Source organism: Vicugna pacos, chromosome 30, assembly GCF_048564905.1.
Source record: "Vicugna pacos chromosome 30, VicPac4, whole genome shotgun sequence".
Lineage (NCBI taxonomy): Eukaryota > Metazoa > Chordata > Mammalia > Artiodactyla > Camelidae > Vicugna > Vicugna pacos.
This window is the reverse complement of record NC_133016.1, coordinates 408,120-530,015: the sequence shown is the minus strand read 5'-3', so window position 1 is coordinate 530,015 and position 121,896 is coordinate 408,120. Positions and strand designations below refer to the sequence as shown.

At 60.3% G+C, this 121,896-nt stretch overlaps 1 protein-coding gene and 2 long non-coding RNA genes across 12 annotated transcripts; 2 read left to right on the top strand and 1 right to left on the bottom strand.

Moving 5' to 3' along the window:
* Positions 1-2,828: 2,828 nt before the first annotated feature.
* Positions 2,829-93,084, top strand: NFATC1 (nuclear factor of activated T cells 1). Of its 6 annotated transcripts, XM_072952402.1 has the most exons (11): positions 2,830-3,407; positions 16,858-17,956; positions 31,715-31,874; positions 39,057-39,259; positions 40,802-40,974; positions 42,540-42,680; positions 50,121-50,176; positions 53,713-53,845; positions 64,983-65,365; positions 65,477-65,672; positions 91,331-93,084. In XM_072952402.1, the coding sequence occupies exons 1-11, from the start codon at positions 3,281-3,283 to the stop codon at positions 91,378-91,380; spliced, it is 2,721 nt and encodes a 906-aa protein (XP_072808503.1). In that variant the 5' UTR covers positions 2,830-3,280; the 3' UTR covers positions 91,381-93,084. The 6 variants fall into 6 exon arrangements, with proteins under 6 accessions (XP_072808501.1, XP_072808503.1, XP_072808504.1 ...); XM_072952400.1 differs by having other exon boundaries at positions 2,829-3,407; positions 64,983-65,672; XM_072952403.1 differs by having other exon boundaries at positions 64,983-65,581.
* A 2,627-nt stretch (positions 93,085-95,711) lies between these two features.
* LOC140690485 (uncharacterized) lies at positions 95,712-103,224 on the bottom strand. 5 transcript variants are annotated; one of them, XR_012065793.1, is made up of 6 exons: positions 103,114-103,224; positions 102,362-102,534; positions 98,727-102,149; positions 97,761-97,873; positions 96,074-96,268; positions 95,712-95,808 (listed from the first exon to the last, which is right to left on the bottom strand). It is a non-coding gene; the product is annotated as an uncharacterized lncRNA (long non-coding RNA). The 5 variants fall into 5 exon arrangements; XR_012065789.1 differs by having other exon boundaries at positions 98,727-102,534; XR_012065790.1 differs by having other exon boundaries at positions 99,040-102,534.
* Positions 103,225-103,386: 162 nt separating this feature from the next.
* LOC140690533 (uncharacterized) lies at positions 103,387-104,752 on the top strand. Its single transcript, XR_012065846.1, has 2 exons — positions 103,387-104,120; positions 104,410-104,752. It is a non-coding gene; the product is annotated as an uncharacterized lncRNA (long non-coding RNA).
* Positions 104,753-121,896: the final 17,144 nt, after the last annotated feature.

The following is a 121,896-nucleotide window of genomic DNA, read 5'->3' as shown; positions in this document are numbered from 1 at the left end:
GTCCCCAGGCCTACCCCAGCACCTCTGTTCAGCCTGTGTGCTTCCTGCCCGCCGGTCACGAGGCGCCGCAGGAAGGACGCACACCTGTGCTTCAGTGGAGTCCGATGTGCAAAGTGCTTGTCAGTGGGAAAGTGTAAGTCGGCCTCCGCGTGGCTTGGCTGTGGGTCCGGCAAGAACACAGCATTTACATTCACCCCGCAGATGTCTGAGGCATTTCCATGAGCAAGAAATGGCACCTGGGGCGCGGCTGAGTAACAGGAAGAAAGGGTGGGCTGGGGAGCCGCACCTGCTGAGGACAGCCTGTGGCCCGAGTCTGCAGAAGGCGCCACAGGAGATGACTGGAAGCCCCAGGCCAGGCGGGCCAAGCCGGTCGCCCGCAGAGCGCCTAGGCCCGGGGACAGAGCGCCCGCCTCAGGGCAGCTCCAGCCGGGGCGAGCTTCCCAGGTCCTGCTGACCCGGCCCGGCCCGCCCACGGCTCAGAGGACCGCGTCGCCATAGCAGTTGTGCTTAAACACGAGAACACAGCCACACGACTGCCGAGTCTGGAGAAAATAATTGGGCAGGGCGGATGGATTCAAGTGTGCTCCAGGGGAAAGGACCCGGCATCCAAAGGGACTTTGAAAATGGTAAGCTGCTTTGGGTGTATTTGCCCCAATAATCCACAGAAACAACAGTAATCTAAAAATAGTCTTGTTTTCTGTCCTAAGCTCCTTTTAACTTCGTTAGTCATCACCAATTCTTAAAATAAAATCCGTGTAACGTCTCTCCTAGTAGCAGCTATAAACACACCTCGAAAGGAGGCCGGAGGACCCAGAGAGAAGGAAGAGGAGCGCGGGGGGCTGCGGCCGCGGGGATGGAGGCCGCTGGCCCCGCGGTGGCCACAGGACCGGCCCGAGGCGGACCCGGGGGCGCGCTGGCCGCGGAGCTGCGCCGCCGCCTCCGGAACTCCCTGCGCCCTGGCGCGCGGCCACCGTGGTCCCGGCAACGGCATTAAACAGAGGGAAACAGACGGGGATTCCGTCACCCGGGCGGGGGAATAAGGCGCGCATTGAGAGCAGACAGGAAAAGAGCTTTTCTGGATGGAGTGAAAATTATTTATTGGAGGAGGAGGAGGAAGAGGAGGAGGAGATGGAGGAGTAGCGGCGGCCAACAGCCCCCAGCTCGGCCCCTCCACAGCCAACGGGCGCCCCCGGCCGAGGGGGTCCCGCGGGCTCTGGGTCGGGGGGCGGCCCCGCGCGTGCGAAAGCGCGAGAGGGGGGACGGGAGGGTGTGGGGGTCAGTCTTTATTTTAATACAACTTTCCAGACCTCCCTTAGCAACCCCCCTACGACTCGGCCGCCTCGTCTTGGCCGGTCCTGAGGTGGGAGGGGGGCGGGCAGTGGGGCGGGAACTCTCCACGCAAAATCCTGGCACCCGGGTCTGCGGACGCCAGGATCCCAGCAGAAAGATCTTTTCAAAGGGAGGGGCGAGGGAGGGGCGTGGGCGGCGCAGCCCTGGCGCCCCCTGGCGGCCTCCAGCGCTGGGTGCGCCCCCACCCCCGCAGTCGGGCATCCTCGCGGGGTCCCCCGCCCCCAGCCACAGTATCCACTCTGGGTTCCCACTCCTTGCGCCTTGGGCACGAGGCGCGTGCCAGGCCCCGCTCTTGGTGTGGGAGCAGATCTATAGGTAGTGGCACCTGAAAAGTGTCCTGACACCCACAAGACACCCGCAGGGGAGACCTGTGCCTGAAACAACAGATTTCAGCCTTGTTGAGTCGAGGCCGCTGGGAGGAACCGATAAACGGCGGAGGTGACGTGGGCATCGCTCCCTCTGGGCCCCTTCCTATTATTTAATATCGCACCCCGAGGAGCCAGCGAAACCCACTGTTGGGTCAAATGTCTCACCCCCACCCCTTTCCCCGGGTCCCGAGCACCCACCCGCGCGTCCTGCGGGCCTCCTGGTCCCCGCGGCAGACAAGTCTTTTGCTTTGGGTTTATTTTAAACCACATAGGGTGTCGTGCAATAGATTTATGATTTTATACACCATACATTTTAGCCGCCCTAACACTCCAGTCCCTTCCATCCAAGGCCAACACAAAAATATGGTCCTGTTTTGGCCACTGAACTGCGCCAAGGAAAAGCAGGAGAGTTTGAAAGCGAAAAGTGTAAAGTGAAACAGCCCGGCGTTGGAGCGGCTTCCCCGAGCACCAGCTTTCAGCTCTCAGACCAGCCCCCACCCCTCATTGGTTAGAAACCCGAAAATCGCGCACCCCCAAAGGCCCCTGACCCCCTGGGGCGGGCCACTGGCCGGCGGCTGAAAGCCCGGGGTGGGGGTCGCGGTTCTCCACGCCCCCCCCACCTCCCCACACACGCTAAGCCAGCCATGCAACAGGCAATCTGGGTCGTTCAGATATTTACAGAATAAAAATGACAATAACTCCACGTCCCGGGACTGCCATGCAATCTGTTAGTAATTTAGCGGGATGGGAATTTCCTTTCTCCGGCCTGCCAGTGGAAGCGCTTTTCCAAATTTCCACAGCGGGGGAAGCCTGCGATTTTACATAATGACTTCAGCATGCAGGGCCCTCTCGGCACCCTCGTCGTCTCCCGGCCCTCCCCCTCGGCTCCCTCATTAAAGCAGAGCGTGATTCTCTCAGGACACCGCGTGGACCCAGGCATCCGGGCTGGTCCGGAGGCCGGGTGCGCCCAGTCGGCCCCGCGTGCGCCCCTGCTCGCCCAGTGAGCCCCAGCCCGCCCCCCTTGCGCCCTGCGGGCCGGGCGAGCGGCGCCCCGCGCAGGGAGGGGCGGGAGCTCGGCGACTGGTCCCCCGGGCTCAGCGCCGGCTCGGGCGGGCGGGGGCGTGATGTCACGGCAGGGAGGGGGCGCGGGAGCGGCCGGGCCGGCTGGGAGGCGGGGGAGGTATTTTCCAGCTTTAAAAAGGCAGGAGGCAGAGCGCGGCCCTGCGTCAGAGCGAGACTTAGAGACTCCGAACTCGCCGGCACAGTCACCGCGCCGGGGCGGGCGGCCGGGCGCGGGGACCCGGGCGCGGGCGCACACCTCCGAGCCCCCGCCACCCGCCACCCTGCTCGGGTCCCAGGGCCGCAGCCCGGCCCCGCCACGCGCGCACACGCCCCTCGTAACATTTCCCCGGGGTGCGCGGCGCTGAGCCCGGACCGACACGCGTCCGCAGGGGGCGAGGGCGCCTTCCTCCCGAGACGCGACCCCGGGCGGCGGCGCGGGGCGCCCGCGCCTCCCGCTCCTCCTCCTGCTCCTCCTGCTCCCCTCCGCCGCTGCCGCGTGGATGCCAAGTACCAGTTTTCCAGTCCCTTCCAAGTTTCCACTCGGCCCTCCGGCTGCAGTCTGCGGGAGCGGAGAAACTTTGGGGCCCTCGCTGCCCGCCGGCGGCACCATGAAGTCCGCAGAGGAAGGTAAGCTGGCGCGGCCGCAGCCCCTCACTGCGGCCCCCAGGCCCCCAGCCCCGCGCCCCCAGCCCCGCGCCCTCCGCGCCTGTCCGGTCTGCTCCTGGCCGGGTCCCGTCCCGGGGAGGGGCGAGCAGGCCGGGCCAGGGTCTGCGCGCAGGGAGGGGCGCGGGCGGCCCGGCGCGCGGCGGGCGCGCTGCACAGATTGGGAAGCGGTGTCCCCCTGGTGTTTCCCCAGAGCAGCCCTGATTTCGAGCGCGCCTTCTTGCCAATAGGTGTCTCCTCTTCTCTAGCGCTGAGTGCGCGCTCTTGGCCTTCGCTGGTGCAGCCTCGCGGCGGTAGAAACTCAGTTCAAATGCAGGCGGCTTGAGGACGGGGCGAGATTAGGGCCGTCAGAACTAGGAAGGAAAGACACTTTGGGAAGAAGTGAGGTTTCTTTGGGAAAGGAGTATGGCCCAGTTACTTCCCCAGTGGGGCAAGGTCACCCTGTGTCTTCGAAGACTGGCCATACAGCGAAGTGTGGGGGTTCTGCGCCCCTCCACGGGCTTAGTCGGTGGGGGGTTCTCTCCGAGAGCTGGGTCCCCGAACTGCCTCCAGCCAGAGCCGCTCCGGGCCGCGCCATCAGGCTGGGGGCCCGACCCGCAGGATTAAAAGCCATTGAAGGTACTGTTGCGCACAGCCCCTAATTCAAGCCATGTTGCAGACTTATAGGATTCATAATCTTACACAATCATAAGACTTGAGAGTTCCAACTGTAGAAAATGTTTCAGGACATTTGGAAAAGGGACCGCCAAGTTTCAAGCTACTTGCTTAGAGTCAGGAAGATAGCTTAAGAGTCTGCCCCGAAACCTGGTGATGGCAAGGCGCTGGCCACCCTCGCGTGCAGCCTCAGGTCCACAGGTTCCCTCTCCCTCCCTTAAAAGAAGCACTCCTGGGACCCAAGCAGCCCACAGCTCCTACTGGTTGGTGTTCCTGCAGGTGTCTGAAAATAGCCTGGGAAAGGGTGACCAGCATCCTAGTTAGGGATGACGATGGCAAATACGTGGTGGAAACTGGGAGACACCTTTCCAAGTGCCTTATCAGTGCTGAAGTATTTTATTTAAATTATTTTAAGAAAACTGCCAAGCCTGCCAATGCGTAGTGAGTGCTTTTGGTTTATAAGGGCAGACACCCTGCTGGGGAGTGCCAGAAACTCAATGCTGTTGCCTCCTGCATGGTTCTAATAAATGCAATGGCTACACTGCCATTTGCAAAGACAGCCAGCTTGGGGTAACGTCCCCATGTTCAGCAGACATGAGCTCAAGCCCACACACTCAATACAGGAAGGCCGATGTGGTCAGGGTCCTGCTGTCTTAGGTTATTTCTACGTGTTGTGCATCACGGAAGGTTATCTTATGTTCCTTACATTTCACCCCAATTTAGAACATGGTTAAATGTAAACTTTGGGTAAAGTTTACAGGATGAGCTCTTACTATGAAAATATTTTTTAAAAAAATTGTTGAGGTTTTGATTTGAAATCTTTGGACACGTATTTCAAAGTTTTCTCCACATATTCCTCTTATCATTGCTTTGAAAAATGTGGGTCTTTCAAAGGTTAAATTTCTTGAACAGTCGGTGGTCTGTCTGCAATAATCTTTTCTCTTACAAGAGGAGCAGGCATCTCTGGGGGTGCTGTTTACTGTTCATGTTTCCTACTTAAGGAAACACGTAAGGTGCCTCTGCTAAGACACAGCCCCCCGGTCCCAGGGATGTGCTTTGACTGAACACATATGTGTATTTTATAAGGACTGCAGAATTAGGCTTACCAGAATGTATGATCTAATCCTTCCCATCGACAGGCGCTGGACAGAGAGGCAGAGCCCTCCCTGCAGGTCCACGCCTGCCTGGCTGAGGGCTGGGGGACTGTATCTGGCCCTTCCCCGCAGGCCCGGCCAGGCCCTCGGTGCCCAGCGACACACTCGGCGATTCCCAGCACTGCCCTCCAGTTTAATGAGCATCTGGTTAGAGCTCATTAGGCGCTGTTGCTTCTGAAGGCCCCGCGCTTGTTTTTCCGCGTGGGGAAGGCAGAGAAATGCAGGCCTTGTAGGTACACCCACCCACCCGCTCAGAGGTTGCTCCACACAGAATGCCCGGGGCTCTCCAGAACAGAACAAAGCCCGCCCTGTTCTCCCGCCACTTAACTCCGTGGCGTTGTTTCCTAACCCAGATTAGTGAGGGCCTGCTGCTCTGTCACACCCAGTGCTGGAGCTCTGTGCCCCGTGCACACCCTCCGCCTCTGAGAGGAAGCGCCAAGCTAAACATTTCCATCAAGACAGGAGTGTCTGCTGAATTGGCAAATAACTCCAAACCATTTACGAGATGAAAGGCACTAGGGGGGTGCTGGTAAGAGGAGCAGTTAAAAAACAGCCACCCTATCTGGTTACCTTGGTTGGGGATCTAAATCTGATGGTGGGGGGGGGGTCAACTCAGCCTCAGGATAAAGCTGTCCTGAGTCGTGAGCCTGAGGGGCTCAGGTGCCCCCGACGGGTAAACCCACATTTTCCTGGACAGAACAGTTCAGCAAAAAGTTTAACTGATGGTAAGGGCTGTTTTTGTGAGTAAGTTTTTGGTGAGAGTGAGAAGGTGGCTGAAGTTAAAAGAGAGAGAGAGAGAAAATGAAATGGTGCGGCTTCTGAACGGAAAACAGAACTTCCATTTGCCTGAAGGTCAGCAAGAAACGCAAACTGCAACAAAACAGCCCTCCAACATACATCTCAAAGTTAGAGCTATTATTAGAAACTAAATCAGGCCAAAGTGAACTATAGTTTATCACTGGAGAAAAGCAGGCATTTGAAAAGGGTCATGAGAGGGAAGTTTTTTGGGGGGGGTGGTCATGTGATTCGCAGGTTATCTGCTTCCGGAAAAAGCTATACCCCGGGGACCAGCGGGCCCGCAGGGCAGAGAGGAGGACACGGTTTAATTCTGCAGAGTTGCAAAAATGGACACTTGTGTCACCCTCCTCCTTTCTGATTCCATTCCCCCTCCGCATGTGATCCCTAGCTTCTCAGTCCTCTGCCATCATTCTCGTGCTGTTCCAGACGCTGGTTTCGCAGGTGCCAAGCCCCCGGGGCAAGTCAGAATAAAGCAGAAGGGGAGAGAAGTCCCTCAGACGGGCCTAGCTTTGTGTACTGGCTCTGCGCGGACCCGCTGCTCTGCGCCCTGGCCTTGGGTGGAACCCGGCGCTCTTCCTGCCCTTGGTCAGTCTCTGGGCGCTTTGGAGGCGCTCACGGATGGTGGGCAGGCTGCTTGTGCGCGCAAAGGCGTCAGTACGTATTTCAGGAAGCTGAGGGACCCACGTGAACGGCTTTACAAAAAAGAAGGGTTGCCAGTTAGGGGCCAGCCTGCAAGTGAAAGGCCGCGCGTAAGCGTGGACAGCCGTGAGCAGCAGCGCCGCTCCACTGTGCAAAGGAGAGCGCGGCCCCAGTGCCTCCAAACCTCCCACCTCCCTGACTCCTTCGGGTGGCGTCTTCAGCTTCGAGGGCTGGAAAACCGTGTTCCCTGTGTGCGTTGCTCGGGTTAGGGGAGAAGCGTGCTCCTTCGAAAGCGAGCCCTGCTATCCAGGGGCTTCCACTCGGGGCCCAGGCTGCGGGGCTCCGGCAGGACGTGCGCGTCGTACACTCGCAGCAGCAGAGCCCGGCTGCTCCTCCCCCTGGAAGCGGCCCAGCAGCTGGAGGCCCCTCGGGGCGAGTTCAGCAGGCCGGCGGACGGCGTCCGCAGCTCTTTGAGACGCGGTCATTGAGCTTCGCGTCCCTCCGTCTTCGGGAGGCGCGAGCCAGGCCCGCTAGCCGGTCGGGGCGGCGCGCTCCACGCAGAGATCCGAGCCGCGCGAGCCGGCTGCCGGGCTGGCGGGCGGGGGTCCACGGCCCGCTCTCGTCCCCGCCCCCTGCCCCTCCCCGCCCGGCTGCGGCCGCACTGGCCCTCAGGCCCGGGGGCGGACGGAGGAGGCTGGACCCCGAGTCTCCCCACCTCCCGGGCGCACGTGTACGCCCCTCCCCCCGCGCGGACCCAGGGGACCTTCGGGGGTGTCGCTTGCGCGGGGGCGCGGACCCCTAGAGCTGCCCGGGGACCCCGGCGCGGGTGCGGGCGCCGGGAGCTGGGACACCAGTGAGAGGCGTGCGCTCCAGCTCGCTCGGAGAGTTTATTTAAAACTCGGAAGCCGGCGGCCGGCGAGCCGCTTGTTTATGTAAACCCGGAAACAGCGGGGGGAGGGGCGCGGCGGGGGAGGGCCGGCGGGAGGGGCGCGGGCAGGAGTCACGTTACCCGAGGACGCGCGGCCGAGCGCAGGGCGCAGCCGAGCCCGGGTCGCCGCGACCACAGGTGCTCGCGGCCGGGGACCCGACCCCGGACCCCGACCGGACCCCACCCCGGACCCTGTCCTGGACCTCGACCCCGATCCCAAACCGGGATCCCGACCCCGACCCCGACCCGCAACCTGACCCCAACCCGGGACCCCGACCCTGGGCCTGACCCCAGACTCCAGACTCTGGACCCCGCCCAACCCCCGCCCAGACCCCGACCCGGTCCCCGACCAGGACCCCTGACCTAGAACTCGGACACCGACCCTGGACCCCCGACCTCGTACCCGAACCCCGACCCTGACCCCCTGACCCCCGACCCTGACCCAACATGACGGGGCTGGAGGAGGACCAGGAATTCGACTTTGATTTCCTCTTCGAGTTTAACCAGAGCGACGAGGGCGCCGCCGCGGCCACCGCAGGTGGGTCCGTGCGGGGCCCGGGCACGGGGGCCGGGGGCGCGGAGTCGGGCGGGCCGGATCCGGGTCCGGAGAGCCCGCCTCAGGGGCGCGCAGTGGCGCCCGCCCCTCTGCCCAAGGCGCCCCCCAGTCGCCTGTCCCCCCTCGGCTTCGCTCAGGGAGGGGCACCGAGGGGCCGGCGGAAAACAAATCAAGTTGAGGGGCAAGTGTAGAGAGGCCCCTTTCGGGGCGGTAGGGTCCCCTAGTGTGCTAGACTCGGGGCCTCACTCCAGTTGGGTCCCGAGCATGATCGGAGCGGGGAGCCTCCTGTTTGGGGCGGGGTGGCGCTCTCGCCAAGGGACGGAGTGTCCCCGATCCTGGACTTGAACGCAAGTGAGGCGGGGCCGAGACCCTCAGGTCTGCCCCCTTGCGCTCCCTGTGAGGTCAGCCGCCCTCTCCCTGTAAGTTAACAGCGGAACTAGCCTCGGACCACCAAGTGCGGGCCTTTTCTTTCTTTCGTTTTCTCTTCCCTGTCAAAAATAAGGCTTCCACTTACACAGCAGGTAAAAGAGCCCTCCAGCCCCCCAGGGCGCCCCCAGGGTGCTGGCTGTTAGGTAAGCCTAGGCCCTTGAGTATCAGACCCGCATTACAGGAAGACGGTCTGTGCGGGGGGCCGCCCTGAGTGGAAGTCACTACAGCCCCTCCTTGCAGCTGGGCTCTCCCCCACCTGTCTCTTCTGTCCTCTGTCGCCCTCCTTTCTGTGTCTGTCTTCAATATATTCCCTCTGTCCCTGCCCACGTGGCGGTGTGGTGGAGAAGCTGAGCCCAGCACACTTGGCACGGGCAGGCGCTGGTTTCTGCAATGACTGTATAATATTTTCCGTATCATTCACCGTCCCTCTTTTAAAAGTGCAACGTCCTGCTCATTTAAAAAAAAATAAATGTTCCAACCAGGCCGAGGCTGCCTGATCTTTCTTATCTGCCCTTTCTGAACGTCTTCTCTTTTCCTCCTCCTTGGCTCAGGGTCTTCAGGCCTCTGGAGTCAGTGGGAGCCAAGGCCCCTGAGGCTGGAGAGAGAGGTGGCTGCTTGAAAGAGACTTGGGGCCGGAAGTGGAGAAACGGCCTGGAGGCGCCATGCCCCTGCTTGGGCGGCGGGGCGGCGGGGCTGCCCGTGGCAGGTCCTGGATGTTCCTGGGCTGCTTCTCTTCTGGTGTCCACCCCCCACCCCTTTCAGTCACTCAGTAAATACATTTAAGGAGAGGTGCTCTGTGGAGGTGGGGGCCACACTCCTGACCTCTTCATGGAGTGAAAGCCGCCCAGACAGAGACTTCCACTGCGAGTTCTGTGTCCCCAGGGCTGTGCTGCGCTGGGAGGCCAGCCTGGTGCGTGCAGGGGTCCTGTGGTCATGGAGCTTTCTGAGTTGTGGAGGCCTCGTGGCCTCCCTGTGCCTCTTTGTGTGTTTGCTCCTGCGGACAGACAGGTGCCTTTTAAGCATCTCTGCCAACTGTGTGCCCCTCCCATCTCAACCCCCCTGTTAAAGCCTCCTGTGGGAAGGCCCCGGGGCGCCAGCACCTGGGGCCCAGCATTCTCCAGCTTTGGGGGCGGGGAGGCCTTAGGCAGCTGGAGAGTGTTCTGGGCAGAGATGGAAAGGGCTCCTTCCTCTTGTCATAGTGTTAGAAAGAAGTTGATAGAAAACATGCCTTTTTATATATTTCTGTGAGAAACACATAACTTTTTTCTTTTTTATTAAGACTTTTCAGAGCAGTTTTAGGTTCACAGCAGAACTGAGAGGAAGGGACAGGTTTTCCCAGGTGCCCTCTGCCCCGATGGGGGCACAGACTCCCTCCCTATTAGCACCCCCACCAGAGGTTGCGTTTGTACTGTTGTTGGACCTACACTGACACGTCATCACCACCCAGAGTCCTTAGGCTCACAGGGTTCACTCTGGGTGCTGAATGCTCTGTGGGTTTGGATGAATACATAGTGACTCGTATCCAGGATAATTGTCACCAGAGGAGTGTCACTGCCCTGAAAACCCTCTGTGCTCCACCTGGTCCTCCCTCCCGCGAAACCTTGGCACCACTGATCTGTTCACTGTGTCTGTATTTTTGTCTTTTCCAAAATGGCCTATAGTTGGAATCACACAGTTTGCAGCCTTTTCAGATTGGCTTCTTTCATTTAGTAACATGCGTTTAAGGTTCCTCCATGTCTTTTCCTGACTTGATCATTTTTCAGTGCTGAATAATATTCCATTCCTTGGATGGACCAGAGTTTATTTACCCATTCAGTTCCCAAAGGACATCTTGGTTGCCTCCAAGTTTTGGTAATTGCGTGAATAAAGTACTTTCTTCTTCTCATTAATTATTACAGAACATTGTGCTTGTTAGTTATTGGGTTACTGATCACATTGTATATTAGATTATTAGAATGAATTCTCCAGCTCTGGATAGGTGACAGAAATGGCTTCACATTATTTCTGGAACCAGCCTGGATAGGAACAAATGAATGAATGACTAAATCTGAGATAGATTGTGAAGTGAGGTAACATAGAGCGTTACAGGTTGAACTAAAAATGGGCACTTTGTCAAAAGGACATGGCCAGCCTTGAGCACAGGGCCCCTGGTCTCTGTCGCGATTCTTCCTGAGCCCAGGGGGGGTGTCCTCTAAACTGTCACCCTGTCACTCACACCCCTTCATGCGCTGAGGCGTGTGGCACCCAGCGGTTCAAGGGGGCAACTGGGTCCTGGAGTTCCTTTTTGCTAGAGTGCTCAGCAGGTGCAAATAGACAGTCGGGAACCGTTTGTTGGGAGAAAGACAAGAGAACTTTTTAAATGATCTTCCCAGGGCTGGGCGGGGGTGTTTGCGCTCTGGAGGCCTCGGCGTCTTCCTGTCTCCGCGCCCCAGTCCTCTGGGGAGCGGCTGGGCAGAGGGCTTGCCTGTCTGGAGAGCGGGCAGAAGGCCTCCTGTTTCTCTCTGGGTCTCAGGAAATAGTGGCTCTGCTGACAGCCACGGCGGGCGTGGCCCCGCTTCCCGCCCCAGGCTCCTGTTTTCTAAGTTATTTTGGCCACGCTCTGCCCGACTGTCGCCGTGGCAACCCAGGAGGAAGCTGGCCGGCCCCTGGAGGCTCCCAGCACCGGGCCACCTCACGGCCTCCGCGAAGGCGGGTGGTTAGCTGCCTTCACTGCTCGAGAGTGGCGTTTCCCGGCTCACACGTGAAACGGACGTCTTCTGAGAAAGTGAAGGTGTGGAGGCGTTTCTGTTCTCCATTGCGTTCTCAGCGGTGGAGCTGTTGATGCCAGCCCGTCCAGCCCAGGAGGGCACGCGGGCATGGCCTGCGATGCACCTGCTCTGGGGCGGAGAGGCCCGGGGACACCGGACACCGGAGTGGAGGCGCCCTGTCTTTAATATGAGCAGCCCCGCCACCCTCAACTTACCCCAAAGCCCCAGAGAGGTTTCCACCAGCGGTGGCTCTTTGTAGAGGAATTCTCTGTGTGTCTGTCAGGGGAAGACCACAGCTAGTAACGGACAGCTTGGATGCTTTTAATTCCTTAAAAATGGTGTGAGAAGGGGAAGATCTTAGCCGATGAGATTCGGCCATCGGGGGCCTGTGGGAGGAAGGAGGTGTGTGAGGGCAGGCCTGCTTGTTGGCCGCCCGGACGAGCCATTCTGTTTGCCTTTGTAAACCTTCTCCCTGGCAGGCGACTGGGTGACCGGTGCCCTCAAAGCTGTGTCTGTCTGTCACCCACGGGCCTGCCCCACCCCAGCCGCCCTCAGGCAGTGCCTCCCGCCTGCTCAGTAAACAGCTCCCAGCAGAAAACGCCTGGCATGGAGCGTCTTTGGTGTTGTTTTGTTTTGTTTTGTTTTGTTTTGTTTTGTTTCCACTACCTGTGAAATTATAATCCTGCCGTTTCAGGCGCCGCCCCACAGCGAGGAGGTCTGGCCGGGCCTGGGAGGATGGGCTGGGAGGACGGGCTGGCGTCACAATTGCCCCAGGTCTATTTCTAGCTCCATGTCCTGCACTTCAACCCCAGCAAATGCTACCAGGGATGTTCCTTAAAATGAAACACACGAGTTGCCGTGGCAGCCACCTCTCCACATCTGTGGAAGGCGGCAGGGAGCGGGCAGGGACGTGGTGGCTCCCGCTGGAAAGCGGGTGTTGGACGGGGCGCCCGCCTGTGCAGAGAGTGCAGCAGCCACGGCACTGGCCTGGCTGCGCTGCGGCGGGGCCCTGATGTCGGTGGGGAGTTGTCTGAGGTGCAGTGGGCCTTAGGAGGGACACGGGTATACGTCTGTGGTTGCTCAGAAATAATACGATTGCCTGGTTCTGAAGACTGTTTCTCAGAGTTCTGTCGGGTCTGCTGAGGACTGAGTTTGCAGTGGGCGCTGGGCCAGCCTGGGAGCTGAATTCGCCGGCTGCCGGGCACCCCGCTCCCCACGCCAGTGTCCAGCTCTGCACCCCGAGCACCCTGCTCCGCGTACCTGTGGGAGGGGACGGGTGTTCGGACTGGAGGTGGCAGGAGGCAGTTCGTGTCTCGAGACACGAGCCACACTTCCCGAATTTCCATTCTATTAAGCCGTTTTGAATGCGCTCCCCCCAGCATTTGCTCAGCCTCCCGCTCTCTGTGCCGCCCGCCCTGGGAGTTAATGAGCCTCCTTGGCAGACAGCCAGGCTCCGAGGCAGCGGCAGAAGGTGGCGGTGATGGGAGCCGCGCTCTTCAGTGGCTCCTGACATGACATGAACCAGCCTGAACGTCTCAGGATTGTTAAGAAAGTTACTGGAAATATTTTCATTCCATGTAAATGTCATCCCTTTGAATAGCTAAATAATTCAGATTTGAATACGGTTTAGGTGGGTAATAAAGCCAAACAGAGTGGAAGCTGGGGGGCAGGCGGGAGAGAGGCCCCCAGGCGGGAGGGCAGGACCCGGGCTGCGGGGGCTTGGTCCCGGGCAAGCTGGGACCACTACCTGTGTGGGTCTTTGTTCTCAGAGGGAGGGCGTTGTCATCAGGCTGGCTGAGTGTCCGTAATGAAGTTCAGGCCTTCGAGGCTTTCGCTTTGGAATTTATTTAATTAAGGAAAACTCACGCTTAGGTGGGTCTTTTTTGTGTGTTAATAAAGGCTTTATTTTTTTTTTCTTTCCTTTGTTGGATCATGATTATCGGCAGTCTTTGGTTTACATAAAGTCCCCTCTTAGGGTGTTCTGGGAGTCAGCTGCCTGGCCCCCCCCACCGCAGTCTCCCCCCCTGGGCTGGGGGAGGGGCAGGCCTGCTCCTAGACCCCTTGCTCGACTCGGAACTCGAATGTCCAGCCAGCGCCACGGAACGTGGCTGAGCCCCGTGGGCAGGCGGTGGGGAGGCCCCAGGACTCGCTCTACCATTTGCTGGGATTTTCTTTGTTTTAATTCTCAGAATTACCTTCCTGCCAAAAAACAGTAGATCATAGATTTGCACGAAATTCTTCAGCTGGAGCAGGAGTTGTGGGGATCCGCCCACTAGACCCCTTGCAGGTCCGCACGGCCGCGGGGTGCTGGGGGCAGAGGCTGGGGGGCCTGTCCCAGCGCCACGTCTGGGTTTGTGGGGCACAGTTTGTACGCTTCTGTCAGCCTGTGCCAGGGCTGCCCTTCCAGAGTCGAGGGCTTGTCTCTAAAGTGAAATTCTTTCCTCACTGAACGCTGGATGGTCACATGGAGAAAAGGGTACCCAGCACGTGGCCACGTACCCAAGGGGGCAGGTCTGCGATCTCTTCCTGGGCATCCCTGATGCTGCCACCTCAGGACAGAGTGTCAGGAAGATAGCGGGGCTCATGGGATGTAGCAGTTGTCCCGGGAGCGCCTGTGAGAAGGGGTCCTTCGTCCACCCAGTTCCTTTCGGTGGCCGGGAGGTGCGTGTCCAGGCTGGGAAGGCTGCCGGTCCCTGTGGTGACCAGGGGTGCAGGTGGCCTCTGCACTGGCAGAGTGGTGTCCATGTGCTGGCTGCAGACTGGCAGCCGGGATGGGACAGGTGCAGACCCCATACTCACCGAGGTGGAGCCAGAGACCCCAGAAAGGGGTAGAAACTGCCTAAAGAAAGACGGTCTCCAGACGATCTGGCACATGCGGGGCCGGGAGACCGTCGCCTGCAGTCACGTCGAGGCACGGTGCCAGGAGGAGGGGACACCTCTTTAATTTGGAACACGTCTGACATAGTAAAGCTGTTTGTCTACATGTCATGACTGCAATTCGTGCCCTGAACGGACACAGATCAGTTTGTTAACACGTTGCCTGTTGATCGCGCTCACCGTCACAGTCGTGGTGCAGCAGTGGGGCACGCCGCCCACTCTCGCTCCTGCTGGACTGGTGACACCTGCCTTCCTACCCGAAGCCACACAGGGACTGTTTTCACCTGCACGGCCTGGGGACGCTGGTTCTGTTTTCTGTTTTTTTAACTAGCTGTTCTGGTTAGAACGGTCTGGACAGGGCCGGGCTGGTTGCGAGGAGAGGCCCTCTGGATGTGAGAGCCGGGACACGTGCTGTAAGGTGCCTGTGATGTGCTGCCGCCTGTGGCCAGAGGAGATGTCTGTCTGCAGAGCCGTCCGTGGACCCCTTCGGGAAGAGCAGTGCTTAGTCCCACAGTAACTGAGGGCACCACTGCAGCCCTGTGGGGCCGACCTTCCTGAGGCCCCGAGGCCCCTGTAGGGCTGACACCTCACAGGCCCCGGCCCGCCTGCTGCCCGGGTCCCTCTGGACAGCGCAGGCAGCCTCCTCTGTGGCCAGGCCTGGGTGTTTGTGGACAAGGGCCTCTGCACCCGCCCAGCACCCCACGCCCAGGCGGGCGGGGGCCTGGAGGCAGGGTGTCCGCACCTGTCCCAGGAGGTCACCGCAGGGGGGCGTCTCTCCCAGGGCCGCAGCCCAGCCTACAGCCCCAGGCCCCCTCTCCTGGGGACCCTTGACCGTGTCCTCTGGGAAGTCCTGTTCCAAGGTTATTCACTTCTCATTTGATTTTCACAAAGATTGCAATTTCGTTTTTAACCCTCGATTGTGGTGTTTTTGGTGAAAGTCAGTAAGCCTCTGAGGGTGTTGGTGTGACTGGGGGGCGCAGCGGACAGAGGGGGCTGTGCCCGGCGTTGGGGTCTGGCCTGTGGAAGAGGAGACTGTCCTCTCCCCTGGGGTGGGGGTGGGGGTGGGGCAGTGCAAGGGCGCAGATGGGGCTGGGGAGCGAGGCTTGGGGGCAGCAGTTTTGTGGGCAGGTGTGTCCTTGGACCCCCGGAGCCCCCCTGTCCCAGCTCCCTCCTCCTGCCTGGGGCCTCTGATTCCCTCAGCTGCAGTTTGTTTTCTTGGCTCAGCTCAGTCTCTCCCCAGGGCTGTTTAGAATCCGGCACCGATTTTGAGCATCTGGAAGTCTGGAGCTTTCTCTCCAAAAGGCAGCGCGCCTGACACCCCGGGGTGAAGGCAGGGCCTGGCTCTCCCTCCAGGATGTGCCCAGGGGAGTGGCGAGCAGTGCTTTCCTGGGAAGGGGGTTTAGCGTGTCAAAGGCAGAACTTCTTGGTAGCAAGGACTATAAAAGACTGGATTGCCAGAGAAGGTAGTTGAACCCCTGCTTCTGGAAGGAAGCGGTGGTGGAAATGGGCTCCCCTCACTGGGGCTGCTGGACCCACTTCTGTTAGTGAATACGGTGGGCGGAGCCTGCATTTGAGGCCCCTGATTTTCTGGGGTTTTCCCAGCCAGCACAGCAGGGGGGCAGCCCTGCCCTCGACCACAGTATCTCCCAGCGGCAGACTTAACCCAGGAGCGGGCTGTACGGTTTCCAGGGGGCGCTTCCATTATTCAGAGGCCTGGGGAGACTCACCTCTTGGTGCACGAAGATGAGGGGCCGAGATGTTACAAAAAGTCAGTTCAAATCGGAGGCCCAGAGTGTGGCTTTCCTGTTCAAAACTACTAATTACACTAGTAGTGATTTTTGGAAGTGTTTGGAGGTTGTAATTAATGCGTAATGACTTTAAACGTGACTGCACGTCGATGTTGCCAGCTGGGTTTTTTTAAGAAGAACTCTTAGGCCGTGAGTTACCATCGGCGTTTCTGTGAGAGACCCCGGTTTCTGTGTTTTCATCCAAAGGTGCTTTCTTTGTAGCTGGTGACTGGGGCACCTGCATGTGACTAGTCTGTTAAAATGCCTTTAGATGTGCGCGTCCCAGCGTCTAAAAGCCAGCCACCCGGCCAGCCCTCCGCCAGTCCACCCACCAAACCCTCCTCCGGCCCCCACCCTGTCTGCTCACTGAACAAACGGGGCACAGACTCCGTGTTGAGGTCCCGCGAGCCACACTAGGCTCACCCAGCAAAGGTCTCTGCCGGCCCAGAGCTTGGTTTCTGCGGGCGAAAGACGTGGTGGACGAGGAGACAGGCGTTCAGGAGGGAAAATCCAGTGAGGGGGGATGTAAGTGTTGGGTGGGGACTGGGATTTTGAGAGGGTGGCTGGGGGGCAGGTTTTGAGTAAAGAGCAGAAGAAAGTAAGGGGCCGACCAGTGGTGTGGCCTTGGGCGGGGGGACGCGGGGGCAGAGGGAAGCCCTGGTGTGGAGAGTGGGGAGGGCCCGGGGAGGGGCTCGAGCTGCCTCCCGTTGGGGCAGCAGGAGCTGAGCGACCCCGCAGGGCCCCTGCCCACGGGTAGCGGGGTGGGGCAGGTCCCCGATCCTGGGTTCCTAAGCCTGTGGTTTGTGTCTGGGGACCAGCTGCTCATCCCTCCCTTTTCCTTCCAGAGCATTACAGCTATGTCTCCTCCAACATCGCGCCTGGCCTGCCCCTCACTGTGGCCCACCCCTCGCTGCCAGCCCCATGCCACGACCTGCAGACCTCGGCCCCGGGCGTCTCAGCCGCTGCGTCCGCGAGTCACCCCGCGGGGTACGGTGGAGCTGTGGACGGCGGGCCCTCAGGCTACTTTCTCACTTCGGGCAACGTCAGGCCCAACGGGGCGCCGGCTCTGGAGAGCCCCCGCATTGAGATCACCTCGTACCTGGGGCTGCACCACAGCGGCAGCCAGTTTTTCCATGACGTGGAGGTGGAGGACGTCCTGCCCAGCTCCAAGCGGCCCCCGTCCACGGCCACCCTGAACCTGCCCAGCCTGGAGGCCTACCGGGACCCCTCGTGCCTGAGCCCGGCCAGCAGCCTGTCCTCCCGCAGCTGCAACTCCGAGGCCTCGTCCTACGAGTCCAGCTTCTCCTACCCGTACGCGTCCCCGCAGACGTCCCCCTGGCAGTCCCCCTGCGTGTCCCCCAAGACCACAGACCCCGAGGAGGGCTTTCCCCGCGGCCTGGGGGCCTGCAGCCTGCTCGGGTCCCCACGGCACTCGCCCTCCACCTCGCCCCGCACCAGCATCACTGAGGAGAGCTGGCTGGGCACCCGCACGTCCAGGCCCCCGTCCCCCTGCAACAAGAGGAAGCACGGCCTCAACGGCCGGCAGCTGTCCTGCTCCCCCCACCACTCGCCCACGCCGTCGCCGCACAGCTCGCCGCGGGTCAGCGTCACTGACGACACGTGGCTGGGCAACACCACGCAGTACACGAGCTCAGCCATCGTGGCCGCCATCAACGCCCTGAGCACCGACGGCAGCCTGGACCTGGGCGACGGCGTCCCAGTCAAGGCCCGCAAGACCGCCCTGGACCACTCTCCTTCGGTGGCGCTCAAGGTGGAGCCGGCCGGCGAGGACCTGGGCACCACGCCACCCACGTCCGACTTCCCGCCTGAGGAGTTCTCGTCCTTCCAGCACATCCGCAAGGGCGCCTTCTGCGACCAGTACCTGTCGGTGCCGCAGCACCCGTACCCGTGGGCCCGGCCACGCTCGCCCACCTCCTACGCCAGGTGAGCCGGGCCGCGCCGCAGAGCCGGCTGTCAGGGCCTGGAGGCCGGCAGGGCCGGTTCCTCCTTGGGGGGTGCTCTCTGCTTCTGCCCGGGGTTTGCTGTCCGCCTTGGCGCCCGTGGCTTCCTCCTGCCGTGTCTGGTGTCTGAGTCTGACCTCCTTTCTGGAGGCACCCAGGCGTGTCGGGGCGGGCCCCCCTGAAGACCTCTCCTTCACCGATTCTCTGCTTTCTGAAGGCCGTCTCCATGTGAGGCCCTGTTCGGAGGTGCTGGGATCAGGGCTTCGGGGACAGGAGTCTGCCCATAACGGGTTTTCAGACACGTGCGAGGTTTCTGTTTTCGGTGGAGCCTGGCGCGTGTCTGTGGTTCTGCCCCCCCCACCCCTCTCCGCCTAATTGCCGTCCTCGTCCTCGTCGGCACAGATGGGGCCTCGGCTCAGCGACTCCCCAGAGCCGCCAGCCCTGCCGCGTTTGGAACAACACGGCCTCCCCCCCCCACCCCCCGGAGACGCCCGCCGCCTGGCTGTGAGCTCGGCACCTCCGAACCCTCATCTGGGGCTGTTGGGTTTTCTTCTAACGGCGTCGTGGCTGCTGGTGCTCCGCTGGGTCCACTTACTCAGCCTGGGGTTTTTATTTTTAACTAAACAGCTTTCCCAACAGGTGGCCGCTAATGCCCCCTGCAGAGCGCTTTCTGCTGCAGGGCTTCTGTCGGGCATAGCCTGCACGCCGCCCTCCGAGGCCTCTGTCGCGGGCCGGGCCGCCCCCGGGAGGAGGCGTGTGCCGTGCACCTGTGCTTCTGCCTGTGGTTTTGGGTATTTGAGGCTTAGCGCTCTGTTTTCCTGCTCCTCTTTGTTAGGGGGCATTCTGGGGGCGAGGCGGGGAGCAGGCCCTGCTGGTGTCCGGCGGTCGTGCCGGGAGCGAGGAGAGCGCGTCAGTAAGCCACTGACCACAGAGCTCGCTCCCTCCCTCCCAGACCCTCTGTCCCCACGGCTAACCTGCACACGGTGGACTCAGAGCCACAGGTGGCCGATTTAATTCTCGGCCCCAAATGAGCTTAGCTAAGCCGTTCTAGAGATTTGTGGCAAAGAAAGAGCATGAGAACTGACGGTTAATCAGCTGCTGAACACTCGCTTTCTGCCGCGTGTGTAGGCGTCAAGGGGCAGGGAGAAAGCAGGACTTACCGCTGACTCCTCCCTGGCTGGCATCAGGGTGCGTCCTCATTTCTGTTGCTTAAGAAGCTGGTGTATTCAAAGTTACTCTCAAAACAAACCTATCTATGAACCTGGATTTCATTCATCAATGTGGGAATTAAAAAACCCACTTAGAGGCATTTAAAACGTGTGGGAGCTGTTTCTGCAAGCTGTACTTCTTCACAATTTTTATTTAAATAAAAAAGAATATTTGAAAGGTGACCTCAAGCACAGACTCACACGCAGTTCGTAACCTTCTGCATTTTCGTGACCACGAAGGTCCCCGTGGCTGATGAGGAGACTTGGGTGAACCTACGTCAGAGAGAGTGAGGTAGTGACTGCAGCCGCGGCGACGACTCTGGCCTGCGGGTTTGGGACGAGGGGGCGGAAGTTCAGGTGGACCCTGGCGTCTGCAGGGGCTGCCACGACAAACATGCGGACGCTCAGTCCCCACGCGTCTCGCGGAGCCACACTGCCTTTCTGTGTGGTTACAGGGGTGCCAGCCCGTGGCCACGCCTTAATTTGGTGGCTCCTGTGAAGACCCTGAATCCAAGCACGGTCGCCTTCTGAGGTCCCGGCTGGGGGCTCCGACCGGGGACCTTTGGCGGGGCCAGCTCAGCTTGTGACACCTGGTGCTGGGGTGGGTGGGACCCTGGTGCCTCCTTCTTCCAGGCCCCTGGCTGCCGGGAGCCTGCGGGAACGCGGGTGTTTCTGGCGAGGTGTCCTCTGCGCACCAGGCATCTTTACCCCGGGGTCTGGGCGATGGCCTTGGGGCCGAGACTCTGCCTCTTCCTGCCTTGGCTGCGAGCCCTGAGTGAGGGGTGCTGCCCGCAGCACTCCCGTGAGTTCAGGCAAACAGACCCCGTGGACGCACCACCCTTCCCCCTGGGGGTTGAAGTCAGCTTTTCCCACTGTTTTGGTTCCACGCCAGAACACGTCTCCTGGTCCCCAGCGGCGGTACGTTTCCATGTGACCCCGTCCAGGTGCTCGGGGGGAGAGCGGGGTCGGCTGCTTGACCCATTGGGGCCGGTGACCGACTTCTTCCCACGGCGGCTGCTGCGCGTGCCCGAGACGGGGGGCCAGCCCAGGGGACGCCAGCGGGCGCTCGGGCCACACAGCTGAGGTGCGAGTGTGGGACGGCCTCTGGCATCTGGGGTGGAGAATTCATCGGGGCGAGTCCAGTCCCCTTGCCTGGGTGCGGCCCCGCCGCGCACGCTGCTAGCTCTGTCCTGAGGGGGAGGAACTTTCTCGTGAGACTTGTGCGGTGCTGGCCCCTCCCCAGGGGTCTCGGTGTTGTGGGACCGTTTCCCCTTGGGGGCCTTTCTGCCTGGATAGCGTGTGTGGCACGCCCCTCGGTGCAGAGCGGTCCGACAGACCCCCAGGCGTCACAGAACGATGCTGAGTTCTTGCCACAGAAGCTGTGCTTGTGAAAGCAGCAGCGGTGTTGCACAGGAGTGAATCGTTTCAGAGTTTAGACTTATTTTGGGGCTTAAGAACGGTGTTCCTGCCCTTGGAGCTCAGGAGACGCTAGAGCCCCCAGATGAGGGTTTTGGGTTCTGCGTCGGAGTCCGGCCACAGCCTCTTCAGAACGGAGAGGGTCCTCTTCCCACTGTGCTCCAGGCTGCGGGTGAGAATGACTAATTCTGCCGGCGACAGTCACAGGCAGCGCCCACGGTCCCCTCGTCCGCACGGTGGGGGTGGCCGGAGGTGCTGAGAGTGGAGGGGCCCTGCCAGCAAGGCCGGGGACAGGAGAACCCTCGCCGGCGGGGTTGTTTCCGGGTGGTGGTTCTCAGATGGTGGCTTTTGGAGGACTTCACGCCGACCCAGAGGAGCTAAAGCTTAAGCGTCTGTGGAGCTGAACGCACTAGAGCGCCTGTCGGGGCGCTCGCGGTCCGTCCCGTGAACTGGCTCGCGGGCAGTGTCAGCTTTCGAGGTTTCAGCATCGTTGGCGATCTGGGTCCAGCGTAATCTCTGAATCGTCTCTAAAGAGGCGAAGTCCATGAGGGTGTGGACTGAGAGGGAGCTGGGTTTGGAAGGCAGAGCGTCTCCAGAAGAGGCTTGTGACCCAACAGCGCGCGGCCGGACTAACTGCCCGCCGTGGCGCGCGCCCTTTTGAGGGAAGACGCGGGAAGCAGTAGCCTCCCGGGGGCGAGGGCGGCGCAGGGACGGGGGCGCCAGGTCCGCTTGGTTCAGGGACCCGAGGCCTGCACGTCCAAACCGCTTCTTCCAGGTCTTGGCTGCGGCTGATGATCTGAGTGACGTTCTCGACTCTTAGGCCGCACGTAAGCGTTGGCTCCAGAAGCCTGACGGAGCCGTCGCTGACCCCAGCTGCACTGCGTCCGCCCGTTTCAGGGTTTATCCCCGTTTGGAGTCAGATTGGGTAAAGCTGGAGGCTGGTGACCACCCCTAGCGCGTCACTCCTCCCCTGCGGCCCCGACCCTGGGCCGCCTGCGCTGGGCTTCAGCCAGGCCAGCCCCCGGCCCCCGCCTGCCCCGCCGGCCCCCAGCCCCCAGCAACCCCCCCCACCCCGGCACTGGGCGTGTCACTCGTGGGTTGCTTTTCTGTTTGACATCACAAAAGGAAGCTCTCTGAGACTGAGCTTTAAAAGAGAAGCCAGCTAGCGGGGAGCCTGTGGAATCGCAGCAGGTCTCTGCTCCACCCGAGCACTAGCAGGGCCTGTGCTCAGCCTCCGGGCCACCCGCTCAGGCCCTGTTCACAGTGGGTAGAGCTGGACTCTCGCCCGTGACCAGCTGCCCCGGAGCTGCCCCTCGTGGGCCTTTGCTCCCAGGAGCCCCGAACAGACTTCCCTCAAATTGGGGGGCGGGCCGTTGGGGGGCGCCAGGGGAGCCTGAAACCTTCCTACGACATACGTGTCCTGGGCCAGGTGCTGACATGCCGCCAGGGGAGGTGGGAACCCAGCAGACAGAGGTCTGACCTTGACCGCAGCCTCTCCCAGAGGCTCTTGCAGGTGGATTCCGTCCCCAGGGCAGCTGGGGCTCTGCGTTTCTGCTGGTGGGCCCCTCGCCGCAGGAGCACGTGGTCTTAGAGACTCAGACCCCCTGCAGCTCACGGAGCAGCCTCCCCCTGGTTCCCAGAGTCGCAGTTGACGCTGTGAAAGGTGCTTCGAGTCCCAGCTTCAGCTAAGATGTGGGTTTGAAGTGGAGGGAGCGGCGGGCAGGAGGCTCCTGCCCCGAGGTGCGGAGGACGTGGGCCCCTGTTTCTCTTTTTGATGTTATTCTGTGGATGTCTGTAATTATTGGCCACGAAGAAGAGAAAGAGAAACTCAGATCCTTTTGTGTTCCTGGAGCCGATAAAATAATTTGCATCTTGGTGGCTTTGCACGCAGATTTTCACGTCGAGCCACTGAGATCTGAAATGCTGGCTGGTTGTGTGGGATAATCCAAATGCCAGAGAGTGGCAGCCCCGAGACAGGTCACGCCCGGCCTGGTCCTGCGCAGGCCCCTCTGTCCACCCCAGGGCATGTGGGGGCGGGGCTGCACGCAGGAGGCTCAGGCACCAGCCCGGGCCTTCCTGGGTCTCCGACCTGGAGAGTTCCCAGACTGCTGAGCCTCGGCCGGGAGGAAGCGTCCAGCGGCGACACGCGCCAGTGACCACAGACAAAACAGAGCTGATTTCTGCTCAGACGTCTTCCTCTGGGGCAGGTGTGTTCCGAGCTCGTCTGGGGCCCCGCACACCTGCCACACACCTGGGCCGGCTGAGGCCAGGTAACGGTCCCGCCGGGGCTCACACACGTCATTGTGGTGGGGGGCCGGTGATCGTCCACGCTTAACACTAGACCTTCTGTGCAGGTTAGTGGGCCTTATTTGCCAATTGTTTCTTGGTTCTTGAGCAAAAACCTGTTCACGTCATGATGGGTTTGTTTCTTCAATGAATGGTTCTGAAACACCTTCTGGAAGCTGGGGTTTGACATGCAGCAGTAGCTGAGTTTCAGTGAAGAAAGCGACTTCAGTGTTGTTTTTCCCTGAGATTTCCCGTCTGAGTCCGTCTGTGCTCTGGGCACCCCGCCGCCCCGCTTGCCCCTCACGTGAGGGAGGTTTTTTGGAGAGGAGCCGTCTGGAGCTTGGTGCCCACACCCCTGGAGCCCAGAGCGCTGCATTAATTATGCTCCGACCTCCCGGTGCCTCGGAGGGTCCTCGGGGCCTCTGGAAATGCCTGCTTTTCTCTTGAGAGTCACCTCCCGCAGGTGAGTGTGGCCACCCGCAGGGCAGCCACACTGAGCCCGAAGCTCATTAGGGCCGTCTGGACGCAGGGACCGGGCACCGGGCCAGCGAGCCCACGGCTGTGGGAGACGGAGTGCGGGCATAAGTCCCATCTTACAGACGGGGATGCTGAGGCATGTGGAAGTTCCTGGACGCACAATCAAAGAGCGGGGAGCCGTGAGGTCTAGTGACGCGTGCGTGGTCACTGCAGGGCTCCAAGGCCAGGAGGCCCCAGTGACAGCCGCCGGGGTGCGTCACAGGGGCCGGACACATGCCTGGAGGTGGCCCTGGGGTCTCACTGCTTTATCTTGAGCCAGGGGTTACGAGGAGGGGGTGAGGCAGCGGAGACGCGTGTGTGGTGAGGGGGTACGGTGGTCACTCGCTGGCGGTGGCCAGAGACCACAGCGACGAGGGGGCAGCACCCAGCCGGCTGCGCCTGTCGGGCACAGGATCTCCTCGGGCCCGAGGATGGGCTCTGCTGCGAACAGCGGGCGTCAGGATCTGAGCTGTTGCAGCGAGACCCTCCCTAGCTCCTGCGTTGCCCTGGTCCTCGGGAGCCACGTGCTGGCTCAGACATCTTCCTGTGGCTGACTTGAGAGCAACTGTATGTATTATGTCCTGAGCCACTGAAGTCTGTTTCCAACTTCGAATTTGGAAACCGAATGGCTACTATTTAAAGACTCTCTGGGCTTTTCTGTGGGCCCCATGTTAAAACTAAGCAGAGGAGGGGTGAGCTCTGGGGGTCGCCCGCCGACTCTCCTGGTGTTTCTGTGGTGGAAAGTACATCGGAATGTCGCCTTCGGGGCTAACTTGTGCCCCATCCTGCGTTACTCGGCGATTCTGAGTCTCTTCGTCTGTGAGCCATCCATGGCAGCCGGAGTGTTCTCGCCCTGAGCCTTCATCTCTGCCACGACTGACTGGCAGCAGGCTTCAGTGGCACCCGAGACAGCATTTGGGCCTGAAGTCACTGTCACAAACATGCTGGAATCTGCCCCCTGTAGTGTGAAGGTCAGAGGAGCAGCAGAGTTTTCCCATGGGGTTCCTCACCCAGGGGCCGATCCTTCATCCATCTGTTCTTTCTCCCTTCCTGCCTTGCCTCCTTCTTCCGTCCATCCGTCCATCCTCCCACTCATTCACCCACCCACCCATCATCCACCCATCATGCATCCATCATCCATCGTTTGTCCTTTAACCCATCGTCCATCCGTCATCCACCCACCCATCCATCCATCCATCCGTTTGTCCTTCCACCCATCCACCCACCCACTCATCGTCCATCCATCATCCATCTGTTTGTCCTTCCGCCCGCCCATTAACCCATCATCCATCCATCCCTCCCTCCCTCCCTCTGTCCCCTGGGTGTGTGTGACAGGCAGGGGCCCTTCCCAGCGCTCTTTGTCCTACTCCCAGAGATAAGCACGAGGGGACAGCAGTGTCCTCCCTCGTCCAGACAGTCCTGGGCCCTGGGGCGGAGGAACCGGCTGCGAGTGCAGGTCCCCGACCTTGGGTCGGGGAGAGAAGCTCCCCCAAAGCAGCTGCCTGTCCGTCTCAGCTGGACCCCCGGACAGGCGCTCGTGCCGTCCCATGAGCTGGGCCCCGCTGAATCACGGGGACGCCTGGGGCCCTCAGACACGCCTTCGCCGTGTGTGTGGTCAGGGAGGTCTTAGGAGCGGGCCTGTCCTCCCGGGCGGCCCGCACCGCTGTGTGAGGGGAGCGCCGGGGTTCTGCCCTCGTGGAGGAGACCCCCAGAAAGCCATCCACTCCGGGGAGAGGGGCCGGGCCCCGTCTGCCCGGGTGCTGCCCGGCTCCCCCATCCCAGGTGCGGGGCGGCGGGAGCCGTCGGGAAGCCAGTCTGGGACGGCGCGGCCTGAGCAGCTTACGTGGAAGTGGAGTGGTTTTTTATGGAGGGGGTGCAGAGCAAGGATGACGGGGATTTTCCAGGGAGCTGGAAGGAAGTCTCTGCCTCCTTGGAGCTCTCCACGCTCTGCTGGTGGAGCCACTGAAAGCAATGAATTCTTTGGAAATTCCTGAGTCGCCATTATAAGAAAAAGAATCCCTCAATGGTGGCCTTGCCGGGCTTATTCTGAAAGTCTCAGGTTTGTGACCGAGTCTGAGTGGAATTCCTGACCAGAAGCAGGCCTGGCAGGACTCCCACAAGTGGGGAGCCTGAGCAGGTGGGCTCCCAGACCGCCCTCCCCTGCTGAGCACGCCCCAGCGCTTGACCCCATCTGGGCCCCAACCCCCAGGGACCAGTCAGGCCCCGACGGGGCCCCTGGAGGGTCCTGAGCCCCATGCTGTCAGCGGCGGACGAGCGGGTGCTCCGTCCGCACGGCACCCCGAGGGCGGGCGGTGGTCCCTCCTCTCGCCTCGCTGGCCTCCTTCTCTTGTGCTGCCCAGACGTCCCTCGTCCCGCTGTTTACCCAACCCAATGTCTCCGTAAAGCACCTCCCAGCCCCTGGGTGCGTTGGCGCCTCGCGCACGCAGCTCCTGCCCCTGGGCCCTGTCAGCACCATCCTGAGTGACAGCGCAGTCGGGTGTGACAGCCTGAGACTCCCAGCCTCTCCAGGCACGAAGTCCTGCCTGCGGCCTCTCCCCTCAGCCCCACCCGTGCCGTCCAGACTCACCAGGAGTGAAAGGCTGGCTCTGAAGGAGTTTTCTAAAGGCCCATCCTGGACAGCAGCCAGCCCCTCCCTGAGAGGTGTTCCCTGGAGGGTGGGAGGGGCCCCCAGCACATGACACCTGGAGGGGTACCCGCGGTGGCACAACTGACAGCAGAGTGGGTGGCAGGAACCCACAGGCCCTTCAAACCCCATGGGATTATCAGCCGAGAAACCCGGCTTTGCCCGGCGCACCCACCTGGCCTCTCCCCACGGCCCCTGGCCGCCCTGCAGAAGGGCCGGCCCCCTTGAGTGGGAGGAACCGTCTCCCCCAGGGCTTGGCCGGCGGTGTCAGGGGCCATGGCTGGAGCGTGGGCGGCCGCTGGGCGAGCTGGGTGGTCCTGGGCGCAGCCCCTGCTCCACGGGCATCTGGGGGCCCAGAGACCCTGCATAACAGCCCAGAACTGAGCTGACGGCCTTTTTTAAAATCAGAGGGAAAAAACAAAACAAAGCAAGTAACAGGAGGCCCTGGCTCCGACTCTGGGAGAACGTGTTCCTTTCAAACGTGGGTAACGTCCTTCCCCTGAAGCTCTGGTGTCTCTCCTTGGGTGGATTCGAGGCCTGCCAAGTGCAGTCTGTAGCTTCAGTTGCGGTAGAGGCGTGAGAGTCCCAGAAGGGCACCGACCAGCTTTTTCCTAAGTGGTGAGTCCACATGGGCCCAGCTCTCAGGAGGCGCAGAAGTGAAAGGGTTCTACCCAGACCGTCTGAACAGAGGTGCTGCCCCCCCCAGCGCCTGTCCACGTGATGAGGGCTTCAGCCGGGGGGGGGGGGCTGGTGGAGGCCCCGTGCGCGGCCGCCTGGGCGGTGGGGCTGGGGTGCATGTTGGTTCTCAGCGTGGGGTGAACACGGCCTTTCTGAGGAAGGAGGCTGGCGGAGGGGCCTCAGGCTGGGTGAAGAAGCCACTTTGCCGAAGTCACTGCCTCCGGTGCAGAACAGTCGCTGAGCTCCCAGGGCAAGGGCGGAAGGTGGGAAAATGGGTTATTTTGGGGGTTTACAGCTAATATCCTTCACCGTTTTTCAATGTAGGTAAGCAAAAAGAAAACTGGCTCCCCGGCAGCTCCCTGACCGGAGCGTCACGGGGACGGCCGTGGCACGCGTCCCTGGGGCTGCTCGTGAACATGGCTTTTGGGCTTTCACTCGTGTTACAGAAAACCAAACTTGTACAGAGTCCGAGACGAGTCACGAGTCCCCATGCTCACCCTTAACCTGGCCGATGAACTCGGGGTCAGCTGGCCTCACCCCGACCCACAGCCGGTTACTTTGCAGCAGAATCTCAGACCTCCCTCAATCTTATCCATCGACACTGTGTGCGTCTTCCAAAGATAGGCACTCGTTTAAGAAACTAGTTGTGACGCCAGTAGAGGCCACGCTAGGAAGCTAACAAGTGCCTTGAAATGACCCCTTAACCGAACAAGTGAGTGTTCGGATCCCCGATGCTGTGTTATTTTCTTGGCAGTTGTCGAGTTCCGGCCCCGTTCCTCTCGGTCATTCCGGTGCATGGTGTCTGCCTCCTGCGCACACAGCTGTAGGGGGCTCGGCGGTTCCCCGTGTCCCATGGGGCACGCCTCTGTCCCAGGAGTTCCCTGCTTTTCCTCAGGCTGGTGGAGACCCCGGGCCTTGCTGGGATCTGGCTCCATGTTTAGGCAAGTGATGGGCGCACGTCCTTCCACCGCACCTGGTGGCGTCTCTGGTGTGTGGTGGTTGGCGAAATGGTTTAAACGAGATTTTCAGCTCCAAGTGGAGAGGCCTGGATTGCCTGGCCTGAGGCCTGCCCCGTTCACTGGCCATCGGGACTCACGGAGGGTGGTAGGGACTGAGACGAGGCTCTCCCGGGGCCCTGAGCCCTGCTGTTAATTGAAGCTCGCTGCCAGGACCTTGGTTCTGAGTCGGCGTGAACGGTCTCCAGTCTCCACGGTCGGCGGTGCCCTGAGCTGGGGCGCTCGGGCTGCACAGCTGGAGACTGTCACGCAGGCTGGTGTTCCTGGTGCCGGACTGGGGTCGGCATTGGTTGGAATCGGGAAGGGCGTAGGGGTTTCGTGCTGCAGAGGTCAGAGCTGCAGTCTGGCGAACACCCTACCCTCTCCGGTGCTGCTTCTGCACAGCTTCCGCTGCAGTGAGGAGGGCCGTTTATGAATCCCTGCGCACACGGGAAAGGCCAGGCTGGACGCACAGAGGCCAGGGGCAGCACTGAGCAGGTGTCCGCCGCAGCCGGTGGAGAGGAAGGGCTCCCGGGGGTCAGCGTGGGGCTGCTGGGCAGCAGGGTGGAAGGGCGTGGACGGGCCTGGAGACCCGAGCAGCTGAGCCGTCTCTGGTTTGGGAGCCCAGTGCGTGGGTGGTCTCCGGGCTGTGAGCTCAGCTTGAAAAAGTCCTTTACCCTTTTCTTGCATGAAGGAAACAGATTCAGTAAGAAACAGAGGCTTTCTCGTGGGAAATGGAGGGGGAGCAGCTCTGGGGACGGGGTGATTCAAACCGGGAGTTCTCCCCACGGAGGCCTCGCCCACGCTTGTGCCCAGGAGGCCTGTCTCGCTTCCTGGTCCTCACACAAGGCGAGCGCTCCCGGGGGCCCGGTGGGGGACCGTGGGGCCGGCGTCACCCTTCAGCCTTGGCCCGGGGTGGGCCGCGGGCACTTGGCCCTGCCTGCTCCCGCTGCTCCGCCGGGCGGGGATTCGGGCTCAGAGGCCTCCTCGTCTTTGGATGGGAGCAGCGGGAACGCAGTTTGGATCCTTATTACCAAGCATGCAAACGGTTTTAAAAACCTCTTATTTGAAAGAATTCCAGAGTCACAGCAAGTTGCTCAGAGATCTGTGTCCCCTTCAGCCAGCGTCCCCAAAGCTGGCACATCCGTGATGGGCACTGTCGGCGCCTGGCCCCTGACGTGTGTGCACACATGAGCGCGCGGCCCCGCGGGGAGGGAATTGGGGTGGAAGGCGGGTCGAGGGCCCCCTTTTGCTGTGGTATTCCGTCACCCCCATTTCACTGGCAGGAGAACCTCGTGAGGATTCGAGGAAAAGATGTGATTTTCCGTTGGCCCCAGGCTCTCGTCTGGAGCCGGCTGAGGGCTCCTGCAGGGTGCAGGCCCTGTGGCGCAGACCCCCAGAGGACGGCCCTGGGTCTTAGTCCTTGGATCTTGACCTGCTGCCCTGGGGAGGGAGCCTGTTCTAGGCTTTGCAGACAGAGTGTGGCCTCAGGCAGGTCTTCAGGCCTCCCCCAGACTCTGCGCTCCCACCCCAGCACATGTTGTTCCTGGCCTTGTTTCCTGAGTTGGTCCTTCACATGAGGCTTACACGCCCCACGCCCCATTCTTCATGAACCATTAGATTTTAGATACAGGCTTTTTACTTAGATCAACAGAATGTATAAGACAGCACAGAATGAATATAGTGAGCTGGACTTTCTGACTGGAGACGGGTACCCCTCCGGGGACGGTGCTCTGAAGTGGGCAGACGGTCGGAGGGCCTGCAGCAGCCCCTGTAAGACTCTTATCCACCGGGACCTGTGCCCCCACCCCAAGCCAGCCCTGCCAGGCCGACCTCGTGCGGAAGCCCTTGGCTCACGGGCCCCTTCCCCCGGCCCTGTGACGCCGACAACCTGCAGCTTCACCTGAGAACTGCCCCCATCGGCCACGGCCCAGGAAACCGATAAACGCATCTTGGAGCTTCCTGGATGAGGACGACTCCCCCCCACCCCCCGATGGCTGTGGGATGCACTCAGAAGCAACCTGGCATTTGGGATGGGGGGCTCCTGGCTCTGCCCGTGACTTGGCGTTTCTCTTGCCCGAGCAGACGCACGCTCAGCACACACACGTGTCTGCCCGGCTCTCGCTGGTCACGCGCTCCAGTTCTCCGAGGCGGTTCTCAGTGAGAACCAGCGGGCTGTGTCTCAGCACCGTGCTGACATGGACTCCGAATGGAAACAGCAGACGGGAAGGAGCTGGGAGGGCGGCGGCCAGTTCAGCTGTCCCCTGAGGGAACCTGGGTTTAGGTTGGCCATTGACTAGAGGATTTTCAAGTGAAAGTTCTCCCGGAATCGGCCAGTGTGAGGAGGGGTTCCCCGGGTTGGAAGGCCTCCCACTCGGACAGCGATTAGTCCACTCCCAGTGGAGTGGACTCGGGCTGAGGGACACACAGGCCTCCTCCCTGCCTAGACCGAGGTGCCCTGAGGGGCCTGGCCATCCCGGCCTCCACTGGCTCTGACTGTTGGATTCTCAGGCCTGTGTCCATCGAATTTGCACGATTTCCAGTTAGGATTGTAAGTTTCTGGCTGCAGCAGCACCGATGAAGCCTCTTCTCGTGTTAGAGTCTTGGATTTTCCAGGTGAGGTCAAGGGCTCCCAGGCCCCTTCCCCCGGCCCTGTGACGCTGCAGGAGCTCTGGTTGCAGGGCAGCGTGGGCGGGCCGGACCCCAGCTCCTGTGCGAACATGGGAGCCTTGCACAAGAATGTGTCTTTTGGGGGCTGACCTGTGCCTTTTCAACGGGCAGGACCCTGGAGCATGTTCTGCACGGCCTTTGGAGTCACAGAGACCTGGTTTCCTCATGTGTAGAATGAGGCCAGCAGTGCCCACCGCCAGTCCATGAGGGAAAACGAAGCTGGGGGCTCTGCGGGCGGGCCTAGCACACGTGCCCCTCCCTCCCGCTCCCCTCACCAGCGCCAAAATAACAGACCAGCTCCCAGACCCACCTCGGGCCCCACAGCCGCCCCCTCGTTTGCTGGCCTGGGGCTGCAGCTCCTTCCTGCCCTTGGTGGGTGCTCGACACCTGTCACGCACGAATCATGGGGCTGAGGCTGGGGCGAGGTCCTGATACGGAGCCCGTCGCGTCCCCAACAGTCAAGTCCTGCCACCCAGCTGGGCCCTAGCTGGTGGGAAGCGATGATTAGAACCAGGCCTTCCTGTTCTTAGGCCGAGTGGGTACCACTGTGATTTTGAAAGACCTTTAATCTTACTGGGGAGGTTAAATAATTTATCTGCCTATCGTGAAGGAAAGAAAGTACTTCCAGGTCTAGTGTGGAGGAGTCTCCACCTTATTCAGGAAAACACTTCCGGGTCTATTGTGGAAGTGTTTCCATCTTATTCAGGAGGCTCGTCATGAAGACCCGAAAGGCTCCGGGCACATGAGCCGTCAAAGACGTTTAGAGGGCTGTGTCAGGGTGCAGTCCTGCCTGATGAGGGTTTAGACGCCAGCGGTGCAAGGTGAACTGCCCGTGGCCCTGGGGTCACAGGGTGGGGCACGGGGGACGGGACGTGGGGGATGGGGTGCAGGGGATGGGACGTGGGGGACAGGGCCCAGGGGATGGGGTGCAGGGGATGGGACATGGGGGACAGGGCACAGGGGACAGGGAGTGGGGGACAGGGCACAGAGGATGGGGTGCAGGGGATGGGACATTGGGGATAGGGTTGCAGGGGACAGGGCACAGAGGATGGGGTACAGGGGACGGGACGTGGGGGATGGGGTTGCAGGGGACAGGGCACAGGGGATGGGGTACAGGGGACGGGACGTGGGGGATGGGGTTGCAGGGGACAGGGCACAGGGGATGGGATGTGGGGGATGGGGTTGCAGGGGACAGGGCACAGGGGATGGGGTACAGGGGACGGGATGTGGGGGATGGGGTTGCAGTGGACAGGGCACAGGGGATGGGGTGCGGGGGATGGGGCGCAGGGGACGGGTGCGGTGTCTAATGCTCTTCCATCCCCTTTCAGCCCAACTCTCCCGGCCCTCGACTGGCAGCTGCCGTCTCACTCAGGACCCTATGAGCTGAGGATTGAAGTGCAGCCCAAGTCTCACCACAGAGCCCATTATGAGACGGAGGGGAGCCGGGGGGCTGTGAAGGCGTCGGCCGGAGGACACCCCAGTGTGCAGGTACCACTGCCTCTGACCCCGGGGCGAGTCCGCACTGCTTCAGTCCGGAGGCCACTTTGTGCCAACAGCCAACAGTGCTTTTCATTTTCTGTCTTTTTAAAGAAAACTGTCGTCACCCAAACAGTTTAGCTAAATATTTTACGCACAGTTAAGTCCTAGTTTTCTCCTCAACACGCACGATTGTAGATGGGAGCTCACGGCCCTCATTTCCGCAGCTTACAGATCAGCTGTGAATCCGTGGGACTGCTTTGGGGGAGCAGGCGACGCCTCGACCATCTTGGGTGACGAGCATGGTCTGGTGGGGCCGGGGACTCCCCGTGATGTTGCAGGGGTGACCGACGTAGGATCAGCCGGGCACTGGAGCTGGCGTGGGACCTGCCGTGAGGTGTCAGGGGAGAGGGTGCCTCGAGGCAGGGAGGTCACGCAGCCCTGCCTGTGCTGGGAGTCTCCTGCCGCATGTGGGAGAGGGTGGGCCCCATCAGTGTGACTCAGGGTGCTGCCCTGGGGGGCAGTGGTTTTGCCTGCCTTCAGAGTCAGCCAGTCATGCCTCGTGTCCAGGCAGCCTCCGCCGTCCTGAACCTGTCACCTGTGCCAGCCCAGGAAATCACGAGAACTCCCGGCTGGCTGTCCTGTGGCGTCTGTGCTTGGTCACACGTGGCACTTAACCCACCCACCTCCCGTCGGGCCCTCTGCTGTGACTTGTGACAGTCCTGCTGGACACGAGCTTACTGTCTTGCCCCAGAGCGGCAGGCCGTACGGAGTTGTTGACAGAGAGTGTTCCTCCCCAGTCTCTGCTCCCCCTACAAGCCCGGATCCCCAGCCCTGTTGTTCAGAGAATGGTGCCGGCTGGAAGGGAGGCAGTGGGGCCCCGCGCTTTTATTTTATTCCATTTAGATAAATGAAAATAAAGCTTACGAGGGAAGGGGGGCTCGGAGACGATGGCCGTGGGCCAAGGCAGCAGTCAGGGACGTGGAGTTTGCGGGGACGTGAGGGCAGTATTAGAGGCTGTGCCCTCCCCGCCAATTAGCACCCGTGGCAGCTGGTGGACGCGGGAGCGCGGGGGAGGCGCGTTGGCGTGGACGCGGCCCGCTTGGCCTGCGCTCGGCCGCCTCCCGGGTGACTTCTGCACTTAGCAGGGCTGCACAACCACAGTGTTTACCGCCCTTCCTGCTGCGGCTTTCACTGAACGAAATGCCTTGTGGCTGAGTGGGAAAGGCACTACCAAGGCGAGGAAACTGGCCAGTGAATAAGGAGAACGAAAATAACGCCGCGGGGGTGTGGTGGCCCAGTGCCCCCGGTGGCTGTAGATTACATCGATGAGGGGAGCTAGTCCCAGAGGGAGGGGCTCGCACCGCAAGTTGCGCTTCTGCCTGGGGACGCGGAGGACCCCCGCCCTGACTGAGGGCCGTCCTCGGTGTGGGGCTGTGAGCGTGGGGCGCACGGGGCAGCTGCAGCGGGTTGCCCCCACTCCTCGGCCAGGAGCGCACCGAGCCCCTGCTCACAGGGCCCACGGCGCTGGGTGTCCGTGTCTCCCGTCCAGTGTCTGGGGCACAGCGTGGTGTCTGTCTCAGTGTAGACAACACAGAGAGAACTGAGTCGTTTGGAGGTACTGTGAAGCTTGAAACTATTTAAAACATCTTGAGGATGAATCCTCGAAAATAATTTCAAAGCAAACAACGGTAGACCGCAGAGGCTGGTTCTGGGTTTGAACAGCACGGATGCCCCCAGCCTGACGAAACGCACGAGGGGAAAGGATGGCAGCAGAGAGTGTCGGCCCGTCAGGGCTTCCGCTGCGAGCGGGGTCACTAAGGGAGAGTCTTCGGATCGCTCTGCGGCAAGTGTGAGGTCAGCAGTTAGAAAGGGGGCTTTTGGGTTTGTTTTCTTTTTCAGTTAGTGGACCACAGATTGGATAAAAATAGAATTTGCACATAATTATAAAACAAATGAAAATAGAAAAGTGTCTCTGCTGCCGTGAAAGCGTGGTAACCACAAAGTTTTATTCTGTGCTGTGAGTTATTTTCGCACATCCTCTGACCCTGCGGCTCCTCCTTCCAGAGACGATCGCGCCTCCCGCAGCTTCAGCTCCCCACGCAGGGAAGCAGCCCCTCCCCGAGCTGCTCTGTGGTCAGCTGGTCAGAGGGAAGCCAGGTTTTGGTTCCGGGGCGTCCAGGCTGTCAGGTTCAGAACTGCGGTCACGTGGAGCGTCCAGCAGGCCCGGCGCTCGCGTGGGCTGAACCAGGGAGGACATCCAGACCTTCACAAGAGTCCGCCGCCAAGTCAGAGGCCGCGGTCTTCTGCAGGACGCGGCCCCCAGCTGTGCCCCAGGGAGGACTCGGTGCTCTTCTCGAGCATCTGAGTCATGGGGGGCAGCCCCACGCGCCCCCTCCTCTGAGTCTAGGAGACACAGCGAAATTTGAAACCTTTCTAGGCAGAATCAGACTAAAATTTTAGATTAGGAAAGGACTTCTGTGTTCATGGGGTCCCCAGGCCCTTTCCTCGGCTCTCCGGAGTCACCAGCAGCCCTGTGGGCGTTTCCGCGGGCTCTGTCTGAGGGGGGAAGCGGAGGGAGTCCTCGGGCCATGTGGGGTTTGCCTTTCCGGCGTTTCCACCACCAACCAGAGGCTGTGACCCTGCAGCAGCCCCAGCGCCCCGGCCTCCCCTCAGGAGACAGAACTGCAGGTCGAGGTGGCCAAGGGCGTCGTTCACTCGGTGTTCCGTTTGCTCTCCTGGGTGTCCCCTTCTCCTGTCGTCACCGGGGCGGAGCTGCCCTCTGCCCTGCGCTCTGCCCGGCGTCCTGATGCCCGGTCCCCATCCCGAGAGCAGAGCCCCTGTGAGCTCGGGGCGGGTCAACCTCCAGGAGGTGCTGGTTCCGGCCGCCCTGCAGGCCTGGATGGAGGGACCTGAGGGGTGTTAGTGATCTCTGACCCAGGGGTCAAAGAATTAAGCTCTGTTTACCAATGACCAGAATCTCTTGCTCGCGGGCTTCTGGGCCGTCACACCGCGGCTGGTGTGAATAATTGATAGGTTGCTGAAACGCGACCCTTGGTGGCAGCCTTGTCAGCTCCTGAACAGCTTCAGGTTAGTGACCTACGTTCCTGTCAGTTATCGGTGGGCAGCAGGTGCCCCTCGGGGAGACGTGGGGACCGGCCTCGCTCAGGCAGCAGGGCCTGGGGAGGGTCCCGGCCCCGGGCCCGGGCCCTGCCTCCCGCGGGGGTCTCTCCTTGGGGTGCTGGCTCGGAGGCCCACCCTTGCCCCCGCAGACCGAGATAAATACTTTTCAGTCATTTAAGACGTTTGGGGGCTGAAGCCAAGGAAGGAACAGACCAGAAAACAGGCATTTTTTCAGGTCATGGGAATCAGCCAAGGGGGCTGTGATCATCGCCGCATCCCGTGGAGCCTCCCCCGGGCACGGAAGGGGCCACGAGAGGCAGGCTTCCCTCGGGTGTCTGAACACTCCGGGCAGACAGCAGCTCCTCCTCGTACCCGACGTCCACAGCCCCACTCCTCTCACCCAAAGCTTACTGCATGGCCCTTACTGGGTTTGTGCGAGGCGGGCATCTCTTCCTGCGGTGGAGACAGGACCAGTAACCTGGCAGCCGAGGCTTCGCAGGACCAGAGCACGCGCTGCTGGAGGAGGTGGTGGTTTGATGGCAAACCCTCGGGCCCCCAGGAGCCGCCATCAGAGCGCAGGTCCGACCCCAAACCAGACCCTGGGCCGCCCTGCCCACTGCACGGACTGACCTTGCACGGGCTGCTGGGCCGTCCGTGTCCACCCGCGTCGGGAACCGCATGAGTCGTTGCAGAGGCACCGGCCGCCTTCACTGCTGCCCCCAGCACGGGGAGCCCAGGAGCACGTGCAGGGCGCCCTCAGCCCCAGAAACAGGTCATGAGGCCTGTGTTCCTCCGGAAGCGAAGCGCCGGGGCCTTGCGCGTGGGGCCACGCTGTGGTCACAACGGGTGCAGTGAAGCTGGGCGGTAGCAGCAATAACCGCCGGGAAGGCGGGGCCGTTGTTATGCCTGCTGACATGCGGCCAAGGCCCCTGCGCTCAGCTCGTGACGTCGGTTTTAAACACCGGGCTTAAAACTGAGGTCAGGGCAGTTTACGCTTTCCCCGCAGCCGATTCGTTCACTTGGGAATAAAGTCCGCTGAGCAGCTCAGCAGGGAAACCCTCTCAGAGCAACAGGCGGACAGCGTCGTCCGCCTGGAAGCCGCCCACCTCAGACGCTTTGGCCTCTGGGTTCCAGGCTGCAGACGTTGTAGAATAAAAGTCGCCTCAGACGCAGGACCTCTGGGGCTTGTCCTCGATCCTGCCACCTTCCACGTTGTCCCAAGAGGGTTTCCGGAGTGTCCAGCGCTGTCTGAGTAGAGCTGTTAGTGCTCCCGCAGGCATCCCAGCCGTCAGGACGGGGGTCGGAGATCGGAGGTCGGCGCGGTGAGCGGGCCTCCTGCTCCTGGACTGCACTCCCTGCCGGGGCGTGGGGTACGGGGCACGCCGTGGGGAAGGCGCTCCCGTGGGTGGTGGGGATGAAGATGGGATGGGGGCTGAAGATGCGGCGGACAGAGCTCATGCCACAGGGTCTCAGGTTAATCCAGTGTTAGAGAAATCTGAGTCAGAAAAGGTGAAGCCGGCTTTGAGCTGGGTTTTCCCTTCTGCGTGGTTCTGCAGAGCTGACATCTGGTAAACTCATAATTGCCCATTAAGCTGACTGTCACACTGGGCACAAGGACTCCCTTGCTGGGCTCATCTGTGCGCCAACTCGAGACCCAGCTGAAAAGCGACTTGCCTCCGTTCACCGGCTCCTGTGTGGCTCTGCCTCCGTCCTGGGCTCTGCTGGAATCTCAGCGTTGACCAGACTTGGCCTCGGCCGTTCCTTCACCTGTCATCCTGCCAGAAGGTGCTGAGGCAGGCAGAGGAGCTAAAACATTTTCAGGTGTGGAGAACTCAGCAGGCCTTAGACCTTAAAAATGGAACAATACATTTCGTTTAGTGCAGGTTGAAGCAAAGAGGGGCCGTTGCCGTGACAGGTAATCCTATAAATCTTACTTTGACAGACACTGTAACGTGCCGGAGGCAGAAACCCATGCAGTGGAGCCTGTGAAGCATTTAAATCACTTTTCTTAAAACGAACTTCATGTTTTAAATAATGGATGTTTATCTCCCAGGTTAAAGCTCTCATGTTCCCATTTTCACTGAAATGGCATATTTTCAAAAGGGTGCAGTTATGCCCACAACCCGCTGCGCTCCACGTGCCACTGCGGCCCCAGCGTAAGTCCTGTGGGAACTTTCCGTCGTCATTTTCAAGCAGTCTGTCCCCCGCCAGGCGGGTGCCGGCCTTGGGGCTGCCCCCGGCACCGGCCACGCGAGGGCAGCTCGTGGCCAGAGGCTCGCTGACGTGGTGTCGCGTTAAATGTCACAGAATGGAGACTGGGAGGAAAGCTTGTTTCTTCATCAGTCTCTGATTCTATTTTTACATTTCTTGTTATGAAACTGTAGGTTGAGTCCAGCATGGGCTACGGGGCTTTAGGAAGTTCGTTAAGTTGGCAAAAGGCTGGGCTCGCACAGCCCACAAGGAAAGAGAAGGCATGTGGGCCGGACGAGCGGGCCTCGGTTTTCCTGACCTTTCCTGTCTGTGTAGACACACGTGTTCGCACGGGAAAGAAACGTTTCAGTTCAAACAGGAGGCGCGCTTTGCTTCTGCAGAATTAAGCCGTGTTAGCAGGGGCCCCTCGGAGTGGGTGGCTTCTGGTGGGTTCTCCGTGGCGCTGGCTTTTGTCCACGTGGCAGACCAGGAGGACAGCGAGTGGACAGGTGGGTCCCCGAGCTCTCTGTGCGCCGCGGGCGCTGCAGGGTCGCTGCGCACAGACTCACGTCTCCACCGCAGCCCCCAGACCAGCTCCGTCCTCTGTGTGCGTCTCGTCCGCCCGTGCCGACACCCGAGGAGCAGGACGAAAGTGCAGCTATTTTCATAGGACAGAAAGAGGCTTGGAACTGTCACAGACAGAAAAAGATAAAAACAGGGTGCCTGACGCATGGCGCTCGTGCTGCAAGCCAGGAAATAAAACCCTCCCAACCGCAGAGCTCCAGAGCAGGTCTGGAGAGCGTGCAAGCGAGTGTGTGTCTACGGTGAGTGCACGTGTGTGCGTGTGCGTGTGCAGACAGCCCCCGGAGCCGGGGCCCCCCTCCACCCGCGCACACCCGTCCGGCTGGAGCTCCTCTCCTGCGCGAGTTCTCCTGGCGTCGTTCGCGGTAGCGGCCCCACTGTCTGTGACACACGGGGCTGTTCCACAGGTGTCTGTGCGGCAGAGAGCGCCCCTGGGACGCCCGCAGGCGCCGGCACTGCCAGGAGCCCCGGGCGGGGAGGCTCAGAGCCGCTGGACGTCCGTCACTTCCGGGGCTGTGGAGCTGGGGGTTGTCAGTCCTGCGCGGTGGCGTGTGGTCTTGTGTCTGTGATGGTGACATCGTGTGGGCTTGCCGGCAGGAGACGGGACCAGACTGAGAGACTCCAGGCCCCTCAGAACGCGGTGCTGCCGGGACTCCTTGTTGGGCCTGGCGCTTGGTGCTCGGTCCCAGCAGCCGCCTGATGCCCAAGCACATCCACCCCGGGGGGCCCAGGGGGCGGTGGGCCGGCCCTGGTGCCCAGCCCCCGGATGCGTGAGCCACCTGTCCTCGTGTGGGACGCTCTCATGAGTACTCAGAGTGTGTGTGACCTCACCTCTCCACTAGCCGAGGCCGGAACAGCAGCCCAGCTCCCGTCAGCGAGGTCTGGATGGCCGGTTTACTGCTGGCTTGAGCCACACTCAGAGCAGCAGGCCGTCGCCTCTGTGGGTTAACAGATCCATAGGGCCCCACGCTTTAACCTGAAGTGTGACGTTCCAGGATTCTGTTGGAGAAGTTGGGTTGAGGATGTGTTGACACCGTGATGCAGGCACGCATGTGCCAGTGTGCACCACACGTGTACATGTTCCCACGTGGGCAGCCCACTGTTCAGAGCCCACACTGGGCAGAGACCCCAGAGCTTTGGGGCACGAGGCATCTCCAGGTGCTCGTTCCTGGGCCTGCGACATTAGGACCTGCGGTGGGGGCTCTCAGCGCCTGTACACCCTCCCTCCTGAACTGGCCCTGCCCCGGAAGTGTGGGCGGTCTGCGCAGGGCGCTCAGGGACTGTCCTCTTCTCCCCCAGCTGCACGGCTACGTGGACAGCGAGCCACTCACCCTGCAGCTGTTCATTGGGACGGCGGACGACCGGCTGCTGAGGCCCCACGCCTTCTACCAGGTGCACCGCATCACCGGGAAGACCGTCTCCACCACCAGCCACGAGGCCATCATCTCCAACACCAAGGTCCTGGAAATCCCACTTCTGCCGGAGAATAACATGCGCGCAATGTAAGCCATATGTCCGCGTGTCCGTGTGTCCTCGGGGGCCAGTGGGAGCTGGGTGGGCCCCGCACGCCTGCACCTCCCCCGACATTTCCACAGCTGGGCCCTGGGTGCCCTTGGCTTAGCACCTGAGGAAACTGCACGAATATTTATGACAGCAGGTTTGTTTGTTTCGGGGTTTCAGCCACTGTGCATGGTGCCGCCTGAATATCTCAGCTGTGGGCGCTCCCCCGTGTCTGAGCACAGTGCCCGTGACAGCTGGAGGAGTGGCTAACCTGCAGTCACTGAGAGACTAGAGAGGGAGCAGTATGTTTGGGACGTGCTTTCGCTGAGAGGGTCTCTGCCGCTGCTGCATGACCGGCCTGGCAGCTCACTTGTTTACCGGTGAATCGACTTGAGGGTCAGTTACCCCCTCGTGTCCGGCGGAGCCTGAGGGCGTGGCTTCGTTAACTGAGCAGCCCTGCCGTGCACGCCCCTCCCGTGTCGTGGGCGCAGCAGAGAAGGAGCCAGTCTGCCCCACAGGACTGGCCTTCTGCATGGGCTTCGGGGGCGGGGGACAGATCCTGAGGACAGTACGTGGATAAGCAAGTTCAGGCAGCCAGTCATTCCCCCAGGGGGTCGGTGGAGCGCCTGGGCCCCCGTGCATGGCAGGGGTCTCTGGGGGGGCGGCGCTGGGCTGAGAGCGGAATGTGCAGGGAGGCAGCTCGTGCAAAGGCCCTGAGGCAGGAGTGAGGGGGTGTCCTCAGGCAGGAGGAGCCCAGGGTGGCCAGGCTGTCCTGGGGGAGAGAAGGTGTGGGCGGTGAGGCCAGCGGACCGCGTTCTGTAGGGCCTCATGTGGGATTTGACAGTTACTTGTAACTGTTATACTCTCTAAGTTGGAAACAAAGGGAAAGGTTTCTCTCCATGCCCCTCTTCACGGACTTGGGGGAAATCACTCTGAATCCTTGGGTTTGCTTTTGGGACTGCGGAGTCAGCTTCCCGGGCCAGGATGCGGTCAGGTGGGTCAGGAGAACCTGCCGGTTTCCGCACTTCAGTGACTGCGTTTTCTCCACCAAGACCCTCCCGCCGGGAGCAGCCCCTGCCCCGCGCTCCGGAGGCGGGGCTGCGTGCTGGGATGCCGCCCCGGCCTGCTGGGGCAGCGTTTGTGTGGCCTCTTAGCTTCTGACGGGGAACGGGCTGCTTCCATCTGACTGTTGTTCTGGTGCTGAGTGGAACTGTCAGGTTAAACAGAATTAAACGAGGTCGTGTGAAGCCCTAGAAATTTCGTGATCTTGACCCAAGGGAACGTTGCCAAAATCTTGAGTGAAAGAGGTTTTGGGAGCCGCCTGGAGGGCCCCAGCGGCCCTGTTGGTGATGTCCACGTGGGTCTAGCCAGAGCCCTGAGCGTGCGGGCAGCTCTCTCCAGACATGCTCAGACTGGATCAGGGCGCGAGGTCCTGGCTGGTCCCACCAAGCCCTTCAGTGAGCGGTCGTCCGGGACGGGCGGGGGTTCGGGCAGAGGGAGCGGCTCGGGGGTTGAGGAAAAGCGTGGACTCTCATTTTGGGCAGCATCGACTGTGCTGGGATTCTGAAGCTCCGGAACTCAGACATCGAGCTGCGCAAAGGGGAGACGGACATCGGGAGGAAGAACACCAGGGTGAGGCTGGTCTTCCGTGTCCACATCCCGCAGCCCAGCGGCCGGACACTGTCCCTGCAGGTCGCCTCCAACCCCATCGAGTGCTGTGAGTAGCCGCCCCGCCCTGCCTCCCTTGTGACTCCAGGCCAGTCCGACCGGTCGTGCCCTTTCCAGGAACAGCTTTCTTGCTATGTGCGCAACCCTGTGAACTGTGCTTGTCCCACCAAACATGGTCGTGGACGGTATCTGTTCCTTCCTGCACTGGTGCAGGGCCTCCCCCACCCCAGCACCTGCTGGAGGGAATCGAGGAAAGGAAGTTTGTTCCCAGACAGTGAGCCCTGTGTGTTGATCGCATTTGAGTTAATCTCCCCCCGTCTCAGGAGACTTGAGAAAGTGGCGTTTGCGTTGTGGTCTGTCGGGTTGGGCGGTCCTGAATTTGCCGGCTGGCGCAGAGCTCGGCCCTCCATCCCCTGTGTGGACCTGCCCAGGTGGCTCTGGGCCTCTGGCCTTGGGCTTACCGCTGGGCTCGTCTGGGTGGTCGGACGGCCAAGAAGTGAGGTCTGCCCCCTTCCGTGTTAGCAACGTGGGTGGCTGGTGCCACCCTGAGCAGAGACCCGTGGCCCCGCTGCAGCCCCTGCTTCCCGACCTGGGAACCTGACTGTCCCCTGGCCACTGCCCCTGGAAATGCCCTTCCGTCTTCTCTGAAGGTCCCCTCCAGGGTGTGGCTGTCTCAGGAGCTCTGACCCTATGGCTCACCCGTCTCAGCGGGAGGGTCCTGCTTTGGTCTCTGTGCCTCTGACCTGAGGGCCCGTTGGACCTCGGTGACCGGGCCCTTCCTGCCCCACAGCCGCTCCTCTGCGATGGTGGCCTTTGCCTCACTGCCCCGCCTCCCCCGCTCCTGCTGGACCCTCACTTGCAGACTCCAGATGCCCGTCCCAGGCCATGGGGCCTGCAGCAGTGGCCTCATCTCTGCTGTGTGATCTCCTCCTTCCTCCAGCTCATGGGTCCCTTGGTCATGGGGTGACCATGTGAGGGCCCCCGGCACGTAGCCAGCCCACAGAAACACCGTCCTCACCACCTGCTTCCGTGCAGACTTCTGGTTGCTGCCTGCATCTGTGTCCTCTGCCTGTCCTGCCTCTCGCAACAGCCCGGGTTCTCGGAGCCTGTGTGTCTGCTGCCCCCCCACCCCCGGCCCTGAGACAAATCCATCCTTGGACGGGCCCCCCGCATCCCAACCTGCTCTCTGGGATCAGCCTCATGTGCCTCACTCCCAGAGACCCCCCCCCCCGGCCAACACCTGGCCCCACGCCCCTCCTCCGCCAGCACCCGGGGGAGGGCACTCCCCGTTGCTTCCAAAGACAGCAGCCCGTTCCCCCAGTGCAGGGGTCCAGGTGGGGAGTTGGCTGTGAGTCTCCGCGGCGGGCTCTGTCCTCACGGGCTCCCGCGGCTTCCCCGGGCCCTCCACGGGGCCCACCCTCGAGCGGAGGCTCACACACAGGCTCACACGTGTGTGCACACGCACCTCGGGAGACCTGCGAGTCAGACGTGTGGCTTCCCTTGGGCGTCGCCCCTCCCGGGGCACGTCGCCACACTTCCGTTCCGGGTGCAAGTGACTGTCGGGGTGGTCGGCGGTGCGGGCCGGCTCACACGCACGTTCCTGTCCCCACACAGCCCAGCGGTCAGCCCAGGAGCTGCCCCTCGTGGAGAAGCAGAGCGCGGCCAGCTGCCCTGTCCTCGGTGGGAAGAGGATGGTCCTGTCCGGCCACAATTTTCTGCAAGACTCCAAGGTCATTTTCGTGGAGAAGGCACCAGGTATTTTCCTTAAAAAACCAACCGGGTCCGCTTTGGGCGCTGGGGGAGCCGGCTGGTGGTGTGGGCACAGGTGGGCCGTGTGACGCTCAGGGTCCATCGTGGGTGCTGTGCAGGGTCCTCGGGTCCATCACGCGGTGCCGGGGGTTAAAGGGCCTGTAGGTGTGGGGCCTCCAGGAGGCCACTGTATGTGGCGGGGCAGCCCCGGGTCTGCCCGACCGGGCGGGCACCTCCGCCGTGGGTCCCGGGCCAGGTCCTGCTGCCAGGCCTCCCCGTGTGGATGGCAGTTCCCATTTCTCAGAATCACAGGCTGTCGGGGACAGGCGTCCAGACACAGAGTGGCCACGGTAGCCGCAGGGGTCCCTGCAAGATCTCACCCTCTGGACGAGCACCCCCACCCCAGACACACAGGCGGATGCTGTTGTTCTTTGTGTGACTGGTGGTCTCCGGGGTCCCAGCTGCTCTGAGCGTGTGCGTGTGCACTCTGCGTGTGTGCTCGGAAGAGGGGGCTGTAGGTCTGAGGGGCCTTTTTCTCTGGTGTCTGGGGCCCCAGAGCGATAAGCCTCGGGTCGGCTGCAGGATGGATGCAGCGGGAGCACCGCTCCTGCCCGGTGGACGCCTGGCCTGTGCCACGTGGGTAGCAAGTGCGGGAGAGTGTGGGCCCCACTTCTCTCTCAAACTCTGGAGTCTGTTTTCGGGGCTGATTCCATGCAGGGAGCTGGCCTCCGCCCACACAAGGGTGCAGCTGCCCCCCAGGCTGGGGAGGGGCCGCATCTGGTAGCTTGTTTCTTGTCTTCACTTTCCTGGTTTCTCGGGAGCGTCAGGGCTGGACTCGTGCTGGTCGCTGAAAAGCGCGGAGGCACTCAGCCCCCATAATGGGGTCTTGATTTTGTACAGTTTGCAAGAAACTTAAGCACTTCAATCAAAATGGGCTTAAAGGTCCTTCACGAGTAACCTGGTCGGCCTGTGCAATTGTGCATATGATTGGAAAGTACACTTCAGATGATGGCTGGACCCCGACTGAGTGTGAGGTTAAGGGGGTATTTGTTACTGCAACGCCCTTCTTTGGAGGACGTGAATTTTGAAATAATTTAACCTTTTGTGCATTAAACGTGTGTCCACCTGCATGGCGGGGAGGGAGGAAGGCCCGGCGTCCTCACCGCGCACTGGGGCGTCACAGAGCCGGCGGGCTGCCCTTGCTGACTCACAGAGGAGATGCTGAGCGGCTTTCTGTGCTGTTTCTGAGACCAGTCAGCACCTCGGGCCCAGGACAGGGCTCAGCTGGTGTGGTCTGGTCATGGGGCCTTCACTGTGGCCTCGCGGGCGCCACGGGCAGGTCAGCCACTCGCCTGCAGGTGCAGGTGGGACTTGCCCTCGTCCTCCCCGGGGCCCTGGCCACACGCAGGCTGTGTGCCGCCGTCTGGGCCTGTCGTCCGCTCACCCTCTCCTGCAGTGGAGCCGCGTCTGGGGGGCAGAAGGTGAGAAACCAGCGAGCGGGTGGTGACCAGACGCCCTGCAAACACGTGCACCGAGACGAGCGAGACGTAACCCCCCAGCCAGGCCTCTGGGCGTCCTGAGACCCCACGCTCGCGTTTAACGAGGCCACATGCGCCCTTGAACATGCTCTGTGTGAGTCCCGTGAGCGGAGACGGGGGAGCGGAGGCCCCGCCTCCTTCCTGTCCGTAGATTCTCGGCAGAGCTCACACACCTGACACCTTGACGGCCTGTCGCTGCCGCTGGGCTTCCCCTGGTGGGTTTTCAGAGAAACCGCTATGGACAGTTTGGATTAAAAGCACAGCTGTGCTCTGGGCATCCGACGGGGCCGTCTGACCCGCTTCGCAGCGCGGCCAGCGGGTGAGCGGTGAGCTCTTGTCTCAGGGCTGCTGGCCTGGGCAGACATCGCCCCATGGACAGGCCTTGGAGCCGCTGCAGGAAGAATGGGGCCTCTCTGACCGCCGCCACATCCGACACCCCTCCACCGCCCTGGGCAGCGGGCAGAGCTTTTATGAGCTTCTTGGTGTGGTTCCTCCTGACTAGAGGACTGGCCGTCACCTGCGTCCCCCTCACGGTGACTGAGCAGGGACCCCGGCCACGAGGGCGGCCCCAGGAAATGGGAGCAGACCCCCCCAACGTCGGCCGGTCCCCCAGGGGTCAGCCGAGGCCGAGGGGAATGTCCCAAGGAGCAGCTCTCGGCTCGGCTGCGTGAGGGACGGGCATCCCCAGACGTCCGGTGGTTTTTCTCAGGTCTCTCTGTGTCCAGCAAGAGGCCCCAGCGTTGAAGTAGCCGTTCCTTCATGGACTCTTGTCGACGGTTGCGGCTTCTGTGTCAGACGTTGTCTCCAGGTGGATTCTGTGTGCGTGGAGACCGGTCATGCCCTCACCAGAGGGTCGTGTGCCCAGAGTGTCGGTCACCCCGCCTCCCACTGAAGACCTGTGGGTCTCCCCTCAGATCTGTGAGTGAGGGACACATTTGCACGTGCATGTGAATGTCTGACCCAGCCTGACACACACACGGCAACACCAAGAAAGCGGCTACGTGGGCACCAGCTCACTCTTCTGGAGACGGGAGAGGAGAACATCACCAAGTCCGTGACGCTGGCGCGGGAAGTCGCTCTGTCCTTCAGTCTCCTCACCTGTCCTGCGCAGCTCTTGGAACCTGTGTGAAGCCTGTTTTGGCTTTTCTGCTGCACAACAAGTCCCACCAGAACTTGGAGGCTGCGGCCTGCAGCACTTCGTCTGCCGACAGTGGTGGGTGGCTGGGCTCGGCCTCTGGCCATCCCGTGAGCTGGCAGGTCAGCTGGGGCCGGATGGCGGCCTTCTGCCCGTGTGCAGACCTCCCCCAGCTCTCCTCGGCAAGGTGACGGCATCCTGCGTGGGTGCTAGGCCTCCGCCTCGGGTGCTGGTCTCTAAAGGGTTCCTGGAAATCCCCCGGAGTGGACGCTGCGGCTGGTGTGTGCCTCACACCCAAGGGCTGTGACTTGGTCCTGAGACGCGCTGTTCAGACTTTCCTGGCGCTGACCTGGGAAGGGGGGTGGGGGGTGCAACAAGCGTCCACATGGACAGCTGTCGTCACCCCACCACGCCCGCCATCTGGGCAGCTGACCTCCGCAGGTGGTGTCCTAGGGTAGCCCTGGGCTGAGACCCCTCTGTGAGGGGCTCCCAGGGGGGCGGCAGGGCACACCCACAGCGGGCTGGCTGCGTGGGCACCAGAGCCGCTGGTCCCCGGTAGCCCCCGCCTGGGACTTACCCTGGACGGGCCGTCGGGGAGAGGGCACTGACCCCAGTGAGCAGAGAGCGGCGGCTGGGTCCCTCTGTCCTAAGAAGGCTTTCCCTCACTTTCTGGCCTTGGAGCTGAGTGATCAGCCCACAAGTCTAAGCTAAACGACACTTCGGACCGTCTGGGAGGAGACCGGGCTACCCCGGCGCCCGTCTGCGGGGATGTGCAGGTGGGCGGGACCCTGGCAGGTGAAGCAGGTGCTGCTGGGGTCAGCAGGGCCCCGGCCTGCCCTTCTCCTTCGGCCCCAGACTCTGCCTTCACTGATGTCCAGGAAGCACCCTGGCCCCTGTGAGGGACTGCCCGGCTTCAGGGACTTGCACTCCCTGTGGGCTCTCCTTGTGGGTCCAGGCTGGCCTCTGAGGTCAGCGTTCAGGAGCCTGGTGCGGGGACGGGCGCTCATCTTGGCCTTGGTGCCCTCCCTGCCCCTCCTGGGCCCGGGCTGCCCTCTCCCTGTGGGATATGCAGGCCCAGTGTCCTGCCCACGAGAGGGCTGTCACTGTAGCTCCCTCCCTCGGTTTGCCCCAAACCCGCCCACCGTGCATGTGTCCTCCCCAAGGGCCGTGCAGAAGGTGGGCTGGGGCAGGCAGCCTGGACAGGGGGCGCCAGGCTCAGGAGGCCCCCGCTTCCACGTGGTGGTGCCCACGCAGTCCTGTCGGGCGATTCATTTTCATTTTTCGAGTCGGCTTTCCAGAGGTGTAAGTCGCTGACCTCACGTGCCGCCCGTTCAAAGCTTGGAGGCTCCGGTGCGTCCAGAGCTGTCGTGCGTGCCCCAGGGCGTCTCCTTGCCCCGAGAGGAACCTGACCCGTTAGTGTCGCCCACGCCGCAGCTTGGCAGCATAGCCTGCTCTGTCCGCTCTGCTCGTCGGCTGGGAGCCTGCGTGCCCGTGCCCGGCTCCCTCCGCCCGTAGGTGTCAGGTCTGTCCACGCGGAGCGTCAGGGCGTCGCCCCTCCGAGGGCTGGTAGCCGCCCCACCCCTGCCCCGCGTGGACAGAGCACATCCTGTTTATCTGTTCAGAGTGGATGGACACCGGCGTCATGTGTGATGCTGCAGTGACTGCCGTGTGCACACGTGTGTTCCTCCCCTGGGCGCACACCTGGCACCCGTGTCTCCTGGGCCCTGGGGTCTCCACCTCCACCCTGGGAGCCTCGGCAGGCAGATAGCTTGCCTTGCCCTAGAGGCGCGTCTCCTGGTCCGTGTGGCTCAGAGGGTCCTGCGTGGGGTGGGGTTGATGAGGGAGGAGTGGATGGGAGATGCCGCCTGACACCTGCCCTGGCCCTCCCCAGGTCACCCCTGGTGGGTCTCCACCTGCTCACACCTCCTGTGGCTCCCGGGGTCCAGCCTGCAGGCCAGGAGCAGACGCAGCAGGGACCCTGCCTCGTGGGGCCAGGGGAGCAGACGTCTGGCCTCAGACGCTGGGGCTCTTCCTGAAGGAGGCCCTGCTGCGTCTCAGTCCTCCCGTCCGGCCCGTCAAAGCCTCGCCGTCAGTGCGGCAGGAGGGTCTCAGGAAGGGGAGCCCGCTCGGCCCCCTGCCGCACCCGCGGAGTGAGAGCAAGGACCCGCGGCCCAGAGCCGCTCCGCCCGCGGCCTCGGCCCGCGGAGGAAGCCTCCTGGCGGGTGTGGCGGGGAAGCCTTTCCGATGACTCACGCGGCAGGGAATTCCCTGATGACTTGGAATATTTTTACTTCTGGGCTTGTGCACAGTTTCCTACTGAGAAGCCCAGTGAGCGCCTGATAAGGAGGCACACAAAGGCCTGTTTGGGGCTGGCCTTCCTGTCCTGTCCCTTCCCGGGGAGGCCGGGCTGCCCTGGGCGGGTGTCACAGGACGGGCGCCGGAGGCTGGAGCTGGGGGGGTGGGCCTGTAGTCCCAGAGCAGGCGACGATCAGCACCTCTCCCTGCTGGGGCCCTGCCCCGTCCCTGGACAAGGCCACGTGTGCGTTCCCGACCGTAGAGAGACGCTAGCCTTTAAGAGTCAGGCTCCGTTTAGGGTCCCTGAGGCCCGCCCTCTGCCTGGAATCCACCCTGGAATAAAGAGGCCAGGGAAGCTGGGGCCAGAGCCCCCACGCCAGGGTGGGCGGGAATGCAGGGAGCGGGGGCTCTGGGCACCTGGGGCTGAAGAGCCGGCCTGAGGGGCTTCGCTCTCGGTTGGTCTAGGGCCGGAAGGATCTGCGCCTTCCGGAGCCGTGAGGACCCGGGAGCTGGCGCAGCCGGCAAGGCCTGGCCCGCCCGCGGACATGGTGCATAGTGGGATCATGTGGCCTGCTGGCCCCTGGGCAGGCACCCCAGGACGGCATTCCACAGGCCCAGGACGCCCTGGAGGGGAAGGACCCTGTCCCCCAGGGGGCATGTCCTCAGCACGCACGCCCCGCCGCCCCCTCCACGACTGCATTTCCCTTCGTTTTCGCTCCGTGGGTGAACCTGCCAGGCGCTCCCGGGAGGCCAGTCCAGTCTCCGGCCCCTCCTGGAGGATGGGCAGTGGTGGACACTGGGTGCTGCTGGGTGTCCCTGGCCCCTCGTGGGCCTCCGTCTCCCCTCTCCTGGGCAGGTGCTGCCCTCCCCCATTCTGGCCAGGGAGGCCTGGACGCTGTGGAGAATTCCGTCGTGGGCTGTGAGCTGTGGCTCTGCCAGCCTCTGTCGACAGGCAGAGAAAAAGCAGCTGTGTGGTTTTGCCCCCAAACTTCAGGTTTTAACACTTAAGCTGCTCAGTGGGGGAGGGACAGAGATCAGCTCTGTCATCCGAAAACGTGCTGTTTCTAAAAGGCATCAGGGAGGGGAGAGAGGTCGTTACAGGCGGAGTCGCTCTGATTTCCTCAGACACGTGGCGGGGGAGGCGGGGCATCAGCACATCCGGGCGGGTCTAGGCCGCGGGCGCGTCACAGTGGCCCCGGGGGCCCTGTGGTCCGTGGGCACCGGGGCCGGAGTCAGGGTGTTCTTTCCCCCGGGCCCCGAGCTCACAGGGGAAAGTTCGCCGCTTTGTAGACCTCGCGATGCCTTCGAGAGCAGCGGGCTGTTCTGTGGGTTTCCTGTTGTTTTTCCCAGCGGAGAGGTGGTGCAGTCTCTGGGCCGTGGGGCCCTGCTTGCCGTGGAGTGGGTCCATCTGGCAGATAACTCGCGCGGGGACCTCGGGCGTCCCGAGAGGCCGGTGTGGTCCTGGCGCCTCAGCCTCCCCGTGACTCATGCTTCCTCCCCGCTCCGCCCTCCAGCCCAGCCAGCACCGCCAGGGAGAAAAAGGAGATCTTGTCTAATTTATTTATGATTTAGGGTTTGTAACACACGTAGATCTCTTCTTTGCAAACAGAGGATCAGGACACTAAACGTATCCATAGCTATAGTGACTCGTGTGGGGAGCTGACTTCGCAAAAGATGGAGAGAAAAGAGGCCTCCGTCGGAGACTGACGTCTGTTCATTCAAAATAACGGCCAAAACCAGTCCCCCGACAGCGTGCCTGCCAGAGGGTTTTCCAGACTCTGGAACGCGCTCCCTCCGTCCCAGTGAGCGTGGGTTCCTGACCTCGCCCCCTCCAGGGCCCGAGACAGTGTGCCCTTTCTTTCACTGGAGGCTTTTCATTTTTTCAAAAATGCAAACGGCCACTGGGGTAAAGTTAAAAATACCTTGTGTTTTGCATTGGTGGATCCTGATGTGGCAAGGAGCAGACACAGGAGGCGTTTTCTTCCCCACCCCCGGCAATTCCCTGAGCAGAGGCAGGGCCCGTGGCCCTCGCTGCATCAAACAGCTCTGCGCCCGGAGTGCGTCGTGCGCACTGTGGGCCGGAGCCGCTGGGGCCGGAGCCCGACCCAGACCCGGCCCACGTCCCAGCACGGCGCCCCTCTTGCTGGGGTTACCCGTGTTCCTCCAAGTGTGGACACCCTTCCGCGGCTGCGCTGGGTAGGGGGCTTCTGCAGAGCAGGGCTCTGTGGGCCCCTCCAGGCACCCTGCTCTCACGTTCTGGATTTGAGCTTCTCCCGACTGGCTCTGGCGTCCACTCTCCCTGCTCAGCATGCACAGCAGCCCACCTGTGCCAGCAGGCGGCCCCCACGGCCAACCAGGCAGGGGAGCCTCTCACCAGAGGCTCCTGCGTGTGAGTCCTGTGTGCCTGCGTCCGGGTTGTAATTTCAGGTGGTGGCCATCAGGACGTGAGTAACGGACTCTCCCTCCCCTTCCTTGCAGACGGGCACCACATCTGGGAAATGGAGGCGAAGACTGATGGAGACCTCTGCAAGCCGGTGAGTGCGGCCCTGGGGTGAGGGGGGAGACGTGGGGCCCGGGGCCTCCTGACCACAGTGGCGGCCTCCTGGCCCCAGATACCTGGCTTCTCGTTTGTTGAAATGAACCGACTATAAAAATAACGGAGTAGGGGGTAGAAACGATGGAGGAACAGTTCCTGAAACGAGCGCTCTCAGGATGGAAGGTGAGGTGAGGTCTTGGACATGAGTGACCATGGAGGACAGGGCGCCATGTGGGTGGCAGGCCTCTTGCCAGGGGGCGCGGGGGCACTCGCACGCCCGGGGCTGCTGTCGCCATAAGCTGCCTTTGTTACCAGGGCCCCCCCACTGGCCGCTGCCCCCTGGGGGACGCTGTGTGAGCCCGTGGGTGCCTCCGGGGCCGCCGGCGTCCGGGGCCGTGACGCCTTGTTTGTCCTCAGAGGGCGGCCAGGCCCCGGGCCCCAGTGGGGTCTCACCTGCCAGCCAGGGTGCCTGCGGGGCCTGCGCCCCCCCTCGTGTGGGGCCGCCGCGCTGGCTCGGGGCCGTCCTGACGCTGGCCCCACGGCTCCCTTGGCTGTCCACACGCAGGAGCCTAAGGGTGACCGCTGTCCGGGGCTGCTGGTGGAGGGGGCTCTGTCTGAAGTTCCGTGGCGGCTCCACCTCCCTCTGACGGCGGTTCGCAGGGTTGCTGTCCTCCAGCCCCTCGGTTTCTGTCTGTCTTTAAATCTGAAGCAGGTCCCCGCACACAGCGGAGAGCTGCGTCTTGTTTTTACCCACTGACACGCTGTCCTAGTCGGGGTGGGTAGACCGTTGGTGTTTAACGTGATCAGTGATGTGTGTGGGCTGGTGTCCACCATGGAGTGTGTGCCCTTCTTGGTCCCAGAGAAGCAGCAGGAGTCTTCAGGTAACGTGATGCCCTGCAGCTAGCAGGTGATTTTTTGAGAAAATTCAAGTTTCTTCCAAGCTCTCTAGCTCATTCCCCCGAATGCTGTTAGAGACGTGCAGATAGTCCTCCTGAAAGTGCAGGAAATGTGGGCTTTGCTGGAGGGGTCTGGGTGGTCAACCTCTGCCCTGGGCCGGCCCCTCCCTCCACACAGGTGGCTCCGGGAGGAGGCAGCACCTTTTAGCTGTGACTTAGGCGTCCTCTTCCAAGCTCTGGTCCATTTAGCAGGGGCCTTACAGAAGTGTCAGAGGGGCAGATTCTTCCCTGACTCCAGGAGTGAAAACTGTGTCCACACCCTGCTGCCCTCATGGGCGCTGGGCCTGCCGCCTCACGCGCGCACTGCTTCCTGCCTTCCCCTGAGGAAGGGCCGCTGGCTAGGGCAGCTCGGCCTCCACGCCAGACTCCTGGCCCAAACAGGCCGTTAGCTGCAGAGCCAGCCTTCAGGTTTGCCAGGACAGGTGCCGCCTCCCCTCTCCCCGCTGCTCCTGCCCTACTGGTCACCGCGAAATGTGGGCCCACAGCCCCCGGTTCCAGCTCCAGCGTGGGCCCGAGTCCTCTCCACTCCCCAGGGCCCGTGTGGCCGCCCCCTTCTCCCTGGGCAGGAAGAGAGGCCGCAGAAGTGGTGCATCTCTTGGTATCAAAATAATTCCACCAAGTTTGCATGTTCAGATTTTCCATCAAGTTTTTTTTTCCACTTTGAACAGTGGGTATTTTAAAGGGAGCCAAACAGTTGACAGTTTTATGTTCTAAACGAGTGGGGAACAGGTGAACGGTGGTGGCCTGTAAGTTCACACTTCAGTGTAAGTTTACTCAGCTTACTCTTTTCTTAACTCTTCACTTTCACTGAACTTACACTTTCACTTTAAGTTCATCTCTCTTGTCTCTTAAATGACGTCTATTTTATACTTTTTGAATTATAAAAGAATGTCATATTCATTGTGGAAACTTGGAAAATATAACAAAGGTGTCCTGGAAAAAGGACACCGCCTGGTGTAATTCCACCACCGTCAGCGCTCGGGCACGTTTCCTGCCCTTCTCTTCCTGTTGTGGGTGTGTGTCGCGAGCTCCTGTGCACACTCACACACACATACGTGGACACTGTAGCATGCGTATTTTTAAAGCCAAGCGGGGTTGCGCTGTGTGGACGGTTTGTACACCGTCATGAGCAGGAGGCAGTGGATTTTCCGCACCAGCTCGCGTGGATGCACCGAGCGCCCTGCTAACCCTCAGCCTCCCGTCAGGACAGATCTTACCTTACGGCGCATCCCAGCACCAGCGCCCCCACGGGACGGCGGTTTGTCACGTAATTTCATCATCTGCCTATTTAGAGGACTGAAGTATGTCCGTCTGAGCCCACATCAAACTAAGAGCTCACAGAACCTGGAAGTGCCGCCTGCCTGGGTCGCCCACCCACCCGGGTCACGGGCTTGCCCGGGTCGCCCGCCAAGACACTCCCTGCAGCCACCTTGTGACCCCGAGTCACGTCCCATTTTACTTCTGACCTCAGCTCAGGCAGCGCTCCTCCCTGTCTCGCCTCACTTCTGTGTCGAGCCGTCGTTGGGTGTCAGCTGTGTGCCCACGCCAGCGTCACCTGTGGTGTCTCCTTCTGATAACTGAATCCTCGGGAAACACCCCTGGAGGTGGCGTCTTTCTAGTCCCCGGACAGGTGGTGAGACTGGGACTCGGGGTGTCAGAGCCAGGCTGGACACCTGCCCGTGTCTGACCAGACCTGGGTGCCCACGGTGGGTGCAGCCTCTTGGCCAAGACGCAGGCTGACCAGGCGCACACAGCCGTGGGCCGTGGCTTCTCCCAGACGAAAGGAGGTATTGAAGCACTGTGTTCCCCGGCACGAGTGTGGTTCCGGGGACAGACCCGAGAGGGGCTGCAGGCCAGCCCCAGGTCAGGCGCGTCAGGACGTCTGAGCACCAGACAGCCCAGATGCAGGCGCGCCGACCCCTAGCTGTGTCCTTCCACAGGGTGGGACACCCCACCGCCATATTTTTGTATCTGTACTTGAAGGGGCAGAGTTTTGTAAAAGTGTTGCTGTTTAACTTAAAACACGGACGGGGAACAGCAACCTCTGTGCAGCACCCTGTTCCATCTGTGCTTGACGCCCACCCCTCCGGAACCTGCTGCGCCCGGCTCTCCTGTCCTCTTCAATTCGAGGGGTTATGGCTCGGGCTGTGGGCCCCCGGAGACACCTGCAGGGCACGCTTCCCCTGGGGCTCCATTGCCGGCTACCTGACCAGGGGCTCCCGGCTCCACCCGCGAGTCGGCCCAAGGGGGCCCTTTGTCCATTTTCTCACGGTCATAATTTGGGGGCAGAAGGGTGCCCAGTAGCCAGTCCCGTCTCCACATTTGTCCTCACAGCTTCTCTCCTGGGTTGAGCTGGTGGCATCTTAGGTGAAGCCCCAGCCTCCTGCCACACACAGTACCTCAGACCACCTCTCAGCTCCGGTCTGCGGGAGTCCAGGACCCAGGGGCTGTTCACCCCTAGGGAAAACCCGCCTCGTGCTCGACGCTGCGGAAGGGGCTTGTAGGCGACTGCCTCGCGCAGGCGGCTCTGCGTTTGGGACGCTAACGGTCTCCCTCCTGTCTGCCACTTTCTCACTAGAACTCGCTGGTGGTCGAGATCCCGCCTTTTCGCAATCAGAGAATAACCAGCCCCGTCCAAGTCAGCTTCTACGTCTGCAACGGGAAGAGAAAGAGAAGCCAGTACCAGCACTTCACCTACCTGCCCGCCAATGGTAACGCTCTCTTTCTAACCTTGAGTGCTGCGAACGAACCAATGGGGTGCTTTTCCTAAGAGACGCAGGAGCCGACTGCTGCGGCGGAGACACAGTGCGGTCCCACCGTGCGCTCGCGCGGCTGCCTTCTGTTAGCACGGTCACGTCTTCATTTCTTCCCAAAGAAAAGCGAAGCTTCTGGTGTATTTTCCTTCATTGCTGTTGGGGCGGGGCCGCGTTTGGGGCCATTATGGTCGTGTTGCTGGCTGCTTGCACACACGCAACAGCCAAGGGGGGACGCGCTGCTCTTTTGTCTGAAAAGCTGGGGTGGATCTGGTGTGTGTTTAAATCCCATGGAAGTTTAAGTGGAGAAGCAAGTAGCTGTCATTATTTTGCAGGTGCCTTTAGAAATAAACCCTTTCCATGAAGCCTGAAGGCCGGTGCCCGGCGTGGTCCTTAACTAACACCGGTGATTCTCATGCTCCCGCTAACGTCCCACACAAGCTTTTTGTGAATAACTGCATCTCCCCGTGACCGTGCGGCTTGCAGCCCGAAGCACCTTTCATTCGACTGAGAGGTCCCTTGTTCAGGCTCACGTGCTTTGAGGACGGTTTCTTTTCCCTAAAAAAGTCCTGTTTGCCTCTTCCACTTTCCAGGTGTTTTCTTACGGAAAACACCGCTGTCTGCTGTTCCACCCTGACCTGGCAGGAAGTTGAGCCTCCCCGAGTGTGCTCAGAGCCCCCGGTCCCGTCACCCTCCTCCCGGTGGACGGGTGTGTCCAGCGAGGACCGCGTCCTGATTGGTTGTGTCAGGTGCACGCGCAGCTGGCCATCAGTCCTGTTACACTGCAGCTTTTGTTCTAAAAACTTAAAAGAGATGCGTACAATCTAACAGGGACATCATAAACTAAAAACAGATTGCAAAATCAGCAGTGTCGTCATTTACTAAAATCAAGGAATTCTTGTAGGTTTCGGCTTTCTCTGAATGTGAAATGTCACTTACATGATAGAAAGCTCTGGGATGCCCGTGTAGACGCCAAACAGAATTAACTGTTTTGGGGACAAACACTAGCCATGCCTTTCCAGGTTTGAATGACGTGATTGTGTTGTGAAATCGCGGCGTCATGAGCGTGTGCAGTCACAGGAGCGCAGCAGCGGCATTTGCCCCCCGCCCTGGGGCCCAGCTGCTTGTGGTCTGGGCCGCGAGCGCCTCGTGCCTCCTCTCCATTCGTGGGGTAACGAACTACGTACCTTACAGAAGAGAGCAGGCTTTTTTTAATGTGATGATTGTGTCCCAATTAAAATTCGTACGTGCTTGACTGAGGGAAAGCTATGCTTTACAAAGAAAATGGCTTTTCAAACCAGTGTAGAAAGCAGCTCTAGCATTGATGTTTTCTGCAGTGCCTGCCCCAAATTTACCTCTCGCTCACACAGACCCCCCCAGCGTCAGAGGGGGAAGGGCCAGTGCTCATGGTGTGCCTCTCCGGGGGTGGGGGGCAAGGCCCCAAAGACAGGTTACTGAGGTCTTGGGGCAGGGCTGTCCCGAGTCACTGTCTCCCCCACCCCACAGGAAACCTTCAGTCCTGCAGGTCCCTCCCACAGGGGTCGGACCAGCTCTCTGCTCAACACCCCCTCACCCCCACGTCTGCCCGACACCCACCACCCCTGCGTCTGCCCGACCCCCCCACCCCCACGTCTGCCCGACACCCCCACCCCTGCCCGACACCCCCCACCCCCACGTCTGCCTGACACCCCCACCCCCACGTTTGCCCGACACCCCCGCACCCATGCTCTGTGGACCCTGGAGGTGGTGTACCACCCCACCGGTGGACCCCTCGCCTGTGGGGTCAGAGCACAGAGGCCTGGCCATCTGTGGCCTGTGCCGCTGACCCCAGGCCCCAGCCCCCTTCACGTCGCTCCACATAGTCTGCTCCATCCGCGGCTGGGGTGCCCAGGCTCCCCGCCCCCGGAGTGCCCCGCCCTGCCTGCCTTCCTGGGGTGGCCGGTCCCCATGGTGCTGTGACCAGGCTGACATCCCGCTGGACTGCGAGCTCCCTGAGAGCGGGGACCCCCCTGGCCCCAACTCCATGCCTGAATCGTGGAGGGCTGCCCTGTGTGGTTTGAAAAAATAAATGAACAAATGAAAAACCAGAACTTCAGTTTCCAGCCTTAGGTTTGGTGTTTCTCTCGCGTCCTCACCGCCTTCCTCAGCCCTGGGGCTGTCTTCACTCTGCTGACGGTGGCGCCGCTCCGGGGGTGGGACGGCCACCCTTGTCACCTTCCTCCCAGCTCTGACCTGACCTTCTGAGGCCGGGACTACAGACACACTAGCCTCGCCCTCCGCCCCTCCTCTGCTGGCTGCCGTTTCAAGTTGTTCAGACTGCAAGGAAGTCCCACTGGGCGTGTGGGGACCTCTGGGCCCTGGTGGTCGGTGTCCTGGCTGCTGGGCTGCGTGAGGCCTGGGACAGTTTGGTCCTTTCTCCCTCTCTGGGGCGGGGAGGGGGCGCATGTTTAATTGGGGGAAGTGTCCACTTGAGTGCAAGACGCCGTCAGTGAGCAGCGCAAGCACAGGGCCGGGAAGGTCCCTGCGTCCAGCCCCTCCTGGCCTCTCTGGGGCAGCGGTCGCAGCCCCGTGCAGCCAGGGAGGTTCTACTAAGCTTGCTTGTTGCTGTTTGGTTTACCTGTGCTCCTGCCACCTTCTGAAGGAAAAACGTCCCCACACTCGAGTGACTGAGCTGAGGCGCCCTGGTACCTGTCATGAGACAGACATCCCGCCAGGACCGGTCATGCTCCCGAAGGTCGTCCAGCACGTCCGCTCCGATTAAAGACAGAAAGGAGCCTGACCTGCGGGGCGCGGCCCCCAGGTGTGGGGGAAAGGCAGTGTGCACGTCCCTGTGCTCCGGGGTCACGTTCCCTCGCTGCCCAGCGACCTGGGGACAGGCAGGGCAGGTGGGGCTCACACACCAGGAAAGCGTCCCAGGTTGTGACTCGAAGCACGTGCCGACGTCAGTGTCTCTGAAATGAGCAGTAGGTCACAACGAGTGCTGGGGCCTGGGGAGTCCGTCTCTTCGTCTGAAGTGTTCTCGCTGGTTTCCCAGAACTAACTGTGTTGACCTGGGCCCCTGCCCGCCTGTGGCTCATGGAGCCGGGGGTGAGGGCCCCGGGGCTTCTCCAGGACCAGCCGAGGAGGCCCCGGGGACACAAGCCAGCCCGCACGGCCTCTGCCGCCGGGGGCGCGGCTCTGAGCGTCCGCAGACCCGGGGCCTGGCTCTCCGTTCCCGCTTGTGCTGGCGCCGAGCAGGGGCGGCCGGTGTGGGTGGTCACGGCGTGGCCAGGCCGCCCTCCAGCTCCCAGACAGCCCAGCGGCCCCAGCTTCACGGCAGGTTTTGAGTTCACCTCTTCCACTGAGCACTCAGGCTCATTTCCCCCCAATCCGTGGCATTGCACTCTGGGCTTAACCTCGAATCCCCTTCCAGACAGCAGGACCCTCACTCAGGTGACCATGGGAAGCTCCGTGGGCCTCCTCCTCCTGGGACCCTTGTCACTCCTGCCTGCAGCCCCTCGGCCCCCACCCCCGGCAGGCTCCTCCGAACCCGGCCCGCCTGGCGCAGACCTGTCCATGTCCCCTCATTTCATAAACAGACGAAGCCCTGGGCGGTGGGGCCCCAGCCTGGACCAGCGCCGTCAACAGCGGGGCGGCCAAGCGACACCTAGGAGGGCCCTTACAGTCACCCCCACCCGCCCTGCTCTGGGAGAGGAAGTGTCACGTCCCCGTCCCGCCGCGTGTGACAGCTGCATCTTTGTGGCCCTGACCGCGGAGGCCGCCCCTCCAGTCTTCAGAAGCCTGCCTGTGCGTGCAGCCCCTGCCTGGGCGGAGCAGCGGCATTCAGAGCTGACGAGGCAGGCTCCTGAGGACCGACCCCCACGCTGTCCCTTGTACCCCTAGAGGCCACGTGCGGGCGAGTCCTCCTCTGCCTCCTGCCAGGAGCTGAGGAGGCGCAGGCGGAGGTCCAATAGCCACTGTCCACACCTGGGCCCCGGCCCAGCCTGCTCTCAGGCACCTGCCGGCTTCCGTGTGGAGCAGACCACACCCACGTCTCCAGCCCATGGTGTGGAGGCTGGCCTGTTCTGGGGCCTGGGGTGTCAATCCCGGGACCCCAGCCTGCCCAAAACACCCTCAAGGCAACGTAGAGCCGTGTGGTGCCAGGTCGGGGCAGGAGGGCGGTGGGCACTCCTCGTGTGGTCAGTGGCCCTGGAGGCTTTCTGGAACCTTCCTCCCAAGTCACCTCAGCGGGGTGGCAGCCACACGTCTGTCCAAGTGCAAGAGCCATGGGGGCGGGGCCGGCGCGTAGCTGGGGGCGCAGGCTCCTCGAGCTCCTTTCCGTCAGAGCCCAGAGGCGGCTCTTGTAGCTCCCAGCTTTATGGGCCCTTGTTCCAGTGGAGGATGGGGTGCACGTTTAACCTCTTCCCACGTTAAACTTGCTGCCGCAGAGGTGCAGTGAACTGGCCTCTCCCTGCCCACAGGAGGGGAGCATGACCCCGCCGGCCCCTGGACGGCCAGGTCGGGAGGCCGGGCCTGGGCAGGGCGCAGCGGCACTAGGGGAGGGGCACGGGATCTGCTCTCCCTGCAGGTCCCGCCACGTGCAGGCGCCCTGCCCAGGGTCTGCCCTCACCCTGCCTTCGTGGGTCCAGCTGTGTCTGGTCGGCTGTCAGGAGTCCAGATGTGGCGGTTGGAGAGCCCCAGACATTAGGAGAGGCGCCTTCACCTCTGATCGGTAGCCTGGCATCGACCGTCTCGAGTGATACCCACCTGGGGCCTTCTCCCCAAACCTGGCCTTGAATCCACGGGGAGAGGGTTTGAACTTGGACCTGAGTAGAGATGAGCGGGGGCGGGTGAGGGGCCTGGACTGGTGGAAGAGACCGCGGATGCCCGTTCACAGAGGCTGGGGCTGGGGACAGGCAGCCCAGTGCGGCCGCACCCAAGGACTCCCTCGCAGAAACCAGTTCCACAGGCGGCCTGGCAGGACCCAGGGGGTGGGACATGGTTTTGTTTAGAAACTTGAGGGCCACAGGCCACCAAAAGCAAAGGCAGTGTGAGTCAGGAAGAGGCTGGACCCCCGACGAGTCTGGGCACACCCTCGCGGAGACCTGGCGACCCCCTCCCCCTGGGGACCTGGGCCCACGACAGGGCGGCGGTCACCCCCACGCGGCTCCCTGAGCTCCCACGGGGTCACCGCCCTCGACCTGCTGCTGCTTGAACACAAACCACCGGGAGGGCGAATCGGGTCCCCTTCAAGTGCAGTTCTGGTGACACTGGGTGAGATGCGCCTGATGTGTTCATTGGCTTGTGTGGTCTGTTGACCAGAGTCAGCTGTCGGCCTGGTGGGGTGACAGATCCCCACGTGGGGCACCTGGAGAGCAAGGCAGTGCACACCTGTAGCCGCGGGCTGCTGCCACATTCGGGGAGGCTACCCTGTCAGTCAATGTCCCCGCCGTCCGCGTCTGACCTGGCACCCCACTAACCTCCGTGAGCCCTCGGTCGCTGTCTCCTGGTGTCCACGTTCTGCTTCCGCAAAGCCTGTGGGTCCCCGCCCTTGGGGTCAGGGCCTCACCACCTCGTTGGGGTTAGTTGGCAGTGTTACTGCCACCATGGAGCTGAGGTCCCAGGCAGGGTGTGGTTAAAGTCGGGGCGTTCCCACCACCGTGAGCCCACAGGCTTGCCCTCCTGGCGCCCTAAGACTTGGGCGCAGGTGCTGGTTATGCTGTGGAAGGACTGGAGCTCGCTCCCGGAGAAAGAATCCCACCCTGCCGCGTGGTGTGTGGGCCAGTGAGTCGACTTGTCCACTGATCCACCCCCCACCCCACAGTCCCCTCTCGGCTCTGGCCGTGGACAGAGGCCACACTGGGTGATGGGCCAGAGATGACCAGAGGGCCGTGGCTGATGGCCCATAGCTCCCCACCACCGCCCCCCGTATCCCTTGAGTGTGGCTCGTCCCCTCTTGGGTGTGGCCCCGCCCGACCATGTGAGCAGGGCACTTACAGCTGCTCTCGGGCCGCAGCTTTGGGTTGGCCTGCTTTTCTGCGTCCCTTCTGCCTTCTTCCGTCTGCGTCTGGATGCCGTGCTAGGTGCTGCGGCTTCGAGTGTTTGTGAAACTTCCACGTCCAGGGACTCACAGAGCAGCCTGCTGTGTCCGCGTCACGTAAAGTGAGTCCTGGTTTCTGGATAAAAGAAATCACTTGGCTTCACGAGGTGCTGACACTCAGTGGGGCTGGTCCGAGTGCGTCCCTCACAGCTGTCCAGAGAGCTGCCCCCGTTCACCTTGGGACCTTGGCCTCTTGGGGTCAGAGGACTGGCCAGATGGTGTCCTGTTCCTGGACTGCTGGGCCCTGCCCTTCAGTGAGGGGATGGGCTGGCTCAGGGCACGGGGAACACCCAGCTTATCCTTCCTCACGTGTGGGTCCCGTTCTGGGCACGAGCCCCAGGTGCCCAGGTGTGAGGGAGCCCAAGACGGCGTCCGTCCACTGCCCCCACCCCCGGCTGCTGGGGGCCATGGGCGCGTGCCCTGAGCGTTTGGCAGCGAAGGAAAGGAAACGTCAGTGTCTGTAACAGCCCGCAGGCCTGGGGTCTGAGCCCCGCTCCCTCGTGGAGACATGTCACATGCCCTCGGCCCCCCGGGGCAGCTGGCCCTGCCCACTGGCTTGTCTATCTGAGGGGAGTCCTAGGGGACAGCCACGGTGGGACCACAGACTTCAGTTCTGCGGAGTGGCCGTCAGCTGGGGGCCTCTGGCTGCCCCTGCCCGATCATCTGCTGAATCAGCCAGGGGTGGTCATTTACCAAATCCACCGAATCCCTGGGCGAAAGACAGGGTGGAAATGACCGATTCGCCCGGATCCCGGACGTCGGGGACTGAGGCTTGCTTGGCACTGATTCAGTCTCCGAGGACAAGTTCAGAGTGGTTTCCCGGGGTGTGTGGCTGGGGTGGGATGGGGTAGCCATGCCTGGGGGCCACCTGTCCACTCAGCGCCCAGAGCCAGACAGGATGGGGCTCACACTGGCTTCTTGACCTTGTGAGTGAGTCCACAGCGCCGCCACACCTGTGACCGTGAGGACTGGAGCCTGTCCACCCCGAGGAGAGGCTGATGGGGATCTGGGCAGGGGAATTCGGAAAGGCGGCCGGAACTGCCCTGAGCCTCCCTGATCTCACTGGGTGGCCGGTAGGCGTCCACGGAAGGGTTACGATCGATTCAGGATTGGAGCCATGTGGGGCTGGGTCTGCCCCGTGGAAGGGCGCACTTGTCCCCACTGTCTCCAGGACCATCCTCCACCCTGGCCGGGAGGGGGCAGGGCCACTGCCTGGCTCCTGGGGACTCGAGTCTCAGCGCAGGAAGATCTCGTCGGGGCTCAAGTCCCCTGGTGTCCCCACTCCTGGCAGAAACGCCCAGGCACCTTCAACGAGGAGCTCCGGTGCCATCAACAGAGGATACGCAGCTTTGGGGCTTGGGGTGCCACCTCCACGATGACAGTCACGCCCTGAGTGAGGCCCGGCCGGCAGCCTACGTTTCCACAAGATGTGTTCTGTGGCCAGCAGTCGGCCTTGAGATCACATTGACCTCCCACACTTTCGCTTTCTCTGACGGACTGAGACTACTGCTCACCACTGGGGTGACCTGGTCTGCAGTGCCCGCCCCCACACCTCCCACCCAGACCAGCGCAGTGAACGGTGGACAGACGCCCTGTCACAGGAGTCTCGGGCCAGGAGGGCGCTGCTCTCAGCCGTGGGCAAGGGTCCCCTCACGCAGGACCCTTCTGCCTCTCCCCCAGCTCAGGAGGCAGCACTGTCCACGGGCTGCTGTACAGAGAGGGCTGAGGGCCATCAGAGGGCAAGGATCCGGCCACCTTGTGGGTGTCGAGGGGCAGGAGCCGCAGACACAGGGAAGGATGTCTGAGCGGAGGGGCCCAGCTTGGAGTCGTGTGCCGTGGCGGCCCCTGGGGCTGGGCGGGCTGGGGTCCAGCCTGGGGCTTCAGCCTGCGTCCACTCTCCACCCCACGATGGCAAGAACTCAGTGGGTCCCGACGCCATCAGAAGGTGATGTGTTTCGTGAACTGCCCTGTCGTGCGCTGGACAGGCTCCTGCCCACACAGAGGCCCCACAGGAACATTTTGCTGACACTCTCCCAGAGTGACGTGGGAGTCACCCTGGTGCCGCCGCGGCTTTCAACAGGTCGTGAAGGACAGGCGCGGAAGCATCCAGCGCAGCAGACACCGCGCGCTCCTGCCCCTGCCGGCCTCCTGGGATCGCTGGTCCTGGCTGGGCGTTCACTCCGCCTGCCCCGCGAGGCAGGTAACTCACGCCTGGGGCGCTTCCCGGCAGCTGTGTTTGCGGCTGCTTCTCGACAGTCGGCAGAGCAGACAGGGTAAGAGTTTTAAAAGAGCTCAGGGGACACTTTACGAAAGAAGCAAGTTGGCCCTCATGCCTGGCTGCAAATCCAGGGCAGCGGAGCGAGCATCCCAGGGGGGTTTTAATTTAATCGGCCAGACACACGTGTTTAAGAAGTCAGAGTGTCCGCACGCTGATTCAGAATCTGAACTCTGCTGGGGTGCCACGTTCCACGCGAGCGTCTTCCGAGTGGGAGAGACTTGGTTCCCCCGCATCGTGTTGGTTTGTCGGGGCTGCTTTTAGTGACAGCCCTGCCTCTCAGGGCTGGGGCCTCTCGGGGCTGCTAGCGTCCACTCGCCATCTCTGGAGGATTCTGGTGGGAACCTGCTCGCCAGCCCCGTGGCGCCGTCTCAAGGAACTGTGTCCTGAGGCTGAGGCCGTCGGTGCCAGCCGGCAGCACTGCTTCTGGGAGACGCCGTCCCTCCCACAGCCACGGCGTTGAAGCTGTCCAGGCTTTGCAGTGGGAAGTGAGCAGGGTGCGTCCCCGTCGTGGGTGCCGGCCCACTCTCCCCTGCCCGCCGGTGGGTGTGAAGCTGCGTGAGGCTGCACACGGAGCTGGCTGGGGGGCGGGGCACGGGAGAGCCCCTGCACACACTCAGACGTGCCCAATCTGGGGCCCCACCTGGACTCTGAACAGCCCCTGGTGCCATGCTCCCTGGGGCCTGGGGTCCCCACAGCGTGGCACGTCCAGGTGGGGAGCCTGCGCCCCCTCGCTGAGGAAGGACATGGCTCAGCCCGAGACTCAGCTGCTGCCGGGCACCTGTGGGTACTCCACTGGTGTGTGATCAGCACGCGAATCAGACGCCGCACAGAGGGCAGCTGGCTTCTCATGTCCTGCAGCAGCCAGCGGCGGCCTTCGGCTGAGTGCGGCCCCAGGACTCCAGCCCCCCGTGCAGAGCCCAGCCTGTGGTGCTCTCAGAAAAGAGATGCCTGTTCCGTGAAGGGCCGTGAGTGTGTGTGGGCATCAGCCCTCAGTGTGGAGGTGGCCTGGCTGATGGAAACCCACCCAGCGGCCCCCACGGGGCACCCAGGGTGAAGACGTCCTGTGGTCTCTGCAGGCTTGCCCGCCTGCCCCCACCCCACGTCCCACGTCAGCTTTGCTGGGCTTGTCTGGCCCGGGGGTGCTGGGGGTGTGGGGCCCGGGCCTTGGAAGCAGGGTTTCCGGCAGGGCTGAGACCTCCCAGCTCTCGGCCAGACGAGAGGGCACATCAGGGAGTGACAGACGGCGTCCCCTCCTTGTGTCTCCTTCCAGCTGTCGGCTCCGCCTGGGGATCCAGTCGCCCTGCAACTGGGCATCTCCCTGCTCTGTGTGAAGGGGGATGCATCAAAGACAGGCGGTGATTGAGGAAGGGGTGGGGGTGGGTGTCGGCAGGCGGAAAAGGCGAGACCGAAGACAGTGACCCCCACCAGGAATCCCGCGTGCCCAAAGCCTAGGACTTGGAGGCCCCCGAGCAGAGTGCCATGCTCTTGCCTCAGCTGGTCTGGGGCATCAGCGGGGTCCCAGCCACACGGCCGCCGCACTGCCCAGGCGCCCTGCAGACACTCTGCGGAAGAGCTGGTCTGCGACATCCGGCTGCCGGGGAAGCCGCAGGCACTGTGGCCGTAACAGCAAACAGATGTGCAAACTTGCCAGCTCAGGGCCTTCGTGAGGCACAGCTATGTTTGGGGGAGGGTCTTCATTTATTCAAGGAGGAGGCAGGGGCCACACGTAGGCCCGCAGCCTGGGGTTGAGGGGCCTTGCCTCCGCGTGGCCCCCCCGCCGCCAGGAACCCACCTGTGCGCGCGGAGAGGTGAAAACGTGATGAGGGTCTGCTGACAGCTCAGCCACCCGCGTTCGCCTTCAGTGGCCGGGGCGGCCGGTGTGAACTGAAGTGGGCTCTCACTAGTCGCTCTCGGAGTAGTTTGACCATCAAGGGGTCTCATGTAAACAGGGATAAAGACAGTGAGAAAACGGGGCCACGGGGAGTAAGCGCGGGCAGGACCGGGGCTGTGGGTCGGGACGGAGCCCGAGCGCCCGAGGAGACCCCACAGGCACACCCGCCCGTTTTCTTCCCCTCCGGTCCCCCTTCGTCCCCTTGCCAGCTCTGGGTGGACCGGAGAGCACCCTGGAGGTTGTGTGGAGCCTCTGACTCCGCCCTGGGAGCTGCGTGATCCCCGGTCCTCCGTTGTCTCCCCGCAGGAGCAAAGCAGCGGGAAGGAGGGACGGACAGCACTTTGCTTGCGTCAAAGGGCTCCCCCACCCTCGTCCGGCGGCTGAAGGGCTCTGCGCTGGGGCAGGTGCCCACTCGTCCTTCTGCTGGGTTTGTGGGACTTCTCAGCGCCGTCCTCCTGTGTGCTCCGGTTTCCCAGACACGTGGACGTTTATCAGCTAGGGCGTCGGTAGCAGCAGAAATGAGTAGTACATCCAAGTCAAGATTTTCGCTTTGATGACTACAAATCCGTGGGCCCTTGGGTCCAAGGCTTCCCCTGCAGTTTGCAAATGGATTTTCACAGCACGTCAGTGCTGGGGGAGAGGCCAAGCGAAGCAGTTCTCTCAGAATCAGAACCAGCTGCTGCTCTCGGGGCCGATGACTCACGCCCTCTTTAGTTGGGTGGGAGGCCCGGGCAGGAGCCGCACAGGGACGCAGTCAAAACGCTGTTTGTTTTCGGAGGTCGCCGCCGCAAGCCGCCCACCCAACCCCCTGCAGCTCACGTTCTCTGCCTTCTCTCCCCCCTCGCAGTTCCAGTCATAAAAACAGAGCCCAGTGACGACTACGAGCCTGCTCTCACCTGTGGACCAACGCGCCAGGGCCCGAGCCCCCTCCCGAAGCCTTGCTACGGCCAGCCGCTGGCCACGCCGCCCGACCCGGCCTCCTGCCTCGGGGCCGGCTTCCCGCCCTGTCCGCAGAGAAGCACCGGGATGTCCCCGCCGCCCAGCTCCAGCCCGAAGCTCCACGACCTCTCTGCTGCCCCCTACAGCCAGGGCGTGGCCAGCCTGGGCCACGGCCACCTCGGACTTCAGCGGCCAGCCGGAGGGGTGCTCACCGGCCAGGAGGCACCGAGGCCCACGGGCGTGCACCCCGGCTCCCCCCAGCTGCCGCCGCCCACCCTGCTGCAGCCACAGGTGAGTCCACAGCTGAGCAGCTGCTGCTTCCCGGGCCACCGGCCAGCTCTCTGTCCCAACAGCCCCTCCTCGCCACCGCCGCCCGGTGCCCAAGAGCCGGCCTGTTTGCAGCCCTGCAGCCCCACCCGCCCGTCTGCGATGGGCCACCAGCAGCACCCCCCGCCGAAGGTCCCAAGGAGCGAGCCTGCCGCCACCCGGCCTCTGCTGCCGCCCGAGGTGCGTGAGGACAGTAACCATAGTCTGGCCCCCATTCCCGTAACGGTCAAGCGCGAGCCTCAAGAGCTGGACCAGCTGGACCTGGATGACGGTAAGTGCCCGAGGCGACGGTGCGGCAGAAGGGCGTGTGCGCCAGCGGCCGGCCGCCCGTCAAGCGGGAAGCGCTGTTGGTGGCACCTGCGTGGTTGGCTGTGCGGCTGCCAGCCCACGGGGGACACGCAGCTCTGACCAGAGAGCTCGGACGCGGGTCCCGGCACCTGTGGCCTTAGACCCTCAGGGGTCCTGTCCCTGGGGTGATGCCGGCCAACAGCTCGGGGGCGCGTGCACCGTGCGGGCTGAGCCGTCCTGCTAGGAGAGGCGGCCCAGAGCCCGGCGTCAGGCCCGGCTTGTCGTTTCTCGCCGTCCGAGGAGCCGCTGCAGTTGAGTGAACGGTTTTTACGCAGAGGCTGAGCTGCGAGTGAGTGGAATTTCACCCTGCGCAGCTCCGCGGACACGCTTAAGCACGCGCAGGCTTGTCAGAAGCTCAGAGAACGGATAGTAAAGAGCAGGCGCTCCCTGGCCTGGGGCTCATCCCAGCACAGGCAACCTCGCCCCGGGACACACCGGGCCCCCTCCGTGCAGAGATGTGGAGGGTGACTTGGAAAGAGGTGCCCTGCAAACTCCCGAGTCAGGCCAGCTCATGTAGAGGACCTGAGAGCCGAGGTCCTCCTGCAGCGGTGACAGGAGGCACCTCGGTGAGGGATGGGGTCTCTCTCCCAGGGACAAGGTGCCGAGGGCCCGTGACCTGCTTGCTAGGACTCGATTCGGTGCTTTCGTGGGCCCTGCGTGGATCGTATGAGCGCCTGGCCTCCCGTCAGCGGCACAGCCCCCTTGCCCAGGTGTCGGCTGTTTCCCAGACCAGGGTGCCGACCAACGCTGAACACGGCTCCTGGCCTCCCCCAACGCCGCCTCGGCCTCCCAACCTCCACGGTCAAGGCCTCTCAGCCCCCTTCAGCCATTTCCCCTAAAAAAACCAGCCAGACGTTGTGGGCGTTTCCCTCCCACTGCAGCCATCTCAGGAGATGCCACGTTTCCCCACGTTCGTGTCCCGCAAGCCTCCCGTTGGGCCCTGTGCTCCCAGGACCCTGGGGAGAGTCTCTCCCGGAGCTGCCGTTCTGGAAGCAGGTGGCGGGCCCCACCTGGTGCTGAGGCGCACGTGTAGGCCGGCCCGGGGGCACGTGAGCCTCCTCAGGGGTGAAGTGCAGCGCCACCTCGGGACGCCGGTGCTGGCCCCCCTCCACTGAGTTGTCCCGTCCACTTAGGTGGAAACGAGGCCCCACAAATGCCTCCCCGGCTCTTTCCTGACTCAAGGCTACGAGCTTTCAAACACCCTTAAGCCAGGCGTCCTCCCAGTAGGACGTGCTCGTGGTCTGTAGGTGAGACCACTGGGGGCGCCACCGGGACTCAGTGGCTGATCCCTGGAGAACCGCGCTCTGGGCCCAGAACTGCCCTCAGCAGCTGTGGGAAGTCAGTCCCGCCCAGGAGGTGCCCGATTCACCCGGATGTGCCTGCAGGACCCTGGTCACCCAGCCAGACCCGCGATCTCTGCAGGAGCAGGGTGGCAGTCCGGACAAAAGGGGACCACGCGTTCTGCTGACCCTTGGTGCCTTGCGTTCAGCCCTGGTGCCTGGTGAGGCAGGCTGCTGGGTCCGGGCTTCTGTCTGAGAAAGTTCCGGCGTGGTCCTGCCGAGGCAGGGTGGACAGAGAGGAGCGTTGCCCCCTGAGGTCCGGACAGCCCCACAGCTTTCGGGCGCAGGCAGAGGACTGGGCAGTGCCCTCTGGCCCCCGTCCAGCTGCCCAGGCCCCTCTCATGGTCAGATGCAGCCTTTTTAGGTGGGAGGGTGGGCAGGGAGCTACCTGGGGAATGGCCCTCGTCCGGTGAGCTCAGTGAATGCCCGTTCTGCTCCCTCGACAATGTGTCGGGTGTGAGGTGTGAGGTGTGAGGATGCTCGGTCCACGGCCCAGGCAGTTCTCCAGGCCCCTCTGGACTTGGCTGAGAGGTCAAGGCTGAGTAGGACGGCCCAGCCGGAGGCCCGTTGGCCCAGGAGGGCCGCCGTGGCCGCACGGTGCTGAGCGCACAGGTGCAGCCCCTGGTGCTGGTGAGACTGCCCCCTGTCCCGTCCACCTGGTGCTGACCTCTCCTGGCCCTGACGGGCACTCCAGCCCCTCCGGCCCCTGTGCTTCCCTTCCCAAACTCCCCCGACCCCAGGGCCTGCCGGCCCTGCCCCAAACATCTGTGGAGCACCCGGCTGTCCACTTTAGGGCCCCACATCTCTCACCTACGTCATGAGGTCACTTTGTGGTAGGTCTCCTGTTCCTAAATCCAACCCCCAGTATTCTGCTTCGCTCTCCTTGTGATCGCGGCTCTCTCAGAACACTGGCCTGACCCTGTGACTTCCTGTCCCAAACTCCCCGGACCCTCGCTGCCGGAGAATCAGGAGCCCGTGTGGGCTCGGCGGCCCCCGGCCTCCCGGCCTCGCCTCCCACGCACCCCACCTGCTGGCAGTCTTGGTCCACCGTTTCCTTGGTCCTGGGGCCCCTGGCAGAGGTTCTGAGACCCAGTCCAGTGTGGCTCCAGCAGGTGGTTCTCTCGGCCTCTGTTTCAGGCTGGAGCTCCAGGCCGTTTCCTGAGCGTCCACAGTCCCAGGCCAGCTGCCACGTGCTGGCCTCTGAGAGCAAAGCGGCGTTCGTAGTTTCGGTCAGGGCTGGGACCATGGTTAAGGCGCCCGTGCCAGAGGCTCCCTGGACCGCAGTGAACGTGCTTCTGTGAATCCACATGTTTCCATGGGACCCCCAGCCTCCCCAGCGTGAACTCTGAGCGAGTGTGGGGGCGGGTTCTCCGCTGGCCCCCTTGACGGGGGTGGCTGGTGAGAACCTGGCGGGGTTTTGGTGAAGCTCGGCTGTCTTGAGTTGACTGCAGTGATCCCAGCCCGTCCATTCAGTGTTCTGTGTGGTTGAGGTTTTTGGAAATTAGTTAGTCAAAGGGGAACAGTTGAAGCTGCTGCTCATTTTGGGTGGAGGACGGCTCCCCAGCCCCGAGCCTGGGCAGGAGGGCAGCGCTCGAGGAGGGACGCGATCTGCCCGCATCTCCCGGGCCCTTGCTGGCCGCAGACTCAAACGGGTCTCTTCAGAGCAGAGATTGCGTTCCCCTCGTGGAGTTAACTTCTCGCTCCGTCTCTCCACCCAGTTATATTTCGTCTCCCCTTGCCCCACCCTGCTTGTGTTTAATGAGCGTGAACTTCAGGAGTTCCGTTTTAGTATAAATGTTGTTTAATGTCACCGTCTCTCTTAAGAGAGTGGGAGGCACTTCAGAATCCCTGGCCGGTTCGAGGCCGTGTGGCTGGTTTAGGAAGCAGGCCCCTGCAAAGTGTCTGCAGCGGGGGCGGCAGGGGTAGTCGTGGAAACTGGCTCCAAGGCACGCGCGTCTCTCCCTGTGTGTCTGGGTGACGAGTCGGCAGCCACCCAAGGAGGGTGCGTGGAAAAGAAGGTGGACACAGGGACAGAAAGCTGCGCTGGAACCTAGGTGCTCGATCTCACGTGGCCTTGATGTGAAAGCAAATGCCTCGTCTTTGTCATTTACACCCAGGGAGAGGTGAGAGGCTGGGGGCTGACGAAACGGCCCAGGAAACCGGGGGGGATGGGGCGGTGTGGGCGCGGGTGACGCCGCCCCCCACGAGTGCCCTGCACGCACTAGCCCTCGTCTCAGCAGGACAGGGCCGCTGGTTCCTGGGGGTGCTGGCAGGTCTGGCCTGCCCTCTCCTGGGATTTGCCCCCGTGCATCTGCGGCACGAAGGTGCCGTCCCCTGGGGCGGGGGGGACCTGGCCGTGCCCTGCGATTTACAGTGACTCAACCGCAGAGCGACTGCACGTCCCCAACCCCAGGTGACAAGTTAGGTGGCGTCCCAGCTGGCCTGGCCTCCCCGCCGCGCCGCTGTCGGAGGTGCTCCGCGGGCCAGTGGGGGCCGAGGCTGGAGGCATCCCAGCCTGTATTCCATCTCTGGGTTTCACTTGCTGGCTGCGTGGGAACGGCCGCTCTGAGGTCGGGCGACGTAGGGGTCCTCAGGCTTGTCCGTGACGCCGACGGAACCACGCCTGCGAGGAGCTACAGTGCGTTTCTTTCACGTGCGTGCTGGCCTTTTATTTGGCTTTTTCCCAGGAGTGTAGAATGAAAAAGGCACTTGCAGGACATTTCATCAGGTCCCAGAGAGCCCGGGGGGCTGGGGCCCCGAGCACGGTCCCCCCTCGAGTCACTCGAGTCCCCACAGTTTACGCCTTAAGCGGCACAGCACGTGTGACCTGCCCGTCTGCTGGGGACGCAGCGGAACGCGACAGGGTTAATGCACGTCCCAGAGCCTCTACTCGAGCCACTGAAGCGCAGGAAGACGTGCCTCCGGGTGAGTGCCGGCGGTCTGGGGGCGCCTCTGTGTTCTGGTTGTTTCCACCCTCAGATTTTGTTCCAAAAACGTTTGGCCCGTAAATAAGTTCGATTATAATTTATTCTTTGGTTCGACAATACTCATAAAACGTAAGCTCTCAATTTCGACTTCTCGATCCTGGCAGTACCACAGGGTGTGGTTTTTTGTTTTGAAATTAGCTTTATGGCCGCTTATTTAACACACAGATTAAATATGTCATAAAAGCTGCACGTGAGCCGCGTCTCCTTTGTGACGTCTGTGACTTGCCCCCCGTGGGGTGGACCGCACGGCAGTGTCCCTCTGGTGCCAGGGTGTCCTGCGTGGAAACGCGGGCAGTTCTCGCGCACACACGCTCACGCACACGCACACACGCTCACGCACACACGCTCACGCACACAGCAGTCTACGTGTTGGGGCGCACGCCCGTTTATGTCCATCTGCTGGGACGTTTTCTGCGTCTGTGCCGCCCGCGGAGTTTGCCCCAGCGTTTACGCGAGGGCCCTATTGTGCTGGCATGCAGCACCTCCTCTGGGTTTGCAGTGGAACCGATGGCTCCCGAGGTGCTGGCTCGTCTGCCGCTGCGCCCGCCCCCCACCGCCCCGTGGTCACCCGCCCGGCGGCCCCGCCACAATCAGCCCTTTCAGGCCCCGGCAGGAGCTCTCGGGTTTCCAGAGTCTAGGTGTCATTAAACCAGCAAGCAGGTGGACCCGGGGGCCGGGATCACGTCTGCCCCGCGTCTGGCTGTGCACCCGCCTCACGCCCTCCCCTCTTTCCTGCGCTCGAGCCGCTCTGGGAGAGAACAAGCAACTCCCTCATGGAAGGTTTCACCGACCTGGCCCAGGGCCCAGGCTGAGGCCTCCCCGCTGCCAGCGATGACTGAGGGTCTGCCTCGCGGGGAGCAGACACGCCGGGCCGTTCGCACTGCGGATGGCGGCAGCTGCTTGGTGGACGGAGGCCTGTGGTCAGCCCTGCAGATGAGCCCTCAGGGTCAGTGCTGAATGCACGTGGACATTGCATGGACGTCTCGCGGTGCCCTGGAGGGAGGGCTGCTGTCAGCACGGTGACCCGCCAGCTGCATAGCAAGGTCCCCAGGAGACCCTGCACACGGCGTCTCACGAGGCAGAAGGTCCAGCGGGCCTGGAGCTGCTGCCCGTTGCAGCAGGACCTCTGCCCCCGCCCCCAGGAACCGGGCGCCATGACGGCCACACCGTGTGTGGGTGCTTCACTGGGACTTCAGTCTGTCCAGAAGAGCTTGTGGCCAGCCTCCCGGGTACTGTGCCTACGTGTTGTCGGCCCAGCACGCAGACTTTGCTGAAATACCTTAGTCCTCGTCTAGAGGAGCCGAGTGTCCCCTAGTGACGAGCAGAAACTGTTGACCCGTGTGCCGAGTTTCTCTGTCAGGCTGCGTGGCAGTGACCAGGCTCTGTTTCCGCTGGGTCCTGGAGGGGTGACCTGCCCCTTGTGGGGGGTAGGTGGAAAGAGGGCGGGCTCTGAAACGTCCGCAGAGTAAGGTCCTCTATAAATAGCGCACTGCCACCGGGACACATGCTGCTGCCACCGGCGTCCAGCTCTGTGACCTGCTGGGCTGTGATGTTTGAGTACCTCCTGTCCTTCTGACGGAGGGCGGAGGGGAGGGGCTTCAGCTCGTGTGATTCCGCAGTGGAGGGTCCCAGGGCCCGGGCACCGCTGGGCACCTCTGGGCACCACTCAGCTGCCGGGCGTAGACGTTAGCTACGCGCTTTGGCTTCCTAGTCAGGTGTCCTCTGGCCCCGTCAGGTCTGTGAGCTCGGGGGCAGCTGGTGGCCTTGCTTCCAGCTGGTGTTGACCTTCTCCCTCAGCCCGAGGTCCTGGCTTATTTTGTCCTTTGAATGGAGAGTTGTCTGGTGTTACTCGTCTGAGGGAAGGAAGCGGGGTGCCGTCGGGGGACAGCGGCAGTGGGGGTGGGGGCAGAGCTAGGAGGGTGGGCAGAGAGCTGGTGTCAGACCTGGCCACGCGGGCGGGCAACGCGGGTCCCTCATCACGGGTGAGCGCTGCGGGCGGGGACATGCTGGCTCGTGAGCACGTCGCCTCTGTGTGGACACCCTCCGCGTCCTCCTTCAGGGAGATGAGCGCCTTCCAGCGGCGCCCGCCGGCTCTATCTCCGTTTCAGACCAGGTTGTATGGCCCTGGCCCAGTCTCTGCGTTTCTTTGTCTGATGCTGCACGTCTCAGAGTGCTTTCTCACTTAAGAACAAGCGTGCTTGACAGATGGTTTCAGATCTTGTGCCAGCAAATAGCACACCGCTGTGCTGTGCCACCAGAGCGTGAAGCCGGAGCTGGAGGTGCTCAGAAGCACAGTGGCCACATTCAGAGAGCCCAGCTGCTGATAGGCTGTCAGGGCGTGGCGTCTCCTTGGGGAGAGTGGTGACCAGGGCAGCGGGCTCAGAGTAGCCAGGACCTGTAACCGGACCCAGGCACCACCAGCGAGCCAGCAGCTGGCACACCTGAGACCTACCTGACACAGAGCGCCTTCTTCACGTGGGTTCTGAAGGAGCAGGGAGTGAGGGCCTCCCAGCTGTCCCTCAGGTCCAGGGAGAGGTTCGAACGTGGAGACTGTTTGGTAGTAATCCTCGCCCATCAGAGCTGAAAAAGCTGTTCCCAACCCAACACGACACAGAAAACCCAGATGGCAGTGGTAATGTTGATGTGCAGCCTTTGGTTCCTTCCGAAGTGACTTTTACGAATGTTGCCTGTTTGCGTCCACAGCCTTACGGCCGGTGGACGGACTTAACTCCTCCTTGCAAAGAAGGAAACAAGCACAGAGAAAAATGTTGTCTGACTTGCTCTGAGTCACACCGGTGAGTGACGAGCCAGGGGACTGCCTTGATCGGCCACCTCCGATGCGAACCCCGTCTCTACTCTCCCAAGGCTTGGCTGTATTACCGACTCTTTTTTCACCCAGTAGAGATGCAGTGAACAAAGATTTATGCTCAGAAGCCCAGCTTTCAAGTGTGAGTTGATTCTGCAAGCCAAAGAGAAGGGTAGTACGTGTTTTCCTTCCTCAAAGAATATCTGGTTATTAACTGAGGTATTTCCAATAACTGAGGAAGGCCTGGGGACAGACAGGACTTCCAAAATGATGGGGAGAGAAGCTTGGCGAGTCAGCACTGCCCAGAAAAGCACTGAAAATACTGACAAAACTCTCAGGTAAAGTATCTCAGAATCTGGAAGTTAACCAGAGGCAGAACAAAAGGGACGCTGGACCTTGGTGAGAGAGGCAGGTTCTGTGGCTTTGTGGCTTGGGGTTCCTCCTGCCCCCTTGCCAGCTCCATGGTGTGCAGCCATGAAAAGCCGCAGCTTCATAGACAGTGAAGGAGATTGGCCTCTTTGGGGCTCTGTTAGAAGCTGCACCCCAAACGCAATCTGTATTTTGACTGGTCGTGAAGCTCCCCAGAAAGCCTCATTCCCAGGGCAGGATAAAAACAGCAGAGGGCTGGCATCGTGCTCATTGGAGCCGCCCAAGGCCGTGATCTCAACTGAGCAAGTGAGCCTTGTCAAGCTAGGTGACCACAGGGGAGTTTGAAAGCCCTGCTGTGTTCCTGGGGGTCTGGAAGACTGCACACACGCACACGGGTGTGCACATGCTCAGGGAGACCTGGGCAAGGAGAGGGCCCAGTCGTCCACCTCCGGCTCGTCCACCTTGAGACCCTGTACAAGCGGAAGTGAAGCCCAGGCTGGCTGAACTGTGGGCGAGTCAGAGGTGGGCCTTGGTAGACAGATGCCCTCAACAAAAAGGGGAGGCCTCATGGCTCAAGGCAGTTAAAAACACCTGACTGATACTCGACTGACCGTTAAACTGTGCTAACCTGAGGGTGACCCCTAGGAAGCTGAGCTTAAAAAATAAACACACATTTTTCAAAAAGAGAATCAGAGAACTTAGTAGCCACACACTGCAGAGATACAGAATCTGCAGAATTAGTCCAGGAGAGTCACTAACCAAGTAAGCAGCAACTAGGGGGGAAGAAAGAACCCAGCGATAACAGCAAATCCTGGAGGGGTAGGTGGGGGGGGCAGATTCCAGAGCTGCTGCGGTGTCTTACCTACAACGTCTAGCTTTCAAACAAAACGTTATGAGACACGAAACATGAAAATACGTCCCATAGGCAGGGATAAAACCACATACAGCAGACGGTGTCCCTGAGGGGGCTCAGGCACTGGGCTTCGCAGCCAAGTACCTGAGCTGCCACAGACATGCTCAAGGAGCTGAAGGAAACCACGTTATAGGGTTAAAGGAAAGTAGTGCATCTGTGTTCCACCAGATGGAGAGGATCAGCAGTGAGACAGAAATACGTATATTTTCAAAGAGCCAAGCGGAAATCCTAGAGTTGAAAAGTATAATAACTGAAATGAAAAGTTCATTAGAAGGGCTGAACAACGTTTTGGAGCTGACGGAGGAAAAGAATCGACAGACTTGAAGAAAGATCAATAGACTGTCCAGTCTGAGGGGTGGAGAGAAAAAAGATTAAAGAAAAAGAACAAGTGGGACACCGTAAAACATACAAATGTGTGCATAATGGGACTCCAGAAGAGGGGAGGAAAGGGTAGAAAAAACATTGGAAGAAACAATGGTCAGAATCTTCCCAAATTTGTTGAAAAACATTGTGCACATCCCAAAAGGTCAACAACTTCCAAGTAGGATAAAATCAGAGCTCACATCATAGCCACACTGTCCAAAGTCAAAGAAAAAGAGACAGTTCTAAAAGCAGCAAGAGGAGAACAAGTCGCAGGTGCGTGGACGCTGCAGTAAGGTCAGCGCTGACTGCCCATTCACGGTCATGGAAGCCAGAAAGCAGTGGAGTCACCCACTCGAAGTGCTCAGAGGAGGGCTGCTGACCACGCAGCCCACATGCAGCAAAGCTAGCCTTGGAAGAGAAGGCAAAATAAGGAAAGATACTGGGACCTGAGCCACAGGAGGAGCTAAAGGGAGTCTCTCAGGCTGGTGGTGACTCAGATCCGCGCGAAGGAATAAAGTGCTGGTGAAAGTAATTACACAGGTAAATAAAAAGACAGAAGAGCATTAACAAAAACTTTCTTCTGGGGAAGGAGACAGCTCACTGGTAGAGTGCCTGCCTAGCACGCACGAGGTCCTGGGTTCAATCCCCAGTGCCTCCACTTAAAGAATAAGTAAATAAATAAACCTAGTTACCTCTTCCCCTAAAAAAAAAAAAAGGAAGACAAAGAAAAGGAAAAAAACTTTTTTCCTCCTAACTTATTAAAAAAATACTTAGGACAATAATTACAAAACTGTTCTGATAGGCTCATAATATATAAAATGTCATTTGTGTGACAATGATAGCACAAAGGAAGGAGCAGGGGAGGAAGCTGTGTTGGAATAAAGTTGCTGTATGTTTAATAAGTATTACTCTGAAATAAATATTTTAAAGTTAGATGAGTACTGTAATCTTTGGAGGACCTGCTAAAAAAAACAAGAATAAGTTAAGTAAACAAAACAGGGTTTTAAAAAAGCATTTAAATGATACACTAGAAAATAAAAAGAAGGCAGCAGTGAAAGAAGGTAAGAACAACAAAAAACCCAAACCACAAGACGTGGAAAACAAACAGCAAAACGGCGCATGTATGTCCCACCGTATAAAAGTTACATTAAATGTAAATAAATGAAACCCTCGTAAAGGGAGGGGGTTGTCAGGCCAGATGGGGGTGGGGATCCAGCTATGTGCTGTCCACAGAAAGCACACTTTAGATTTAAAGACACAAACAGATTATAAGTGAAAGCTTGGAAAAGATGTATCGTGCCAACAGCGAACAGAGATCTGGAGCAGCGACACCAGTATCCGACAGAACAGACTGAGGACCAAAGAAAATGTTACTGGAGACAAAGAGGGACGTTTTCTAATGAGCAAACTGAGCAGGAAGATGCAGCAAGTGTACATGTATTTGCACCTAACGGCAGAGCCCTCTAGCACAGGAAACAAAGACTAGCAGAGCTGAAGGGGTAAATCTAAAGACAATTAAGAAACTGCTGGAGATGCCAGTACTCCCCCCTCAATAATGGACAGCGCAGCTGGACGGAAAGGCAGCAGGGACGCGGGACGGTCGAGCCACTGCCGTCGGCCCGCTGGGCCTAGACTCTCCCCAAGCAGGGTGATCATGGAGCATTCTCCAGACAGACTCCCCACTGGGCCACATAAAGCCTGGATAAATTTTAAAGGATTCAGTCTGATCACAATGGGATTAATCTATACAATCAATGCAATCCCTACCAAAATTCTAGAGGGTTTTTTTTTTTCGGAAACTGAGAAAATGATCCTAAATTTATATGAAAGTTAGAAAAAATGCAGAATAGCCAAAGCATTTTTGAAAACAAAGAGCAAAGTTGGAAGACTCACATTTCTCAATTTCAAAACCACACTAAAGCTACACTAATCAGGACAGTGTAGTATTGGCATAAGGCATATAGATCAAAGGAACAGACTTGAGAGTCCAGAAATAAATCCTTATTTTTATGGTAAATTGGTTTTTTAACAAAAGTGCTCTCCACTTAATTACGGCAAAGGATAGCCTCTTAAATAAATGGTGCTGGAACAACTGGATATCCACCTGCAAAAAAGTAAACTTAGACCCTCACCTCACACCTCACAAAATTTGGCTCAAAGTGGATTATGGACTTAAATGTAAGAGCTAAAATGATAAAACTTTTAGAAGAAAACATATGAGAAAATCTTTGAGACTTTGGATTAGGCAAAGATTTTTTTTAAGATATGACACCAAAAACAGCCCATAGAATTAAAAAACTGATAAATCTGATTTCATCAAAATGCAAAATTTTTGTACTTCAAGAGATACAATTAAGAAAAAGGAAAAAACAAACAGTAGGCAGGATGAATGCGTTTTCAAAACAGTCTGATAAAGGGTTTGTATTTAGAATATGCAGAGAACATATCTCAGTACTAAGAAACAGCCTGGTCAAAAGCTGGGCAGAAGGTTGAAGTAGACGCTTCTCCAGAGAAGATGAGTGAACATCTAGTAGCTACGTGAAAAGACACTCAGCGTCACCATCACAGGGAGTGCGGCACCAGCACGCTGGGGAGGACGCGGAGAAACTGGACCTCTCACTCCCTGGTGGGGACGTCCTGCATTACGGCCGCTTGACAGTGTCTTAGAAGTGGAACGTAAATTCGCTGTGAGACCCAGCAGTTCTACGCTTAGGCGCCTGCCCAAGAGAAATGGACGTGTGTGTCCACACAAAGACCTGCACACAAATGTCTTAGCATCATTTATAGTATCCCGGCTTTGAGACAGCCTGGTGTCCAGCCGCTAGCGCACGGATGGACGGAAAGCGTGAGGCGCATCCGGGCAGTGGAGTAGCGCTCAGCCCTGAGGAGGAGGAAGCGCTGGCTGGTGCTTGGAAGCCGCTGGACCTTGAGCCCATCGTGCTGAGTCGAAGAGCCAGGCGCAAAGAGCGCGCGTCACGTGGCTCTGTTAAGTGAAGGTGTCTGGGAAAGGCCGGCGGTAGCCTGGCGGGCGTGTTCCCTGGTCAGTCCTCGCCCTCATGCGGCTGGAAGAGCTTCTCCTCGCTAGTGTTATGTCCAGCTTTGCTGGGGTGCTGGGCGCCACGGAGGACGGCGCTTCTGAAGGGGGGCTTGTGTGCGTCCTGCGTGTCCTCCTCCGAGTGCGGGGCACGCAGCCCTCTCTCAGGAGTGCTGGAGGGAAGTTCTAACTCCCGTTGTTGACACGAGCGTGACGACAGAGTTCCTCTTGGGGAGGAGAGACACGTGCGCTCCTCCACCACTTACTGTTCAGCCGAATCCAGGGTTCTCGTTAAATCGGGGCCGCTCGCAGGACCCCCGCGCGCCGCCTCCGACCGTGGGCACAGCTTTGAATCCCTTTACCTTTTTCAGTTTGAATTTTGACACAGTGCTCTTCCTTCCTTCCAGATTGTAATGTGGACACTTCCACATCACAGAGAACAAAGAGAGTCTGTTCCCCACATCCGCCCTTATCAGGCCCGGGGGACCCCAGCTAATCAAAGCCTGGTACTTGGGACAATGGGCCGGGCGGGCCGGCCCCCCTGAGGACACACAGTTATCGCTCCCAGAACCCGGGGCTGGTTTCCTTTTGTTCTGCAGTCAGCGGGGGCTGGGGGCGGGCCTTCCCAGGCTGCCGCCCTCCCCCTCGGGGCGAAGGTCCCCCCAGGGCCTATCAGGCCCCACAGCTGCTGTTACTCCAGACGCAGCAGGAAGAGCTGAAGGCAGCAGAGCCAGCGCCTCGGCAACGTCTAGGGTCTGCGACTCCCGGGCTCTGGCTCCAGTCCGGGCCGCACAGACGGGGGAGGTGCGGCAGAGGCACTGTCTGCAGCCCAGACGCGGGGGCCAGGGTAGGGGGGATCGTGGGGCCCTCGGCTGCGAGCCAGGCCGCTGCCCTGCGAGGGGGCCCCACGCGGGCAGGCCTCTTCGGCCTCCAGGACAGACTGTTTTACAGCCTCCTCCATCCTTTCTGCCCATAAAGCCAGTTGGTTTGCAGCCTGGTCTTGTGTGTCTGCAATGGTTTCAGCAGAGATTAGAGCTGGGCCCCAAGAGAAGCCAGGGCGGGAAACCCAGGGCGGGAAACCCAGGCGAGCCTCAGAGGCTGGCATCTTGCAGCAGAGTGTGTCTGAGGCGGAGCCGTCTTCTCACACCCGCTTTGGTCCAACTACTCAGGGCCCGACTGGCAGACGCAGACTGAAGTCTAGTGAAGGAGAAATTCAACCCGTGGGGGTGGGGCAGCCCCCCCAGGGTTTTCTCTGGAATCGACTTTTAGGAAGGAGCCCAGGTGAGACGGTTGTACCACGAGCGGCCCCGTGTCTGCGAATATTTAGTGCTAGAAATTACGTTTGAGGGCCTTCCTCTTAATTACTGTCCCAGGACGAGATCGGGCAAGGAGAGCCAAGCCACCGTGGTCACGTGTCGGGCCGCTGTGGGGGGTGGGGGGCTGAGGGAAGGGGGCTGCGCTGTTTGCTGCTTCTGGTGTGAAAGCCCCTTGCTTTCACAACGTCAAACTTAGAATCCCCTTTATACGCACTTTGCGTTTTTTTTCCACAGTAGCCATTGCCAGCAAGCTGTAAACTGCCGCATATCACTCAGATTTAAGAACCCAAACTTTAAAACAAATTAAACTCTTGTTGACGTTGTAATAAAAATCAGAATGGAACCGGGCTGCTCAGCAGACGCAAACTTCAATTATTTTTGTGGATTTAAGATTGTTTTTTGGGATTCCCAGCCTCCCAGCACAGCAGACATGCTCCCTCGGGCAGCCGGCTGGAGAGAGAGGTGCTGGCGGACGGACGGGCGAGGTGGCAGCCGCCGGGCTGAGCTGGGTCCGCCACCTGAGTGTTTGCTCTGGCGTCAGCAGGGGCGTCTGCGGCCACCCTTGGAAAAGCTCATAGTGCGGGAGGCGGGGGGTGGGGTGCAGGCGCTTCTTAGTACATTTTAACTTAAGAAAAGTGCGCGAATGATGTTTGTCGAGGTCTGCTGTTACTTGGTGTTTAGCCAGAGGAGGAAGCACCGAGAGCAGGTCCAGTTGTCGCTCGGACCTTGGTCCGCACGGGCTGGGAAGCGCCCTCTCCCCACTGCCCCAGCCCCGGCAGGCCTCATCACCACGCCACCGGCCCTGGCACTCTTTTCACAGTCTCGTCACTTGTTGAGATGGAAACGGTGGTTTCCACTGGATTAAATGCCAGCTTTCCATCCCACGTGCAGCTTCCTGCTGTGATGGTGCGGAATCCAGGGGTAGCAGGGAAAGGTGGGGGTGGAAACTGGTGATGGATGCTGGGTCCCTCAGGTGAGTTGTGACCTGGGCGCCCGAGCTGCATCTCCCCAGAGCCTGCCCTTCCCTCGCTGGCGGCTTCCTCTTCTGCCCCGCTTCCTGTTTCTACTTTCAAGGCCAGGCTGGCTGCAGGGCTCACGACCTCTGGCTCAGAAATGTGCTGTGCCCACCGGCCACCACCGAGGGGCCGAGCTCGCTGACTGCCACCATGCTAAGTCCCTGGAGCGGGTGCTGGGGTCACCCGACCACCTGTGTTGGGGCGGGCACTGACGTGGCTTCTGCCTGCCCCAAGGGACAGAGGACACAGCGAGGGGAGCTGGGCCTGCCGGGCTGTGAGCCTCACTCAGCGGACGGCGTCCAGCACTTACCAGGTGGTGGGAAGATGAGACCTCCCCAGCGACTTTCCTTCCCAGGGCCCTTCCTTGCCCCTGCTAGTTAGAGGAACACAGGATTCACACGCCCACGCACACCCCATCGGCTGTGGCCCTGTTCCCCCCCCCGGGGGGGGGGGAATTTTTTTAAGCCGTCTGATCACTGCTTATATCCATGCTATCTGCTGGACTGGGGCCTGCTGAACTCACAGTGCTTTGCCGGGATGTGTCATGCTCTGGTGCAGGGAGCTTGTGGGCCAGGTTCGCAGTGATCAGGGGGCAGGTGCAGGGCTCTGGCCCCGCTCCTGACCTGAGGGCCCCATCCCAGCATCCAGGGACATCAGGCCTGGTGACGGGATCCAGCCACCAGCTTATCCCTAAGCCCCGCCCACCCCCCCGGGAAGCACCCACACAGTCACAGAGGTGACTGCGCGTGGCCCCACGTTAGGTCTCGCTGGGCTTCAGTCCGAATGAACGTTGACTGGGAACAAATACCCTGAACAGCTTGCTTTTCACTTACTGGCTGTTTTGGGGATGCGTTTCAAGGCTTCTTCAGAAATCAAATTTAGATATACAAGTGGAATGAACGCTAAGTTTCCAAATGGACAGCTCAGCCCCACGGGAAGGAAGAGGTTCAACAGGCAAGACGACTTGCAGACGACTAGCCGGAGCTTCACCGTGGGTGCTCGGGGGCTTGTGCGGTCCCCGCGTCTCGCGGAAACTCTGGGAAAGGGTTAATTCGACCTTCGAAGGAGGACGTAAACCAGGCAGTACTTGCAGGACTGTCAAGATGCGTGGGGAGACCAGCCCGGAGCCCTGGCCCCCGGGAACTAGAGCGAGGTGGGAGAGGGCAGCGCACAGCTGAACGGCATTCCCAGCTTCAGCGGCAGTCCAGGTGGCACCACGGCGCCCGGGGAGGCTCCTGATCAGGGAATTCCGGAGGCCAGGGGGTGTGGTGCTCCTGCCCTGAACTTGAGGGCTTTTGAGGTCGTTTCAGGATGTCTCAGAGGAATAAGGACAGGGAGCCAAGCCTTGGAAGCTGTCTGCCCTGTGTCCTGGCCGGCGTCGCTGGTGCAGGCGGGAGGTGCAGTGTTAGACGGCACGAGGCCCCTGTGGGGCACATTTCCAGCGCCAGGCTCTACTTCTGTTGAGTTCAGGACCCTCCATCAATGGAGCTTCCTCCGGAAACCAGCTTGTAAGACGCTTCCCCCAGGGACGCACCCTGGCCCCACTGTGGTCCCCAGCTCAGGGCCCCGGCGTCCTTTCCATGTGCGAGAACACGCAGGTGACTGATCCGGCCTGTCTCTCGGGGACTGTTGGAGACGGCTGTTGCGTGGCTCTGGCTGAGAAGTGGTTTCTGGGACTGGTGGTTCATTTTGGTAATCACCAGGGGCACGCCGTTATTACATAAAGTCAATTAGACTGCGCACAGACTCCGGCCCTGTTGATTTGATTTAGAGGCAGCGAAAGCTCCAGTAATGTGCAATTACAGGGAACTTAATGGGCCTTTGTACTGAAGGCCACGTCCAAGGCACCTAATATACTTTGATGAATTGCTCATTATGTGCAGTGTTGGAATAACTTCTATAAAGATTAATAATTGGATAATCAATACAAAAATTCAACCCTGGTTTTTTTCCTGCCGCGGGGTCGATATGTCCCAGGGGTTCTGGGGCCCGTCGCGTTTGCCCGACTTCTCTGACTCCTGCCTGTTGTTTTCGAAATTGGGGGGTTTGAGAGTAGCTTACCAGCGTGGTGTGTTGCACACTTTTTTCCTCATGCCTCCTGTGACTTTTCTGCTCAGATCTTCACAGAATGAACAGGGTCTGCTATTGGCTCTTGTTGTCGACACTCAGAGGTGGTTTTGCCCTCAAGTGGGGAGGGAGCAGACAACACCCTTGAAGGACCTGTGGACACGCACGAGGCACCAGGTGGCCTGTCCTCCGGGGCCAGGAGAAGGGCTGGGACGGAGCTGGAGGGGGGTGGAGGGGGGCTGAGGAGAGGGGCCGCCCCGGGGGCGTGTGGGCTCTTGAGACCCTGCGTGCCCCGGGCCTCCACCCTGGAGACACGGGCTCTGCTGTGGGATGGGTTGCATCAGTGGGCTGAGGCTAGTGGCGTTGGAGCAGGGGGAGGGGCTCGGCTGTGTCCGGGACCCATGTGCCGATTCAGGATCTGACTGAGGGGGAGACGAGGCAGAGGTGGCCGGGTGGCTGGGTGCAGAGCCCGGGAGGAGGTCTGAGCCCTGCTGTCCTGGGACAGTTGTGACTGCCTCCGTCGGCACACAGGACGGCGTGGAGAGACGCAGCCCGCTGGACACAGCCCCAGCCGAGGCGGGAGGGGGGCCAGGTGCCCGACAGCCTGCTGCAGGTGTGGGGGCGCAGGGAGGGTGCACGCCACCTGGGTTCCGCAGCTACAGTTTGGACCCTTGTTGAAGGTGGACTGGAGGCACCGCACTGTGAAACAGGCCGAGGTGCTCGCCTGCAGTGACCCTGTGCCCCCACGCCAGGCTCACCCCACCAGCCACGTCTGGCCCCTTCCTAGTTAATCCTGCCAAGAGCCACACCCAACACAAACCAGAACAAACACCCGCACGTCACGCACCCCGACACCCACAGGTTTCGCCTGTGCTCTCAACAGCCCACCAAGGGCACACGGCTTCGGGAGGGAGCAGGGTCCACAAGCCCGGCAGCCGGGGTGTTGCAGTGACGCCCGGAGAGAGGCCAGGCCCCGGCTCCTTTCTGATCCACCCGGACCCTCTCGGGCCCCAGACTCGGAGCAGGAACGTTCGGCCTCATGATCCCCCTCCATTGCCCCGCAGAGAAGGAACAGCCCCTTGGTTGGTGTCTCGGGACCTGGGGTCCCCTGACCTCATGGGAAGGACCCGTGTCCCAAGGCAGAGGGGCAGGAAGGCCAGCCTGCAGACCCACATGCCTCCTTGTCCAGGTCCATGTACTGTATTTTATTTCTTAATTAAAGGGGACTTTGAGGCTTTTTAATTTTTCCCGTTCCGTTAATCGTTTGACTAGGAATTTCATAACTGGGGAGAATGTGTTTTCTAATGGCACAGAGCGAGCCCTGGAAATGCTTGGTGGTGGTTTAATGATCCCAGCGAGGAAGCGGAATGCGCTTGGCGCTGATAAAATAATGCCCCAGGAATATGGGAGGCATACGCCCCGCGACACATCGGTGGGGGCACGTGGACTGGCCGCGGCCCCTCCCAGGCACGCGGCTGGCCCATTCCCCGCGGACGCTGGAGTTTCCACACGGGGGTTTGCAATATTGGGAGTGTTCAGGCTAAATAAGGAAGCAGCCACCGAGGTAGGACAATTATTCCGTTTTAATGGCTGGCAGTCCCACGTAACAATGGTGCCCGTCAGTGCAGCCCCACACCCAGCTGGCAGGGAAATGTTTTATTAAAACCGTGACTTGTTGTCATGCAGGCCCTGCACTGTCCCACTCTCTCCTTCCCAAAATAGCAGGCCCCGTGGCAGTGCCTTATTATGATTAAAAAGATAAAAATAAGTGAAGGCTGAAATAGGTCCAGGACACCCGAGGTAACACGAGAACTTACTTTGTGATGAAACTAGAGAAACTGTTTTATTTTCCACTGCTTCACAAAGCAGCTCTAAAAAAAATCAGAAAAGTAAAAACAGGTTTTAGTGATGTTGCAACTCTGCATTTTCAGAATTACAGTGGCTGCGATGCACTCGTGGCTGAATGGCCCGTTCTCAGCCCAGAGCCTCACAGCAGCAGCACGCCCACGTGGGAGGTGCTGGGGGCTGCAGGTGGACCAGGGAGACCACGCTGGACAGAGCCCACCCCCCCTGGGGGACCGCTGACCGGTGCCAACCTGGCAGGAGGAAGTACAGGCGGTAGACGTTCTAAGAGGTCAGCTCCTCTCACGACACTGAAGCGCCCACGTGAGAGCCGCCACCCCACTCCTCTGCCTGCACGGGGCGGGGAGGACACTCCCCTCCCCCTCTGTCCCAGTCTCTGAGGTGTGGCTTTAATTGTGGCTCCGCTCACATCTGCTGACACCTCAAGCGAGTACCGTGTGAGCCTGAGTGTCCGCAGAAAAGGTGGGCGCTGCGTGTTCATCAAAACCTGCGCCCGCCCCGGGAAGGTCCCCACGGTGACAGCCTTTGCCTTCTCAGGGTTTGCAGCTGCCATCCACGGGCCTCCTTATCCGGGAGTCAGTGGGTTTGCAGGGGTAGCAGCGCAGCCTGGCGGCGCCTTAGCAGTCAGTTCTTCAAGAATAGGCTTGGCCTCAGACCTTCTGGTGCTGCTTCTGTCCCTAAACTACTGCCCTGGAATCCAAGCTGACGACACTAACTTAAGCCAAAGGTGTATTTTCTGGGGAAGTCAGTTGTAGGAGTGGGAAAGAATGTCCTTCCTGTTTTGTTCTGCTCTTCAAAAAGCTGCTTTGGCCTCCCTTAAAAATAGAGCCGTTCTTGACGGCTGGTCCTGTGTAAGAGCACGCGTTTTCCTGCCCCTCACAGAAGGACGGAGTAGCCGGTGCAGCGGCTTTCGTGCCGCGTGCTTGTAGACGTGCAGTGTGTAGCTTGGTCCTGAGCTGCGACGTGGCGCGGCGTGGGGTGTCGTGCAGGAGCCGGGCGGGGACGCGGTTCCGCCTGGTCCCTGGGGGGCCGTCAGGGCCTTCTGTGCTCCTGCTGCTGTGTAAGGGACAATGACGGCCTTAAAGAGCTGTCCTCGTCGTGAAGAAGCAGCATCGAAGCACGTCGTAAATCAGAAACGGAAAAGGCGACTGTCCCTGCTGGGCTGCCTGGCTTGCTAAGCAGCAGTAGACAAGCTTGGTTGTTTTTTAAAAACTCACAGTACAGTTGGATTCCTTATTGGAACTAACGTAACCATTGAGAAGGCGGAAGATGCTTCAAAGTGTTGTGTGTACTTTGTGTAATTGAGTGTGTGGTTTGTGTGATTAAGCTAACATGATGAGCGGTATCAACAAATGTGGTTTTTTACATTGACATGAAAGTGGTGTCTGCAGAACTGGTGCTCATCTGAGTGGATCCGGCTTTTCCCAAAGCAAGGGTTAAGCAGCGAGGCTGGGCTAGCGCTGCTGGGCCAGGGCTCTTCCTCTCTAAGCCGAGGTCCCGGCCCGAGACACGGGGATGGTGTCTGTGAGGACCACCCGGACAGTTCTCACTCCTGCCCCTCCTGGCCCTTCCTCCCCAGCCGGCTCGCAGGCCCCACGGCTCTGATGGGGTCCCGACCGGGAACGGGGGCAGAGCCTGCCACACCGTCCCGCTTCCCCCATTGTTTGTCCGACCATCACCCGCGAGAGATCAGCAACGTTGTCGATTCTCTGAGACAGAAGCGGACAGACGCAGCTGATGTGTGTGCATCAGCTTGAGAAGCCTGCACAGGTCCTGGTTCTGATCTGGTTCTGATGACACAGGGATGCCCACGTTGTCGGAAAGACGGAAACTGAAAGAGCTGAGGCGGCCCTGTCCCGCGTCCCGTTTGTGCTTTGTGAGGGAGCCCAGAGTTGCCTTCACTGCGGGCCGGGGTGACTTCCGCGCCCACGGGAGGCTGAAAGTCCGCCGGAAAGTGCCAGAGCTCTCCTCGCCCCTCTGCAGATGCGGGACCGCACGCCAGCTCGGAGGACGCTAGCAGGAGGAGGTGGAGAGGCCAGCAGGGTCGCCGGGGCAGGGAGGGGGCTCTGGCGCAGGCTTCCGTTCGCCTGCTGTGTGAGGATGCACGTCTCCTGCCCTCTCTGGTCCGGTCCAAAGTGAGAGTAGTCGCCCCTCCCCCTCCCAGAGGGCTGGGCAGGAGCTGAGGTCCGCGCCTCGTCTCCCCAGCACACGCAGCTGCGCGGGAGGAGTTTGTCTGCGTTACAGGTGCCTGGGAGTCCTGGCCACCGCAGGACGGGACCTGAGTCAGTCCTCCCGAGTGAGACCCGCAGCCCAGAGGGCATGGGGCGTCGCCGCGAGGACGACCCAGCTGCCTCTGTTGGCACTTGGTCCAGCGGCTCCTCCTCCAGACGGCGTGTTCGGGGCGAGGACCCTGCATCAGGCGTCCTAAAGGGAGGTTTCTCACACGTCTGAGCGGTGGTTTGAGTGGTGCGGCGTGGACATGGTGGGGTTCAGTCTGAGACAGAGGGAGGCTCGTAGGACGCTCGGCGCCAAGACTGCTCGCAGCCCAGAGGTGGCCTTGCCGACCGGCGCTGCCCTGGAAAGCAAGCTCCACCTGGCTGTGTTCTGTGGCTGTCATCCCTCAGGGGCGCTTTCCCCCAGGTTCATATTTCAGCTCCGACCCCTATCGTCCTGTACTTCCTGGGGCCTCGGGGACGGGCGATGTCAGGACCCTGGGTTTTCCTTCATAGTCATTCTTTCCTCACGCAGCTTAAAGTGACTCTATTATCACTGCGTCCAAAGGCCCTATTTAAAGTCAGACACAGAAGCCACACTATCACCTTCACCTAGAGTAGGAAGCGGGGCAGCTGGTGATAAGGTCCTGGGACTGATAAGGCCGTGACACTGGCAGGAGACGCCGCCTCCGGGCAGGGTGGGTGGGGCGTGTGGGCAGCTGCCACACGGAGGTCACACTGAGTAAGAACTCTCCAGGTCTGTCAGGCCTGGAGCAGACGCTCAAAGCCTCCGTGGACTTCCTGTGGGGAACAGGGCAGATCAGCAGGCCCTACTCCTGGGGCTTCAGGGCGACGTTCCTGGGACAGCAGCCGGAGGCCCCTCCAGGGTGGGCACCGCCCTGTGGGCTCTGGACTCGTGTCCCGCGTGTTGGAGCCGAGGCCGTGCTGGGGCTGGCAGCGCGCCGTCCTCCCCGCGCGGTAGAAACAGTGACGGTGCAGACTGTGGGCTCTTTGCTCGCCTGCATCATCTCCTCCCTTTAAATTTTTTTTCCTAAAGCACATTAAAGCTGGTATAGGAAAAGTTTTGGTTTTGTTTTGTTTTTAACTCAAACAGAATGCCGTGTTTGTATGTGTGTTGGGGGGTGGTTTGCTGTACACAGTAAAGGAGAGGCGTGGCTTCCTCAGCCTCCCCTGCCACAGGGACCCCGTGTCCTGTGTGGCCATGCAGACCAGGATGGTGAGGGTGGACCCTTGCGTCCATCCCCCTTGGCGCCAGCCTTTCCTGACTTTCCTAGTAAGCATCAAGGAAGAACTGTTGCTGCCCGCCCTGCAGGTCGGCGCAGGGAGCGGTCTGCAGGGCCGGGGGCGTGCAGGTGGCAGGGCCGGCCCCCCAGGTCACCCGGCCCCGGCCCGGCCTCCTCGCCGGCTGCCCCGGGGCACTGGCTGAGTCCCGTGGTCTGTCCGTCCACAGGGTCCATGGTCAGGCCGCCTGTGGTACTTCCTCACATGAGAATAACACGTGCAAGGAGCCGTGAGGCCGTGTGAGAGGTGGGCACGTCAGTTCCTTCAGTCCTTAAAATTTGATTTGAGATCCTTAGTTGCGTCTGGAAGCCAAGAATTCAGACACGGGAGGACCGTGGCTTAAAGGCTGGCCCGCGAAGGGGGGAGCACCTTAAACCTATGCAGACGCCCACCGCTCCTTTCAGGCCTGCCCTGTCCTCAGCACGGCCACACGGCCCCGCGTGGAGCCTGAGGCGTGAGCTGGGGCGTCTCCCGCAGCACGAGGCTGAGGTCGGCTTTCCCCGAGCGCTGGGCGACGAAGAAAGTCACGTGTGAAACAGCGCTTTACTTAAACAGCGCTTCGCCTTGCTGGTTGGTGCCGGCTCGCCTGTGAGCAGCGCAGGGTCTTTACGTGGTGTCCGGAAGGACGCTGGCCCTGCGCTCCGACATGACGCGAGCACAGGCGGGAACTGTGCCTACACCTGTACGTGTTAGCTCCTGTGCTTTACAGAGTGCTTCCTTTCGCTCAATTCCAGATATAAATGTAGAGGTGGATCTGTGGGGGGGGGCACAGATCCCAGATTGAAACAGCAATTCTAACTGCCACATGAGTTTTAGGGAAAAAACAAGTTTCCACCTTAGGAGCGTTTTAGAGAAAAATTAAATATAAGGGAAAAACCCTTCTTGTTAAGTTAAATTGTGGTGTAACAGCTCCCCACATCCTGTTGTGGGGACGTCTGACGCTCAGCAAAGCGAAGGTTCCTCTTTCAGGTCTCTGACGATCCCGGGGGGTCACATGTTACCTGCAGTTCAAAATACTCCTGCAGAGAAAAACCTCTGTGTCGGTGGAAAAGCTGAATAAGGAGGTGGAAATTATCAGCGGAGAAAAGACACTGTGGGAAACCGTAGGTGGTGTCGGCACAACCATATCAGAGAGGAGCCACCCCCGAAGTAACCGCACGGAGCCCGGGGGCAACGGGGCCTGATACGGACCCGAAACCGTGACCTCACGGAGGGGAGATAGGAAGTCGTGGCCTGGAGGGGAGCGGGGCCTCGGGACCCTGTGCTCTCGTTCTCAGCCGCCCGCAGGGACCACCTGACCCTGGTCAGCCCTCCCCAGATGTCTCCTTTCCTCACCCATCCGAGTGGGAATCGGCATGGCGTCCGTCCCCCAGGGCTCCTGCCAGACTGTGTCTGTGCAGAAGAGGGCAGCCCTGGGCGCCCACCCTCGGCTGTGTGGGTGGGGGGGTGGGGCCTCTCCCGCCTGCACTCTCTGTCCACTCTGCCTGCCCTGCTCAGTCCCCTGGGGCACTCGGGGGAGATCCAGGACATTTGTGCATGTGTGGTGATTCTTGAGTGTGTTCCTAAGATGCATGAAACAGAGGCCCCAACCTGACGTGGGGTAGGGGGAGATTTCCTGGCTCGGACCACGTGGGACTGGAGGGCCCAGCACCTCCAGCCCCAGGTTATCAGGGAGGCAGGGCCCGTCCTCGGCAGAGACCACCAGCCCTCAGTGATGGGCCAGGGGGTCTCGCTCCCCAGGGGATCCTGACGGCCCCCGACGGGACAGATGCCGGGCCGGGCACCACCCACGGAGGAGCCGTGTCACGGCCTCCTGTCTGCGCCTGGACGGCTCCCACCAGGCTGAGCGATTGCCCCACGCGCACCAGCGCGGGCGCCCCCTCCAGGGCCCAGGTGCCCCCGTGGGCCGCGAGGGGAAGCCCACAGCCACTGCTGCTTCTGCTTTTCTCTCATCAAACAGAAGTTCTTCTTCCTGTGGTCTGTTCGACCCTGAGTAACAAGCGGCTCACAGCTCCCTTGCTTACTGCCTTATGACCCTCAGGCCCCCCTCCCAGTCCCCTGTGTTATGACCCTCGGGCGCCCCTCAGACATTCTGCAACTGCCCATTGCTGACTCTCCAGAATCAGACTTTGGGTCTGGGACTTATGTTGTTCTGAAAATGGGCTGAGGCCAGCCCAGACGCGCGGTGTGGGGCACGGTATGACTGAAAGAGGGACCTCTCCTTCAGGTGGGACCCCATCCAGGAAATCTCCCCCTACCCCGGATCGAGGCAGCCTCCCGGCCCCATCTCCACCCTCCCAGCAGCACCCAGCACCCTGTGGGAGGGACACTGACCGCGTGCGGCCCCAGACCTTTTATTTAACCTGAAAACTGGTTAGGAGGACCCGCTGGGCCCGCCTAGGGTTGTTTTAGGATGGAATGCGAGGGTGGCCGTGAGAGCGATCTGTGAAGCGTCTGGTGCTGCATGAATAAACTGTGATGCCCTCCGGGGTGCCGGCGTCATCGCCTTGTCTTGGGGGCGCTCGGCACATACGCTCCGTGCCTTTCTGGTTTGTTCCCCTCACTCTGCCTGGTTCAGAGACGTCCTGCCTGCAGGTGCGCCTTTTCCCCACACAGCCAAAACCCCGAAGAGGCTCGGGCCTTGTGCCTGTCCTTCATCAGGATGTGCTTTCATGGCCGCATCCTGCACAGCGAACCTGGGACCCGCGTCTCTTCAAAAACAAGTGAGATGGAGGAAGCGGAGGGAGCCGCGGTCTCTGGTTCCCCTCTGCACTCGGTGTGAACAGGACGAGGGAGAGCGTGGCTGACGCCTTGACGAGCGTGCAGAGAACCGGCCGTGGCCTCGGGACACGCGGCCTCCTCCGCAGCCAGGACACACCGGCCGCAAAGCTGGCCCTCTGGGCCTTCCCGCGTGAAGCCAAGGCCCCTGGGAGGACGTGCGGGGTCTGTCGGCCCACTGTGTCCTCATGCCCACCTCAGGGCTCCTGGGTTTGCGCTGAGAGGGCTGGTCACGCTGGCACCCCTCCCCGCGGCGGGTGGCCAGTGGCACTGTCCCCTGGGACCGTGCCAGCAGCCCCACGGGAAGGGTGGGGGTCTGGGCTCCGCGTGCGGGGCCTGGCTGTGACCTGAGCCAGCCAGCCAGTTATCAGTTCCCATGACACAAGTCCCCCATTCCTCGCTGCACTTTGTTATTGTTATTCTTGAAAACAGCTGGGGGGTGTTGAAAGGGAATTTGGGGGTGGGACGCACTGCCACTGATTGTCCAGGAAGCCGCCCTGGAGGGCCGGGGCCTCTACAGAAACACCCGGGCTTTATCTGCGCGGAGGGAAGCCCGGCAGTTCCGTGACGTGAGTGCATCCCCACCTCGGGGTTCTGCTGGGAGGGTGAGCGGCGGTGACAGCCTCCCCGGCGACATTTGCCCGATCAGGTGGGGTGGAGGCGGGATGTTGTGCAGTCCACTCCTGACGGCCTCTGCCAGCTTCGCTCATTTCCTCCCCGGCTGCCAAAAATCACATGCCGGTACCGACCCGGACACGGGAACAGAAGTGAAGGAAGAGCCCCAAGCTGGGGGGGAGTCGGCCCCCCTCTCCGTCCTCTGACAGCAGGGCCAGGGAGAGGGTGGTCACGAGCCTGGGCTTCCACTGCGGGGGGCGGGGGCGCCTGCTGCTTTTGCAAACCTGTGGAACCTGGAGAAGACGCTCCTGGCTCCTGGATCAGCACCGCTTTGGCATCGAAGCTCCAGGCCGGTCGGCGCCTGACTGTGTCTCTGGCCAGAGCAGTGTCTCTGCGTCACCAGGTCCGGGGCAGCTGCGTCCTGCCGGCTCAGGACACTTCGGGGGCCCAGGTGGGAAGCTGAAGGACTGCTGGGTCCTCTGGGGGTCACTTCTCCACAGGCTGAACGTGACTGACTGATGGAATTTCTGGTGATTTACGTTAGCATCTACGCAGAGTGTGGTTTCTCTAAGGCTTTCTCTGTCTTTGTTTTCTTGCAGTAAATGAAATAATACGAAACGACCTCTCCAGCACGAACATCCACTCCTAGGTGGCGACGTCGGACTCTGAGAAGCCGCGTGATGTCGCCTTGACAGTGACAACTTCTGCGTAAACAGACTGAGCTCACACCTGGTGCCACTCAGAACTCCCACCTTCTTGAAGGTTTTAGCATTTGTACAAAGAAGGAGCTCGAGGGAGGAAGGAACGACCACTCCACCTTCTGAAGGAAAGTCATCTCAAGGAGGAAGTGAAAGTGGGGGGGGGGGGAGAGCAGGAGACAGACCGCGGGCGGCTCCCCGCGACCTGGCGGCCGACCCCAAGCCATACCCTTCGGGCACCCCTGGAGCTCATACTGGAAGTGCCTTATTCACCCAGACCACAGCATCAGGGCATCATAGGGCTGAGCGCTGAACTTGCTACCAGGAGGGCGTGTGTAGGAGCGAGCCTGTAAAGACGCCTCGTCACCAGGCTTTGTCCCTGTGTACGCTGAGAGGGCTGGGCACTGTGGGAAAACCCAACACTCGTCTCCTACTTTTTTCGGCTTTCCTGGGCTGGACGTGTTCAGTGCGTCTCAGAGCTCTTCCAGTGTGTCATCTCAGTGCTTTCAGGACATCGTCCCCTCCGTGTTACTCAAACCGTAGGGCTGTTCGTTGCAGCATGCTAGGTCTTTGTGTTTAATCTGCCTTTGAACATAGCACCCAGGAGTGGAATAGCACAAGATAGGTTGCTGGGCAGAAAAAGAGACCTGTCCCAGGACAGAGCTGGCACCTGCACGTGCGCACATGCTTAGGTGAATGTTTGTGTGTGAGCAGCAGCAGAGGTGGTGACGCTCAGGCGGCGCCCGGCACGGACATCCGTGTCAGCAGTAGCCAGTGTCCCGCCTGGAAGATGCACCAGGGCTGCACACCTGGCTTCCCAGCCATTTCCGCGGGGCGTCACGCCCGACAGGTCTGCATTTTATCTCCTCGAGCAGGTGACCGAGCACTTTAGAAGCCCGGAGACCTGTGTTCACAACATCGTCTGTTACCAAATGGCAAAATTGGAAAGTAACTGTAAATAACATTACAGAAGGAGTGTAATATATTTGTTCAGCTGTAAGATGATTATTTCACAGAAGCCTTATAACTGCTTCATGTAAGAAAACAGTTACCAAAAACAGCGTTTGAATATGCGGCGACTGTGGTGTGTTTCCAGCTTAGTTGCTCTTAACAGGTAGGTTAGCGTAAGCTTTACTCTGCGTTTTGTCCAATTAACAGCTTATCACACATTATCGCCAGCAGAGACCCGTTGTTTCACGTAACCAAAAAGCATGGTTTAGTTAAAACGGTTCAGCTAACAACTGTGCCTTAGGAACTCACGCCCCCTCGTGGGACGCAGCTGAATCGCACCCGGGGGGCGGCCGGGACGCATCCAGCCCAAGATGGGCGCTCGCCCACAGGAAGAACCACTCTCGCGGCGTTCTTCTGCACGGTGACGTCTCGCTTTGTTTGAAGCCACAGAAAGACACAAACATCTGAAAGCCTTGCCTGTAACGTTTACACAGGACTGTGAATCACTGAAGATCTGTGGCTTCTTGTCTGTAACAGAGTCCTGCCCCTGCCGCCCGCGACCCCGGCCCACCCTGCGTGTGGCCGCGTGAGACCTGCACGGAACACTTCTGGGTAGACTGCCTCGGGAGAGGACGTGTCTGCCTCTGTGCCGGCTGTCTCTGTAGCTAGAGAGTAGACCCAATAAAGCGCTGTGTTCTGCTGGACGGTCGTGGTCTGAGGCTGATTCAGTCCGTGTGTGCGGAGTTCCTCTTTGTTCCCCAGCGTGTTTCCTGCTTTGGGTCCTGCACCTCCGCCGCCTGTAAGAGGCTTTCCGTCGTGAGGCTGTCGCCTTGCCAGGGCAGCCGCTGTCTTCCTCGAACGCTGGAAGACCGGCCCTGGCGGGATGGCGGTCGCCGGGGCCCCGGGCGCTCCCAGCAGCCCCTCAAAACCGTCTGCCCGGCACGTGGAGCTTGTGCCGCTGCCGCAGGTTCCTGCTGGGCAGGCCTCCCACACTCCACGCAGCCCGTCCGCCACCGCGCTCCCAGGAGGCGGGCCTGCGAGGCCTCCCGGCTCCACCCAACCCCCCACCCCCCAGCCCCCCACCTCCTTCCAGCCTGGGTGGGAGAACGTTACCGGGGTGCTCAGAAGCCCAGCGTCACGGCTGGAGCTTCTCCAGTCACTACTGTCTGATCTGTGGGGGCACTGGTTTGCTTTCTGGACTTTAATATGCAAGGACTCCTGTGTCTGGTTAGGTTTACAGATGGAGCTAAAATACTAGAAAAATCTCATCGACGCAAGTAGCAAGCATCCTTCCACCGGTTTCTGTGCTGACGTGTTGGCAGGAAGCCCCACACAGGCCACGGAGCTTCGGGAACCGGGGAGACGGGGGGTCTGGCAGTGGCTGTGGAGAAGACGGGGCTCGCTGGCCGTCAGCATGAGTTTTTGTCCCCTTTATGCTGGTTATGAGAATTAAGGAAAACACCAGCTTATTTCTAGCAAACAGGTAAGTGTTTTGCCCTCAGGTGTGCAGACCCGAACTGAGACCACATCCTCCTGGGGAGCCGAGGGCCGCTGACCGCCCTCGACCCCCACCCAAGGCGTCCTCAGGGGCCTCAGGGGACACACAGCCCAGAGCCGTCTACACTGGCCGAGCTGGGCGGCCATGGGGGGCCCGTCGTGACTCACTCCTACCCCTGCCGGTGCCCGTGGTTCCAGCCCTTCCCCGGTGTGAAGCCGGGCGGTGTGGGAAAAACCTGACTGACAGCAGATTTCACCTCGTGACCAAGGGCAGGCTAAGCACACGCCTGAAGGGTGTGTCCAGATCTGAGTGGTCGGGTCCCCAGCGGGCTGGGTGACTTTCCACAGCACTCGGGGTGTGTGGGCCCCACTCTGGCTTCAGGGAGGGACCCCTGTGACCAGCTGCTCTGCCAACCCCACGACACCCCGGTGCAGGACCCCAGCCAACCACGTCGCGAGGAGGCGTCTCTGTGCCGCCTAGTTACACACTTCCTCAGAAACACGCTCCGGTCGCAGGAAGTCAGCTGCACTGAACTGCCGTGTTTAGGGGGAGAGACTGAAGGAGGGACGACGGGAGGGGGTTGAAGCTGAGAAAACAGATGGGAGGGAGGTCTTGGCTCCGTTTGTTTTAAGTTAAGGTAAAATTCACGTGCGAGGGAATGAACCACGTTCAAGTGCACAGTCCCCAGGCACTCAGCGCATTCACGGGGTCGCCTTCACAGCCACCACCTCTGCCTCGTCACACGCTGCTTTCATCGCCCAGAAGGAAGCCCTGTGCCCACGAGCAGCCCTCCGTCCCCTCCCCCGCCCCCGGACCACCAGTGAGTCCGTGTCCCTGGATCTGTGTGCTCTGGACCCACGTAAATGAATTGTGCACTGTGGCCCCTCACTGGGCACAGTGATTTCAAGAGGCATCTACGTCATAGACCATCCCTCTTCCCTGTGGCCAAACACCGTCCGCCGTGTGGTCGGACCGCACTCCGTTTGTCTGCTCGGCAGTCTGGGCGCCTGCTGGCTTCTGTGTAGGAAGCTGCTCCGAATATTTGTGCATAAGTTTGGTTCCCGTCCCTGTTTCCAGGTCTTGGGGATACGTGCCTACGGGTGGAATTCCTGCGTAATACCGTAACTGTGCGCTTTGCCCGGTTTTTAGATTATCCATCCCTAAGACAGCCCTGCATCACTAATCTAATCTGGACTCGCATACGTGAGCGCGTCATATCTGTACTTGTTTACGCCAGAGATATTAAGTTAGCCGAGGATGACGAAGTGGTCATTCACACCACAGCGGGAAGCAGCCTCGCCCTCGCCCGCCCCCAGCCCCTGGGGTAGAATCGAGCTGCCCTGGGCTCCTGCCAGGACCCCGGGGCCTCGGCCTGTGAGTCTGAGTCACTCGAGTGGTGCCAGCCGAGCCCCAGACCACACGTGTGTGTTTTGCGCCGCACACACAGTTACGACAGCAGTGGAGGGAGCCTTGCGAGACCTCCGGTGCCGTCAGAAGCGAGGTTCCTGAGGTGCAGAGCTGCCGCGGGCGTCTCCCACCGCCTCCCTGCTGGCTGGGGACTCCGCCTCGCGGCCCGTGTGCAAACACAGCTGCAGACCACTGGCACCAGCTTCCAGCAGCTGCCGAGCTTCCAGCGCTCTGGGACCAAGGTGGGGCCCAGGCGGGGCTGAGCTGGGTGACCAGGGCGCTTCCGTCTGCGGCGGCCACTCCTCTTTTCTGAAAAGGAGCTCTGAGCCGCAGAGGGTCCGCGCCGCAGCGCCCCTCGCTCTGGCCTGGAGCCCTGTTCCAGCCAGGTGAACGATGACCGTGCTTAGTGTCAAGTGGAGAAGAGGGTTGAATTAAAGCGCTCCTTCATTAGTGGGGTGTTACTGTTAGTAGTCTGGCTTCAAACGGTGGCTTTCTGCAGCTCCTCTTGTGGTGCAGTTTCAACCTGCGAATAGGGGCGTGTGCAGACGGGGTGAACACACGAGTCTTCCTTGTAGGAAACTGCACCTCGCTCCCCGGTGTCTGGGCAGGCCCGAATCCTACTGGGAGCGTCGCCCCAAATCCTCCGCCTCCCTTTACAGCCTCCCACTCTCCCCCATCCTCCCCGATCACTCAACCTCCTCTCCCTTCAGAAACCAAAGAGGCAGAGGTTGCGGAAGATGGTCAGGGCTGAGAGGCTGGCCGGGGAAGTCCATGCCCTTCCTGGTCACCTTGTTTGCATCTGACAGCTGGAAGCGGGGCAGCCCTTCAGCCCCATGCGGTGCAGAGTGAGGGGACGGGCAGCCGCTTCCTTCTGCGGACACCTCGGTCTGGCTGGAGTGTTGGTGACGCTGGTCATAGAGTGAACGGCCTGGAACAGCTTGTTGGAACTGGCACGGCGGGGTTCGTCGGGCCTGCAGTTGCCTCTGCGGGAAGGTTTATAATATAAATTCCGTTTCTTTCTCTTTAAAAAAAATTTTTTTGGAGGTGAGGGTAATTATATGTATTTATTTAATGGAGGTACTAGGAATTGAACCCAGGACCTTGTGCATGCTCGGTGTGTGCTGTACCACTGAGCCACACCCTCCCCACTAAATTCCATCTCCTTAATAGATACAGAGTCGTTTAGGTTTTCACCTGTCTCTCGGGCGAGCCGTGGTGGTCCATGTCTCTCAGGGAATTTGTCCGTTTCGTCTAAGTGGTGGCACGACGCCGCTGGTGGCGCTGTCCTGTGCTGTCCTTTCAGTCTGCGTAGGGTCCGTCGTGAGTCCTCGCTCTCGTCCGGGTCTCCTCTCTCCCTCCCCTTTTCCTGGTCAGTCTGACTGAAAGCTTATCTTTTATTGATCTTTTCGAAGAACTGTCTTTTGATTTCACTGATAAACTCTGCTCTTTACTATATCCTTTCTTCTTACTTTGTTTCATTTGCTCCTCCATCTAGTTTCTTAAGACAGAAGCTGAAATCCTCCATTTGAAACGTCTTCCCCAACGTGGGCGTTTGGCGCTATCAGCTCACCTCCAAGGTCTGCTTTAGCTGCTTCCCGCAGATTTTAATATGTTACATTCTCCTTTTGTTCAGTTCAGAATTCTTGCTAACTTTCATCTAACTTAGTTTTGACCCATTGAGAAGCACATCATTTAGTTTTCAAGTATTTGGAGACGTCCCACATTTCTGGCTTAACGCCACTGTTGCTTGGAGGACGTAGTTTGGATGAGGTAGTTTTTATGTTCACTGAGTCCTGCGTCAGGGTCCAGAGGGGCCGTCGTGGCGAATGTTCCTGAGCACCAGTGAGCAGCGCACTCCGCGCTGGTGGCGAGCGTTCCCTGGCTTCCCCCTGGTCAGGTCGGTCAGCAGTGCTGTTGGGTCTTCTGGATTCTTCCTCATCCACTGCCTCCTTGTCATGTGAATTATTAAGAGAGAAGGTGGAATCTCTGGTGTAACCATGGCTTCATTTGCTTCTGCTGCAGCTCCGCCCATTCCGCTGAGGGCGTCTCAGAGCTCTTTACTTAGGGCTGTGCAGGTTCCTCGGTGTTGCTGCGTGCTCCAGGCTGACTGATGCGTGATTGCGCCTTATCCTCTTCATCCCTGGCGATACCTTTTGCTCTAAAACCTACCTGAGCTGATACTAATCTGCTTAGTGTTAGCATGTACACATTTGTTCACTTCTTTGAATTTTAGCCCTTTTATGACAACGTATAAACCACGTGCTGGCATACGGTCTGGTCTTACTTTCTGCCGTCTTGTTTATTTTCTGCTTAATGCGTTTCCTCCCCATTTGCCCTTCCCTGTCTCCCTTTGGATTGAGTATTTGTTATAATCCCAGATCTGTCTCCCTTGCTGGCTAATTAGCTGCAGTCTTTGCTATTTTACTTTAGTGCTTGTTAGGGTCTGTAGGTAACATCTTTGACATCAGAGCTTACCTTCCAGTGACACAAAACTGCGTTGCAGGTCACATGAGACCCTGACGCCACGTCTTCCCGTCTCTGCTCGCAGCCCTTGTGCTGTTTGCTGTCAAGCTCTGCTCCTGTGCATGCTACGAACCCCACAACACACCGTTATTATTTCCCTTTAAAGAGGAATTCTCTTTTGAGAGAGTTAAATGATAAAGAATTAGAAATATTTCACATTCCCGTGTGGCTGCCCCTCCCCGTGCGGCCATGGCTTTGTAGACCGACATTTCCATCTGGTGTGTCTTCCTGCAGAACTTCCTCTGACGTCTGGCAGTGGTGCTGAGAAAGTTCAGCTTTTGTATGTGTGGAAAAGTGTTTATTTTGTCAGGTTTTAAAATTTTGTATTTAAGTAGTGGTAGATTCACAAGAAGTTGCCCAAAAATGTACAGCGGGGGGAGGGGACCCACTGAACCCTCCCCACCTTCCCTCCAGAACAGGAAACTGACATGGGCACAAGTTACAGACGCTCCTCAGATGGTGCCAGTTTTACAGGCACGTATCTGTGTGCGCGCGTGTGTGCTCAGCGCTTGCTCACGTGCAGGCTCACGGACCCACCGACCCTGAGAGGAACTTCCCCGTCACGAGGTCCCCTCACACTGGCCCTTTATCTCCGCAGCCACCCGCTTCCTGCCCGCCACCTGTCGCCCGTGCACCTCGCGTTTGTTCCCACATGTGCGGTTTTGTTATTCCTCACAAAGGGAGTCACATGGTGTGTGACTTCTGAGATGGGCTTCACCTCCCCCGCGTCTCTCCTGCGGGCCACTGGGCTGTCGCTGTGTCGGCAGCCTGTACCCTCGACTGGGGGGTGGTCCTCCCCGGTGTGGACGGATAGCGATAGATTCACAAGCAGCTGCCAAAACATGTCTGCGGGAGGGGCCCCACGGAACCCTCACCACATGCCCCCCAGCATAGGAAGCCGGCACTGGGACAACTTACAGAACAAAACGCACTGAGGACACCTGGCTGTTGCCCCGTTCTTTGACCACCGTGGACAAGGCTGCTGCAAACGCTGCACACGTGAAGGTTCACTTTGGGCTTTGGTGAGCGGAGGTTTCGTTTTTTGGAGTCAAGGCCCCGAAGGGCAGTTGCCACGTCACAGAGGAAGCGCGAGCTTAGTTCTTAAGACCACCCAGCCCTCTGAGCTTCTCCGTCACCTTGCCTTCCCACTGGCGGCGCGGGAACGGGCACGCTTGCCTCCGCTGGTCTGGCAGGTGTGCCTAGGCGCTCTGCGTGGCTGCGACGTGCCTACCTGCTGGCCAGCGACGCTGAGCTCGTCGTGGGGGCGTCTCCGTCACCGCCTGCGCGTCCTCCGTGGGGAAACGTCTCTCCGTGGTCTCTGCCCGTGTTCCAGTTTCCGCTTGCTTTGTCTCGCCTTGTTTTCCACACTCGGGTCCGAGGCCTTTATTCGTTCCAGAGGCGCGTCCGTGGACGGGTGTGTAGTTTGCAGGTATTTCCTGCCGGTCTGTGGCTTTCTTTGCAGCCTCTTACTAGGATCTTGAGGTGAAAACCCTGTTTAGCTTTGATGATTGTTTGCTCTTCCTTTCACAGGTTGTGCTGTTTGGGGTTAAACCTAAGAATTTTACCCAGCCCAAGGCCCTAAAGGGCTCTTCTTTTCTTACGGAAGGTTTATAGGGTTGTGTTTACATTGAAGTCCACATCCATTTGTAGCTAATTCTTTGCACAAGGTGTGAAACTTGGGTCTGGGTTTGTTTTGTCCTCTTGAAGCTCTAACTGCTCCTGCGCCGTCCCCTGAAAGGCACGTTTGTGCTTCTGAACACACTGGTGTGGGTCTTTCCTGGGTTCTCTGTTCTCATCAGTCCCACACTGTCTGCACGGCTGCTCCTCTGTGAGCCTTGGAATACCCAGCGGTTCCTCCCACTTGCCCTTCTCCACCAAGTTGTCGCAGCCCGTCTAGGCCTGTGTCTTCCCGCGTAAGTGTCAGAGTGCGCGCGTCTGCGCCTGCGGGAAGGCTCGCTGGACAGCTGGTCGGAATCGCGTTGGACCTGAGAATCAACTTGGGGAGAATTAGCAAGTCTGCCACGTCGAACCTTCCAACCCACAAACATGACTTTAGGCCTGTTTTTATTATTTTTCTTCTTACTATTCATAGGAAGGTCTTTAAATTTTTTGACTTCATTTTTTATTTTCAGGGTCGTAAACCTTAGCGTTCAGCTTTCTTTGCGTCAGTTGTGACCGGAATTGTGTTTTCAGTTCAGCTGTCCACGTGTGCTCGCCGTCAGTGTGCGGACGTGTGCTGACTTCATCCTGTGAGGCTGATGAACCTCGTACCAGCTCCAGGAGTCTGCTGCCGATTTCCGGGGCTTCGTGTCGATAGTCGATGTCACCTGCAAGTCGGGGCTTCTCATGTCTTCCTTCCTGGCACCTGTGCCTTTTACCCCTTTCCTTGCTTTGCTGCGCTGGTGAGCCCGCGTGCCGTGCTAGGCGAAGTGACGGGCGCGGGGCCCTCGTTGTGCCCCCGGGCTCTGGGCAGCGCGTTCGGCCTTCCCCGGTTGCGTCTGTGAGCAGCAGGGTTTTGCAGGAGCCTGCTGAGTTGAGGAAGCTCCCTCTACTCCTGCTTTGCCGAGGGTGCCCGTCACTTCCAGGAGTGACACTTCGCCAAGCGCTTGTTCTCGTGAGCTGACAGGATCGTATGATTGTCCTTCTTTAGGTATTGATATGCTGGGTCGCATTCGCTTTCATTTTTGAGAGATCTTTTGTGGCTATTGAATTCTCAGTTCACATTTTTATTTATTTCCTTTAGGTGCTTTTTTTAATCAAAGCCCACTTTTTTTCCCCTTTTGTTTTATGAGGGGGAGGGGATTGGGTTCATTTGTTTATTTCTATTTGGAGGAGGTGCTGGGCTTGGACCCCGGACTTCGTGCGTGCTGAGCACGTGCTCCCGTGCTGAGCTGTGCCCTCCTGCTGTTCTTCAAGTTCTTTAAAGACGCTGCGTGACTGTCTGCCGGTTGCACTGCTGCTGGTAGGAGTCCAGCCATCACCCTCACCTTTGCTCTTTCATACACAATGTGTGTTTTTCCCCTGCCTGCTTTTACGATCTTCCCTCTTGTCACTAGCTTTAAGCGCTTTGTGTAACTGGGTGTAAATTTCCCCACATCTCTGGTGCTTGGGGTTGGAGCCTCATGGATCTGTGGGTTTATGGTTTTCAGCAAATGTGGAAAATTTCAGCCATGGTCTCTTCCAGGGTTTCTGCTGCTCCCTCACCCGCTCCAGCTCCACGGTCTGAGGGTGTGTGGAGCTGGCCCACCACTCGCTGAGGCTCTGTTTTCAGACTTCTCCTCTGTTCATTTCATATCGTTTCTAGTGCTACGTCTTCCACAGCGTCCAGTCTGCTCTTAACCTGGCGTGCCCTCGGTTCCAGCAGCGTCACTCGGCGCTGGAAGCTCGGCGTAGGGGTTTAGAGAAGATCCTCCACGTTCAGCTGTTCCTCCGACTTCTTGAACGTGTGGCGATGACAGCTGCAGTCACCTCGTCTGCCAATTCCATCATCTGTTTAATTTTCAGTTGATTCCACTGATTGATTTTTCACCTTATCATGGGGGTGTTCCCCCGCTTTTCTGCGCAGTCAGATGCCAAGACGCTGTGAAGTTCACCTCACTGAGTGCTGGGTGTGTTCCCCTCATGAAAGCTTGAGCTGTGTTTGGGATGCAGTTAGTCACGCAGAGAGTTTTGACCCTTTTGGGTCGTCCCGGTTTTTTAACCTAGTTCCGTGGGACCAGGACAGCCGTCTTTGGCTGATGTTTCCCACTGCTAAGGCAAACCCCCCTGAGGACGCTCCCGATGCCCCGTGGAGCATGAGGTTTTCCACCGTGGGGCCGCCTCGTGTGAGGTCCCGGCACCTCTTCCTGGGTTTTGGGGGCGGCTCTTTACCGGACCTCTGTGCCCTGCACGCCCAGCCCGTCGTCACCTGCGCCGGGGCGCGGCAAGGCAGCCCCAGCGCGCAGCTGGTCTGCTGCCCCCGCCTCGGGGTCGCCACTCTTCCCCGCCTGCCGTCTGATGTCTAACACATGCTTCATGTATTTCTCCTATTTTTCACTCTTATTGGTGGGCGGGAAAACCTGGCCCCTGTTAGTCCATCTTGGCTGAAAGCAGAATTTCTGATGCTTGATTTTTCAAAGCTCCTTCACTCGGCCAAATTTGAGTCAGAGAAGTAGTCAGTCTTCCATTTTCCTTGCGTTTTGTATCTCAGAACAATAATGTTATTCACATCGAAACTGCACATCTAGACAGAGAGCGGCTGGGGTGACCAGATCCGCCTGGGGCTCCACATAATTTTAATCGGAACGGAAAGCGTCAAACAGAGGCTGAAAAACAGCTTTAGCTGCCAAATATGCTTTTTACCTGGAGGAAGAACAAAAGAGTCGCTCGGAAGAGACAGAGGTTTTCAGTTTCCAAAAAGCAACAGAGAAGGAAAAATGTGTCTGCGTTCAGGTGGCGTGGGCCCCTTCGCATGGGACACGGCTCTGGTGTCACACTGTCACCGCGACAGGAGGCCGTGCTGGGCTCGCGGCGAGCTGCCCATGTTTCCCGGCCCGTCGCCCAGCTGTCCTCACCTGGAACGGGCTCAGAGGCTCTCAGGCCACTTCACAGGGACAGCTGCTGTCAGTCCCTTCCCGGATGACACGGCCCAGAGTAACCGCGGGCTGACGGCCCGTTAGTTTCACACCCGGGAAGTGAGGTCCGCCGCATTTCAAGGGTGCTGCTACTCTGTGCTTTCCTACTGTACCTGGAAAACAGATTAACTGAGGTTCCTTAACCTGGAACTCAGAACAACTGGGCGTTAATGATATTTGGCTGGTTCAAGTTCACTTTTAGACTTTTTAATGAGAAAGGGGTTTGCCAAGCAATTTAATCACTTAAATTAAGAATGCAAGTGGTTTTAAGGTCTTTGGGAGCATTCGTTGTTTGCATGCAAATAAGGCTGCTAATTATGAGATTTTTTTTCTATTCATTGAAGTCAGCCCAGCAGGACTTGGACTTGAAAATATACTATTAGCAATTAGTTCCTGTAACTACATATACTTGAAAGGAATAAAGTAAATTTTTTAAAAGTGTACCCTCTAATCCAAACTTACCACTAATGTCTACTCACTGCCCTTAACCTAGATAACAACCCATGACTCGTGTGCTCAGTTCAGCCACAGTTTTCACCGTGTTTTCAAGTGTGCTCTGTGTTGTTTCATCCTCAAACCTGCCCTGGGAGGCAGACAAGGAAGTCAGAGCCCCGACCCACAGAGGGAGTGACTGAGGCCCCGGGGGATCTCAGGGCTAGGGGTCAACCTGTGAGGCAACGGGGCTTTCTCACCGTGCTCGCGCTGTGAGGGGAGAGAAGCTGGTATCCATCCGTCGTCCGTCCAGCCTTCTGTCCACCTGTCCATCCACCCATCACCCACCCAGCCAGCCAGCCACTGTCCACCCACCCATCCCCACTGAGTTGACGTGTCTGGCATCTCACCACACAGTGATGTCACAGCAGAGTTTGTGACAGCCCAGCAAGGCCCCGGTGCACAGGGCTGGGGCAGGGGACCCTGAGGGCAGCTCTGCTTGTTCAGTTCTGTCCTGACACCTTCACCAACTTCAGTGACCCAGGCCAGCCTGAGGCACAGTCAGTGAGCTGAGGCAGCTCTGAGCAGCTGCCTGGGGTGGGCGTGGGGCTGACCAGGACGGGAGGGACCAGAACAGCCCGGCATAAAGAGTCGGGCCCTGGCTGTCTCCCTCCTCCCTCTCACTGGGGCCCCTGGAGTTCTCCGTGCAGCCCACTCCCCGTGCCTCCCCCACCCAGGTTCCGGGACCCTCCTGCCCTGGGGGTCGGGGCCCCTCCTGTTAGGCTACATTCGGGTTTCCTTGCGTCTGGTGACTGCAGTTTCCCGGCCGGGGCGGCTGGCCGGGCCGCTGGCTTCCTTCTGCCCCGTGTCCTCCGGCCCTGCCTGTCACCGGGCCCCCGTCCTGGACGCAGGTGACGGATGCCGCGTGCCCCCCTCGCCTGGATTTCCTGATTATTCTTGGAGCCAGAGCAAAGCACATGATGGAGACGACGCCTCGGGGTCCCGCTGACCTCACTGCCCCTGCCGGGAACCTCGCTGTGGTCCGGCCGGCCGGCCGCAGGGGAGAGGCCTGGGGGAGGGGTGTGCCACACTGGGCGACTCCATCAGGCTGCATGTGGGGGATGCGAGTGCCTGGCTGAAGGGCCGTGGCCTTGAGGTTGAGCGAGGAGGGGACCGAGTCACCAGTGATGACACTTGAACTGTTCTCTGCCTGCCGTTCACGACACCCTGGACGCTGTGTGCAGGCACCCGAGCCTGACATGGGGAGGTGAGACGTGTTCAGAGCTGGCCCAGCGCGGCCCTGTGGGGACAGCACGGGCTCTGAGTAGGGACTTGGGAGTCTTCAATCCTCGCACACCAGGCCGCTCCGTGGCGTCCTGGCTGTGTCTCCACCTCAGGTCCCCCACCTGGCCTGTGGCTCCCAGGGACCTGCTCGGGGCCCATCACCCCCTGGGGCTGGGATGAAGGCAAGGCGGGGGGCCCCCAGCCCTCGTGCTGCCTGCCCAGCCAGGCCAGCCTCCAGGGCAGTGGGTAAGTTGTCACCACATCAATTCCAGGTCTCCAGGTGGGCAAATCCAGGTCTGGGCTCGGTCTTGTGTCTCCCGTGGACGCCGGCTGCGTGGAAGCCGGGTGGAAATCTGCACCATCCACGGAATGCTCCTAACAGGCTGCAGCCACAGGTCCCCCACCACACCCCCGGCGTTCCAGGATGGAAGGTGGAGGGAACCAGCAAGCCCGCGGGTGCCAGGCGGGTGGTCGCAGAGCTGCGGGAGGCCCACCTGCGCCCGGCGCTCGACTTGAGGTTTGAGACGAGCGAGCTGCGCACGCGCTGGGGGTGGTGGGCTAGGGTACATTTGAGGGAAACCTCCAACAAAAGAGGTTTTAACCCCATTAACCAGATCATTTAATTCCTGATTATTCCATTAACCAAAAACTTCTGGATTAGGTTTCGATGGGCTTGCGGTGAAACCCCAGGCAGTGTCTCTTCACTGAGGAGGAGCGGGGGGCCTGCCCCCGGGGGCGGTGGAGCCGCCTGCTCGCTGACTGGGCCCGGGGTTGGCGTGGCCCCAGCCGCGAGGGGCGAGGGGGACAGGACCAGCCCTTGGACCAGAGCTGGGCAGGTGGGCCCGGAGAGCGGAGCCGGGCGTGGGCGGCAAGAAGCCACTCAGCAGAGAGGCAGCAAGGTTGGGCTTCAGTCCCTAAGCAGGGTGCCCTCTGGCTGTGGATGACAGTCAGCACCAGCCTCGCACTGTCCGGGTCAAAGGGCGCGTCCCTGCCGCTGTGCCCCTTAGACCCTCTGGCTCCAGGACAACCGTCTGGTTTTATTCTCCACTTCTCTCCATAAAGAATTCCTCACCCCTGGCTCGGGGCCTGGCAGCCGAGGCCTGGGGCTGGCCCCCGGAGATGACACGCGGGGTCCCGGGCACCGGCTAAGCCCCTGTATCTGGTGTCCCTGGTGCTGCTCACCGTGGCTGTGTCCTGCGGGGGTCTGAGCGCTGGACTAGGCGTTATTACAAAGGAAAATGTACATGGCCCTGCCCTCAGGGAGCCCCCGAGAAGTAGAGGAGAGTGGGCCGCCTAAGGGAAGGTGGGCACATGCGCTCCTGGCCACATGCTGACCATGTGGATCCCTGCTCGTGCATGTGGGGAGTTACGGCCACAGCGAGCGAGGCTCCGGGCCCACCAGCCTGCCTCCCAGCACACAGCATCGCGGACAACGCAGCTCCCACAGGCTGGTACAAAGCAATGTTTTTTTTCCCCTGCGATGTTTAAAAGACACACCCTTTCCCTGGCCCCTGCTCTCGCTAGCCTGGCGCCCTGCCAGGCTGCACCAGCCTCACCCCTGTCTGGGGGCCTTCGAGATGCCAGCCTTTTGTCATAGTGCTCAAACACGAGCCCCCCTCCCGCCCGAGGGGTCACACCATCTGGGCAGAGGCCTCATGTGATTCCCCGGGGCAGCTGTGTGCTGGGGGGGGTGACGCACCTGGACCTGGTGGAGGCGGGGAGCCCGGGGCAGCAGGGGTGGGAGCCCGACTTACCAGAAGACTTGGGAGAACCTGGCATCAGGGTGCTTCAGGCCAGACATGGGGGGGAACCCCTGACACACGGGGGCCTGGGCCTGAGGCCACGATCAAGACACATGACGCGAGTGCCTGCCTGCGGCTGGTGGCCGGGCTTTGACAGGACGGTGACGTCCTCCCTCGGGGCTCCTCGCAGGCGAGGCCCAGCTAGACCCCTCGTTGCGCGCTTTATTCCTCAGACCCGGGGTGTTGTCTCCTGTCTCCTGTCTTGGTGGGTGAGCAACGCTGTTCTACACTGAGGCTGTGGTTTGCAAAGCAGCTTCCCGTCACTTGTGGCCGGGTCCTTGGCTGAGGTGCGTTCTGTCGCAGGCCTCCCGAGGCCAAGCCCTGCTTTGCCTCAGATACAGACTTAGGGAACTGAAGCCCTGGGAGCCCGCTGTCTCAACTGGGAGCCCTGCCGCAGAGGCTTCCAGGGCTCCGTGAGCCTGGGTGTGGCGCGGTAGACACAGAAGCTGAAGGAGACAAGGACTCTCCCTCCCGCAAACGGACTCTTGGCCTCCCTTCGCCTCATCGCCTGCCACCAGCTGCACACATATATGTCTTCGGTCCACACCGGGCCACCAGCAGCGACGCAGCGGATTGTGCCCTCTGGGCTGGGACACGGCGGCCGAGGAGGGGTGGGGACGTGCCAAAGCCAGGCAGCGGGGTTCCTGAGAATCAGAGTAACTCATCCACCAGCTTCACTCTGCTGCGGAGGAAGGCAGGCCCAGAAGGAGCTCGCGATTTGCACTCACCCAGCGACAGGCCCCCACACTGGGGCCTTCACGAAGCCCCTCCCAGGTCGGCCCAGGTGGGTGTGGCCAAACAGGGGCGGTGGGGGGCAGGGGGCGCGGGGAGAAGACTGGCTCAGGGATGCCCGGACCCTCAGGGATCCCCGACCTGCCCCGGGTCGCATCTGTGTCCAAACACCCCTTCTTACAAGGACACCACTCGCGCTGCGTGAGGCCTCCCTGCTCCAGCCTCAACTTGGCCAATCACGGCTCAGAGCCTCAGGCCCGGGGGGACCTCAGCACCTGATCCAGAGGCTCCCTGGGGGATGGCGTCCAAGGCCCCCAGGGCTCCGTCCACGCCGGTGGACACCCAGACCCGGGCTGCCCCTTCCCCTCCTCTGTCCTGGACAGAACTTTACTCTGTTCTTGGTGACCGTCTTGGTAAGAAGACTGAAGTCACCATGGGGCGATCGATGCCAGGCCTGGTTACACAGCAGATAATCGAACACAAGTGTGTTCTTCTGCGTGACCACCCCCCAAACCCTCAGTCAACCTGAGGAGAGTCAGCAGTGGGCAGGACATCTCAAGAAAGTACGGATGGAATTCAGCCCTGTCGCTGGGGCCTGGGGGCCGCATGGGGCCTGGGGGCTGCCCTGAGCCGGGGGGCCCAGCCTGTGCATCCTCCCCCCACCCCCAGCTTCAGCAGGAGGATTCAGAGGCCGAGCCAGTGGGGACATGTGCTCCGTGTTCTCACACCGGTTCTGGGCTGGAAGGCACAGGGAGCGTCTCTGAATTTCCGGTCCCTCAGCCCTTCCCTCTGGCTCTGGGGCTGGCAGCCGGCCGTCCCCAGTCTCCTGAGGCTCAGCGGAGCGGCTGGACGTGGCCCTGCTGCTTTTGTTCTCAACCCTCCGGTTTCCCGCTCCCCAAACACCAGGGCCTCCATGTCCACCAGAGCCACACAGATCTGCCCTCCGCGGTCCGGAGACAGGCAGCTCCCACAGGGCCCAGCAGCCCCCACCGCTCCCGGGGAGGAGAGGCCTGGGAAGGCTGGGCTCCTGCCTGGCAGTGGAGAACGTGGAAGACCCCCCACCAGCTTCACATGCTGATCCACGGCCCACGCAGAGGGCTGTGTCTCCCAGAGGGAACCCTGCTCCTTGGGCTGCGCTGCTCCACCGCGGCTCCCCGAGTACCCACACCGCAGGCGGCAGGTTCATGACTCAGGCGGGAGGAATGTGTTCTTTGGCACCTGCCTCCGAGGAGCTGGAGTTGGCACCCACGTTGGACGCTCTCTCTGAACACGTGTGCATCCAGGCGAGGAGGCTCTGCTGCAGTCACCTCGTCATGGCGGGGGTGGGGGGGCACGGTGCTGCAGGAGCCACGGGGGTCCCAGGTGGGCCCCGAGCCCCCCGGCCCCTGGGGACCTGACTCTCCTGTTTGGTGGAGGAGTTGCTTTTATAGGATTAACAGCAACACCTCCGCTGGGAAGGAGGGAGAAACATGGAAATTCATAGTAATTTCGCCAAAGGCCATTTGGGTTTTTGTCTTGTGACCTTAAAATTAGGAAATGAGGCACCAAATCTACCTCCGCTGTTTGGCGAGGCAGAGTTTCAGCGGTCACACCCAGGGAGACACCTTCGCGGCTGAGACCAGCGCCACGTGGGGCGTTGGCTCCGTGACTCATGTGCACGGGCACCACCTGCTGACTCACCGAGTCTGCGCCCCGCGCCTGCCCAGCCGTGGGAAACCGGCTTCTCCCGAGGCTGGCCTGGCCTGACCCTCTTCCCACCCAGACGCAGGAGCACCTGGGGGCCGACTGCCTTGGTCCTGGTCTCCTGTGCTGGGGGCTCGATGCCTAACGCAGTGTCACTGATCGCTGAGCGAGTGCACAGACAAATAAACTACCAAGGGAACGAATATGAATGAGAAATCGCCACGAGGAGCTGACTGGGACAAAGAGGGCTGGGGGCCTGGTCCAGGCGCGTTTACGCGGAGGGGAGCCCGTTGGCCTGTTTCCCATGTTCACTGGTGATAGTGTCTTTCCCTCACTCAGTCTTGTGAGGGACGACACCCTGGAGTCTGCGGCAGGTCGAGGCCCTGCACAAGGACGTGAGTCAGGGCTTGTGTCCCCAAGCCACCTCTTGTCCCTTTCTGTTCCCCCAGGGCCTCCGCTCTGTCCCCACCCCAAATATCCAGATCTCTCAGACCGATGGCGTCCCAGGTGCTGCTGCTGCAAAGAGCTGCTGGATTTCAAGACCAAGCTTACTACCGACCCCCCTCGCTCGCGCACGGAAGCTGGTGCGAGCATCCTCGCCCCTGAGCCCAGGCCACCCCAAACCTGGCGCTCCAGGATCCACTGCCCGTCAGTCCCGTGAAGACACCTGGGGTGAGGCTCCGCTTTAAGCAGGTGACTTGAACGTGCTGATGGGGGCTCTCAAGCCCCGCCAGGGCTGTCTGTCCCAGCCTCCTTGAAAGCACGCCATCCCAGGGACCTTACTTCACATTCGAGGACCCTCAGAAACTCCAACGTCAGCTTCCTTTGCTGACTCAGTAGGTGGGTCTCCAGACTGTAATCATCTTATTCGAATGTAAGCACAGCTGCCTCCTCGGTTGAGGCGGAAGACGGTTCTGCCGAGCTCGGCGGCTGCTCACCGTTGCAGAGGGAACTGAAGACCGAACGGGGCCATTTCTTCCCCAGCGGCTGTCAGTCATTTTCATGCGTCTGTACGGTTTGGCTTTGGAGACGCCGGTGAGGAGCCACCAAGAGTCCAAACACAGTCTCCGGCCACATTCAGCCATGAGTCCCTGGCTGGCCAGGTGGACGGAACCATCTTCACGGCCCTTCAGGAGGTGCTGGGTTTACCCCGGAAGACCGGTGGTCCCCGTGGAAGAGCTGGGTGTCTGCTGGGGCAGAGCCAAGGCCCCTCCTCCCACACCCCAAAAAGTTACTACCGATGGCACGTCACTCAATCCCCAGTGAGATTCTCTGAGAAACCCAGGAGTGTTGGAACCGCTGTTCACACCACACCTTGTTTATCTCCTGAGTGGTAGGTGCAAAGCACATTTCAGGACACTTGGTGCTGATGTAAACGGAGAAGCTTCCGGTTGGGTCCCAGCTCTTGAATCGACAGTTCTTTTGAAGTTGCCGTGGGGTGGGAGTGCATGGGGGCTTCCTTGTTGGAGCCCTGCCGCTCCAGGCTTCCTCCTCCTCCTCCCGCTTTCCCTTCCTTCTCTCTCCTCCTCCTCTTTTGCTGCAGAAAAGGCTGCATTGCTTCACCTGGTCCTGGGCTTGAAAGGCCTCTGGCTGGAGGGAGAGCGTCAGGCAGCGGCCGAGTCCTGGGCTGGGGAAGCTCCCGGCCCGGTCACCGGGGGGTAGCCAGGGGGTTGCTGTCTCCTGGAAGAGCCTTCCCTCCTGGTTCGGTGGTGGATTCGAGAAGTCGCGGAGGTGGGGTTTGCAGGCAGAACCAGGTGTGCTGATCAGCGCGGGGCCTGGGGTCTCCAGGGTGAAACTCCATCACCCAGAGACAGCAACCCACCTGGGGGGAGCGCTCGAGGGAGGACCGGCCTACACCTCACAGGGCCCAGAGAGGGGGGCAAGGAGGCCCCGAGGGCGCAGGCTGACCACTGACCACAGCTGGTTCTAGAGGCCAGGAGGACGCCCCAGAGGCTGTGCCTGGTGGGGTGGCGGGCAGGATCCTCAGGAGACAGCTGTGACCCCAGTGCCAGGGTGTGCAACTCTTCGAACCAGATCCACTTTCTCCCCCCCGACGGCACTGGGGCCACGGCTCTCCCCCTGCCCAGTCGTGGGCTGCATGGTCCCCTTGCGAGTCTCATGGGCTGGGCCTCCCTTCTCTCTCCTGCCTGACTCTCCTCAGGGGTCAGGCTATGCTGTGGCTGTTTCTTCCAAACAATTTCCTGCAGCTCAGAACTGGGGACCTTTTTGTAAGTTAGAGACTTTATTTCACATGGAAAAAAACTGAACACCTTAGAGTTCCCTGAGAAGCGGACTGAAATCACCTGGAGAATCTGAAAGTGTGACAAGAAATGGGGTGCAGCCCTGGCCCAAAGGGGTGCTCAGTCTAGTTGCATCTTCTGGTTAACTCGTGACTGACTGGAAAGCCTTTTTCCTTTTAAATCCTGTTTTAAAATCTTCATAAAATTATATCTATTATCCTCAGTAAGTAGACGAAAGCAAAAAAAAAAAAAGAGAGAGAGAGAGAGAGAAACAGCTCTGCTTCCTGGGCGTCTTGGCCTGATTCTGCCCCCAGAGCACAGGACACAGGCCCTGACGGTGGACGGCTGGTGTCGTGCGCCCAGGCGGCAGGTGTGACGTTTGGAGGCGGGAACTGGGGAGGGACCGTGCAGGGACACTGGAAGCCCTGGTCAGTGGTCACGCTGCCCACAGATCCCCCGTTTGACAGCGGACAGCCACATTCTATGTCACTGTTTCTCCCGGGTCCTCTGACCTCCTCTAGAACAGTTCTCGTCTGCGACGTCCTCCAAGTGGGTCTCTGCCACCTGACGGATGTCCCCCGGCGCTCCTCTCCCAGCCCGTATGTGGCGTTCTTTCCCTCTCTCCTCTCCGAGGAGCCAGGCATTTACTGAGCACCTACTGTGTGCTGGGCACAGACGCGGAGCCTGGTGCTCCTGCACTGCTGGCCCTGGGCCTGTGGTGGGCGGTCAGGTCAGCATGGCCAGGTGGGCTAGGGGGACCCCGTGCCCTGTGCCTAAGTATTGCGAGTGTTAAGTCAGGGTTACGGACTGCTTGAAACATGTCTTTCCCTTAACTTGACAGACGCCTTCAAAGCCACCTGGAATCCCCGGTTTTCCTGGTTCGACACGGCGGCTGGGCCGGGCCGGGCCGGGCCCCGCTCTCGGTCGTTTTCCTCTCGTCCTCCCCCGACTCTGCCACAGGCCACCTGTCCTGTCCTGTCCTGTCCTGTCCTGTCCAGGTCCGACACTGCCCTGGCTCTGGCAGGAGGACTATTTGGGGAGGGGACTGTAGAGTCTATGAGGGGTCAGATTAGGGTTGGGGCTGGCTTGGGACAGGCTGTTCTCCCAGGAGGAAGTCCTCCCGCCTGAGTCCAAGGTGGCCCTGGTCCCCGGGGACGTCCTAGGTGGAGTGGGACCGGGTGCCCTTGTCTGGACCCACCGAGTCGGCCGGAGTGCTGGCCGTTGTCATGGGTACGCGGTTCCCTTCTGCTCCGGGCGCCAAGCACAGCGAGAACTTGGATAGAGGCACTGCCCAGGTTGAGAGAGGCCTGGTGTTTCCATGGGTTTGCGGCAGGACCAGGCTGGGGGCTGCGGCAGGCCTGGAGAGGCACCTGGGGACGGTGGCCCCACTGTGACTGCGTCTGTCCCGTCTTGTTCCCCACCTGCCCTCTGTTAGTTGAAAGCCTCTCTATCCTCCCAGCTGCCCGGTCACCATGTCGGGACACCCCTGACTCAGTCTCCAAACACAGTTAGTCAGCACCTCCCCACACCGTCCTGTCCGCCTGGTCACTGTGGTCCCTCTGCAGACCATCAGCGTCTGGACTCCCACCTCCTGCTGTCTGTGTCCTGACTGGCTCAGAATGTGCCACAGCTCCCGGGGCACACGGGCAAACCCAAAGTGGGCTGACGCTGGAGAGCGTGGCATCCGAGCCTCCGTGTGGGCTGAAGCTCAGATGTGGAGTCGGCCCCAAGTGATCAGAAATGAGACCTGGGTTTGAGACTCACTGGGGAGCGGGGTGAGGAGAGACGGGGCCTGGGAAGGCAGGTCCAGTTCCCAGAACCAAACAGCACCCTCCATGGTGCCTCCCAGTACGCACTGCAAGGCAGGAGGTGTTCTGGCCATGGGGGAAGCTGCCCGAGAGGTGACCAAACACAGCGCCCAGAGTTCGGGGCTCCGAGGTGTGTATTGGTATTCCGCAGGAAGTTCCTAATTATCTGTGAAATTGAGGCTCTATTTTCAGATAAGACCAACAATGTGATTCCACCAAATGAGCTGAACATGCCTCTTCCTCCTCCCGTCCCTGAGTGGGCAGGGGTGGCCCATGTCACACAGAGCCCGTCGGCCTGTGTAGGCAGTGCTAACGGACTGGTCACCCTGGCTGGGGAAGGGACAGCCACAGCCTTCCAAGGCCAGTGTGAACGTAGCCGAGCTTCTGGGGGCTGGGGGCAGACTAGTTAGGAAGGCAGCTCAGAGCAACCGTGCCCAGTATAGGGGTTCCGGCTGCACAGACAGGCGTGTGGGGCCCCACCCGCTTTTCCTCAGGGACTTCCTCACCTAAACCAGCAGCCCAGCTGCTGAGCTGGGTGTGGAGGTGGGGCCTGTGCGGGGCCTGCCTTCCACTGGGAGTCCAGGGTCTGCTGTTGGGGCCCTGGGGCCCCCCACGTATGTGGTGAACGTGCCGCTTCCTGCACTGAGTCGCCTGGGGGGGCGGGCAGCCCCCAAGCCAGAACAGAGGAGGGGCTCGCTGAGCTCCAGCCTGGCCTCGGACGCAGGAGGCAGGCAGGAAGAAGGGACAGAGGCCTTGGCCCCGTCCCATTTCCCTCTGTCTTCATCGTCTCCAAAGGGAGGGGCTCAGGGGCACAGTGCCACCCTGCTGGGTCCAGACCTCGACGTGGACCGTGCAGAACTGGCTGTGAGAAGAGACCCTGTGGTGAGCAGAGACTTCCTGTCTAGGACACAGACGTCCCTGACGACTAAGGAAAGAGTGATTTGTCTCGACTTCATTAAAATTAAGAACTTCTGTTCATCAGGAGGCACCAACAGAGAGCGGAGGGGCCCCGCAGGGACACAGTGGGACACTGCCGGCAGGAGGCCACCAACACCAAGGATGGAGAGCTGCACACATCAGCAGGAAATGCTGACAATCCCACTTTCAAGTGGGCAGAGACTGCAGTAGGCCCTTCGTGCCTGGGCGCCCAGGTGTGCGGCCAGTGGTGGAAAGGGGTCACCGCCACTTTGATCGAGAAAGCGCCCAGACACCACGGCCCCAGCTCCAGACTGACTGCAGGTCTAAGGGCAGACAGACCGTGAGTCGGGTGTGGAGCAGGAGGGGTCCCCATGGTCCTGATGGAGCAGAACTGACAGCAGCGCCCCCACTGAGCACACAGAGCTGCTCCCGACGGCTGCCCTGCTGGGCGCACCCCCCGCACAGAAACGGGTGGCCGTCTGCTGGGAACATGCGTGGGGGTGTTGTGTGTAAGGGCCAGACCCAGACGCAACCCAGATGACCAGTGTGCTGTGTCCACACACAGGAATGCTCCATGACACCGAACAAAGCAACCAGAGGTCAGATCTGTAGGAAAAGTGTGACCCCAGTGACAGAGAGTCGGAGGCGGCAGAAGTAGTGGTTGGTGACCGGGGTCAGAACAGGGACCGCCTCTGAGCTGCTAGGGACCATCGGGGTCTCCATCTCGGTGGAGGTCTGCGGGCAGACACCTGTGTGAACTTTCTCCAAGCCGTGGGCTTCACTGTACGTTAGTTGCACCAAGTTCAAAGACTCTCGGACCCTGGAGTTGGGCCACCTTGGGTTGAATCGAGGTCTGTGGTGCGCTCTGCTCCCGCGCGGTGCTGCTCCAGCCGCTGGACCTCCCTGGGCCTCGGTTTTCATCCGGGAAATGGGCTGACAGCAGCCCCCACCTCAGACATGGCTGAGAGGCTGGAATCAGTAAAGACCAATGGAGCGCACAGAGTCCTGGCTGGGGCTGCCGAGCCCGGGAAGCCCGGCTGCCCGGTTGTCGGACTGTTCGTTCTCTCCAGGCGTCAGACGTGTTTGCCGTGGGCAGCACTGGCCCCGCCTGTTCCACATGCTCCCCGCCTGGCCCCGCTTCACTCCCACACCCACACCAGGTCCCAGGAAACAGCCAGTCCGGGAGCTCTGTTCTGTGCAGGCTTCACCTACAGCGCATAAACTGCTCAAAAACGTGCACCACCCACCACTGTGCTGCGCCTGCCGTCAGTTTAGGCTCCCAGTAAACATTAGGAACTGTACACAAAGCTGAGCATTGAAGGCAAGCTTTGAATATAGAACTGCTTGTTATGCCAATAATTTTTTCTTCAGCATGGACCCAAAAAGTGTCTTAAATCTGGAAAATCAAACTATGTTTCTTTCTGAAAAAGCAGATGAACACTTAATGATTTACAAACCGATACATCTCCAAGATCCAAAATCAAAGCCACTCAGCCCAGACAGGGGGAACACGGACCGAGGGGCAGGATTCGGGAGCCCTGCGGGGCCAAGGCTTCCAGCTGGGGTTCCCCAATTCTCATAGTTCTGCTCGAGACCTGGGGGGACACGCCTGCACCCAGGTCACTGAGCCACGCCAGCCTTGCTGAGGTCTCGTCGAGGGATGACGTCATGTCTTCAGGCGTGTTTTGACCAAACACCATCAGGAAGTTGGATGAGCAACCTGAATGTGTTTCTGCCCCAGGTTTCAGGAGCGGCTCCCTGCAGCCCGTGTTCTGAGCTCTGGGGAGCAAGGTGATCATCCCCAAATCCTGTTGAGGGTGAGTGTGTCAGGGTGTTCTGTACAAACACACACACGCTTGAGGAAGAGGCTCTCCAACGCCTGTCTTTGCATCTGAAGGTGTAGATGAGCAGAGGTGAGAGGCGGGCACCTTGGTGACGTGACTTCTGGCTCCTCGTCTTCGTGGCTTCTGAGCCGCCGTTTGGGCCACTGCTGTCTTTTCAGCAGAGCACCTGGGGGCTCCGAGAGGCCACCGAGACGTGGTGAACAGGACTGGACGAGATCCGCTGCGGACAGGCACCCCCGCCCTCCGCAGCAACCGGGTGGGGTGGCGAGCTGCTCACACTCCCCGCGGACGCGGCTCTCGGAGACGCTGCCGTTGGAAGGCGCCCCTCCCCGTCAGCCTCCTATAATTGCTTTTGGAAGCCACGGTTCGCTCAAACCTGTCACATGTCTGAGGCTGTCGTGGTCACATCGTTCAGAGGAATGGGTGCAGGAGGACGGGGTCTGGATTTTTCTGTCAGGGTTACTTTTTTTTAAAGTCAGAGGGCTTCTCTTCTGTCCACAAGTGGAGGAGGCGCACAGAGGCTGGCGGTGACGGCTGTGCCGTGGCCGGGGGTTCTCCGCTGCATCTGGGCAGATGTAACAGAGTTGTCACCCGGAAAAGGAAAATAAGAACTGCCTCGGTTCTTAGTCACCCCAAAAAAGGATTTTTGACGAGAGACAAAAAGCGTGATATAAACAAGACTTTCATTCCTGAAGTAAAAAAATAGTGGAAGACAGTGCACGCCCGAGGACTGGGAGCGGGCCAGCCCGAGGGAGGAAACGTGGTGCCGTCCCTCTGCTCCCCTGTGTTTATGTCCTGGTTTTGTGACTGACTGACTGACAGCTCAGGCCCCCTGTGCTCTGGGTTGTTCCTTTCTCCTCCCTCCCCCCGCCCAGCGCACGTTTCAATCGGAACTGCCTCACAGAGGGACCCCCGTGACAAGTCACTGGCTGCGAGGCGGGCGGCTTGTGCGAGGCCGTGGAGGTGAGGGTAAAACCCTGGGTCCTCACCTTTCACAGTAGGAAGCCGGCAGATAATCCCCAAAGCTTAAAGACCGTGAAACAGCAGTGAAACACAGTTTTTAAAGACTGGAGGTTAAGATGCAGTTGAAAGAATTGGAACGGGGGCCTGTACAGAGTGAGCAGCGGGGTGTGGCCGGGAGTGACTGAGGACGCGGTGTTGTGGTGGTTGCTGTTGCTGTGAGTGTGCAAATACGTCTGAGTTTAAAAGAATGTATCACTTTAATAAGAAGTAAAGAAGACAATGCAATGATAAGTCTAAAGCAAGGGAGCCTGAGGGCGAGAAGGGAGCAAACCCCCGGGGCGTGGTCAGCGCCGCGGGAGGACGGGCAGGCCTCCCCACGCCCAGAGCTGGGGCTCCGCTCCCCCCGAGCCCTCCTGAGGCTGGTCTCGAGGCTGGAGCTCCCCAAAGACGGGGCTGGTGCCAGGGAACGGTGCCCTCAGGTGGGGCTGCGGGCACTGCCCGCAGCTCGAGGAAGGGGTTGCAGGGCCCTGGTGGCTCTCCCGCGGCCCAGCCCTGCTCTGCTGGGCAGGGGGTGACTCCACCCCACCAGTGTCGAGCTCCTGCGACACTCACGGACGGAAAGGAGGCTGCAGGTTTTACCTCCTCAATGGTTAGGTTTCCAAAATAGGATCTGGCAGATGATTAAACTAAACTGCAGACCTAATTGCTTTCTCTTAAAATAATATTAAAGCAAATGTGATATTGTGTTTAACTTGGAGGAGTGGTGCCTCTGGCAACGCAGTTCTGCTCTGAGTTCCACAGGGGAGGGCTCTCCCCTACAGGCTGCTCGTGCAAAAATACTATGAAATGAAGTCCTTGACGTCTGTTAAGGCAAAGAAGTATTTTTAAATGGAGCAAACGCCACTTTGGGGAATTCTTCACCCCTCCTTTCTGACTTCGACCCCAAAAGCAAACGGCCCGCACTGACGAAGGAGGGATGGCTGAACGCCACGTGGGTCCCCGAAGGACTGCGGGCCGAGACGTGGCCGTGGGGCCCAGGCCTGGGTGCGAGATACGGAAACCGTGACTCACGGGGCCTCCTACTCCCAGGCCCCGTTCCAGGTGCCACAGCAAGGCTGGCCCTGCACAGGCTTGTGCCCGGCAGGGAGGGCGACGTGGGCCGCGGTGGCCATGGGCACAGTGCCGCCCTGTGGACAGCAGGGCCGCCGGTGACGGGCCCGGAGGACGAGAAGGAAACACCTTCTGGAGAATCCAAAGGGTCAGATTAGAGCCCGCGGGCCAGGCAGGCCTTTGGGAGGTGAAAAACAGAGTGAAGGACAGTTTTAACCACCTTCCCACACCCTGCAGTTCTCAAGTTCACTCTCAAAGTTACCTTCACTCAGCTGCCAGGACAGCTGTTCACAAGGCCAGGCTGGGGCTCCAGGGGCCGGACACTCCCCTCCCGGCCTGGCCGCCCCAGGCGAGGCTGTGCGGGGCAGGGCAGGAGGGACGGGGTGCGCCCCCCCCCCGCCCCCGCCCCCGCTCTGAAGTAGCTCTTTTTCTGTGTCCCAAGTTAACTGGAAAAGAGGAAACTACAGAGAGAAAGGGAGAGGTGAAAAAACATGGTCGTAAATCTGGGATCTGTTTTTATTGGTGCTTCTATTTCAGATTTTCAGCTGGAAAAATACTTTCATGCATTCCAGGCACCTCAGTGTTGGCCGAGAGATAATGATAAATGCAAAAAGCTTTAAAACAAAAAAAAAGAAAGAAAGAAAGAAAGAAAGAAAGAAAGAAAGAAAGAAAGAAAGAAAGAAAGAAAGAAAGAAAGAAAGAAAGAAAGAAAGAAAAGAAAGAAAAGAAAAGAAAAGAAAAGAAAAGAAAGGAAAGTCCTTCTCGGGTCCAGGAGAACAAATCCTGGTAAACTTGCCTCGGGGCTTCCCCCCCCATTCAGCTCGAGCGGTTTGCTTCAGCTTTTCCAGTGCCGTCTCCCCCGGCGCCCCTTCCACGGTGTCGTGTGCCAGGAGCGCCCTGACTCCGGAGCAGCTGCCCTGCGCCAGGCCCTGCTCTCCCGCCCGGGCTGCGGGCTGCGGGCTGCCAGGAGCCCTTTGGGGAGGCGCCAGGGGGAGCTTCCCTGGCACGGAACAATTTGGGCAAAAGGTTTCAAACGCACTGGAATGAAAACGCACACGAATGTGAGAAGCCGGGCGTGCCCCTCGCAGCCGGGGAGAAACGCGCGGGTGCACGTCTGGCGAGGGCCCGGGGCCCCGGCGCGGGCTCTGCTGTGGGCACACAGCGCTCCTTGTTCGTGGGTTGGGCCTGATGGATCCCAGGCCTAAACCGAGGCCTTTTTACATGCGGCTGTGGTTTCCTTCCCGCTTCGCTGTGGAAGGTCTGTTTTTGCCGAGCCCGGTGAGTCTGTACACGGCGGGTACGCGCGGCTCACGGAAGCCAAGCCCCGATAGGTGGGTTTAATTTGCTCCAGCTGTGCTGGCCAGTGCCTCTGCCCACTGTGACTGGCGGGTGGGGTCGTGGGGGTACCCTCTGAAGCAGCTGCAAACCATTCAGTCACATAAACCAAAATGAGAAGAGGGCGAAAAACCCAGACCTGCAGTTGGGCCTCACCCCACAGCTGTGCTCGCACAGCCCAGCGAGACAGCAGCCCAAACAAAGCCGCCCCGGCCTGGCCGCTGCCGGAGGGAAGGAAGGAGCGCGCTGTAAGCCCCAGGTATGCGCTGCACTGCAGGCCAGCTGGGTGGACACGGGCGCAGCGACACCTCCAGCTGGCGGGTGCTCTTGGCAGCCGTGTCCCCATCTCTGCATCCTGGTGGGTGACGAGCATCACCAGGTCTGGACTCCAGCTGCCCAGGAGGCCAGTGTGGCCGGGGAGGGGGGTTAGGTCCTGGAGGGGCCCAGCCCCCAACGCTGGGCAGGAGGAGACTCCCACAGACGGACTGCTGGGCGTCCTGCCCACCCAAAATGATTGCCAAGGGCGGGTCCTCCTGAGAGCTGAGAGGCAGCCAGACTGAGGGCAGGAGAGGGGCGGGCAGGGCTCGGCAGGGCCCAGAATGTCCAGGGAAAGTGACAATCGAGAGCTCCCAGGGAAGCCTGCAGGGAGCCCCTCGCACCAAGCCTGGGACAAGCCCCTGCCTGCCCCTCCCTGTTCCACATCCCAAGTCTGCACAATTCCAGCATCTGCAGGATGCGGGACGGCAGGGGCCGCAGTGCTGAGCACATTGGTCCACACACATGACCATGCCGCCCCTTCTGCCCACGCAGTGCTGGCCTGAGGGCTCACCCCAGGGGCGGTGAGACCCAGTCATGGAGGGCGGGGCTTTGAAGGACGTGGAGGAGTTTTCAGGGGAGAAGCATTCCCCAATGTGACATGTAAAAGCACCAAGTGATTAAAGCATCTGGCTTTTTCTAGAAGTAACGCGAGTCTCCATGGCTGAAGATCAGGGTGTGTGGAGAGGGCCGAGTGTGAGGCTGGAAACGGCCCCTTGGGCTGGGTTGGAGTCGGGTCTCTGGAGGAGACTTTGAGAGGGTTTGGGGGTGGGCCTGCAGGGCAGTCTTTCTTAGTCTGGCGTGGGGTCGGCTCACCGGTGCAGGCGCAGCGCTGGGTACGGGTCCTACTGTGTCCGGGAGCTCGGCCCAGAGTCATCCTCGAGGCTGGTAATTCTGTTTTCAGTCTCTCGCTGCCTAAAATTGTTAACGCGACTTTGCTCCTAAGACTTGGCCACGGGCCACCAGGCTCGTCTGGGGAGGGGCCAGGCTGGGTGCTGGGGCTGCGGTCACTCTGCACCAAGGATGCTGCGCTGTAGAGTAGGGCTCGGTGCACATTTGCTGAACAAAGAAGACGGACCCTCTCCATTTGCAGCAGGCTGGGCTGGGACAGGGAGACCAGGGAAAAAACTAGAAACTGGCAGAAAGAGGGGCTGGGGTCCACTCCGGCCTGGGGACACAAAGGGGAGGAGTTGGCAGCAGAGGGGACAGGACAGACCCCACACCTGTGGGATGTGCTGTCAGGTGGGGGTTCCTGGGAGGGAGGCCCAGGCCCGAGGCTCCGTCTCCCTGGTTCAGGGAGGGTTCCCGCCAACCTGGCTTCAAGGGTGCCATTTGCTCTGGGTGCAGAAGTGGAAGCAGGTGGGGGTGGCTGGGGTATCTCAAGGGCTGGTGGAGGTGGCTCTGCCTTCTCCCAGTGTCTGCTCCCTGAAGGTTCCGCTGAAACCCCCAGGGACGCAGCCAATCAGAGATGCATGTAAATAGGGTTCTATCGTGAAAGTGCTCGTGGACTGTTAAAAGGCCATCAGTCATTCACACGTTAGTGTGAATAAGGCCAGGGCTGTTCTGTCCCAATCTCGGGAGCTAAAGGGCTGGTCTGAGCCCCTGGAGGGGCTCTGCTGAAGCGGTCAGGCCGGGTCAGGCAGGGCCTGCAGGCTGAGGGCCTGTGCCCCTTCTCTCTCCATGCCTTCTGCCTCACGGTGTACCAGGCTGCTGCGGGTGCAGCCCAAGCTTGGGGCAGAAAGTGAGGTTTGGAACCAGGTAGCTTTAGTTGGGGAACTCCCTGTTCGCTTTTAGAACGCACCCTTCAAATCCAAGCCCTTCCTCAGAAACAGCATCCAGAAGACATGGGCTGTCCCAGAATCTGGACGCGCCTCCTGGTAGGCCTGAGGTCGAGTCCATGAGCTTTCTCTCTAAAGGGACACCTGCACACACGCACACCCCTGCTGGCCTCTGAGCCACGCCGTTTGTCCCCGGACCCTCCTTCCCGCCCTCCTGTGGGTCAAGTCCCAGGAGTGGAGAGAGCACTGACCTGTTTTCAGTCTGATTCAATCTGGTGCCAGAATTGTTTTTAGCCTCCATCCCTTTCCTCAGCAAATGCTCTTTATTAAAAGAAATGTAATTAAGGGCGCTAAGTAGTAAGTGAATACATGGTCCATCTGATGGTTCTGTGCCCTGGAGCCCCCCGCCCCGGGCCCCGCCTCCTCGGCAAAGCATCCAATCTGCTGCTATTTATGGCCGATCCTCTATCACCACTCAAGGAGCCCAGAGCGACTGAGGAAAAGAGCAGAATAGAAACTTTCCCTCCAAGGGAACCGTGGATGAGGGCTGCCTCTGGAGCTGTCCTTTTTCTGCTTGACCCATCGTGGGCACATGGGTGTACCGTGCCCGTCTGAGACCTGGCTTCAGTTCTTTTGAGCACATACCCAGGAGTGGAATTGCTGGCTCATGTGGTGGCTTAATTTTGTTTTAGGAACCTCCATATGTTTCCCACAATGGCTGCAGCATTTTCCATTCCCACCAGCAGCCCGCAAGGGTTCCAACTGCTCCACATCCCTGCCGGCACTTGTTTCCGGGTGTTTGGATAGTAGCCATTGTCACGGGTGTGAGGTGGTATCTCATTGCGGTTTTGGTTTGAATTTCCCTGACTCGTGATATGGAGCATCTTTCATGTGCTTATTGGCCACTTGTGTGTCTTGTTTGGAGACATGTCTGCTCAAGCCCTTTGCCCATCTTTGAATCCAGTTGCTTGTGTTTTGTTGGTGGGTTGTGGGAGTTCTCTATATATTCTGGATGCTAATCCTTTATCAGATACGTGGTTTGCAAATGTTTTCTCCCCTTCGGTGGGTTGTCTTTTCATTTTGTTGATTTGTCTTCTGATGCACCAACATTTTTAATTTTCATGAAGTTAAATTTGAGTATTTTTTCTTTTGTGCCCTGTGCCTTTGGTGTCATATTCAGGAAATCACTGACAAACCCAATGGCATGACGCTCTTGTCCTGTGTGTTCTTA

What these genes read in the sequence shown, in the direction of transcription:
- NFATC1 (XM_072952400.1), top strand. Translation starts at nt 3,281, where the DNA reads ATGCCAAGTACCAGTTTTCCAGTCCCTTCCAAGTTTCCACTCGGCCCT. An exon ending in CATGAAGTCCGCAGAGGAAG is followed by an intron (nt 3,408 to 16,857) that starts GTAAGCTGGCGC and finishes TTTTCCTTCCAG; the next exon opens with AGCATTACAGCTATGTCTCC. An exon ending in GAGGACACCCCAGTGTGCAG is followed by an intron (nt 31,875 to 39,056) that starts GTACCACTGCCT and finishes CTTCTCCCCCAG; the next exon opens with CTGCACGGCTACGTGGACAG.